General features: G+C 40.3%; 2 protein-coding genes and 1 long non-coding RNA gene across 9 annotated transcripts; 2 read left to right on the forward strand and 1 right to left on the reverse strand.

Annotated features, from left to right (window-relative positions):
• The first annotated feature begins 14,418 nt into the window (after positions 1-14,418).
• LOC141920715 (uncharacterized) lies at positions 14,419-81,045 on the forward strand. 4 transcript variants are annotated; one of them, XR_012622433.1, is made up of 13 exons: positions 14,419-14,575; positions 15,181-15,291; positions 18,527-18,595; positions 37,231-37,344; positions 37,596-37,644; positions 67,158-67,277; positions 67,756-67,869; positions 69,355-69,563; positions 70,346-70,389; positions 71,074-71,579; positions 73,438-73,560; positions 74,415-74,521; positions 80,809-81,045. It is a non-coding gene; the product is annotated as an uncharacterized LOC141920715 (long non-coding RNA). The 4 variants fall into 4 exon arrangements; XR_012622430.1 differs by lacking the exons at positions 37,231-37,344; positions 37,596-37,644; positions 67,158-67,277; positions 67,756-67,869 and having other exon boundaries at positions 14,424-14,575; positions 71,074-71,548; XR_012622431.1 differs by lacking the exons at positions 37,231-37,344; positions 37,596-37,644; positions 67,158-67,277; positions 67,756-67,869; positions 73,438-73,560 and having other exon boundaries at positions 14,425-14,575.
• On the reverse strand, positions 76,935-81,889 carry NENF (neudesin neurotrophic factor). Its single transcript, XM_074817943.1, has 4 exons — positions 81,726-81,889; positions 80,521-80,581; positions 79,258-79,361; positions 76,935-78,622 (listed from the first exon to the last, which is right to left on the reverse strand). The coding sequence occupies exons 1-4, from the start codon at positions 81,882-81,884 to the stop codon at positions 78,446-78,448; spliced, it is 501 nt and encodes a 166-aa protein (XP_074674044.1). The 5' UTR covers positions 81,885-81,889; the 3' UTR covers positions 76,935-78,445.
• Positions 81,890-84,460: 2,571 nt separating this feature from the next.
• On the forward strand, positions 84,461-106,584 carry PACC1 (proton activated chloride channel 1). 4 transcript variants are annotated; one of them, XM_074817946.1, is made up of 8 exons: positions 84,461-84,637; positions 88,664-88,760; positions 90,349-90,558; positions 92,587-92,741; positions 94,239-94,381; positions 100,634-100,778; positions 103,985-104,089; positions 105,872-106,584. In XM_074817946.1, the coding sequence occupies exons 1-8, from the start codon at positions 84,602-84,604 to the stop codon at positions 106,031-106,033; spliced, it is 1,053 nt and encodes a 350-aa protein (XP_074674047.1). In that variant the 5' UTR covers positions 84,461-84,601; the 3' UTR covers positions 106,034-106,584. The 4 variants fall into 4 exon arrangements, with proteins under 4 accessions (XP_074674047.1, XP_074674050.1, XP_074674048.1 ...); XM_074817947.1 differs by having other exon boundaries at positions 84,485-84,637; positions 88,601-88,760; XM_074817948.1 differs by lacking the exon at positions 84,461-84,637 and adding an exon at positions 85,979-86,058.
• Positions 106,585-108,903: the final 2,319 nt, after the last annotated feature.

Genomic DNA, 108,903 nt, shown 5'->3' on the forward strand with positions numbered 1-108,903 from the left:
TATTGATTGCACTTAGAACTGTGCATGTGTAAAGAATACTCTGGGACTTGATATCATTAATGATACTTTAAACAGCTCTTCTCATCTGCCCAGTAAATAAGTAAATGACAATTTTCCATAGTAATTACAAATGCACATTTCTGATTATTAAACATTGATTTCTACAAAAATACCATTTCAGATATCAACAATGTATGACACAGATTTGCAATCTACAGAAGATTCAAAACCAAGGCTGCCACTGCAGCTTTCACTCTGCTTATCATTTGTCCTCTCACCTACTTCACATGTGCCTTGCCATGAAAGGAACGCATGAATGATCTTAACTTGCAGCCTCTTATCTTTCCTGGTTTATTTTTTTGGCTTTAACTGTACAGTAACTTGCCCAGATAATACGAACAAAACATAAGTAAGATGAAACCAATAGAGCCACACATAGTATTAAAACTAGACTGCCTTAATTGCAATCACAGAAGCATTCCCTGAGCTCAAATCCTGCCTGCTTTCTGGGCACGGGAGGCTGCCAATGAGGCTGCCTCGACAACAGGGGAAGATGCAGGGTGTCACTGCACCCACCTGGGGTTCCCAAGTGACGTCAGTCCAGTGCAGAACACTACCCACTGTGGGGTAGGGTCCATCTTCTGTCTGGTGACTCTTTGAAGCAAAATGGTTACAAAGAGAAAAGTGGACTGCAGGATGTTCCCCGCCCAGAGCCTGTCCTCACCACAAGGCTGTAAAGTCAGGCACCATCTGGTTTACTGTCTAACCAGATCGTAACTTCATGATAGGACAGCTTGAGTGGGAGAAGTCTAGAGTAAGATTCCCCAGACAGCATGGCTGATCGGTCTGTGGTTAGACCATTTCTCCTCAGAAATAGGGGACATGAGTTTCATCCCTCTCAGCCAGAGGTGAGCACCCAACTCAGGACTTCCCCTCCAGACCAAGTGTTCTTGCTGACAGTGTTTTATTAAAAGACCAGCTCAATCCCAAATCCAAATTTACAAGGGAAGTTTGGGGCTATGAACGTCCTAATCACAGTGATGCTTAACTCTGCATTGCAGGTTAGATGGTAAATGGGAGAGAGGGAGACATTCATTTTCACCATGCCCAACCTCCTTCTGTGGAGCTGGGCTTCAGTCCTTCTACACTGGAAATAATTATTAACAAGGCAGATGAGGACAGTGGTGCTCACTGGACTGGGAGTCAGGAAATGAGAGGGCTCCTTATTCACCATCTTTGTGATTTTGGATAACCTGATGGTCTTCCTTTGGTTCTGTTTCCCAGCCTGTTGAAATGGGTAACAGTATTTTACATTCTAGGGTGAAATAGCTGAGATTCCAAAATGGAAATCACAGATAAGACTGCTGTATTTTATTTTTATGTCTAATTTTAATTAGCACTCTAATGGGCCACCAGACCTGGGCTTTTTGTGCTGGATGCTCTCTAGATGCATTATTATCTATTCTTACTGTTCAATGTGTGTGTCGCAGTAGTATTTAGCAGCCCCAGCAAGGATTTGGGGTGTGTTTTTCTTATATGCGAGAGTTTTATATTGAGCTTCAAAAAGGATGAAAATCTTTCAACTGTCAAATAGATGCCCGGTGTCGTGGTTTAATCCCAGCCAGAAACTAAGCACCACATAGCCCCATAGCTCACTCCTCCCCCCTCCCAGTGGGATGGGGGGGAGACTCGAAAAAAAGTAAAACTCAGGGGTTGAGATAATAGTTTAATAACTAAAATAAAATAAAATAAAATAATAATAATAATAGGAGTGAAAAGAAATATAATAAAAAAGAGCGAAATAAATAAAACCTAAGAAAAGACAAGTGACACACAATGCAACTGCTCACCACCCGCTGACTGATGCCCAAGCAGCGATGCACCCCACAGCCAACTCCCCCCAGTTTATATACTGAGCATGACATCCTATGGTACGGAATATCCCTTTGGCTAGTTGGGGTCAGCTGTCCTGGCCATGCTCCCTCTCAGCTTCTTCTGCATCTCTTCACTGGCAGAGCATGGGAAGCTGAAAAATCCTTAACTTAGGATAAGCGCTACTTAGCAACAACTAAAACATCAGTGTGTTATCAACATTATTCTCACACTAAATCCAAAACACAGCACTGTACCAGCTACTAGGAAGAAAATTAACTCTGTCCCAGCTGAAATCAGGACACCGAGATTCAGCAGAGCAATTAAATACATGGCTGAATAGGCCATATTCAAAAGCCTTGCCTAACTTAAGACTTGCTGTTAATGAAGATCTAAAATAGCCTCTATAAATATTATAACTTATTCCTGGGGAATTACATTTCTTCTAACACATTTGGGATGAGAGCACCTGACAAGGTATAATATTGTGGTCTTTTGTCAAGGTCTTTATTTTGGCAGTTTTCTTATATGTATGGGCTGATCAATTAATTAATTACAGACCTTTGAAGTATGGCAATTACTGTGATTTTTCTAAAACAACAAAGGTTTAGAATTTGACTGGATGCTGAATTATTAAAATAAACCAAAACCTTAAGAACTTTAAAGAGACCTAGAGCACAAAAGCAAAGTCTGACATAGAGAACAAAAGCAGTGTTTTGTCCACCTCAACACTAAAGGGCATTAATAGTGGATGTGAGAGGAATGTCTAGTTAGTAAAAAATAAGTTACACTAGATCTTATAACCACCTCTAAGGTAAAGTGTCTTTTTATTATTCTTTTTGACTCTAATTCTAATGTTTGGGATTTATCAAATCATTTAAGCCTACTTTTTCAGAAAGTTATTTAGAGGTAAACACTTCCTACACTGAACTAAGAATGTACAGGATTAATATCTGGCCATTTGCACGCACCATCCCACATGCCCAGATGAACTCCTGTGCGTTTGAAGCCATAGGCTTTGCTGGCTGAAGTGTTCTTGGAAGCCTTCCACTCTGAAGTGAGTCTCCCTGCAGCAGCAGGAATAGCTAATGTGTGTCGTGTATAAGCAATGATGACTGGTAAGAAAAGCATTTTCTGGGAGTTTAATGATCAGTTGGAAGAGTTTTCATCTCCATATCTGTGCTCAGCATGTCATTTACGGACAGGAAAAGCCTTTCCCATCAGGCATTTTTACATGTTACACTTTGTGAAAATGTAAATATAAAGAAGAAAAAAGGATCAGCTCTGCTTTACTAGTAAAAATTAAACTCCAAATGCAGCAAATAACAAATAGTAGTAAAGTAGAAATAGGACTGGACCCAAGGCCCTGGGGACTGCAGGGATCAGAACTGGAAGGTAGGAGACCTGTTGTATATAAAGAGATTTTGCAAGCTAAAGAAAAAGAGGAGAGAAGCAAGAAACTTCATCAGGACAGCTGCAGGAAAAAAAGACTTTTCTGTTGGTTGGTTCTGATCAGTTTTGTATGAATTGCTATTTGTTATTAATGGGTTATTTTGTCCCACATTCTATAGAACCATCTCAGGCTCTTTACAGCATACGAGCCAATGTAAGAGTAAGGCAGACTTAGAAATATGATGGAGTTATTAAACTAATCTAAAGAAACAAGATGAAGTGGATGATCTTCTAAGTTATGTATCCTTTTAAACTAGGAAGTCTATGCCTTATAACTTTCCTATATTTTTTTGTCTCTGCTTCCTTGGACTATTCAAATCATAATTTGTACAAGCATATGTAAGATCTTGCTTATGCTATGGCTTCAAGGATCAGGAAACTCAGAGAAAATCCTGCTGAACAGAGGGGATCAGCAAGGTGAAGCAGAATATTGCTTAGTGCGTAAGAGGGCACTTTGGTGGTTGTTTCTGGAGCCAGAAAACTGTCTTTTGAAAGCAATCTCTAACAGGTACAGATGGAGCTAGTTAGAGTAGGCACTTTCTTATTGTCAGGACTTATTAAGACATTTAAGAACCAATGTGGGAGTTTCTCCTCAGATACCACTCCTGTCAAGTTCAGTGCAAGGTCAACCCCAATTAGTTTTGCAGGGCTGTACCCATAATGAGAGAGGACTGCTTCTTCAGAATTGCTGATTATCATTTCAAGAGTCTGCTTGCTTTTGCAGATAAATATGGGAGGATTTTTAGTGGTACTTCACACATGAACATATACAGTACTTCAAAACTATAAGGACCTAGTTAACTGAAGACACTATTCTCCCCTTATATACAGAAAAAGAGTCCGTGATAGGCAATCAACCATCAATCAGCATGAGAGAGAAAGTAAAGATATAAATACAAAGTACTCCTGCAAAGGGCTGTTAGGAGTATTCAACAGATTTCACTGTGACTTCAGGGTGTTCTGTACAGGAATGCAATACTGTATTGCTCCACATTAAGGGAGGTATTTACCACTTTAAGGGCTCACTTTCCCATAAAGGAAAGTGTCATTCAAGTCTATTCAAATTTATCCTTTTTTTCCCATAAATGAAAGCTGATCAAAGTAAAATTTGCTTTACCATCCCATTTAAAAGAGAGAGATGCCTGTCATGTTCTGGAGGGGAAAGTAGTTTCCTTGCTAATGCAGAGGTATTTCTTACCTTTGTATAAGCCAAGATGTTCCACATTGTATCAGAAAAATTGTGAAATGTTTAATTAAGTCTACTTCCAAATTACACCCGTGTGGTGGCACAGACAGGTATCAGGCAACCCCCAGCCCAGCCTGGTACTCCATTTTGAATTTATAGCTATGCCCAGCACTTCAGAAGGAGTTTTGCTCAAATTGGGATTGCAGGATTAATCCTACGACTTGTTTGGAAAACATAAATTAGGCTTAGTGTTTTGCTTCCTGGCTTTAGTGAGGCTGTATCTGTTAGTACCATTTATACACAACTCCACTTTCACCAGTCAGATAAATCATCAGCTTCGTGGCTGGGGCAGAAACTACAGATATGACAGAGTACTCAAAACAAGCCATGAACTCCCCACAGATATAAATTGGCATAAATGTTTTCATTTCATCACCCAAGAATTTGGCTTGAGATGGTTTAGCTTGGTATTTTTTGCTGATTATTTATTTTGTATTCAAAGTATCTGTATGAAGCAGAGAGAATATGTAACCTAGCAAGCAACATTTAAATTTGGCAGAACTTTATGCACAGGTCATTTTTGCTTTGTGGGTGTTTAGGCTCCAAGGTTTTCTCAACAATTTCCTTACTGGTCTGTACAGTCTCTTGAACTCAGGCTGTAAATCAGCCATATGTTAGGCTGAGAGTGCTTGCAGTGAAAAAAGGCTCTCACAGCAAGTGTGATGTGCACACTGTTTTCTTTGAAGAGCATGGGGGTTAAACATGTACTCAAGTTGTTGGGGTTTGGTTTACAATTATTATGGGTCATTATAATTTTTATTAAAATATCATATAATTAATATAAAATTCATTTTTCCATGAATGCTCTGTATCCTTAAAATATCCATGCAGATGTCTAAGCATTTGTAGGTTTCATCACCAACTTGCATATATGTTTATACACTACTCTCTTCCCTTTTTAAAATGCCCATTGTACATATTTTTACGAGAGGTGTTGTAAAAGCAGCATTCCTGGCCACAGCCTCTTCAGGAGGTCACCAGCACACTCATGCTTCTCCTCCATGATGTGTGTTCCTACCACAGGATATTGGTAGGGCAGAGCCATGGGCCTCCTCTCTAAACTCATTCCTGTAAACTGTGTAACAGGGGAACTTCAGCATCCTTTAGCTTCCTGACATAATCTGTTCAGTGAATCTTACTTATTTGTGAATGTGCCTGCCCCAAAAGGACTGCTTACAAAACCTGAGGGGGTCATAATCATAATTCTTCTATTATTCTAGTCCAAGACCTGTACTTGTCTCTCATGGCACCTGCTGCGTATCTCCCAGAGGTCAACAGAAGGGTTATTGGGTGAAATTTAGTGGCCACAGGAGATGAGATGAAATGAGCTAACAGTCATCAACTATTATCATCATGGTGACTGTTAGCATCATGATCACCTACCAGCATAGTCACCACCTATTTTCCAAATCCCCTCTTTGGTCAACACAAGAGTCTTTGCCCTCAGCTCTTGATCTCAGTTCATTTTGGTCCCAATTCTCCTTTCACTTCCCCATGTGACTTCACAGACTCCAGTTCACCTCTGTTTCATTTGTACTAATGAAAAGACAGTTGAGCTTTGAGTCCAAGTTCTCGAAGACCTTTCACCTAACATCCATTTACACTTATGTGATAAAACACCTAAATAACTTGCAAGGTAGGAGGGGTAAGCGTTCTCTCTTGGCTATCCTTCCTTCTACTGTGGCATGGATTATTTTAGACTTTACATGTATACCTTATTCCCACTGCAGTCTGTGAGGCCACATTTCCATTGATGTAAGCATTAAACCAGCGGCAGGGTTAGAGCAGGCCCTAATTATATTACAGTTTAATAGGGAAACAGATTATGTCAAGTGGGAGGTCAGCAACATATTTTTGGAGCACATCTCAAAGTTCACCCAGTACACATCCCTTCCTTTTACTGGAATATTTATAGTTTGTTTGTTTTAAACTGGAAATACACTTTCTGTGAGCTTCTCCTGAAAGCCGTTTGGGACAAAGACGGCATGCAGAACCTCAACCACAGCCATCAACTGCTGGAGATCTGGATCCTCCTCCTTTTCAAACTCTGCTGTGATGGATTAGGATGGCAGCTTTAAAGTGGACAAGCTGTGGTAACCTAAAGCAAGAAATTCCCAAATTCCTTTAGAGAAAACCCTTGCCCAGGGCTGTAAACAACCTGGCACCCAGATCCCATATGTGCTGCAGTCAGCAACCTTCATATTCCTATGCACCTCAAAGTTTCATTGCTACATGGGCGCTCCAATACATCTGCTACCCAGCTAGGGGCCTTCCTCAGGACTATGTGGGTTCCTGATACTAAATCTCCCCCTAGATCCTCCAAGGTATGTGTTTTCTGATCATGCCTATCCTATTCAGTGGGAGTGAGCACCTGCACAGGGTAGTCATGCCTTCATTTCAAAGACCAGGTGCCTTTTAGGGCACTTGCTTCAAAGAAGTAAGAACAGGACTCCATTTCTGCTCTGAAAAAATGCTTGTGTAAAATATTCGACACCAGAAACAGTCTCCTCTCAAGCCATCTGTCCTCTCTATTTTCTGCATGGCCTCAGCAAGGAGTATGGAGGGTGTTCCTCTCCCCATCTATAACCTGATAGCCCAGGCAACCTCCCAGATCAAAAGAAATATGAGATTAAACCTTGTTAGACAGTCAGTGGAACTGAACCTGGCTCTTACATACCCCTACTGAATGCTTAAAGGAAGCAGCACCACCTCATCCTTCCACCAGCATTTGCAAGAAAGGAGTGATGCTTTGCTAAACTAAAAATAAGAGACCAAAGCACAGGCAGAGATCTCAGGTTTCTGGCTCTCAAGAGGACAGAGGTGCCTCCCTACAGCCCGGGGGGCAAGCAGTGCCCCATCTGCCCCTGGGGAGGCTGAGCTGCTCCCTGCACACCTTGGTGGCTGATTTGGGAGCCACTTCAAGGGGCTGAAGTCTTCCAGCTGAGGATCAAGACAAGTAAGACAGGGGACCTAGAAGTCAGCTGTTGCTGTGACTATATTTTGGGTGGCTGAGGTTTTATGGGATCTCCACTGCCCCTTGAGATTCTTCAGTAAGTTTACATCACAAGTAAGGACAGCAATTATTAACAAGGCGTGAGAAAACATTTTGTTTTCTCCTGTGACGATCCAAGTGCACCACCACCAGGGACAACTCTCTTTTAGAAAGCAGTGGGAAAATGTTTACACAGAAGAAAGTCTCAACGCCTCCATAACCATCTAATTTGAACTTATGACAGAACTACCGTGCAAATATTTTTATGGGTGATTTAACAAAGTTCAGTACACCTTGTAAATAAAAAGCATATTTCCATCCCAAAGTAAGATACTGTTTAGTTTTGAATGTTTCTGGAAACATCAAACTGGTGTTGATAGAAAAATGAAATGAACACATTAAAAAAAAAAGTTCACCTCTTCTTTGAAACATGCCACCTTATTCTAAAAAAAACATATTAATCCCATCTGATATTCAAGATGTTAAAGTAAGGATTTCTCTTTCCTACTAGAAAATACAGCCTCCCGGGCAGGTAATCACAGCATTGGAGTGTTTAATTTTGTTAAGTCTAATATTAACTTATTTTATAAGATACTTTGCCTATCAAATGACAGTAAGTCCCTTAACATAAACACCACTGCAATTTTATGTGCATGAGCGGTTACTAGTTTGATTTTTTTAAACTCTAAACAAGTGAAAGAATTTGAAAATCCTGACCTTGAAACACTTTCACACATGCTTAATTTTAATCGTGCATGTAACCCCAGTGAGTCCAGTACTATTCATATACTTAAATTTAAGCACATACATAGCTCTTAGCAGGACTGGGCTTTAATATAGCACAAAACCTAATGTCTAGTTTTTCAGTGTTAAAATTAACACCCTGTTAAATTCCGTTTTCTAAGAGAAGTCATTATATGAAACAAATTATAAAAACAAATCTGTACCTAACAAATATTTTAACTGATATATATATATATTACAATATATAACATTTGTAAATACATATATATTACAATATGTAATATTTTTTTAAAGTACTAAGAGTCATATGGGTGACCTGACACACAACCTTGTGGAAGAAACCCTTAGAGAGAGGGCTATTGAGGGAGGAAAAATTTGGAAAACTGTTTTCTCGCAGCATCTCCCCTGGTGCAGGACCTTCCCCTTGCATAGCAGAACAAAGTCTCAGCTTCAGTATTTGTTGACTTTGGTGAATTTTCTGCAGAGCAAATCTCTCCACAGAGGCATTTAACCTCCCTGATCTACCCCGCGGGGAAAACCCTGGAGCCCTCCCCGACCGGCTCTTCTCTTTCCAGCCCGCAGACGCGGAAAGGCCAGATCGCTCCATGCTGAAGCCACCTGTCTGTCTTCACGCTAACTCAGCCCTTCTCAGCCTGTAAGCACGTGCTGGGGAGTCATTGCCATCCCAAACAGCAGTATTTGCCATTTGTCCAAGGGTTTCCCTGAGTATTTCCTAACAGAACTCATGTTCCTGGCAGGTCTGCTCACCTTAACTATGGTGGTGATCTGACATTAACATCCACACTCCCAGATCCCTTAGCAGCCATAGACGAGTTTGCTTGTGGTCTCCTGGTTGTCCTGTGGTGGGATATGGCAGCAGCCTGTGCTGCTCCATCCAGACTAAGGGAAGACAACACCACTGGGGTCTCATCCAGGTAAAGAATGGGATGAAATTATTTTCATTGCTGTTGGCATGGTTATGCACTCCCAATTCTGTTTTCTGCTGCTAATTCAGAGTAACACATTATCGGTTATCACCAAGATAGCTATCTTTACTATAGAAACATTGGGCCTTGTAACAAGATATATATACCCTGAAATCTCAAAAAATTAGTATCGGCTAATTTTTCTCTAATTCAGAAACAAAGCTAAATCTTGATGGATCTGTTCATTTTTATTTGCCTTCTAAAACCATAATGACTTTCTATACTGAATAATTGTGAACATTTTGTTTTGGGAATTCAGCTTGAAAAACAAGTTAACAACAACAAAACCCAACCAACCAGTAAGGGCAAGCAGTACTCGCAAGATTTTATCAGTTACTTCCAGCAAATGCCCCTCGGTACCTATTTCACTCTGCTATTTTAAGTTAATTTGCAAAGCTTCAGCAAGGAACAAAGGTTAAATACTTGGAATTTGCACAGGTTGTATGTCACCACAGAATGCTAAATAAATGTTACAAATAAATGTTAGTTCCTCCAAGAAGGAAAAAGTGGGGCATGGGGTGCACCTGCCCTGAAAATCTTTATAAGAAGAAAATTCCTCTGGATCTAAGTAGGAAAGCAGGAGGTGGAAATGCAGAGCATTGCAGAGGTGCTGCTTTCAAGTCTGCTTCATTAGGGGACTCCAGGTAGGTATGGAGCTGAGCAGAACTATTTTACAAACATCTCCTGTTATGTATTACTATAAGGAATAACACGATATACACCTGTAGTACAGAAACCTGCTCTGGTAATACTTGACTACATTTAGCAACCTGAGCTGAGGGTTGAGCTTTGGTAGTTAGGGATATTGGTAACTAAAAGCAGTGAAAATAGATGTAAACCCAGTGGCACAGCATGCTACAGAGGTGGGTATTTGTAGTTATAAAGCTACAGTCCTGGATGAGCTTATAGCAAATCAGATTAAATTTAAGACTGCTAAATTGTGCTATGGTAACGTATTTCTGTTGATGGGGCTTGGATTGTTCTGTTTATGTTTGATTGGGTTCTGCTGGGTGACTTTATCAACAGGTGTTAAATACATTCATGCTGGTCACTGTAGTAGCAGCTGCCATCCAAAGCCATCTCCACACAGCAGGTACATACAGTTAGTAAGTAAGAGGTGGGCAAACCGAAGGAAACAGATCTAGAGTTTGCTTGTGGTTGTACAGCATGAAAACCATAGCAAACAGAAAACCTCCAAGTCTTGACTCTCCTGGCAAACGGGGAGTGTCGTCAACACAAGGTACTGTGGCAAACCCTTCCTCCTCCAGCCCTCCTCAGCCACAAGCAACTTTTTTACCAGTTCTGGTCCTCATCCAGCTCTGAGAATCAGTGATGATAATTCAAGCATGCCAAGTGTCTGGCCTCAGCAGATTTTCTTGTGGAATAAAGAATGGGAGGTGACGTGGAATTTTTTTCTGAATTCTTTGAATATGTCTCCTGGAAAACATGCTTTCTGCTAATAGTTCTGATACCAGCATGTATTTTCTGCACCTGACCCTCTTTCCCACTTCTATTCCTATAGTATTTTATAGGAAAGTTGTTAGCTGGTTATTTTCAGTTCTGGTACTCTAGCAAATTGTAGTTAGTTTGTGTTGATATTTCAAAATTAGATTTCTACCTTCCCAGGCTAATCCTAGGAGAAACTAAGCGTCCTCAGCTCTTACAAAACCAGCGATGTTCTGGGTGCTCAGCACATTACCGAGTGAGGCCTGATCGGAAGGATATCCAGCCAAAGTTGACAAACTTCTAAATAGAAAGTGCCCCAGTTTCATTCAAAAGCTACTTGTAAACAAAAAAAGAGTCAGAAAAAAATTAACCTATTTCTCAAACTACTTTAAAAGGTCCTGAGAAGTCAGGACCTTTCTAAAAATTTTGGGGAACACTTGAAACAAGTCATCACCACTAAGATTTTATTTTTATAGTTTTTTCTTATGGCTTATACATTTGGTAGTTACCTTCTCTGCTATTTATTTGGACCATATTAATTGTAATTCTTCTCTGTACCATTATCACTAGCCTGCAGATAGATATTTTTATTACAGAGAAAAGATACTTCATTGTGGTAACAGCACTCAATTTTGCCTTATCCTTATCAGTTTTCTTCTTTCGTGTTATTCACATACACACAGTTCAAAATATTTGCGAGATGACCTCATATTTTTTTTGTTGTTGTTTCATTTTGATCTTGTTTTCCTGGCTGAGAGGATGTGTGTCACTTGCATTTTGAAATGAACTCTGGTAAATACAGCCGCTTCTTGAAAAGATCACTGCTCTCATTTGAGCACGACTTTGCCATAAATATGCAAGTGGGAAGAAAACTATGAAGACTTCTTGTGCAAACTACCCACGGGCTCAGTCTTCTCCCTGTTTCGGCACAGTGCTGCTTCTGGATCCTTCCTCGCAGAGCACACGACCTACCTCACGGCCGTACATGACACCGAGTGCCAAAGAAGGATAATTGTATTATAAGACTTTTTAATTCCCCAACTTACTTCAGCTGTTATCAGCAGCTGGTTACTTCAGCTAGCTGATATGCCTCGGTGTCTTGTAAACATTCGCTCTAGTATTGTGCATTACTCATAGTTGGAAAATCACTTTGACTCCTGTAACATAATTATGTTAATGTCAAATGAGTCACAGGGAAACAGAAAACTTGTATCAGAGTTGCACCTTAGTGCCAGTTTCTGAATGCTCCTGCTGGCATGATAGAAGTAGGTTAGGGGATTTAGGGGGAAAAACAACTTTCATTTAACGAGTGATGTGAAATTATGATAATGACTCATAAGGAAGCTTGTGTGACAATCAAATTCAGATTCACCAAAACATAAAACTGGTAAGAGAACAGCCTGCCTGATTATTTATAAGAGCAAGAATGAAAAATACTTAATTTTTAAAGAATGATTTTCCCAGAAAAACTTCACAGATATCTTTTGCACATAAACAGCTTTTGACATTCATTATTTAATTCCAACGGCAGTAAGTAATTTATTTAAATTGACATCTTAATTAGATTACATTTCAATCATCTCCAATGTTTTATTAATTCTACCTCTTCCTTGGTTTAGTCAATGCAAGTGATCATTTAGGAAAAAAAAAACTCAACACCCTTTTAGCTCACTTTTGGATCATAATGCAAAAAAATGGCAGCTCTTCAACAAGGTAAAAGTTCTTGTAACATATCTTGTCCTAACTTAAAGCAGCCAAAGGGACAGTAAGAGCAGAATTCATTCTGGAGTTAAAAGCTATGGGGACATACATCTGTGACACACTGGCTATCTCACAGCTAAGCTGCAGCATTTTTTTTCTGTAACATACACAGGAAGTTACTCTGGTATTTGCCTACCAGGATTTTACATGCTCAAACATATATCAATATTCCCACATGCCAGCCTGATGAATAAGATATACCATCTGAATGTAAACGGAGGCATTTTTTTTTCAATGGCTAAAACATCATTCCCGCAACACAAGAGTTTTAGTATTCCAACAGATCCCACTGTGCTATTCAATAAAAAGGCTCAAAACTAAACAAAAGGCAAGAGCTGAAATGAAAATCATAACCAGATAATTTAAAAGTCAGGAAGAAAAATCACTTAGGGCAATGTGTCAAAAATATTTCTTGATAAGTAATAGCATTTACATTAATGTCCTATTTGAGAAGCTCTGGAGACAAGACTTACATTTCTCTGGGAGCTCCATCTTTCTGAGCATTTCCCCTTCATCTGCTGACTTCTCATCTCATGCCTTTTCTGACTTTCTCTCCACTTACCCTAGAAACTCAGTTAATAAATTAAATCTCACAGGCCCCATAAGAAACCAACTGTTGTTACTAAATTGAGTGGGAATATGAAGGTCATGCCATAGGTGACTAAGTGCACCCTAGATTTCCCTACGAGCCATGATCTAAATATGATGCCACAGCATCATCTCGACCTTATACTGAGTGAGGGGCTTTATTTCAGAGCACATCGCCGATCCAGAGATAACCTACTATGGACAACACCTGCAGTTCGAAGCCCTCAGCTCTCGGCCGAGTAAAAACTGTGTTTTATCACATCAAACACGTTCATGCTGAACGTATCGGCAGAAAACCTTTATTGCAGTATGTGGTGCTTGCGTTTCAGCTAGGAATATATAGAAAATACATTACGGGCTTCTCCCTTTGTATATTAGCGTCGTTTTGCTACTGGTGTGTATGTGTGGCTTGCCCTCCGCAGGCAGCCCGCCGCTGTCCGGCCGCGCCGCTGCTGTGGGGCAGGAGCCGGCACTGCTTTCCCTTCTCGCCGGACCCGCCGGGCACCCGCTCAGCGCGGCTAGCAAAAAGCGCAGGCGGCGAGGAAGAGAACCGCCAAATACAAAACCCGAGCAGCAGCAGGCGAGGCCGACCGCGGCCTCCGCCGCCCAACTGCCCAGGAGAGCCGGGGAGGAAGACCCCAGGCAACCCCCATGCCAGCCCCGCCGGCGGGTCTCACCCCCCACCCGGGAAACTGGGGAAGCCCCCGGAGGGGCCACAGTCCCCGCCAGGCCGGCTTCCCTCGGGGGGCGACACCCGCGCCAGGCCCCGCTGAAGGACGGCACCTGCCCCCCTCCGCAGGGCCGACCCCGCTCCCGCCGCCCGCGCCGGGGGCTGGCCGGGGGCCGGGCCCCGCGGCCCCTCGCCGGAGCGGCGGCGGCGGCCCCGGGGGCTGGAGCAGGGCAGAGCGCTGTGGCTCCGCGCCCCCCCCGCTCCCGCCAGCTGTGCCCGTCCGTCACGGCCGCCCCCCGCCCGGGGGCGGGGCCGGGGGACGCTGCCCCTTTAAGGCAGCGAAGCCCCGCGCGCATTCCAGCGGCCTCCCCCCTCCCCCCCGCGCGTCATCGTTCCGGGAAGCGGATGGCGTCATCCCGTCCTCCCGCGGCGGTTGCCGGCGGAGGGGCGGGGACTTGAAACAAAGGAATAAAAATAGCAGGTGAGGTTGGGGGTACGGTGGCCGGCGGGTGTGGCGGCGGCCGCGTCAGCGGTGACGGCCTGGCCGCCCTCTGGCCGCAGCACCGCTCCCCCCGCCTTGCCCCGCGCCGGCAGGGCGCGTGCGCAGCGCCTCGGGTTATGTATAGGCGCTCCCGACGTTGCGGAAGGTGACGTAATGCGGGGGGGCCGCCGCGTCGTGGGGGCTGTGCGTGCTACGTCACGTCACGTGCGTGGCGCTGTTTACAGCAGCCGCCGGCGGTTGCCTGGCAACCGGCCCGGGTCCGGGCTCCCGCCGCCGCGGAGATGGAGGCTTTGCCCTCCCCGGCCGCGGGGCAGAGGTGAGGAGCCCGCGCCCCTGGGAGGAGTTCGCCCGCCGGCCGGGGGGAGCGCGACCGTTCACCGCCCCGGCTGAGGGGAGGGGAGGGGAGGGGAGGGGAGGGCGGGCAGGGAGCCCGGGCCCGGTGCAGCCCTGCCCGCCCCGCGGGGTGGGGAGCCGCTGCCGCGGCGCTGATGTCTGCGGGTAGTCATGCCTCTGAGTCATGGGGGTCAACCGCTGCGGCTGAATTTATAGCTCTCGAAACAGAGAGAGGCTTCTTTGTGCGATGCCATCGGTTTTCCTTTATTTGGCATCAGCAAGGGGCCTGCGACGTTGCTTAACCCCTTTGCGGGGTACTGTGTGAAAGAATAATTCTCACAAGAGTGCAAGACCAAACCATGCTGCTCTTGTTCCAGCACTGCGCTCTCCCAGAAAACAAAAGCAACGTGGTCCCCGGGGGGGAAAGTTTCCACACCCACTGGAGCGTGACATTCCCCACAATTAATTATTACATAAGTACCATGTCGGGGATGCCATTTATGTTACAGTCTTTCTCTTAACTACAGCAATGACAGCAGTAGCTTATATCTAGAATCTTATGAGGATGCTGTTTCATTTCTATTCCAGTTGCCAAGTCCATCTCTGTCAAGAACAGACTAAGGATGTTCTGTAGCCTTTGTGGCCGTGTACTCTTGGCGTGACAGACCAAAGCCTAGGACTGTTTACACTCCCATCCAGGTGCTGGCCTTGGCTCTTTTGCCTTTTTTCTAAGAATCAGATCATCCTACATTTAAAAAAAAAAAAAGTTATAATGATTGTATGTTTAAAAGGATATTGGGCTGTATGTGCAAGCTTTTAATAGTACTATTTAATAGACAAGTCTTACCCACTTGTTATTGTAACTCTTTGTATTTCAAAACTGGGCATTATAAAGCTGCTGAGTCCTTTTGATCCCTTCTGCATGTGGCTTTTTTGAGAAATTGTGCATAAAAGTCAGTAACTGTTATGTCTGTCTACCGAAGCCGTTGCTTTCTGTAGACAGACCAAGCAGCAAAATAGATCTTTAGGTTGGGATGGGTCTTCTCAGATTGTTTGAGCTCAAGGAAAATGTGGTGGGCCATGGGAAACAAGGAACTTGAACTACATCATCAGCAGGTAGCTCCTGGTCTGCTAGTGACTGTGAGCAGGTAAAAGACCTAGAAAAATTCACTAAGAGTTATGCAATAAGCACCGAATAAAGATCTCTATAAAAGAGCTGTAAAGTAGGTTAAAGTTGCCTGAAGGCAAAATGCCTGTGCCAACTTCTGTCCCGATATGGCTGATGTATCCGCATCAGCATGCACAAGCTCTTAAACTCATCTTTCTAGTATTTGAAAGATAAAGGTGTCGAACTACATTTAGACTAATCTCAACTAATCTAGACTAACCTGAACTAAATCTAAAATGGGAATATTTTCATTCCACAGTTTAACCAAGTAGATCATTTGAGATTATTTCCGAGTGTTTTTGGATAGCCTTAGCCAAACTCTTGACTGGAAAACGGAATGAAGAGGAGATTCAACGCTTTGTGAGTGGCAGTGCGCTAGGAAAGGTAGTTGAATACTTGTTGGCAATCCTTCTTTTTCAGTGTTTCACTGTGGTAAAGCAACATATGTTTGCAGAGGTTACGTATCCAATTTGAAGGGCTTCGTTGTGCAGTGTAATGATAACGTGGTGCAGTGCAAACTTAAGCTAAATAGTGCTGTCCCGGAGCATCCCAAAGGAAGGTGGTATGGTTAGTGAAGAGTGGCTGTGTCTTATATTAGATTGAATCAGAGAGAGGAAGAGAGAAGTGGACAAGCTTTCAGCAGTACAAGCCTTTCTCCTTCAGCTGCTTTAAAAAAGAAATTCTGAAAACCTGCATCAACAAATTTGAGCTGTTCTCTGTCAAAAACCTGTATTACTTCATTAGCTTCTAGAAATTTAATAGCTGCTTCTTTTCCATTTAGTTGTTTCTGGTTATATGCTGCTATGAACACAGACAGAATGGTGTTTGGACCAATATACATGTAGTTGCACAATTAATTGCTCTACGTGCAACAAACCAGCCCCAGGATATACTGTCAGTTCTGGAGATAACACTGCATCTCCTCCAAAGGGGGTATTTACAGTGCTTACCTCACCATTATAAGGATGACTGTATGCTGACAAGGAAACAGTCTTTTGCATCAGCTACCAGAATACCATTGCAAAGCTTACTGTAACTCAAAAAATCCGTACTGATTGCACATCTCTGCCTGCAATGTACTATCCCATACTAGAACCTCCCTGGAAAATAGTTAAATAATCTCCCTATCCCAGAAAATGAAGCTTTCCCAGAATTTTCCATTTTCCCTTCATAGTTTTCAGCTAGTGCCCTGTCAGAAACAACCTTCCTGGAAGACAGTGAATACTGAGCAGAATCAGACTATGCGTGAGTCTTGCATAATAAATGCCCTCTACAGCAGAACTACCATGATCTGTGGATCCTACTCATTCCCATCCCAAAATGTGACGTACTTGCTCAATATACTGCATGTCCTCATGGAGGTTGCTGGGATTAACCTGAACAGCTACCAGGCATTAGAGTGGCTCTCACAAGCTGAAGGACAGAAATGGCCAGTCAGCAGCTGGAGAACATTTTCACAAAGTAATCCAAGTGGATCGACAGACTGCTTCCAAAACACAAGCCCAGAGTTTAATTTTTTTAACTCAGCTGGACACTTTAAAACTGTGGTTTCAACAGAAACATAAATTTGGTATTTAATTTTGTCATTATTCTTCCTGTCAGCCCTTTGCTTTGCCACAGGCAATAATTAACAGCTGTTCTTTAAATTCCATAATGATTAAGGCCCCTCCTCACTTCTAATTACCCTTTTCTCTAAAAACATCTAGTTTTTAAATGTAATCAGGGTATTTTAATTCTTATGAGACTTATGAAGGTCCACCTACTTTTTAACAACTTAGATCTATTGATAAAAAAAAATATATATATATTTACTATTGCCTTCTATGTCCTTGCCTTCTATGTCTGGAATCCATTTTCAGGGCAGACCAGAGGGAGTTTCTGGTGGAAGTTAAGAAAGAGATATGTATTCTCTGACTCAACAGGGCTCTTTGTTTTCAAGCAGTAGAAATAAAGAGGATCTCTTTTGAGTTTCCTTTAATTATAAGCCTGAGGGTAGAGGGAAAGGAGGAGTGATTTTTGTTTCTCAGTATGATGTTTGTGATTTAGTTCTGCCTGGAGGAGTTGCTGTTTTGTTGCTAAATTATAATTGCACCTTTCCTGTGGCTATAGAGGAGATTTGGCTATGTTACACTTCTGATTTGTGGTTGTCTTCCTTTTTCTGTGGGAGCTCTCCAAAAGGGTAAATGGGAGTTGTATCTGTGACTTAAATGTGCTACTTTCTCTCCTTCACAATCATAAGGATTTCCTTTTGGTATGAACCAGAGCTGAATGTCAAGTCAGTTCTTGCAGTCTGGCTTTTTCATTCTGGAGAAAACATGATACATTTGAAATATCATTTTCTCATTGGATCGTTAGGTTATGCAAGGTGGAGGATGGCAGTTACCCTTACAGCTATTTATTACTGTGGTTGTGAATCTAATGAGGGAAGATGGGATTCAAGAAGGGACATGATAAAAGTTTTTGTAGAAGTGGGTATAGTCTGGATGATGAAGGTATATGAGAAAATTAATGTTTAAAAGAAGTTTACAAATCCCTCAGTGTGTACAGTTCTGCTATTACTTATGAACAGCCCTTGATCAAGCATAGCCACTAAGTCAGTATCCTGTAGTTTTCTGCTTCATGGGAGTCTAGCAGCACCAAAGTCAAGAATTCATGGCTTTTTGAGAAATTAAGAAATTGTTTTATCTTATTCCTTGGGTGATAACTTACTTTCTCTGAGCAAGTGTAAGCAGAATTATCAGTGATCCTGAGCATTTTTCTTTTCAGGTAGAAAAGAGTAGTTAAGATACGAGCAAGAAACTTAGGAAATGTGCAATCTACTACAGGGTGTTTTAGGTAAGTCATTTAATGCTTTCTGACGAATAGAGATTGTACATTTTGTACCTCAGAGCAATGTGGTGAGCATATCATTAAGACTGTCTATCATGTAAAAACCTAAGTGAAATAGAAACTGCATATTAAAGGCTTAACCTGTTTCTTTTGACCTTTTACTACTTTCTACAGAACAGATACTGCAGCATCTGTATGAACTGAAACAATTTCTAGAATCTGCTGTACTCTAATAGTCTCGTAAATCAATGTATTCCATTTGTGACATTTGTTACATTATTGAAAATTTGAATAACTTATAAAAAAAAGTTCCTTACTTATTTCTGTCCTCAAATCTTGGTAAGAGGTCAAAGCATTCAGCTCTGACAAATTTTGTGGTATTTACCTGTGAAGTATTCAAACTTTAATTCATGTCATAAGGTTATCACAGCTTTTCATTTAACATTAAACTATTTCATAAGTCTCTTCATTTCTAATTGACAATTTGTCAACTAGTTCATTCACAAGGTCAGTGCAGGATTGTTACCTGGTAGTGTTTATCATGACAGAATGAATTATAGAATTTATGAACTTTTTGTTGTTGCTACTGCTGTTTACCAACAGTGTATCTTGAAAGTTTACATTAAACGTGACTCACAAAGTTCAGAAATAGATTAAGCCCTATTGCTGTGTTCTCCATTTTAATCCTTCCTGCCCTCGCCTCTCTCCCTTGCCACTCCCAGATCAAAGTTTCCAAGACTGTAAAGTCAAAATGTTTCACATAAATCTTCTTGATGCAGCTCAGGCTCTTTGAAACTTTTGTTCAGTTCTGTTTGTTTCTTCCAAAACTTCCTGTCACTTCCTCTATATCCAGTGGGTCTTTTTTTGTTTGCTCTGGCATGGTATTTGTCTTTATCTAGGACTGCCAGTGGTCTGGAACTCTGGTTTTCAACTGTTAATAAAAAATGCGGATAACTTTATTAATTAAGTTCACAAAGAAGCAGCTGTAAATCACAATGGGAAATATATTTTGCAAAGCAGAAACAGTTGAGAACAAGTTAAAACCCACTGTTTTCTCCAAGGGCTTCTGTTTTTATAGCTGTTTAGATTCGTACATTCTTTGGAATTTGTCTTTTGCTTCGGAATGCTGCCTTACTAAATGTGAGAAGTTGAAAATGAACTCAGTAGATCATGACTACCATTTTGAAACTTCCATAAACAGGGCACTGTGTACTGTGGAACATCTATCTTAAGTGAGCACAATGCTTAGAAGAAATCCTTAATCTGTTACTCAGTTGAATGCACAGCAGAAGCAAAACCATGCATGAACACGTGTCAAGGCAATATATTTAAACATTATCAGTAGAAATGCACCATACAACTGACACTGGCGGAGAGAATTGTTGCTTTGTGAGAATTTAAGCTTTCATTTCTTTGACTTTTCTGCATGTTTAAATCTCAAAATATTTTTTTATTGAAGGATTCTGAGATTATATCCTCTTTCTGCCCTACATGTAAAAGTAATGCAAGTAAGATAAAGCTGTTTTCCAAGTGGGGCGTGATCCTGGCCCTGTGGTGCTCAGTGACAGTTCTTGCTAACTGAAGTGATGCTGGACTGGGTGTGTAGGTTCCGGGATGAGAGGGTTTGCTCGTTCTTGCTTTCCTTTCTTCCTGTCGATTGATATGCAACCAAAAGCTACAGGTTTGGCTGCTGCAACACACAACCTACACAATGTTAAAAGTGAAGATCATTTCAAAATTTGTCTGATTCCCTTTCGGTAACTACTTTTCAGATCATTTCAATGTACTGATTTTGTTTGTAGTCTACTGCGTTTCCCCCTAGTACCAGATATGTAAATTGTATTTGTGGTACTTGACTGGTGTTTGAACTTGGATAATTTCTTCTATCTACACTGTTGTAAGCAGGGTCTTCTAAGGCTTTCTAATTAGCTTTTGTCTAATTTTGCATATTTTCTAAAATTGAGCGATTTCCCACAAAAGCTTGGTTCCTTCCTCCTCCCAGCAAAATCATTAACTTTTGAAAATGCATTTCAGTGATACAGCATGCCTAATTATAAGTTGAGGGTTTTTTTAAGCTTTTAAATTTGATTTATGTTATAGATAATGAAATGTTTTTTAAGGATTGAGTTGTATACTGCTTGAATGTTATTCAGGACTACTGAAAACTTATTTTTATTTCATTTTCATATAATCTATCATTGTTTTGTTCACATTTTAGAAAAATGAATTGCAATAATTTCTCATGGTAGCTTATGTCCTAAAAGCCCTTTGTAATCTGGAAAAATAATAATTTTTAATCTTTGTGCTCTACTAAACACAGTACTTAAAAATAAGTCTGGTTTTGCTTTAACTTCTGTGATTCGGATTCCTTTTAATAACTGTGATTACAGTGTAGTATTCTGCCTACCTCCTGGGCAGTTGTGCTGTCTTTAGTGCAATCTTTGTAGGGGCTTGAAAATGCAGATAAAGAAATCCGGGTTTTATTCTTTTGCTACTTCATAACTGCGGTAAAGTGTTGTGGTTTCGTGATTGCTGTTCTGCTTAAATGCTAAGTTATTTAGCACTGGAAAGAAACAGTCTTCAGCTGTTGAAAATAAGAGTGCATCTGTGATAAAGGTTATTATGATTCATTTTTATGCTTATTGTCAGTGCTTTGAAAAATATAATTTCAAATCTAACAAGGCATGTGCTTGTTTATTTAATGTTCTCTTAGAATATGTTCTTGTACCACTGAGATCAGTGATAATGGGATGAGGTAAGAATTGATTATTAAAGGTAAGATTTTGAAGTTAATTGAGAGTTTTATCACTAGGGGATAATATTCTGCGCCCAATAAAGTAGAAATTATCACTTATTTCAGAAGGAGTTAGGGTGAGGCTGAATTTGCTGAAAAGGTCTGTTTTCACTCAGACTTGGAATACGAGGATTATCTGTTGACATATGTATTTAAACCAAACTGGTGTGAATACAAACCAGATGTTTCTTAGGAACATTTTTATATAGTACATTTGAACCATAAAACAAGGTGACACATTTTTTTTAGTCAGTATTTCTGATTTTACATTGAAGAAATGTTCATTCTAAGGTACAATATTCTAAGTGTTACTTTGCAGGTTCTTGTCCAGTTACAAATAGGAGTCTTGTATAATATTAAGTGCTGCAGTGGAAATCTAGATACAAAATAGAGTGACCATCTGTGTAAAAGAAAATAAATCATGTTGATGTAAAACAAATAAGTACTCTTTTTAATAATTTTTAGCAATCATTTTAAAGACTAGGTTAAACCTTGATTTCCATATCCATTCTCACTGAGCATGTGAGAGGCTATCAGCAAGTAGCTGACAATGTCTAACAAAGAATCTAGTACCGAAAAAACAGTTCAGTATTGTTTAACTGTATTTACCACGCCTAGTTGGATTGATTCAGTACCTTCTTGTTTTAAAACTTCCACTGTGCTGTTCATTCTCTTCCTGTAAACCCTCCAAGAGTGACAGTGGAGATAATGTATGTCCCCAGTCTTACAGTCTCTTCTCCCTTCATGAATGTGCTTCATGAGGCCAAGGAAAGGTGGGACAGTGCTGTTTGGAAGCCAGTCCCTTCCACACAGGAGTGGGTTAGCTACACCCCATAGACTTGTGGTACTGGAATGTGTTAGTGCTGTAGGTGTTGATTTATATTATTTCTACTAACAGGAATAAGGGATGTTACTTGGAGTTGTGTTTACTTTTTTCCCCCCTCTTAATGTTTCTCAAAGATGAGCTTGACAGTTTCTGGTTTCTTGTAGTTCTCTAGCATTTATAAAAAACTCTTATTAAAAATAAGACCTACAGTTTGGACAATTAATTACTATCAACTGTCCCTTTAATGTCTTGTAACGTTAACTCTTGATTCGATCACAGTTTTGCTGTTAATATGATTGGGAAGATGACTCTGTCACGGTCTTTGCCTGATTTTGCTAAATACGTAGATCCATAAAAGAGCATTTATTTCTCAGAGTTGGATTGTGAGTTTGTAACAGAATGCAGTAAATTAAAGGAGAGCAGTCACACTGAGGAAGGAGTATTTTCTACCCTTTCTTCACAGTCTCCTTTTGTTTTCATTGTATGATACAATATGCAGAGAACATGCTGAAAGCCCCTTGTGTCCTTTTTTGGGTATCTTCAGATTCCCTTTCTCCAAAGCTTAACAGTTTATGAAGAAGTCTTATAGCATCTGACACTGGAGATGACCTGAGGTTTTGCGAGTTACGCTGACAGTTGTGTTAGTGAAGTATTGCGTAACATTCAAATATGACAGTGTGTCCTTCCTGCTTTTATCTGCTTTCTGAAAACTTCCATTTTAGGATGCTGAATATTACTTCACTTTCTGATAATTGACACTGTGATAATACAGGGTATGAGTTGTACATAATGTTTCACTGTGTACGGATGGGTGCAGATTTGAACCAGCTTTACAGAGATCAGATGGGTCCTTTTCTGAAATATGCTATGGATGTCTATACTGGCTAGTTGTGCACATGCAGAGATACCCAAGTTCTGAATAAGCTCATGGTAGCCGTATATCACAGCATAGTGTCTAGTTTGGGTCTTTGATGTGGCACAGTGCTGTTGTGATGAATTGAGGTCATGTTGGAACTATGGCTGAGACGATATACGAGCTCATATTGCATACTATAAACTTATCTTTAACATTTTTGAAACTGGGATGTTCTGGTTTAGAAGAGTCTGAGAACATGTTGTACAATATGCTTACATTATTCCATTACGATAAATTCAATAAGAATATAAACTGGCCATAAAAATGTAATAACTTCACCCTATACACTGAACTATAGATATGTAAAATGTAGTACAAAAATGCAGTTAGGCATTTATGTGCTTGTATGGCTTTGTCAATATAGTTCAGCTGCACAAAGTATATGTTCATTTAGCAAACGGTTGAGGCTGCTTTTTGTTTAGGTTTGCTCATGCTTTTTTTTTTTTTTTTTTTCATCTGCTTGGTGATGTTAACCCCTTTCAGAAATGCAATAGCATCTTAAATAACATCAGTTTGTTGGGTGAATAAGCCATAGGTATTGGCAGATGCACTACAGGTCTCCGACAGTGACAAGGGTTTCTGCCATCATTTGTGGAGCCTGGGCATATAAACTCTAACCAACATGAAGCTGAAACCGCTGCCAGATTTACTGGCAGTTAACTTTATTTGTGAATGCTTAGAAGTCTGTGAGTCTGACTATTCACAGACAATATGTCAGTGTGGGAACTTCAGTCATCCTTATTTAGCATGGACCCAAGGGTTCCATATCAACTGTTTTGGGGTTGGGTTATTTCTGTGTCATGGTTTGTTTGATCCAAATGCTATTGAAAGCAGCACAAGTCTCTCTATTGACTTTGATTAGTTGATCACTGTATGACATAATAAGCATGTGGTGATTAATTCTCTGCAGTTCTTAATGTGCACCCACACATAATGGAGGACCATTAGTGGCCGTTGTCACTGTTAGTCACTTTCCAGTAACATCTAAGTTTTATTATCAGGCTGAAACCCCCAATTCTAGAGTATTACAAATAAACTGTGTAAACGAAAAGTTCTTGCCACATAATTGGAATAACATTTTCTAAACTTGGAACCTTCCCAAAATCATGCTTACAGATCCATGTGACATGTTACAAAAGTTGCTGATCTCATTGTTTGGTTTTTGAACATGACTTCCAACTTGTAGACAGCTGAAGGTTGCTGCAGCCTGGAAGCAGAAGGGCACTAAGGGCAGAGTGTTGCGTAGTGAAATGTAACTGTGACTCAGCTTTTGCTGAAAGTAACACTCATTTCATTTCTCCTACTTCCTCCTGATTATCAAGAAATGCCCTACAGCACTGCAGTAAAGGAACACTGCCCATTTACAGAATACTTTCAAAACTTACTAGAAATAGTGAACTGCAGAAAAGTAAATCAGTAACTAGCAGTGTTCCTTTCTTAGCTGTGAGATTTGTGGGAAGTACTCATACTACAGTGCTATTTCTAATTTTAGGAGCTAATGTCTATTGCTACTTGTACATAGATGTCATAAAACATTGGGCAAAGGTGAAAACGTTCTGTTAAGATATCCCCTAATATAATTCAGCTTTGCTATAAAGATATTGGACTGATAGTAGCACAAGTGTGTTGGGAAGACCTAAGTGAAGTTCTTCCACTGATAGCACGTGTTTTCCCTGCTTGATATGTGTGTATCTTGGACATCAGAGATGGAAAAATTAGTAGCATCAGGACAGAATGGGCATTCTTCTCATGCAGAGCTTTCTGACCTTTCTTTGATGTGGATGAGAACTGGTGCTCTTACATTCCTTGAACAACTCTCTATAATGTAAATAACATAGTGTTAAATAGGTAGGTTTGTGGGAGTACTCTTCTTCATTAAATTTGTCTCTAATTTCTTCATGTTAGTGTGGACCATGGTTTCTATTCTGCCGCTCATACCACAAGAATTCCAAAGCTTCATGACAGCAGCCCCTACACCTCTCTTCTACGTTTGCCACAAGACAACAGAGTGGAGGTAAACATAGCACATGTTTGTTTAAAAAAATGCTTCAGAAGTTACCAGAGATAAACTAACAGGATTATTTTCTTGAATCTTTGCCCCATCTCCTGTTTCTGACAAGAGGAATGCCTAGTCAAGAATCACATTGGAAGGGATCTCTGGAGATTATCTAATTCAAACCACAGCTGAAAGCATGGCTTACTTAGATTAGTTTGCTCAAGGCTTGTCCAGTGAAGCTTTGAGCATTTCCAAGGGTAGAAATTCTACATCTCTCTCAGTAACTTGTTCCAAGGTTTGACTGCCTTCCTGGTGAATAATTTCTTAATATCTAACCAAAATTTCCCTTGTGGAAACTTGTGTCCATTGCTTCAGCTAATGCAGTCCTTTCACTGTGCGTTTCTGAGAAGAGTTTGACTTTACCTTCTCTACACCCTTCTATTAGGTCATGGAAGACAGCAGTATGACTCCTAGTGACCTTTTCTTCTCAAAGCTTAGCAAGCCCGTTTCTCTCAAGAGTGCTGCTTTAGCGCTGTTTAACTCTCCTCTGTAAGGTTGAAGGTACACATCTTATCTTTGGACAAGAGAAGGTTTGTTCTGTTTTCAAGGCATTTTTGTAAGACTCACAGAACAGTAGCTGAGGGATAAAATTGTCTGACCTTTACAGTGGGGAATAAGAAAAAGAACCAAGGCTTGATGCTTTCCACAAAGAGACTGGTCCTGTTGTTTGTCATTACAGCCAGACACAATGACTTAAAAAAATTGCTTGAAACTTTACATATCCATCCACCTCTCATTTTGTTAATCTCTAGGACCTTTCCGGTGCCACCTCTGCTAAAGATTTATGTGACAGCATTTGTTCTATGGAGGAAGATTTTTTTTTTTTCTTATTTCTGTTGTCTCCCTTGTTATGTATCAAAGTATTCTTCCTACTCCTGAGAGCTTTAGCATGTTTAGTTGTTCTTACCTGGGTATTCCTCTCCCTCCTTTGATTCCAATGCCACTACAGATTGAAGTGTAGGCCAGAAACCTCTAATGTCATTTTCCTTTGAGGCAGGTGCTTGCATTGGCATTGCAATCTCTGCTGATGTTAGAAGCAACACCTGACTGGCAACGCCACCCTATTTTTACTCTTCTTGATATAGCCTCACCTGTGCCAATAAACTGTTTACGCCCACAGCTAAATTCCAGATCTGCTGGAAACGCTGCATGAGGTAGATCCAGGAGCAGTTCTCACATGTTTTCTCTGCCATTCCCTACCCTTCCTCTCAGCTGGATACATGTGTTCTTGAGATGGGGGGAACAGAACAGGATAAGGTAAAAGGCTGGGGATAACTCTAGACTGTGCCCTGGAGAATTGCCATTACAGGTACCTCTCTCTGCTACAGGACAAGGGTGGCTGCTGGGGGCTACAGTTCTGCCAGTCCAGCCCCACAATGCATGCCATATTCAGACCATGTCTCCAGGGAAAGGGAGATGTCAAAATGGTGGCTTTGAGCATTTTTCCTTACTCTGTGTCAATGAGAAAGATCATATCCTTCACTTCTACTTCACAGGGAAGCTGCATGCTTTTCTCCTCTCGCCAGGAATACTTACTTTAAGCAGCTCTCCCCAGTAGCTATTAACTACTTCACAGAAGCTCAGTGTGGCAGTCCACTCACTGAGCTGAGCCCAAAGCAACTTAAAAAGCAGAAGAGCTGCTACTTTGAGAAACTTGTGCTGGAGACTGATACTCGCTACCCCTTTTATTTTCCTCCCAGATGCATGATTTCCAGTTTGTGAACTGCTAATCTAGACTGCTGGTCCAGATTATGGCCAAGAAATTTATTTCCACAGCAGAGAATAAATAGGCCATAGAGCCAACTCTCTGGAACGCGTAGCAGTAGTGCTCTTTGCCATGCCTTGGTCTGGGTTGTACCTATCCCTTTCTATAGACAGCTCTGTGTCTCATTTGTGCAGGGTTACCTTTCACATATGAGCAGGCGTCTTAGAAGGTAGAGTTTAGAAAACTTACCATCAGGTAATCTGCGCCTAGTATTTTCTCATCATCACAGGATGAAATCCCGAAACATGAGATGCTGCTGATAGTTGCTAAAGGGTTGCAGATGTTTTGATGCTTCAAGATGGCTCAATGGCTAGTCCTCAGTCCCTGGTGCTAGGTAAGGTCAGGTCTCTTTTACAGTGGTCTGATTACTATGGAAGACCTCGCTAACTCTTAATAACTCCAAACTAATGTACTTATCACTAGTACCAGGGCCTTTTTTTTGGTCTCTTTCTATGAGGGCAAAGACCTTTGAGGTTTTGTCCAAATTTTTGACAAAAAGAAGGATTGACTTCATTGATATTCTTTATCCTCCATTTTCGTGACTGAGCTTCATAGGCGTAGAGGAGGGGGAAGGTTTATAGCCTCAATTGTTTGTCTAACCCTCTGTGTTATTCTAATCTGAAGCCTTGGCATTGTCCTGTTTATTCCATGTGTAGAAAAAAATAAAAGGTATACCTGCCTATCCATAGATACTTTCTAACAAATATTTGCTGGACAGTATTCTCTTACTATCTACTATTCTCTTAGTTGCAAGTTTTTAGCTTGCCTTACTATTACATTATCTAGATTACCTTACAATTTCTAAATAGCACATGCAATATTGTAGGGAAGTCAACCTTTTTTGTAATTCTGCAAACTAATTACTTGGTCACCCATATTTTATCATTGCAAAGCACTGTCACTTTGAGGGCTGATGCAGACTTGGTAATGTTCCTGTCTTCCAAATAGACTGTGATTCTCAGGATCTATGAAGTACATTTTGAAAGTCATATAAAGAAGAATTATGAACACAAGCAAAATATCAGTTTTCCTTTTTTAAACTGCCTGCTCTGTGAGGTGTGTTCTGCCTTTTCTTCCATGTCACCGTGTGTATCCATCAATAATTTCACATAATGGAATGGAAAACAGGTCAGAGTGGTATCCACTCTGGTCAAAAGCACAAAAAAGTGCTCATCCCACTCAGTGCCAAAAAAATCTGTCTCTAGTGCCCAGGAGATGCCTCAGCTAAGAGTGGAAGAGATGTATCTGCTATGAGATATGAAAAGGTTAGTAACAGTTTTTCCCTTCTACATAGTGCACATCCCTGTCCATATAATGTTCCTCACAATGGAAATTGTTGCTGTCTTTGAGAATTGCATACAGGTAAAAGTCACTATAAGGAACCATTACATTGCTTTTTAAATATAAATGTGCATCTCTTTGGGGGGATGGGCTACTTTTTCTGTAGTAGCAATACTTATTATCTCTTTGATTAATGTTGCTGTTGTCTTCAAGCCTAGGAAAATAAATGTATTGAAGTAGATTGTAGAGCGTATTTTTGTTCTGTGCAGTAATGTTTTATTTCTTTATGAGAGCCAATTAGATAACAAAGTGCATCTTAGAATATTGTACTGACATCTCTACTCACAGATTAAGTTTTCAGAAGGAAAATTTTCTGATAGAACTTCTTTAATCTTCTTAGGTAATAGTGTTTTTCTTGATTAAAGTCTCATTTCCTACCTGAGAAAAAAGAAATGGGTAATAACTGTAACAGAGGGGAAAAAATGCATTTTTTTACTAACATGTCAGCATGATCATGTACTGATTCTATATTTAGGGGCTTTTTTTGTCTGCCTTACCCCATGTGCAGATATCAGGACAACAGAACAAAAAAAGTCTGGCCTTTCTCCCTGTACGCTGGTTCTCTGTCTTCTCCTCATAGCGACTATAGCAACCTGCCCTGGTCCCTGTACACAGGCTGAGCACAGAAGTCATTCGAAGGGAGGGAGCAGTCAGAATGCTTTTGTGTGCAGATAGCCAGCTCTCTTGTAATAATTGATAAGGACTGCGTCAGGAGCACAAATTGGGGAATCTGGAGAAATTGTGCGGATGGTTGTTTGTATATGACCCCTGACTCTCACTGAGGAAGGTGCAAGCCACCTCCCTCACATCCTTGGTACCACTGCTGGCATAAGAACAGCGATGAATCTGAGTTGATGTGGACAATCTGTACATATTGAGAGAAACCGCACGGTAAGGACAGCCACTGTGAACTTGTTCTCTCCAGAAAATGGGCTTTTTTTGATGCTGTGTCAAGTTAGCCTAAACAGGGACCGCAATGCAAAGTGATGCATGAGATAATGTGGCTGTACAAGAAATCCACTCATTTTTGTGTGCTAGGGTGAGTTCGGGTGCATGTTTCCTGGATTCTTTTATTACAGTGGATTTTGCTACTCTATGAATTATTAGTGGATTGTTTGTTCTGGAGACATGGAAGTAATTGTGAACATCTGTGAAATGCTAGAGGCATATAAGCACTGTAAGCTAGTATCCACACTATGAAGTGGTGGTGTGAGCAACTGATAGGTTGTGTAAATTGACCTTTACCTGTCCTTTAATTTTCCAGTGCCATATCAAGCTAGGGTTGTTGTTATTTTAATGTATAGGTAGGACTTAAATTAAGGTCAATATTTAACTTCCAACTTGAGCTACGGTTACAGCAAAACCGAATCTAATATCAAATTTCAAAGAAGCCTGCAGGAGTGGCTCTTAGATCAAAAAGTAATAGTTGATCTGACATGCCAGTCTCATTCAGATATGGGCCTTTTGAAGAATGAAAGTATTAATTCCTATAAACATAAAGGCAAAACCTGGGGAAGTGAGGGCACTTATCATCCAAGCATGTACTCTGAATTAAAGATCAGCAAATCAAATGTATAAATATGCTTCCTTGTAATCTTGTGTAAGGATTCACATTATATTGCAATTGTAAAGCTTTCAATTCCATTGAGCTTCTGACTGCCTGAAACAGACCGTTTTGCTAGCCATTGCTGAGCTCTGTGCTGCCCCACCTAGATCGCTACAAGTATCCCAGCAAATTATTCTGAAGCTAGAACAGGCATGTCTAGATTATACTGCAGCCAATGTTATGACTGTATTGTTAATTACTGTGAGTTAACATAACTTTTTCCTTTATGAGGACAACTCTTGGAGACACTTCTTTCTCTTTGATTTTATTGTTTCTGTTGATATAAGATTAAAAGCCAGAAGTTCTTATGGAAAAAAAATATATGCCAGCATGAACACATCTTACATGAAAAAAATAGGATGTCAGTTGCACTTTACACTTCTAAAGTTCTAAGCAGTGATGTACACAAGAGGTTTTAAGGTAACTTTCAACAGGACCTTAGGATGCATACATCTTGGATAATTGTGGACTTTCTAAAAGCAAATACTGTGTTACAGAATTATTTTTACAGATATCCAGATTTAGTCATGTGTAGATCAGCTATAGATAGCTACGTAGATATTTTGTGGTAGAGAAGTGACATAGCAAGCAGTATAGAATATAAAACTGAAATGGGCCATGTTGAATTAATCTTCAGTGTTTGACTTAAATTCATAAAGGATTTAGTTAAATCCTTAAATTCACTCATTCTCAGCAGGTAAGGATTAAAACATGGCTATTTATAGTAGCAAAAAATGGCTTGCTGGGATACTATGTGACCTGAAGTTTTCTAGTCTAAATATCTAGTTTTCTAGTCTAAATACTCATCAGTGGCTCAAAAAAAGTTTTGTTAAATAAAACTACATACTCAAAAATCACTTGACTGAGATACAGTTTGTTTGATGAATAGCCAAGTTAGGACCAATATGAACAACAACCAAAAGAATTGTTTAATGAGGACAGCCGTTCTGCTTTATAAGAACGTTCTCTGGGAGCTAGCGGTATGCTGAATTTCCATTAGTTTCCCATGTGAAAGTGATCCTTCTCTTCCCTTCATAGCTGCACATCTATATCCACTGCCACCTTCATGAATCATAGTTTACAACTTGGGTGCATGAACTGGGAGGTCCTGTTGGCATAAGCGGAATATAACTGTGCCCTGGAAAAATAGGATTTCTGGATTCTTGTTTGTTCCCTGTACTGGATGTGCAGTGCCTGTTCTTTCATTGCTCTGAATGCTGAGCAGACATTGCGCTCAAATATTAATCCTGCATAGATAACTCTTCCTCCTAGGTCAGCAGGAATGTCCATGGAAGGGCTCAATACAGTTCTGCATTTCCATTTTCAGTTACTGTTGAAATGGCCATCTCTTTACCTGATAATGTGAGTTTTTCACATGAAATCAGGCAATTCTGTTCCATTTGATGTTATCAGTTTAGAATTTAAATATTTTTCTTAATGCAATTCCATATAGGTAATTCATAATTATAAGGTATAGTTACTTACTTAAGTACATATCCAAATATGTACTGTTCAGGACAGCCATCCAGTAACACATCGTGTGTGCCTATACTAATTTATAACCTTATCTCTTCTGCCAAGTTTTTCACAAAGTAATATCAAACTCACTATATTTTGCACAACAAGTTATTTGGTTTTTTAAATGCATAACATGTGTCTAGCATTGTTTTAATGCATATATGGATGTGACTCTCCATATGACAGGGGGATATCAATGGAAGTGCTGTTGTTAGAATAGGATCAGATGCTCTGTTCTGTATGGTAGATACAATATCTGTATTTAGGTTGGGTAGAAAGTGCAGATTCTAATCTCTGTATTTCAATGGACATATGTACTAGTATACCTTGGTATACAAACCACTGTTTCATATACATTCTTTACCAAGCTGGTGTTCCAGATGAGCACCAATCATACAGTTTGGTAACAAGTAATTTATTTTATGCTTATGTATGAATACATATAAAAATACCATTTATATCTAACTATAGTTGACTGCTTATTCCAATGGATTTTATATTTTTAACTTTTCTGTTGGTTGTAAATTAGATTAATTTCTCCAGTTTAATATCTTCTGTATGACTTTCTAAGCAAGAGTTCTATCTCACAGAAGAAGAACCCAAAGAAAGTTATTAAAACCTATCTGGCACCGATAATGTATTTCAATTTCCTTGTAGTGGATGTTACCCCATATTGTCACGTGCAAATGAAACCTTTTTACAACTGATTGATTATTAGAATTGCAGAGCATATTGCAAAAACAGAGTGATTTACAATAAGCCTTTAGCTTAGTTTTCAATCTCGTGTTCTAGTAAGACTGTTTGGAAAGAAACCAAGTATTGGGATTTTGTGTGACTCACTGTGGTAGGTGATTCTTAATCTCTGAAGAATATACATTCTACAGTCCTTGGAAGGTACACTGTTGATTGTATAGGAGGTATTTGAATTGCTTAATGTATTACCAAACACTCGATTAGTAAATAATGCTTTGCCTAAGTGAATTTTGCTTACAGAGAAATTCCATGCTAGATACAGTATACCACAGACTTAAAAGTAAATGAGAATGTGTTTTGTTTTTCTCAAATCTGTGATCTGGAATGACAGCATAGGAGGGAATTATGCTGTGCCAAAACCTCTTGGTAAAATCCAAAACCCCCACAAAATACATATAGTTTCATGTTTTGTTATGTATGTGAGCAAGGCTCAGCCATGCTTGCAAATCTTTTTAAAAGGTGTTACTGTTACTACTGATGTGGATGTCTAGAAAATGTGTGCTAACTAGTGTATACAAACATGCAGAATACATATTTCTGATGTGAAATAGTACAGAGTTAATGAAACTTTATGATTTTGCAGCAAGAACAGCAAAAATGTAAATATTCAGAGGCAGGGTTGTGAAAGATTTTGGTTGTTTTCTGGCATTAAACTTAGTGAAGTTTGTTTTGTTTCATGAAGCAGAAAGTCTGTTTTTGGAATGAGATATATGTTAGATTTTGTGAACTTGTTCACAGTATTTCCTCTCACTACCAGTCATTCTTATACCATGTGTTCTAAACTAAACAGTCCAGATTCCAGATGGTTGTTGATGTCTACAGTACAAACATCTGTCTTACCATCCTTTAGTACTGGTGAATTATTTCCTCTGTTCAATTCTAAATTGTCTACAGAAAAATTATCCATCTATGAATTAATCAGGTGCCATTATCTCCAGTTACTCTGGCTTCAGCACAGTACTTCACCATATAAGATTCAACGTGGGTATTATTTTAAACCAGGCCTTGCTCTGTTAATAGCATTTAAAGTTGCACTTTAGGTTTTAGGTTTTTCACAGGTGAATGTACTAAATAGGTTCTTATAACCTACTTCACCTAATTTAACCTTTTTTTTTATTTGCTGTGGTTTTGCCTTATCTGGGTCATTCCTTCCTCTCCTATAATCATGTTGAAAGCTATAGAAACCTTTGCTAAACTTCTCATGGTGTGATTTTCTTCATGAAAGTCACATCTCACATTTAGTTAGTTACTTCATTGGGATTACTTGCTTAAGTGCTCTGCTGTATCAGGGTTTAAGGATTTAATTCTTTACAACACCTAAGTATTGCATCACATATATAAGATTAAAAAAGCTGGTGACCAGGCTAGGAACCCAATTGCTGTATTAATCTGATGAGAACTGTGAGTTAATGGTAGTCCTTTTAGACAGATTAATTTTCCCTCCCTGTTTCATTTCTGGTGTGAGCCTTTTGAGAGTTTGGATTTTTCTGAAAGGAGCTGAAAACTGGGGTGGTTCTCTGAAGTACCAGGAGGTACTTGGAGGCAGGATCCAAGTCTGTAAATATAAGTTCTGTATAGAATTAAATACAATAATTTTATGAGAATATTTGCTGGAGTTCTGTATTACCATTGTGAGATTAAATTCATATTATCAAATAAGAAACAAATGACAGTATCTTTTGTGCAAGGATCTGTCATCCTTCTACAAGCATAGATTCAGGTCTTTCTCAAAGTCCACACCCAGTGGTTTTTATCATGCTTTTTGTTTTCTACCCTGAGTATTTATCAGGAAGGTTATCATTACACAGGCTTTCCAAAAGATTTCCTTGTTGCAGTGAGCTTGCTGCCAGGCCTCTGACAAAATTCAGAAAATGTATTCAGCTATATTTATTAATGCAACAGAATGATATCAGTGATACTGGCTGAGCAAAGTAAAGTCTAACACTCAAGACATTAACATTTCTCTGACTACAGCAACTTAATTTTTAATGAAGCCATACTGTTTATTCCAAAACTTCAAGGAATGTCCTCAGTATTGTTTTGAAGTTTCCAACTGATTGTGATTATATATGAAAGATCTAGTTTGTTAAGTTTATTTGATTTTTGCTTCATGTATCTTATACCCCTGGAGCATTTCTAGGTGGTCAAGCAAAAAAGTCAGAAGCCTTCACTTGCAGAACAGAAAAATAGGGAAGGAATAATGAAAGACAAGGGAAGTAATAGCTGGTGAAATGAGGATTGTAGTAGGATTTTTTGTTGTCAGAAAATACAATTTTTCAAATGCAAAATGTTTTCTTAGAATGAGAAGAATTCTCGTCATCTTGTTGAGAAGCAGATGAGCTGCTGCATTTTTATCTCAATTTTCCAGCCAAGCAAGCAAGAGCCTGAGGAAAGCATGGAGATACACAGTTTCTTTCTGTGGAAAGAACTATTGTCATTAGACAAGCTCTGTTTGGATCAGGAAGACGCTTAGGTCCAGCTGCTTGCAGTTCAGTCAAGAACTGTGGAACTGTATACCTTGTGAAGCAGTGTTCTGCTATTCCAGTCCTTTTTCTTTTCTTTTTTTCTAACACAAATGGCTTTATGTGGACTGGTTTACTAGTTAGTCAGTTATGTCAGACATGTTTCATATGTCACATTATTGTTTGCTATTGGAAATTATCCACTTCTGACTTCTTGGGTGAAATGAATAGCATTGTTGAAAAAGGTAAACTGCTTCTGTCTTCATTATAATAGGCTTGTATGACCATGATCATGATGACACCTACAGTTTATTATCAATCTCCAGCAATTTGAGCAAGGAATTCAATGGCTTGTAAGTTGGAAAATGAAATTATACCTTTCTTGGTCCTTCTACTAGATGTAGCCAGTTCGTCTTTCAGACATCTACTACTTCTTAAGGATGGCTTATTAATTATATGGAGTTTAAAAGTCAGAGCATTATATATAATTCCTTCCTGTTTCAACATTTCACAGTATGGTAGTAATATACAGACTACTGATGGAAAACTTATAGTAAATTAATAATACAATTATTCCTTAATGTATCTGTTTCTGGGAATTAAAAAGAACAAATAACAGTCTATCAGCCTTACACTTAAAATAGGTGCATGGTACATATGATTAACCTATATGATTCACACTAGTTTTTATCACTGTGTTTTGATTTTTATCACATTTTGTGTGTCAGGGTCTGTTAGGTTTAATAAAAACTTGGATTAGAAACATCCACTGACCATGTCTGTGTTCAAGGAATTGGTATTAAAAATTCAGTATTTGGGATTCACGCTTCAAGGAAGGTGTAGTGGAATGCTGTGATACTGAGGTGTCTTTTGGAAAGACGCCATTTGTGGTCAGTAAAGATTCTTTTCAAGGTTGTTAACCTCCATATCCTTAAATTATATTTATATAGCTGCCTAAATTATTTCTGCAGTTTCAGTTGGAATGTATTCCCCAACCAAAACAATTGTGTAACACAGTTGTTACCTTTTGCCCCATAGATACCTACCTTTCAGTTATGGCTGAAATAATCCCTGGGTAACTTCTAAGATAGTTGCACTGGTTAAAATTTTTCATATGCATGTGTTTGAATATTAATTAGGCTGTTAGGCTTATTAACATTATTATTACTGCATTTTGTCAAGACTTAGGACTGTCATCCAGAAAGTCTGTCTTACTATCTAGGCTTACAATCTTGCCTAGTGCATATTAGCTTGGCAACTGTTTTGTCAGAATTTGGAATGTATTTGTTGTATTTGCCTATTGTTGCTAAAATTTTGCTGTAATGTAAATGCACTGGAAGGCTATGATAGATGCACGGTTTTCTGTTAGAAATATTTAAATTTCAGTCTTCTTAAAAAATGAATGCATGCTATGTGCAACTGAAGATATATAATCATACCATGTTCTATTTCATTTTCTCTTGACAGTTCTCATGTATTCTCTTCCTCTTTTATGAGTCTCAGTTTCTGAATCAGAATGGCACATTCACATTTGAAAAGTTTTTTACCAGAGGCTTGTATCTTTTTTCAGAATACTGGTATCTTATCCAAAACTTGTCTGGTAGCTGGAGTGTGTGTGAGCTAAGACAGCCTATTACAGTTTAAATATTTCCAAAGTCCATATTCCTCACTGAGGAACCATGTCATGATGAAGTATTTTGAGGTTAGTGTGAAACTTGAAGGCTGATTTTTCTGGCAAACACCAGGTCCAGATTTGTACAGCGAATACGTCTTTCGTAGAAATCTGGGTCAGACCGTCTTGTTGGTCTTTTTGCTGTTATCACAACCCAGGCATAAGAGACTAGGGACTGATTTTTATCATGCAGGAAGTGATAGAGTATATCATATGAATTAGGGCAGTATCATTTTGCTTCTCCAAATATATGTGCTTTGGTGGAGGGACTTGAGAGAACAATGATAGAAGTTTCTTGCTGAACACAAGAGGAGATAAATTCTTAACTAAGTGCCCAAGCCAACAGCATAATAAAGGAGGCACTTCAGTAAAGCTCGGATTATCTTTTTAAGAGCAAATTCCAAACTCTGAACCACTGGAGTTTGTGTAGTCATGCTGACGTTTTGTACTGCCCATAACAAGATGAACCCACAACTGACATTAGCCTCATCCACCTGTCCTGGATTTTATCTAAATATACTTGTCCTGGAAGTGTCTTTTTTGGGACTTTTTTCATGTGGGAAAGGAAGCCAGTCTTAATTTTTATAATCTGGGGAGGCTGCCTGTCCTTTCACAGTCATATTGATAGTGCACAACTCTGTTGGATTTGCCATGGGTGTGGCCATGGATGGTGTTTCTAGGAGGTGTAATGTCTGTGGGACGGGAAGGTGCTCACAACTTTGCCTGAGGCAATAGTGGGACGGTTACATTACATCAGTGTGCACTGTTGCATGTCACTTTTCCATATCCCTGATCAAAACTTGTTAATTTAGCCAGAATAATTTTTAAGCCGCATAACTAAGAACATTTCTTCAGTGTGTGTTTTTAAGTTCTCTTATAATGGAGAGTTATTTTGTGCTTTGCCACGTTAATTTTTATTTTAATGGTTGCAGGGGTTAATGGGATGTCTTGCGTTCAGATTTTAATGCTACCTTCATATGGCTGCAGAAAATAACTTAGTGATACAACCCTTATATTTGCAAGCCTGAGGATCCCTGGAAGTACAGGTCAGTTGCAGTATATTAAGGCACTTCTTCACTCAGAGCCATTAACATTTTAACTTCTTTTATGTTTGCATGCAAATAATCATGTATTGTTAGAGTTGCACAATGCTCAATTTTCCCCCCCAAGCCTTGTTATGATGTGCTATTGAGCTGAAAATAAGCACCTCTGTCCCCCTCTTGGGCTCTGTTCCAGCAGTGCTTAGGTAGGCAGGAACAGATGCTGCTTTCTCATACTGTCTGTTGTTTACTTGCAGTTGTTACCCAGTTCCTTTAAGTCACAGCACTGAGATGCCAGGAATCCAGGTACCAGAGTTTCTGCTTCGTTTCTCCCATAAAGAAATCTGATTCGGCAGTTTTCTATTTGACTGGAACTTTTAAAGACACCTTCATTTTATGTATTTCGGCTTTCTGTAAAATACTTCATAGACTGTAAATGAAGATGTATCATCTCAGAATTGAGAGTCACATGTTTAATTGCAAATGACTTGAGCTTACTGCATTTTGGTGTAATTCCGTGATGTCCTCACCCAAGAAACAGCACATGATTATTTGTAAGCTTGCCATATCTAGGAGGAAATTTGATAAGGCTTTCAGAATCTGCGTTGTAAGGCCAGTAATTGCTCTGATCCAATAAGGGAGCCCTCTGTGGTGGCATCACTCGAGAGAGTAAGCGTGGTGTGACTGCTGCTGGCTTCTCGGATCATGCTGTCTAATGAAAGATTAATGAGGAGATGATGCTTTGTAACAAACATCTAATACTGCCACCAGGTCACAAGTTTGATTTGAACCAATCAATATAATTCATTCTCCTAAAGGTAGCTAATGATAGCATGCTTATGAGAAATGAAATGGCCTGCAATCTAAGACAGCTTGCTCGTTCTTACTGTGTCAGCTTTAAAGAAACAGTATTCATTTTATAATGTCATCTAAACCTTGGAAAGAAAGAATAGTTTAAATTCTGAGGGAAAATGTTAAGAAAACTTTTTTTAAAAACTGAAACTCAAGAAAACTGAACTAAGGGAATCCTTACATTAAAAATAAATTAGAATTAAAACTCAGTGAAACATAAGGGGGGAAAAAATCTCATTCTCAGAGTTAATAGTATCTGAAAGAGAAAAGAGTTTGATTTGACCTTGAGGTTGAAGGATCAGGTGTACATTAATGTCTGTGTTCTTAATCCTAGGAGTGACTCACTTGCCTATGAAAGGCAGGTGGTCGAGTCCCCAGTTATGTCATATTGACCCATCTGAGGAGAGAGGGAAAGAAATTGGACCATCATTCTTCTCCTTCTTGTACTAACAGAGGGCCAGATAAGTTTCTGATGTAATCTAGAGGAGTCGGTCGTTGTTTTTTTTTTTTTTTTTATTAATTCCAGAAAGCAAGTATAGGACACAAAGGAGGGTATGTATTCAAGTATTGCCCTCAGATATAGTCCTACAAGAGACTGAACAAGCTGAGAATTAGAAGGTAAAATGAGAAAACACAGAAGATTTTCTTCTGAACTTCTCACTAAAACCTTTGAGCTAGATTTTGCATTCTTGCTTCTAAGTAATATTGTGCTGTGAAAGTGTTGGCAGTGAGTTACTGTAGCTACACATGGAATATAATACTGTAAAATATGAATAATGGAGCTTGACTTTTGAGCTCTTGATTATGAGACTTCAGTTTTCCAAGTTGCAGAGTGGGAACTCCCTGCTTTTCTCTTAAAAAAAAAAAAAAAAAAAAAAAGTTCAAATTCTCTAATGAAAGATTCTGATTTTCATAGCAAAATAGCATTGCTATCCTCTATGTATATATAGGACCATACTGACCTACTTCTTAGGTACAAAATAATATTTAAAAAAAAATTACAATTTATTTCCTAAATATTTAGGATACTTGCCTGTGTGGTACTTTCTGTCTAGATCAGTAACATCATACATTTTGTAAATGTTAGCATTATTTTCATTAACAATGTTATGTTCCTAATACCTGGAACAAATTGAAATTGTCACCAAAAATATCAATTTGTCATCAAAATATCAATACCAGATCTAGAAGACATTAAAAGCCAGAAAAATTTTCATGGTAACATCATTTTCCAGGAGCACAGGTGCATCAAAACACTCCCTTGCAGTAAGCAAGCAGTCTATTTGGTGAGTAAGACACTTCTAAAGTACTGAATAGCAATTCTAATAACAATTTCAGACTTCTATTTTGCCACTTTTACAGAGTTGTAAGAAAGATGTATATTGTCACTAGATGACATTTCTTAATGTTTAGCTTTCTAGTTTTCATTGTTCAGTAGGGGTGAGAAGAGATTAATCATCCCTAGCTGCAATTTGATGATCTTTGCTTCAGTCACTGAAGCAATATCTTTTTTTATGTGATTTCTTCCCTTCTGTATCGATTGCATTTTCCTTCCAGACTGCACTGCGATCAATTGCCATCGTGTTTCTTGGATTAACTTGGATTTCTCATATTTTCTACTTCCGTTTCCTTTTTTCTATTCCAGTAAGTGCTTTAAAGTTTTAAATGTTTAAATAGAGCCTCTTTCCCATAAAGCTTGCGATTTGCCAGGATCCCATCCTAGAAGAGGAGTATGGTCTAATGGTCAACACACACCTGGGAGATGGACCTTGCTGTGTTCTTATCCTAGTTGATTTACTTTTGTGGCCTTAGACAGGTCTCTAAACTACCTAACAGGAGAGCCATGAGGATTAATTGGACAGGCAAATTGCCGTGTAATCTTGTCTGAAGAATGACAATAAGATTCCTGATTCCAGCAATACGAATTCATGATAGCACAGACTTTCTTTTCATGATGAAATCAAACTCTGTCATTTCTGTTTCTCCTTGGTAACTGATACTTCTGCTACAATTTCATGTAACTCTCAGAGAATAAATTTATCTGTATTTGTGAGGATCCATGTTGAAATAAATTGCAGAGTGATTGATATCCATAGTCCTGGAACAGAAGATGATAAAAAGAGATACCCAGAAGAAAAATATGCTAAAACTCCTGTCTAGAGAAACACTTTACATAATGCTGGTCATTTGAAATTGTAATTATTTATACGTGAAGGATATTGTAAAGGAAATATGCAAAGTAGTGAATTTTATAAGCTTGTTAATAGTTTGTTCAGACTTTTCTTTCATAGCAGACTTTTTATCTACACCTTTAGCATTTATCTTATCTTTGTTACTGTGTTACCTGGGAGCTCAAGTCAGACTTTTCTGTAATTGCTCCATTTTGATTTATTTTTTCTTGAATACGAGTGACAAGACCTTACATGTAATATGTTTCACTCGGATTAGCACTTTGTATCCTCATATTAAAACTTCTCTATCTTTCCTGGCAACATCTTACCCAGAATATCTTAGTGTTATCTACCACATCAGTGATTGCTCATAGTCATCCTCTGATGGACTAATACAACCTTTTCTTTCTCCTCATTTGTTATTTCCAACTTATCACAGGAATTCTTACTCCTATGTGTGTGACCATGCACTTTATTTTATCTAAGTTCATTCTGTTTCTGTTATTGCAGTGTTACCCATTCTCCTTTGGTGTGGAATACAGTCTTTCTTTGTACTAGCACCTTATCACAGACCTAATTTCTGTGCCAAGGTCAGAAGGGAAAATATTAAGTATGTCCCAAGACAGATACTTGAATTACCCTAACAGTTTCTCTTCAGCCTGATACTTTCAAATGTTTTCTCTTTAGCCGGTGCTATAGAAATACAAGGACATATATTCCAAATTTTCCTGTTAAGTTTATACATGGATCTTAGATTGTATAAATCACACTGAAGTGTGAAAATGCATCCCCCAACAGGAATCAGAGAAGTTTCTATGAGGTTCCAGACATTCTTCGGGTAGTTGCAAAGCAGCTCCACTCAGACCACTGTGCCAGCACTAAAATTTCCAAGCTGAGCATCACGTTTAAGAATGTAACTGAAATTGTTACTTGCTCTGACTCTGCCCCCCATGTAACCAGGGCTGTGCTTTGGAGCTGCCAGTGGTGGCATATGTTTTTGAGCACCTTTCAATAGCAGAACAAGCCAGTGTTTGTCAGTAACTGGAGTTCAAGTTGTGGCATCCATATGCACGTGCTCGGAGCTTTATTCAGTCAGGTCTTGAATACTGCCAAGGATGGAGACTACACAACCTCTTTGGACAACCTGCTCCAGTGGTTGGCTAGTGAAAAAGTTTATCCTTATGTCAAGCTGGGGCCTTTCTTGTTTCAGTTTGACCTGTTGTGTCTCACTGAGAAGAGCCTGGCTTCATCTTCTTGGGCTTCATCTTCTTGGTAAGCTCCTTACAGGTATTGAAAAGCTGCCATTAGGTCCTCCCAAAGCCATCTCTTCTCCAGGCTGAACAAGCCCACTTCCCTCAGCATCTCCTCCCCCAGTCTCTGCTCTAGCCCCCTGACCATGTTGGTGGCCCCTCAGTGAACTCACTCTGGATTATCAACATACTGGGAGGCCCAAAACTAGGAGCCATGTTCTCGATGCAGTATTCTCCATGCAGTTGGAAGTGTGCTGAGTGAAGGGGGATAATGATGTCTAATGATCTACTGGCCATGTGCCTGGTCGTACAGCCCAGGATGTTGTTGCCCTTCTTTGCTGCCAGAGCACACTGCTGGCTCATGTTCTTGATGCCAATATCCCCAGCTGCCCAGCCACTTGGTCTCCAGCCTGTACTGCTTCAGGGGTGTTTTCCTTCCCAAGTGCAAGACTTTCATTTGTCCCTGTTGAATTTCATAATTCCATGTCAGCCCAACCCTCTAGCCTATCTAGGTCCCTTTGACTGGCAGCCCTGCTCTTGAGCATATTTGACTGGTCTGCCCAGTTTGGTGTCATCTGGAAACTTGCTGAGAACATACTTCATCATTTCATTGCCTCTTCCAGGTCACTGATAGATGTAAAACAGAACAGGTCCCAGTATACACCTATGCAGTACCCCACTTGTTACAAGCCTCCAGGCTGAGGACAACCCATTAACCACTACCTTCTGAAACCAACTATCAAACCAGTTTTTTTACACATTACATCAATTCAGCAATGTCACTTTTTTGGTAATTCCGTTATTACATTAAGTAACATTTTATCATAGAAATGCATTTAAGCCATGATAGCGAGGGACCAGGACAGTCTGGAGAAAAGCAAGCTGTGAATAAAACTACTGCTTTTAAATCTAAATTTTTAAACCTAAATTGATTTCATTCTTAACTGATCCTGAGCTAAGAAGTCTCTGAAACTGGCTGCTCAGTGGAACACAGTGTAGAGACACTGCCCTGGTTTTGGCTAGGATAGAGCTAATTGTTTTGGGGTTTTTTCCCTCTGTAGTAGCTAGAATAGTGCTGTGTTTTGGATTTAGTGTGGGATTTGATATGAGAAGAATGTTGATAATGTACTGATGTTTTTACTTGTTGCTAAGAAATCAAGGACTTCTCAACTTCTCATGTCCTGCTGGTGCGCAGGTACACAAGAAGCTGGGGAGCAGAGCCAAAACAACGGACGCAAACTGGTCAATGAGATATTCCATATCTAATGTCAGGCTCGGTATATAGATAAAGGTTGATTGGGAAGCTCCACTTGGGTTTTTGGGATGGTGGTTCCAGGATTCTCTCTTCTCTGGGATCACTAGCCTGGAACAGGCTAGGCATCAGTCAGAGGGTGGTGAGCAATCACATTGTGCATTACCTGTTTGTATTTTCTATTACTACTATTATTATAATTATTAACTTAATTTGATTTTATTTCAATTATTAAATTGTTTTTATCTCAATCTGTGAGTCTCCTTACCCTTACCCCTCCAACACTCTCCCCTGTTCCCTGAGGGTGGGGGAGGGTGAGCAAGCAGCCGTGTGGTGATTGACTGCCAGCCATGTTTAAACCATGACAGGCACCCAAGCTGGTGCATTATAATAATTTATAATGATATCTTGAATCTAGTGAGGTTCATTATCTCAGAGGAAGAGCTGTGTGAGCCATGTTGCTTCTGGAAGAAGAGAGATTCCAGAAATATCATTATAGTCGTATTTGTGTGCTGTTGCTTAGGCATGGCACACTTAAGCTAGCATGCAAGTTACTGTTTTAAGTATCTCAGCACCTGTGTCCTGATTTATCTGCAAAGTAGGTAGCCCACCCAAATATTTGACTGAGTTGTTGACTATGGGCTGACAATGGGGTCTCTTAGTATCTAGATAGTTGAGTCTGAGCATCTGTCTTTAGTTCGTATTTTCCAAGGTGACCTCCCACTTGTATTTTGCACATGATTTGGCAAATATAAATGGAGTCATTTGGTAAGCTTGTTATCTGATGTCATTCACAAATTAAGCAGATGTTTAAATGATCCTGTTTACCTTTATAGTTATTTGCAATTGTAGACTAAAGAGTGAAGCAAGAACCCCTTTAAAACTAGGCCCTGAACATTTTGATCTTGATTTTGCTTCAGCTGAAACTTCTGGAAAACTTACCACTAATGTCAGTGGGAACGAGATGGGGCATGTTTATAGAATAAAGACATTATGCTGGCTGGTAGGGGGGCGATGTGTGTGAATAAAAATGGTTTATCTCACTAAATGTTAAGAGGTTTGCCTGAAATCACTTTCAATATCTTTTTCTTGTTTTCTATACAGTAACGTATGTAATTAGGGAGCACGTTATACAGCAAACTCAGTTTGAAAAATTGATTTTTAAAGCATAAAAGAGGCAGTGACTGAAGTGCTGCCAGGCTCTATCGAATACTCACATGTATTATATTGTAAACATAATATGATTATACTGTATGTTGTCATAATAATTGGCAATGGTCTTGGAGTCAGTCATTGAGTGCTTTTGTTCATGTGGTAATAGATGACAAGGGCTACAAGGTTTGTTGGCAGCAAACTTGTTTTCCTTTCTGTTTTTCTTAGTAATTGGTTTCAAAATAGTTTTGTGGGGTTTTTTTTTTTTAAACCGACTGTCTTAAGATCCAGGTGGCCTTATCTTTTTTTAATGAGATTTGGTACATTCTCCTTAAAAGTAGTGTTCACTCAGTGCTGCCACAGAGGCTGTATTCTGCGCTTTTCTTAAAGCATGGCACTTTGACAACAGAGATGGGGAAGACTTAGTAGTGATCAGCAGCACAGAGGGGTGGATTAAGTCAGATTCATTAGGATTCTGGGCTGAAAGGTAGCATGAGTCAGGAGAGAGCATAATACCTGAGTCTGGAGGCTAGCGAATAATTTTAGATTACTAGGTAGGAACAGCTTATCCATTAGTCTCTGTAGGCTTGATTCTGTAATCCTAACTCATGCAAGCCATGTCACAGGGTTCTAGCAGGCTGCCATGTGACAGGAGCTGTTCCTTGTGAGAAGTGTGGCAAAACTGCTCCATTTATTTGCAAAGGTCCTGAAGGGGCAGCCAGGCTAGATAACAACTGAGAAAGGGACGTTTTTCCTGCTGAAACTTCAAGACATTTGTTACTGAGTTAGTTGCTGGAGTTTTACAGGACAAGACCTACTTAAAATTATTTAAGATCCAGACCATATGTATGACAGGGCTCTGCAGGATCCTGAAAGACAACTTGTGGTGGCTTGAGGCATTCACAGTGGGCATGCATTTCAGTTATGATGCAGTGAATTTCACCTAATACAAGTTTAGCAGCTGAAAAAGATTGCCTGTACCAGCTTTTCATCTTCTATCAGATTCTTGACTACTTAGCTTCAGATTCCTGTGAAATCAGCACCAACACACACCCTGTGCATCACCATTCTTTTACCTTTACGTATATCCTTCCATTTTTGCCAGTTTGAGTCAGCTCTTGCTGACTTCAGTTGCACATGGTATAGCCATATGCTTCCACCCTTTCCAGGCTTCCATGCCTTTTCTTGTACTGCTCATATGCCTGTCCTGCCTGTCCCTGTGTCAGTTGTTTTCTATCTCATTTGGTGTTGTGTACCACTCTCCATCTCAAAGACCATTTGTGTCTGCCTTCATTCTCAGTGTTATTTTTTTAGTGTGTGATTATTTTTCAGCAGTTTCCTTTGGATTACTGGCTGCAGAATATGCCACCTGCACGTATCTCTAGTACTGCCCGCAGAACAGGAGTTGCAATGTAATTGGTCCCACAAGAATGTTTTGTTCCTACAAAGCAGATATAACTTTATTCTCTTTTGCACTGATGTATGTACTTTGATTTTCTTTGTTGACCACACAGGTATTCTGAATCTGCCCAGGTAGTTATACAGAAGGGATGCTATTCAGCTGCCATGAGACATCTATCTGTAGTCAGCATTCAGAAACACTGTGTATCTGCAAGTGAAGAACACCACCTTTAGTTGAATCTTCAGAGGAAAATGAGAATTAGTAGAATACTTTCCTGAAGTGATATTTATCATGGCCTCTATCACTCTTTTTCCTCTTGAAAATGCTAGCAGATGTATAACCTCCTATGTGATGTGGTACTTCTCAAACAATACGGGGAGATACAGCCCTATACTCAGTCATAAGGAAAAGGGTCATCTGTTTGAACCACTAATACAATTTGGAGTAATATTTTAGTTCTTTGGGGTCTCCTATTCTGGGGATGTCCTTCTATAACTGTATTTAGTTTGTGAACATCTTTTAAAATCACCATTCAAGATGGTTTAGTAATCTAAGACTATGCTGAAAAACAAATTAAATAGTTATTAAATACAGTATCTCAACAATTTCCACTTAGAAAGCACAAAAATTAACATTGTAATGTTTTTATTTACCTGCTGGGATATCATCTGGTATCTGATGAAATTGCTGTGGTTTTTCCTCACTAAGATGTAGTGAGATGTGTGTGTATTCTAATGCACAGTAGATTCTCAACTCAGATAGAATCATTGCAAACTGCAGATGTTCCAAGTGCTTTTCTCCTCAGTATTCTGATTGTTAATTATGAGGCTAATCAGCATTTTAAAACAAAATTTGCACATAAAGAGTCTTTTCATCCAATGGCGACGTGCTAACAGGTTCTCTCCCTACACAAGTGCTCTGCACAGTAAGACATACATTAGCTGCCTGGGATCAAAACAGAATCAGAACAGGAGAATTTTTGTAGCATACAAGGTAGCTGAAAATTGTTTTTCAAAACCACTATGAATTTTTCTTGGTGTACTTTACACTCTGTGAGGGGAAATCTATTCATGCAACAGTGCCCAGTACTGTAATTGGGACTGATCTAGCTTGTACTTTAACCATGTAAAAAAAATCTTCATGTCTCCACAGTCTTTGGTGACTTTTGTCCAGTCTGCTGCTTTAGCAGTCAAGCTTTTTAGACTGAAAAATCTTGCAGGCACGGCTGTGCTTAGCCACACCTCTTTGTAGGGAATGGCAGAATCTGATAGAAAGGTTTCCTGTACTAGAGCCAGTAACCAGAAGTTGGGTCTGTTTATCTCCTCTACACTAGAAAATTCACAAAAGGGTAGGTTTGACATTCCTGAGATTCTAAGGTAGTATGCTTGAAGGCACACAACAACCTAGCCTTAGGAAAATACCCCCTCCAAATGTTTACAGCTTTTTTTGTACCTTGCACCAAAGAAGGAAAGGAGCACACGGACACAGCTTTTCCTTGAAGAGTCATCTTATTTCTTATAATTCTCCCTTTGATAAAATTATTTGCAAAGAGGCCTAAAGCTATTTTCTTTGAAGCGACACCATTTATTAGAAAACTGAAAGATCATGAGTTAGCTTCTGCTTCTTGCACACTGATAAATTTACACCTATCTTGCTTTGTAGGCAACTCAGAGGGCAGATGCAGAGTTTGTAAGCATGAATGCTGCACCACTTTGGAGTCACACTAAACTCTTTGTACTTCATAGTACCCTACCCTTTCAGCAAGTCCTGTGGAAAATGTTGGCTGTCATCTTTTAAACAGTACAGTATTTGCATTTCTCTTGATCATGTACCAGAGCAAAGTTCAGTAGGTTGAGGAAGTATTGTTTAAGTGCAGTTGATCTAAAAATGTACCAAAAGGAAAACTACTGTATATGAACAAATTATAGAGAGGCTTTATATAGTCTTGTTGATGTCTGTAAATACATAAAACAAGGAAGCAGCAGCTTATGACATGGTTATTTCTGGAAAAGCGGAAGATCTGACTGTCATTATTACACCATACACAGAGCTAAGCAGTTGGTCCTGAAGAAACTGTGAGTGGAATTAAGAACCCCAAAATTAGAGAATTAGAACGATTTCCATAGTGTTGTGAACTCTACTCCAGATCTTGCCTCTGCAAATCAATGACAAATCACATATTAATGTCAGTGGGATCAGGTTTAGGATTTTCTCTTCCCTCTCCCCCACCTTTTCTTTAAACAAAACCATTTTAATAGCCTTCCCAGGGAATACCCGTTCTGACGATAAGCCTGAGGAGCTGACAATCTTTAGTGATTTCTGGCAGATCTCAACATAGAGTAGTCCAAAATTAGCAAAGTGGTGTCAGCTTACTTCTTCAGAAGAGAGAGTAAAATATATTTACTGTATCCACAGAGTAAAAAAAAAAAAGCTAGAAGGAACCAAGTCAGTTAATTTGCTCTCTGTATCATAGGTCATTATTATCCAGTTACCTCTGTATAGAATTGTGTTCAACTGCAGTAGTAAGCATGCAAATACATGCTGCGCTGCAACACTCAGAAAGGTATCCAGACTTGAAGACCTCAAGAACTAAAGATGCTATTGAGAATTCCCATGGTAATTTGAGTTATAAATAACTTGTTGTTTAATATGCCGTGTTTCCTACCTGAACTTTATGTTTACGCTAAAGAACCCTGTAGGAGCCAGTATTTTCTGTGATATATTAAGTCAAGCTAGTTAATAATGTTAACAAGTGAACTTTAAGTCTTTCCTTCAAACATGTCACTGCAAGACATTTTTCTCTTCAAGTAATTTTGTCTGCTTTTTTGTATTCTGTTTTGAAAACATTCTTTCTAAAATGTGAAACCTGATGTGGTGGTTCACTGCATGTTTCACCAGTGTTGCATAGCTGTTTAAAGCTGTTTTGCTTTTTTATCTATATATACAAGGATCATATTAGGGTTTGGGGTTTTTTTGCTACAATATCAGCTGTTTGTCACTTGTAGTCCTTGGTACCTGTCAGACCCTGTGTTTCCACGGAGGAAACGTGGCTGCTGGTGGAGCTTTTAGTTCTAATCCCTTTGCATTTGGCTCTATTAAGACATGTTTAATTAGAACTGGCATGGTTCATTAAGTGATTCAAATTGTTCTACATGACTATCTTAAGCTTTCATCCTCACAATCTTATTAATCTTACGGATCTTATTATCATGGATGTATATATTTATTTCCAAATCACTGATGATTTATATTTATTTCCAAATCACAAAAGCCCTAAAGTTTGTTACAAGTCTCCATTCATTATTACTTTGTCAGATCTTTCAGTTTTCAGTCCATTTAACACATTTTGTTAGTCCATTTAACACATATTGATAGTGTTGTGCTAATTTTCATAATGAGAATGTCATATGCTGGTAAGTCAACTGCTTCCCACAAATATATTGCAGATATACAATTAGTTTCATCAGCCAAATGTCTGTCTCATCAAATAATGCAATAACTATTTTACAAGATCTATTTGCCACAGAACTGGGTTGACTGATATTAATTATATTCTGGTACTTTAATTCTTTATTAATTTTATAACAGCTTTATTACCTTGAAGTAACATCAGACTAACTATCCATTAGCTCTCTGAGTCATCCTGCTGGCCTTTATTATTATTGGCAGAACATTAGCACTTTCCAGTCAAATGGAATTTCCCTGGAATGCCTTAATTTATTAAAATAAACATGATTAGTTCTCAGGTCTCCTCAGTTTTAGTTCTTAGGTGTGAGGTAGATGGATTGGCTGATTTAAAATGTTTATTTCTAGTACCTGTTATATAACATCCTGCTTGGTTACTAAAGGACTGGAAAATAGTTTGACATCATCATGTGACATAAGAACATCTGTCCAAATATGAAATAGAAATATTTAAAAAAATTTCTGATTCTCCTGCATCAGTATTAAAGGTTTTATCACTTCCATCTGGCAAAGGGTCTGTGTAACTGCTGGGACTATTGTAGTCTTGATACTTTGTTGCATGTTCTTTTTTTTTTTTTTTTTTTTTTTTAATTCTTCATGTTACATTGGTCCTGTCAGCTGTGGACTTTCTGCTGATGTTTCTAGCTTGCCTTATCAATTTTTTCCCCTTTGTAACTCCTAATTAATATGGATTATTATGTTTTCTCTTTATCTTCATTTATTATATAGTACTTTTTATTATGAACTACTGCTTATACTTGAGTAGTGAAAGAGGACACCATTTTTAGCCAAAATTATCCTCTCATTGACTGTGGAATTACAAGTTTTCAATCATCCTAAGATTTCTATGTAAAGAAACTTCTTGCTTTTGACTCTCCCACATCAATTTCAGTCATAATTTTAACTACTCTGATAGGATACTGAAGTTGCAGGTTACTGACAACTGTAACGTGTGTACCACATTCATGGCTTTATGCAGCAGTGTCTCCCTCATCTCCCACTCATTCTGCCCCCTTAGGGTGGATTTTTTTTTTTAAGTCAGGTGAATCATTGCACAGTGTTCACTAATAATAACGGCATCATTTTTTTGCTTTGGTGATAATTTCCTGTTCTCTGGCTTATTGCCTCTTCCAATCTCAATACATACAGGCCTGAAAAATGTCATCTTTTAAGACTCTTTGCCACATTATTTCAATATCTTCAGGGTCTGTTTGAGCATGCACTGTATTTGCCTTCTTACCAACTTTCTCAGGTGTTGCTACTTTAACACCTTCCTGCCTACTCCAACTTATCTTCAGATCAGAAAGAGGTAACACTTGCACCATCATCTTTTTGAGTTTTTCTAAGAGGTGAGATTACCATGGGGAGTGGATTAAGTCCTGTTAATGGAGTCTTCCCAAGTCACGCACTCATTTGACTGTTATTCATCTGACCATACTTACTCTGAGGATAATGCTATCTTTTCCAGAAGTGATGCTGCAAAAACGAGATTTCAGATATATTTCATCACAACATTATGTTCTCTATGCAGAATTTTTACCAGCATGTCTTCCAAAGCGATATACCAGCAGAACCCAAAAGTAAATCTCTTTTTTCTTGATGGTCTTATACAGCAGGCCCTCCTTTTAATTTTGTCATTTTGCCTCTGATTCAGACTCCCCCCTGTCTGGAAGATATTCCAAACTAGTGTGTGTTTTTCTTTCTTGTTTTGGAATAGTGTGTAGTAAATTCAATGGGATGATATAAAGGGTGTTGAGGGAGCTACAGCATCCAGTTGATTTGTTAGTGATGTTAAAGGCTGCTCTCCAGAAGTAGAGCAGACTGCATATTTTGCAGTGAGCATTCAAATTTGGTCAGCATTCAGAAACAATAGGCATTTGGAGGTGATAAAAAAAATGTGGGTTGGACATACCTCCTTGCTTTAGTATTTTAAATTAAATGCCTTCCACAGGCAGGGCCCTTAGTGCAATTCTCCCCTCTGACTTCCTCTTTCCTTCCTGAAATATAATAATTGTCATTGTAGGTTCTCCTGTCTGCAGCAGGTACTCCCAGCAAAAACTGTTTCCTTAATACATCTATGTTGCAATTAAGCCTTTTTAAAAATTATTTTAGTAATATTCCTGCTTAAACCTGTCAATTAACACAGACTAGGGAGGAAACTGGAAGTAAAGAATTATTTCTTTCCATAGGTTTTCCTATCTGAAAACAGAAATATTGATGAGCAAAGAGGAAAAGACAGCTGGCAAAATTCAACTGCACCTCTTCCTTCATGGGCTTGCAGTCTGGTTTATAACTAAAAAGAAGAACAATAAGCAAGCAGAATTAGAATGTACAACGAATTTTAAACACGGGCTTTTCTTTTCCTAATTCCTAGCTGTTTTGTACTCTGTTAAAATGGTCATCATCTTATACAGATTTCATCTGATATTTTCCAGTGATAGAGACTCAAAACCTACTGATGCCTGAGTGTCACATGTTTAACCTGTGGTCTTGATATGATTTGTCCAGTTCATGTTGCTAAAGAAATCTTTGGATCTTGTGAGTACATAAGAACATTTATTTCCTTCCTGAAAGAAGATGATAGAAGTACTTTCTGTAAAAGCCAGTATAGTCCTACTGTAGTAGCAGTGCTATATTTGACATGATAAATGCAGAAAAAGCACTAAGAAGAGTCACAGTGGCTGAGCCACACAGTCTTTCTGAATCCAGACTTGTTTGGATGTTTTGAAAGAGAAATTGAAATTGTCACATGGTTGCTGATTACATAGTGACTGAATTGTTTCAAACTACGTGTGCTTTGGGAGATAGTCTGCAGCTGGGAAATCCCCAGCATGTGACTGGTACAGCTGTGTTTGATAGTGTGATTAAGCTTTACTGCAGACCTGAGTTATTTCACCACGTTGCATCTATACCTGTGGGTGTCTGCCTGTTGCAGCATTCGAGTAACTGCCAAACATCCTAGTCTTTCAGAATTTGCATCAGCATTTGAACATCCGAGTTGCTTGAACTGTGCTAATCTTTTACTGATAAAGCAAGTGAAGAAGAAAATTTCTCTTTAAGGGTGAATAGAGTAGCTTTAAGTCACCTGCATTTGTGCCATACTGCCAAAGGACATAAATAAATGGTTAGGAAGAGGGGAAGCTTGGACTTCTGCTGTTCTTCAAGCTATTTTTAAGCTTATCCATCCCCATCTTGTTTCTATGTTTCCTCCTCCCATGGCATCTTGTCAGCAATTGAGGTGGTGTGTTGTTTGGGATAGGAGCTCTTTGTTACTTATTTGTACAGTACCAAAGATAATAAGATCCAATTCCTTATGGGATTGATGAGATTTTTTTTTTGTAATACAAATCTGATTTCAACTAACGGTTCATTGGCTGACTCATTTTGATCCACTGCGTTCTCTAATATGTAGAAGCATTAGGCACTGGGTCATGCAAACTGTCACCACGTTAACATGGGAAAAGGGAGATGCTGTACCATGGCTTTGAAGTGACCCCTTGGAGGGTTGCAGAACAGGCCTCTAGCTATATGGCTCGAAATTTGGATCATTAACAATTGCAAAGCATCTCTGAGGTGACTTTGCCTGGTTAGTAGTCAACTTTTTTCACAATTCTCCCACTCCCTGGAGATTTTCTAACGCACTGTGAGCTCCACTGTCTCTCCCAGGTATGAATTCATAGCGCAACCTGTTAGTGAGCAGCAAGCAACATGACATTCCAAGAAACCATCTCTTCTGGGTTTTAGGGTACCAATTGTATGGGCCCTAGAATACTATGATCCCTGACCAGAGTGAGCTACAAAGAAATATCTGATTTGGAAGGAAAAAAAAAAAAGTGCAATGAAGCACCAGTTTACAAAGTCTTATATATTGAGAGAAAAATGCACTATTTTTCACTGTTTGCAAAATATTTGCCAGATGGTGTCCCTTGAAAAATACATTTAGCCTTTGCTTCTCAGATTTATCATATGCTTCTTTCTTATGTTTGATGGCCTGGTAGAATCCAGTGGGGCTCTGATCTTTCTCCTCTATCTCAACTCTGCTGGTTTGGGGTTTGGATTATAATGGTGCTGCTTTAATCTTCCTGCCAAAGCTTTGAATAATATTTAAAATACATTTTCCTCTTGACGTGTATCACCTTACGTTTTAGAGACCAAGTAGGGCTTTTTCTCTGATATTTAATTAATTGTTTCAAAAGTCCTAATGGGGTGAGTTATTGCTAATAGGTGCTTGAGAGGATTTTGGTCTAGTGTTTAACTTTGCAATTTTCCACATGTTGTGGTGAAAAGATTTGTGCAGTGCTGTAGCATGTTAACCTTACCTTCCCTAATTCTAAGTGTAAGCTCTGTGTGTTGTCAATATTTAATGTTTGTGCTCAGGGTTGCTTGTTATCAGCTTTACATTGTAAGTGGCAGAAAGGAAAGTTAGTTGTAAAAATAAATGTCACTTTTCAAATAGAGATTCTCTATCTGCAGATTGGTATATTATTTTTTCATATAACATTGTTTCTCTTTATAATATTTTTTTTTAAAATTACCCCTTTGCGAGGCCTCTAGGACCTGATACTTCAAAAGCCTAGGTGTTCTCTGGTTTTGTCCATTTCATAGCAAAGAGCAACCGATGCCTTAGTTGATCTGGTTAATTAGTCAAAAGGTAGCAAGAGATGACACAAATATTTGATAGAGCGTGTAGTAAGGATTAGCACAACAGCAAAAAATCACGAGATGAGCTATTATTATTCCCCCATTTGTTGGTTCCTGATTTCCGATTGTTATATATATATATTTCTCTGTATAGTGTTTGAGGAAGTAGTCAGATGAAAGGTCACAACTGTTTTATGAAAGTGGGTGAATCATATACTGATTCACTGTGTGCAGGCAGTGTATGCTCACTGTATTTGGACTGTACATTCCTTTAATAGTTTGCCATCCGTTCTACTGTGGGAACCTAACTTACAAGAGGTGAATTGGGCTACAAATCTATTAAATAGAAATGGTGTTGCAGTATAGCTTTATGGACTTGAATGGGAAATTACATAGTTTGTTTAAATTGCACACATTGTAGGAATTTAGGCCACATCCCCAAAATCTCTGAGATGTAATTTAGATGAGCAAGTATTTGCTTGACAACAGTAGGATGCAGGGAGCATGTCCATTGCTTTGGTCATGAGGTGGAGAACGTGCTCCCTTCACTGACTTTTGTGATCATATGCAAGAGTCATAGGTTAAGGACATGTTGCCTGCCCAGTTTCACGTTAAGATACATACAGTGAAGTTGGGGACAGGGTCTCTGTGACCGCTCATGTGACCCAGAGCAGCAGTTTTGCTCTTTCCTTTCCATCATTGGCACTGGAGGTGGGAAAACTCCCACAGCTGGGGTTTGAGGAGGACAGAGAAGGAAAATCACATGTTGCAGACAAAAATTTGGTGTAAAACAATCACCAAATATTGTAATCAGGATGATGGAAGTGTCTGGGTTAGTTTTTTTTGGTTTTAAGATTGTCCAGGCCAAAGCTGACATATTTTTAAATGCCGCCTCTGCTCAGTCATTTGGCTAACGTGCCTAGTTTGCTGTTATCACCAAATTATATAATGTGGCGGGATTTAGCCAGCCTCACATGCTTCACCACAGTGTGGTACGTCACTTGACAGTATGAGGAACATAATATGGTAATTAGGGAATCTTGTCTGTCTTCTTTTTTTCCCCCTCCAAAAGAGACAATTTCATGCTTGTGGGAAGGTATTGTGCTAGCAGTTCTGGAAAGTGACAGTTTCTCTTTATCCCCTGAACAGATACCACATGTATGGTTACACTGCAGCTTTTTGTCGTGCCGGCATGACAGCATCTCTGTTCTCACATGGAAATGCAACCTTTAGGGCTGAAAAAACAGCTCAGGCCAGCTCAGGCATTTAGCCCATTGTTATTACACCTTCTTGCTAAGACTAGCAAAACTTTAAAACCGGAATTCCCTGTAACTTCAGTCAGAGCAGACAAGAGTCCAGGTTATCAATACTGATGCAAACATGAAGCCCCATCTGCTAGAGGTACTACCTTTTACTTGAGACAACAAATACCATTCTCATAAATCATATAGTACAAAACTTTAAAACTGGCTAATACAGCCCCAGACACAGCTGTGATATAGGAAGGGGACTGCATCTGCATTAAGCAATTACACGACTGGGTACTGGTATATGGAGTGAAGTAAAGAGGGAAACAGTCCTATTAGCAATACCAGTAAATCTGCTGCAAAGTACTTGGAAACCCAGTCCATATGTAAGATCCTGTCTAGGAGAGTACCACTGAACATCTGTATAGTGCTCCACAACTGAAAGCTAAGCAATTTCATTGATACGTTTCTGGATTGAGGCCTCGGGTTTCTTCTAACGACAAGCATAATTGCAGCTCCTCTGCTCTGACCTTTAGTTGGCTTAATGTAGGCATCCAAGCTTGAAAGTTCTACATTGTACAAAAGGAGTTCGAGTTTGGTTTTCTCTTACTACACCTACAAGTGGAATGCCAGTCTGATGTGCTCAGAAATGAAAATAAACACTGACCAGAACAAGTAGAAGCACTGTTGGACACAAGGGTTCAGTATAACTTGGACACCATAACTTCATTCTTATAATGCCATCTTGAAGATTTTTTTTTTTAAGCAGAAATAAATGTAAATAAACCTATTTTTTCAGCCTTTCCTCTTCAGCATGATGGAATTACCCTACAACATATTTATTGACTATTGCTTCCTGCTAGCAGCCCCTGTGTTTTCTGCAACTGAAAGGTTTTACAATCTGATTTGGAATATGAACTGACAAAAGTGGAAAGAGAGAGAATGTCTCTGTAAAATGAGTGTAATTGCTTACCTTCCAATATGCAGGCATTATGCAATATAGGATCTTAAAAGTGATTTTATCCTCTCTTGATAGGCACAGACCTTATCTCTTTTTGAGATCAACATTTACAATATTCAAGAGGAAAAGTTAGGACTACTGATTCCCCTTAAATTTCTTTTTACAATTATTTGTATAAAGTCTCTTCTCCTGTGACCAGTTGAAGCTTTGTTTCATATGTTAATGAAGGGGAAGATGCAGCTGGGTTAAAGATAGATTGTGTGCGCTTGAATATTCCATTATTAACTAGTGAGGTGAACCTTCCTGAAATCAGGAGGTTTTACTGATGCCCTTTATAATTTCTTTAACATAAAATTACATAAAATACTGTGTTTTAAAAGATAGTCATGTCAGCAATTCTGGAAAAAAAAATAAACACAGGCTTCTTGGATGTTTGAACAATTTGGACTAAAGGACAATACTACATAGTTTTGAGAGGGGGGAAGCACGTATGCAGAAGAAAAAGAGCCAAGTTTGGGAACTAAAACAGAACAACCACAGAGTGAGTAGGAAGCCTATCTTGGGTAAGAGTAAAGAGAAGCTGAGCAAGAGCTCTTGGGGCAGCATCCTGCTTTACCAGCTGGGGGCACTTTTAGCTGTCTCATTTGTTTGATTCTTGCACAGCTGGAAAAGATCTGGCCCTGTCAAAGGGCTTGTTAGTTTTATCTTGAAAGTATAGCTGATAAATAAACTCGGGGGGAGGGGGGAGAAAAACAGACAAAGAGTAAAGTCAGTTCTTGTTTCTGCCTTCTCTCTGTAGGAGGTTTCTACTCCTTCAGCTAGAGTGCAAATACTCAAATAGGTTAAGCACCTGTATTTGGCACAGCTGAGAGGCTGAAACTGCGGTGAGGAGCACAGCCTGGAAACTCTGTCATCAGTCTCCTGAAAATGATCTGGCAGTAATGAAAGTTGCTGTGCTCTCAGCAGCAAAGATGCTACAAAAGAGTCCCATTCCTCCCCTGGCTGCTCCCCCCTGTCCCCCCACTGTGGCAAAGGCTGATCCAGCAACCTCAGCATCTGTGCTGTGACTGATGGTCTGGAAAGTCTGGTGGGCAAAGTGGAAGTGGGTAACAGGCACGAGGATGGGGGAATACCTTGAAATTATACATTAATACTAGTTATTAAAACTAACAGTTTAATTATTATTTGTGAACTTGATAATAATTAAACCCATTACTATTTTAGAGTTAAATTCTATGCCAGTATCTTCTAACTGGAAAGACCACCTGAGTTTGTCTAGGTGCTCAGGTTAAAATGTTAAGAGCTGAATAGTTCAGCTGTTGCCAAAGTTAAATGTGCTTCAGCAGTGATTAATGATGAGGTTCAGCCTCCACCGAGGCTGTGGTTTCACAAAAGCTTCATTCTCACAGAAGTGCCATCCGCTCACTGTTCATTCTTGCTTGCTGCCTGCCTTTACCCACACACTCACTTATGCCAGTGTAACAGTTTATGTGACTGCATAGTGAATTAGGTTGGGAAACTAATTCAGTTTTTTAAAAAAGTCCTTTTTTGGGGGGTAGGAGAAGGTTATTTTCCTCAATACAGTTCAATGTGTGCCTGTACCAGCAGTTGTCCTGGCACAAATAAGGTTGTGGTATAAAGTGGGAATAAACTGGAGGGAACAAGGTGTTAAAGCCAGCACTGTTGCTGAAAGAGATGTTTGTGAAAATACACCTTGTTTTGGTGCAGAGCAGCAGCAAAGAGGGTGTAACTAACTCTTCTGGGAATTGCTAGGTTATATGTGGTCATTTTGCTTGGAACAGAGACCTAGCTCTGACTGCCAGTGGACCCCCATTCAGATCCCTCTTTTCTCTAGCAAATTGAACAGAAATTTCATTGCTTCTAAACTCTGGAAGAGCATGCTGTGCTAGACTGAAATGGATGTAAATTTATTCACTGATAGAAAAACCCCAACCAACCTGAAATTTTCTGTATGATACTGTTGCTCTTGGTGCAGTCATCTCATTGTGCCCTGGGCACTGCTGCCACAGGAGATGCTGCAGATGGCCTGTGGTGCTGCACAGATATGTGTCCCTTCCGGGTATTCACGTCAAATCTGCCATTCCTTGTGCTGTAAATCCTGGACTGCAGTGGCTGTACAGCCATCCTGTTCACTCCTTCCCTCTGTATCTCACAACTTTCCCTGAACAGGAGTTTCATCAGGTACAGAGGTTCCTTGCCTCCCTTTTTCCGGGTGTAATATAGTAAGGTTTTGCTCTTTATCCAGTGCTTTCTACTTACAGTTCTCACAGCTAGGTAAGCACCTTCTCATTTCTTACACAGAAAAAGACATAGGTGCTTGTAGCAGCTTGACCAAGATGACACCCTGGTCTCTGTCAGAGTTGTGGAATAGTTAAATAGCTCTTCTCACTTCAGGCCACTGCCCAAGTCATACACATCTTAACAAGGGACCGTTCCTTCTGGCAGCTTGATTTGCTTATTTTTGTATGTGTGTATTGTTTCTGTGGTATGTATTTTTCATTAATATGGGTAATTGAGTCATTAAAGTTAATGAGAGCCAACCAAATGCTGCTGTATGTCTGCATGCATCTCTCATTGCATACCTGAGACCACGCTCACCTGTATCACTTCTCTTATTCCAGTCCTAAGTTCTTCCTGTGCTGTTATTGCCAAAGTACAGAGTGCTGTCCTTATGCAATCTAGATAGATACCTGAAAACCCCTTTGATATCATGAAGCTCACTTCACCTGGGCCCTAAGGAAAGAGGTTCATCTCAAGAGTCAGAAATCAAGAGGAGCCTGAACATTGAAGTCAGTGACTTGGTTCAGAAACCTAAGTGGGATCAGAGTTGTGTCATATGACACAATGAGAAGATAGTGATATTAAAGAATAAAGAACAGTAATTAACCCCTGACGTTTTCTTTATTAATTTCATTATAAAAACTTGTTGATGCCTTCAGTTCTGTGCATAGTCTATTAACAGGTTGACTGCTTGAAGCCTTTCTCCAGTTTTTACTCAGTTCTCAGTTGGGCTACTTTCCCATCCAAGCTGATGATATTTTGCCTAAGAGGACCAGTAAAAAAGAGAGAGCATTTTAGGATTCGTGCCATGTAGCTGTGTTAAGAGCCTTTAAAGTCTTCTCCTTAACCCCCAGCCCAACAGCGAAGCACAGACACACCATCAGCTCTGCCTGGCACTCGCAAGCATGCTCATTGCTGTGGCTGCATGTTGGTGCTGCTCTCTATGTCCCAGTAAATCAGGAATGTGCCGGTTTTTTCTCCTCCCTGCTTTAATACACAAAGTCTTCTATCTTCAGGTTGTCAGTTTTCTGAACAGGGTTGAAGCCGTGAGTCGTCTTTGCCAAACGCTGTATGTCCAGGAGGTTACATGATACTGCCCTCTAGTGGTAAAATATTCTCCTTGCAGTCTTACCTCAAAACCAGAGTGCTTTCAGGCACTTCCTTCTCTCTCTTATTCACACGTTAATACTGTTCTTGAAGAACCATCTTGCTTTGAAAAGGTTGCCTAAAAATAACAGAAACATCTAGGAAGAAGTTCTTAAGAGAGGAACTTTGTAACGAAGGTGATGTGAACTGTGATAGTGGAACTTCTCAAACATAATTCAGGGTTGGCTGCCTCAGCCATTCTTCTGTGGTGTTCCTTGAACTCAAATGGAAGAATATTTGCTGGAAGGGTACAAAACATCATCAAGGGATTACTTCAACTGTAAAGTGTTGGTGAAACTTTGGATGTCATTTTTCCCTACCCTTTTCTGTATGGAGAGTGGAGTGACAGTAATAGCTACTTTATCACTGTGTTTGAGGGTTGTTGATGGAACAAGGTCCTTAGTGCAAAGAATATGCAGTGTAAAAAACAGTAATACATTGCCTGTTACAATAGGACCCAAGCTCTTTGAGAGAATCCTTTCTCAGGAGTGGTATTTTTTAATATGCTTGCATAAAATCAGGGTGAGCTCTTGCCATATGTAGATCACCTTTTAAGTTCTTTGTTTTTCAGTGTATTCTTACCTAGTGTCACAGACTCCAAAGAAGATGGAGGCTAAGAAAAAAAACAAAATAAAACCAGATTTCAAATGTTTGCTTTTCTTTGCTTTTCATATAGGCATATTAGAATATGTTTTGTTAATATATTTAGACCTACATGATTAAATCATTAATTAGTGTTAATCAGTTGTTGATTTAACCTTTAAATTTAAAAAAATAATTATTTTGAGATAACTAGAAAGTAATAATAATTTCAAGTTACTGTCTGGTATCCATCTAACTGCAATGATATACAGGTGAAAATGGCATCAAATACCCCTTTGATAATTAATAATTCTTCTAATAGAAGAAAATTCACATGCATTTTTCTGCACTCTTCCACAGGAGTAAGTAGAGAAAGAAAGAAGTTCATAAGAAATCAAGTATCACCTCTACCCAGTGTCCCTTTTTTCCTCCCAATGGAGCAATAATCTGAGGGAGTTTAGACCTCCAGAGTACAGCAGTTAGGTAAAGCTTAATGATTTTCATGAGCCCAGACTAATGAAAAGGTGTGTCTCTGTTTTTAGAGGCCACTGTTCAGGACTCGGCAGATGGGCAAATCCTCGATTTAGGTCATTTGAGTGAGGCAACTGGACAGTTAATTTAACACTGATCAAAGCTAATTTGAGGGGTGGCAGATGTATGCTAGATGGGCTATAGCTCAGTGTATTACAAAGTACTGCTATAAAGGCATCAGTGAAGGATTTGCTATGGAGGAAATAGCAGTAATCCATGTTCTGTGATTTGTCAGACAAACCACATTCTTCTATACCTGTGCCCCGTACTAAATTGCTGTTTGCCTGGGTGGCTTGCTTTGTATGAAACAGCTTTCTGACATAGGGGTTTTTAAGACACTGAAATGTTGAGACTTTAATACATGTCTGTTTCACCACCCGTATGGTCCACCACCACAGGAGGCTCTGGAGTTAGCTAACAACATTAGTTCAACACAACATCCCTCCCCAGACTGGTCAAGGAGTGAGGCTTGCTGACAACTGACTTGCTCATGAGGCTTGAGATGAAGTTGTACATCACAGATCAGTGCCATGGACCTCCACCTGCATAAATGAATTGTGGGTAATGTTCACCAACAGCTGTTATTGTTTGATCACTTACAAGAACAGGACACGGTACTGAAACCAAATAGCCCTAATGTACATAGTCAGCAGGGACAATATAAACTCCTCAGTTAAGTCGCAATTGCCTGGGGGAGGGGGGTTTACTGATTAGGGGTGTGCCCCATTGATACCAAGAGAGATCCCTAAGGTGAGACAACATGAACAACTCTGCCTTACAGCAAGTCCAAGATACATCCTCTTTTAAAAAAGATTTCAAACTGAAAAACAGGTCTACGGCATGTCTAATAATACTCCAAATGTCATCTACTCTGCCTTGCTTAGATACCTCCATTAAAAACAAAAGAAGACGACCAGTGTTTTGATAAAATATTAAAGAACTAGAATCTTGTCCAAAGGGTATTGGTAAAGAGGCTGCACTTGATTTTGAGAACTTGGGATCCTGATTTCAGCTTTTGATTCTATTGATACAGCTCTGTTGCTTCAATGGAGCCTGTCTGACTTTCCAATGACAGCAAATATGGCCTGAAATCATAAGGGAAAGCTATTTGCTCTCATTTTTCAGTCACAGTAGGGTATATCCAGAAGTCTGTGAATATATTGATTTACAGTCTTTCTGAAAGTAGATTCTAATGATGTTAGCAACTGAAATCAACCCCTGTGGACATTTGGTAGTCAAGAAATGTTTTATTTAATTCAGGCATGGAATTAATGTTGATATGAAATCTATACCAAGCAATTCTTACTAAGCAGCAGTAAGAAGTGCCTTGTGGACATTTCTTCCATTACTTTCTTTCCTTTTTTTTTCTTTTTTTTTGCTTGGGGTGAGTGTTTTTTTAGCCACACAGTTAAAAAAACCTTGCAAGCAAGTGCACAATAGAGTGAAATATTTTAGCAGAGGGCACAGTAAAAGACTTGGGCCTTCTTCTGTTGGTTTTTTGGGTTTTTTTTTAATATTAGGAATAACTGTATTGCAGCTTGATATGTTGCTTGGCTTCTGTGTGGTGGATTTTCCATACATGTACGTGGTAAGAAGGGAGCCAAATTTCTTCTCATACTGGGTATGTCAGTTTTTTCGTAAGTAGCATATCCTGCTAATTTTGGGTCATCATGTTATCTGTTTTTACCCCATTGGCTGCATACAGTTTTCTCTTTAGAAGCTGGGAAATTTGCTCATAGCACTTAACTGTATCCCTAACATCTCATCCTACATTGTTGCAAGTGAAGTCAGCAATTGCCTGCCTTCAATTCTTCACTAAATATGGAAGAATTAACCCATTCTTTACTCTCTTACCAGAACTTTTTATACAGATCTATCAAGTTTGTAAGGGTCAAGCCCTTTAAAGAATTATATTAATATGTAGCAGTGACAAAGTTAAATTTTGCAAATAAATTACTTTTAAATTAGTATGGCTAATACTTTATGAAAAAGTTTATCACTACATTCCCTTCTATTTATTCATCAGATTTTTGAGTTTATAAGCCCTTTTGTGCTGATTCATGTTTTCAAATAAGCTGTCTTTTTATATACAAGAAATAGTTTAGATGCGACAGCAAAGATATGGATTTTTTTTAATAACAAATACTGTAGATACTACTAATTTAATAATCTTTTTCTTCCTGCTTTTACAGGATCAAACCACTGAATACCAGGATTTACCACTGATTCTCTGGAATTTTATATCAGTAATGACTGGGAAGTCTATTTACTATGCAGATAAAAATAAGTAATACAGGTAGACTTAAGGTTGGAGAAAATACTTGAATAGAAGACAGTAGACGTGAAAAGTACATGTCCGAATGGCAAACAATTAGAATGGGATTCTGGATTGACACAAACCTTTATAGCTCCATGAAAGTTAATAGACCTATACCAATTCACATGAGTTGAGAATTAAAATAATGATGTTAAGCTCAAGAGAAAAGGGAAGAACTACGGATGGGACTTGGAGTACGCAGTGAGGAAGTCTGTAGGTTGCAGAAAAAATATACAGCAGAGGTGACAGTAGTACTTCAGCCACTGGAATGATTTTTCTCTGGTTCTGTATGTCTGGTAGTTGGCTCATAAATGGTTTCTTACACATGCAAGAACATGGACTAGGTAAGAACACAGTTGAGTTTGTCTCTAGTTAGGTTAAAAAATACACTTAAATGGTCCAACCACTGGATGTCTCTCTTGTTCTGCTTGCATGAATGAGGACTGGCCTTTCAGAGTGAAAAACCTACATCTCAGAAAGATAAATGGGTCAGTATGGAAAGCCAGCTGTCCAGTGCTGCCTGGCAGGCTGAAATGACATGACACCAGTCCAACTCTCAACATGATAGACTATAGGTACAAGATATAAGCAAGATTAACAGTTGAGAAATGCATTTTTCTTCCATTACAAGAGCACTTCTAAACGAGCCCCATTCTTCTCAGTTGTGCTCTGTGCAACTATATTAAATAACCTGCTGTCAATAACTGAATATTATTCGAGAAAATAAGTTAAAATCAGTAGTGCCTTTCTTGGTAGTTACAGTATGTAAGCAAATACTATGTTAGGCTGGATAGTGGAAATGCACCAGGTAAATTTTCTTTTTTCCTGTCAGAGATTTCTGGTTCAGGTCAGTTGAAGTTGGTAGTAACTTCAGCTAGACAAGAATTAGATTTCCCTTTCCTGGAAGAGTCTGCACCTTCTATTTATTTCTCTATTCTGAAACAGAATTGAGAGACACGCACATTCAGAACTTCCCATGAAATCCTGTTCTGGAAAAGTAATCATTAGGAGAGATTTTTGGTTACCTGTGTGAGTCGAGGGTACAGGACCAGGTCTTGTTTTTACTCAGGTGCATTGCTTAAGCAATGGAAATCTTTCTGCATGCACATTATCTGGCTCTTAAGTTTGTTGGAGGCGTCAAAAATAAATGAATGCAGGAAAATGCTTAAGAAATCGTTTGGAGGTTAAGAACTTCAAGGTCCCTGACTTGTGTAGAATCAAAGAGTTTCACACTGCTTCATAGCACATAGCTTTCAGTGATGTGAAATATAGGGAAGAACAGAGTGAAGCCTCAGGCAGTGATTTCAGAAGGACCTATGAATGTGAGTGCTGAGAATTTAGGGTTTCAGTGATTTAGCTAGGATAATACAGGCGTTTGGGGTTAGGGAGGACTGTAACAGAGATCTTTCAGTTTCAAGCAATGACAACAAAATTTTTTCCATTCTTCAATTCTCCACACTCTTTTCAGAAAGAATTTAATCTGTATATTGTGAGATAGCATGTTTCCTTATATTCACAGTATTTGTTTAATTTTTTAAGTTAAAAATTAACTTAGACTGCAAATTCTAAATGCTAAAAGTCTGATATCTTTCAGAATTTTGCTGGATTTTTTTGCAGCATACATGAAAAGTTACGTAACTTTTTACTTTAATGGTTGGCCAATATTTGAGCTCCTCTAGTTTATTTCTGTCAAAAATGTTGATATGAAGTGATATATCTTTGTGTACATTCTTTGTAATCAAGTGGGATTAAACTGAGGTCCTGTTTCCCTGAATTTAGCAGGAAAAAAGACAATAGGAAACAGCTCCTTTGGCAGTAACCCAAGCCTCTCTTTTCAATCAGCATTGCACTTAGAAAACTCTCGCTCCGTCTTTTTCTCTCTGTGGAAATTCAGGATCATTCTACAAAGTATTTCACTGTTTTGTATTTTTGGGGGGGGAGCTACATATGTAACATTTCTGATGGTGTCATTTACACTATTTTGCTAAAATTATATACGCATATTTGTGTTGACATCCACATGGCTCAAGTTTTTTTTGTTTGCCTGTCTCGTGGCTAGTGCTTGGAAGGTGATACCTATTTGTCTGTGTCTTCTGTTTGCCCACAGTTATATGTCAAAACCATTTTCCTCTCTATGACTACAAGCTGGTTTCATTCCACTGTTTCTTGATGGTTTTCTCTGTAGCCATTAAGGAAAACAGGCAGGGAAAGTGTGCTTCCCACTTCTTTGTAAAAGGTGGGTTTATGAACCAATCTATTACCGTATTTTGAAATGTGCCGTTATCAATTCCTTTGAGCTTCACTTCTTTTTAAAGGACCTAAATGGCATTTGGTCATCCAAGAAGTTTTGCTCTCTCTTATCTCAGGAAGTGAAATTTAAAGAATGTCAGAAGTGTTGTTTAACAGTCTAAACTAAGCCTTAAAGAGGGAATGTGCTCATTGCTGTGTTCTTAAAATCTAGGACAGACAAACTTGTGCTATATTGAATATTTTAAGGCCTCTACTCCTTCTGGATTTTAGTTTTCTGGGTTACTATTGGGAAAGATCTTTACCTAATCCTGATTATGTGTAAAAACAATAATCAGAAGTGGTTATTTAATGCAAGGGCCAGATTGTATGGTTATTATCTTAGACTAGCAATGAAACCCTGGAGAGTTACTTAATTTTGTAAATTAGCACTCAATTAGAAAAGGAGTTTTGCTTTGAGCTTTTGGGGGGATGTTTCGTTTGTTCCCCTCACCAAAATCAAGAATAAGCATCATTATAATGTATGGTTTCTTTTCATAGCTTTCAGCTAGATTTAGCAATTGCTTCAGAGTTCATCATTAATTATCCTATATTGTATCCTGCAACAATATTTGTCCTAGTGTTGTCAGAACCCCCATAGTGTGGATCTATTAAAACTCTGCAAAAGGAGACATGACGGGAAAGGGAGAATAATGTACGCAGATGAGTGCAGTACAGAGCTCTGAAGTTCCAGTGTATTTTTAGTCAAAAGCAAATGTCTATTTCAAGAATTATGGAAGAAAAGTGGATCTGTAATTATGTTCATAATTAGAGAGGTCCCTTTTTGTTGCTTAATCTAAATAACATAAAATATGTAGGTTTCTGAGCACCATACAAAACATCAAAGCTGATAACGTAGGAGGTTATTGTGGTCCAGGGAAAGGAGCGGGACCAGATTCTAAAATAGTGAAAATCAGCACAGCTCAGTTGGAACTCTTTATTTCTATTGATGCACACTAGTTGAAAATTGGTTTATGACTTCAAGTTGCATAGAAACAAAGCAAACCAAAGAACTGTTATGAAAGCATCCATCTAGGAAAACACTGGGGGAAGAAAAATACAGTGAAAACAGAACTCTTTCTAAATTAAATTTACTATTAAATTTAACAAAGTTTCCTAGTGGGGAGTTCCTGGAAAATGTGGACTGAAATGTGAAGCAAACTTTGATCGCTCTTCTAGCTGCCTTGATGGTATATTTACAAGAACTAAATGTCTTTTTTTTTTTTCATTACTTCTAAAGAAGCTTTCTAGAGAAAAATACCCATGCTTCATAACCACCTTAAGGAGCATTTGCTATGGTTGTTTCCAAAGGAACAGCTTAATAGTTTTGTAAATATCAAAGTTAATAGCCTCCTAAAAACAAGGAAAATTGCCTGTAGGTGATTTCTACTTATACAGAAATAGCTATGCTCTGAACTGAAACTTTCTCTAAAGTTTCTCTCTAGGCCTGTTACCTATTACTGCATACTTTGCTGTTCCTACTTCCTTTAGCTGTTTTGAATCAACAGTGGGTAGAGCAATACTTAAATTAAATGTACTTGAGGGTAAAACATGATCTAACAAATTATAGAAAATAAACATTAAGCATAGCTTGTAACTATAAGAAGATCAGAAACAGTCTAATGGGGACATGCTTTTTTTTTTTTTTTTTTTTTTTAATGCAACAGCTATACCACATCATCATAAAGCCATAGTTATGGCTGGCTTTCAAGAAAAGATAAAATCTTTCAAAAAGTGTCTTCCAGAAAGGAGTCAGAGAAAAAAATTTTTTTTCTTGTATTGAGTTGCTATTTGGTATGCAGTAGAAGCTGCTTCTCCTTTATTTTTGCTGCCTTTTTTCCCTTTATTTTAATTTTAATGATGTTGAGGCACCTAACAGTCTTAATAAGCAGCTTTTACTAAAGATATAAAATTATTATTTTCTGCATAAATTGGTAATGTGTATAAGCCTCATAACGATCATACTTAGAGAAAGCAAGAGCTCTTTCCTTCCCTTAGAGGTGCAGGGGAACCCAGCTGTTGGCAAGTTAACTTACATTGTGCTTTACTCTTCTTCCATTTAGTATTTGTGTTGTATTGGGGGGCCTTATCGTTATTAGCCAGCTCACAGCATTATGCTTATGAAAGGATATGCAAAGTATGAAGAGAGTTGCTAGAAAATTGGGTCTTCCTTTTAGCATTTCATAGCAGGCTTTGAGTCTTACTGAGACTTACTGCTGCTAGAGCCTTAAATCAGACTAAATGCAGTAGAATTTTTTTACAGAAGGCAGCCGGAGCCTGAAACAAGACTGAGCAGTTCTGGTTTATGGCATGGGAACAGTCTGGTGAAAGCTGCTGGTACTCTCCCAGTCACAACTGAGCTGGTTCCACCCAGGAGGTGCAGGTGAAGTGTGATTTAGTTGTGGTGCAGAAACTAAGAGGCCCTTGCTCTACTCTTCTTTACTGTTACTGTTTTGGGTAATTTAATTTTATGTGTAGATGGGTGTTCATCATGTTACATATTTGTATTTCACATTCCTCAGGCCTCCTAAATTTTTTGTCAGTGAGGAAGAAGCATTCATAAAGTTGTTTATGCACTGGCAAGTTTTAGAAATCGGTTATCTAAAGTTTTACATAGGAGCTTTTATCAAGATCTTTATTTTTGAAAGGTAATTCTAGAAGTACATTGATACTAGTAACACCCCTGCAAGACTGGTTCCCTCCAGAAAATGTATGCCTCCTTAGAAAAGGTGATGAGATATAGTCTTGACTTAAGAGGGAGCTCTTAGTTCCCTCAGCTGCTGTTTTTTGACAAATCCATCCCTGATGCTCCATTGCAGGGTGTAGTGTACAAAAAGATAAAAACATTTTTTCTCCTTCAGGCAACAAGTTATCCTCCTCCCCCTTTTCCTCCATTCAACTGCAGTTGAACAAAAACCATCATAGAAATTTAGAGGGAGAAATAAAATTCAACATTTATTTCTTCTAATCAGGAGGTACAGTATAAAATAAAACTTAATCCCCAACAGTTCTTCTTTAAAATGTGTGTATCTTCTTTCCCCACTATGCTAGTCTGAAATAGTGAGGCAGTAACCAACCATGCATTTAGGCTGGCTCTGGTCTTCTACTCTGCTGTGGCTGTCAGCATCAAAATTTCTATTACCTCTCTCTTGCTTAATTTTGGGGGTCCTTCTCTACTCTTATTCTCCTTCTTCCACTGATAATTCTCTCCTCCTTGTGTCACTCTTTCCTTTTCTTGATTCTCCAACAGCTTTTCAGTTTGTTCCACGTGGGCAGGACTGGACCTACTGTATATTTTGTTCTGTTTGATAGGGGAGGCTTGAAACTCAGCATCCTGTGGATTTCTCTGGGTGTTGTGTAATTAAATTGTCTAGAGTGTTAATCATAATTTGATTATTCTGACATCCTTGATGAGAAAAAATGTATATTAAAATCATAATGTAATTACAGAATTTGCTTTTAGCATGAATATATTTCTTCTCAGTGACACTAAAATTATTATTACCCCCAATATTTATGTATTATTTTGACAGATATTGCAGTGGGCTATGAGCAATTTTAAGGTGGCACAGTCTACTCCATGCAGCTTAAAAGCAAGGATTTTCCCCCTCCGCTTTTGCCCCATCACATTTTCTTATTAATGGACACATTTGAATTGTCAGCTTTCCCAAAGCCTTGGTGTACAGGCTGGAATGATCAGATTAATTTTGTTGCTTAACCATGTCGTTGATAACTAGGACTGAACACCCTCTTGTTCTTGCTTTATTTTTTCCCTAGCAGTTCTTCTGTTTGGTTTTTTTTTAATTCATCCTGTTAGTTTAAACATAAGAATTCCAAGCTGAAATAGCCTGTAATGTGGAAATGTAGGCTTCTAGGAGCTGTGTGGGCTAGGACTTTGTCTGGAGGCAGGATGCTAAGATGGCTCAGCTGGCAGGTTAATGAAGATTGTCATGAATATTAAATGATAGAACCAAAACAAAACTCCCAGAGAGACACTTAGGCACAAATCTTACATAGCAGCACGACCAGCTCAGACAGCTGGCTCTCTGTAGACTTTCTTGAAATATAACAGTGCTGAGGCACATTAGGATGATTTTTATAAACCGGAAGGCTAATTTGTGATGCACTGTTTGAAAGTTAGAAGTCTTAATGATTTATAGCTTGAAGCAGAAATCTGTTTTCTGAAGTAGATAAATAACCAAGAAATTGTATCTGTGCTGCCCTCACTTGTATTAAGTGTTTCAGAATATTTTTGAGTTTTGTGCTCTCTAAAAATGTGTACAAGGGGTAAACCTTACTGTTAAAGTTCATACCAGCTCTCTGGTGTGCAGCTATAGTCCCACTCCTTCCTATGATGTTCCTCTATCCCTTCTTTTTCCTGCCTAAAAAGACCACGTTGCAGAGCAATTTGGTTTATTAAACTACAGTTGGTTTTGTTTCTTTCTTGCAATTTGTCCCAGACAGGGTAAGAGCTTGCTATTCGCAGAGTTCCCCCTTCAGCTCCAGTGGTGTAAAGCTAGCTCCTGCTATGTGGAAAAATTGCTCCAGCACATGCAAAAAATTAAAATTCAAGAAGCTTGGATTTATTTGAAGTAACACCAACATAGAACTGGGATGATTCCATTAACAGCACTGCAGTCATGCTCTGTTTCTAAAAGGATATCTAAAGGTGAGACATTCTTTGTGGCCTAGAGAGTAATCTTTGTTACACTTTGTAAGTTGAGTTCAGGTTCTTGCACATAACTTCCTTGACTTTTATGGTTTTGTAAATTTATACCAAATTAATATGTGGTTTAGTGATTTTCAGACACCAAAAGGAGTAAGCTGAAATAACAGAGTAGGTTTTCTCAGATAACTGCATGTAGGCATGATCCATTTTGTGGTGTTATTCTGTGTATAAAAAGATAAAGTAAATCTAAACTATTTTTAGGTGCAATGAGTCAGTCTAAATGAGTTGATGGAAAAAGATATAAATGAAAGGACAGTCCAGTTAGAGGAAGTTATGGAGAGTAATGCTTTTATATAAACATTCTGCAGAATTCATTTGGCTTTCCAAACCCTGTCTGTAAATCAAGAAGTGCTTTCCAGTGGCTCTAGTCATGTGGTGCTAGCCATCTTTATTTTCAGTTCAATTGCATTAAAACCAGAATATATTTTTTAAAGTAGAATTTTGAAAGCATTTATGTAAATAATTGATGCGGTTATTCCAGTGATATTACGTGACTAGTAACAGCGTGCGCAATCAGAAATAGAAGTGGCCAGCAGGTTCCCAACTGTGAAGAAAACGCATTCAGTGAGACAATGGTTCCGTTAGTATCAGGACAACCCCTGATTTATTTCTGTTGTTGTTAAATCAAACAGCCTACTAGAATGGGAGTGATTTTTTTTAAGGGTAACATAAAGCAGATACATGTAAAAGACATAGACTAACTTATATTTGTGTTTTCACAGTATCATGAGGAATTTACACGCATACTGACAGGGCTTGCAATAAGGTGAGCTACAGTATTGTGGAATGATAGTTTGTAACTATTTCCCTCTGTATTAAAAGTTCCCATAAACAATCTATTACTTTGTGAAGCAGATACAGCTAACATAAGTATTCGGATAAAATCTTGTTTAAGGTTTTGCTTTTTTTCAAGCTGAAAAGCTCCTTTAGGTACTTAGAGAAGTTCAGGTTAATGTATCTTAGTCTGCAAAGGCTACAAACAGTTGCTTTCAGATTAGAAGCTCATTTCTTACTTATTTGAAATATCTAGTCTATTTTAACATAAATTAGTTAAACCTAGTGGATGAAAAGTTTACCTCTAGCTTCCAGCTGCACTTTCATTTTGCACGTTTTGAATGTATCATTGAAACTCTTGACAATGTTGTGAATCACCTTTTATACAATGTCTTAAAGTGTCTGAGACACAAATACTGTTGGGGTCATCGTGGTTTCTACCAGTATTTCAACAAACAAGTGACCAATGGACATACAGGCAAATTCCAAGTGATAACAGACATGGATGAACATGGGTAAAATATACTCACTTCAGCTGAAAGATGAAGCACCACAAACTGATACCTCTTTGGAGTGAGGAAATTAAAGCTAGAGCTTCAGAAAGTAGCATTGTTGATATTACAGCCATTTTGGGCTCCCACCAGCCCCTGCATCTAACCAACATTACCTTCTCCAGATGGCTGAAAGTCCCAACAGGGATGAAAGGGAATTCAAGGGAAGCATCAGCTCATTCAACAGCCAGGAAACCTAGCATTAAGGATTGCAAAGTTGTAGTGAAGCTGAGAATTGCACCTTCATCTCTGTGTCCCTGGTCACCTCTTTAGAGCAAAACTCCAGCCTTCTTTCTTAAACTAGAATGACCATCGTTTAAAGACAAAATGAGAAAAATTGGTAAGTTATGGACTGAATAGCAACAGCATGATTTTCTATGAACCCAGGCTCCTGCAAAGTATCAAAGCCAAAGGCATCAGTATTTTTGGAAAATAAGACTGAGGATGTCAAGCAAGGAGCCAGCAGTCACGAACTGTATAATTCATGCTGATTTTCCCAGAACCGTATCCAAGGAGGATGTCACACTTTTCCGTTCTCAAGTTCAACCTTATCTCTGAGTGCATCAGCAAGTTTCACCTCTTCTGAAACTGTACTCTCCCGTGAGTTATTTATAATCTCCCGCTGCTTCTTGTAAGTAGAATTTAACTCACCTTCCTTCTCTCTGCCTCGGATTGTTATAGTCCACTGATATGCTGCTGCTTTGCATTGAAGCCTTTCAGCAGCCTGTTTTCTTCCACCTCCAAGACATACTAAACTCGAAGGAGACCATTCAGAGAAATGGCAAGGACACATTTACTCGTGGCAGCAGCAAATTAGGGACATATGTAATATTTAATGTGTAGAATCATAGAGGACACATACTCAAGCATCCCTACTAAGCATGGGTTCTTAACATTCTTTCAAGTTCACTAAGATCGACAGGTTGGTCTTTTGCACGCTAATACTGAGAGCTTTTCAGATATTCCTACAAGCTGCCATCATCATTCCATTTCTAACATTTTTGTTGTGTCAGAGATCGAAAAGGCAGGGTGTTATTTCTGACCTGTTCAGTTTAAGAAATACATGGAATAGAGCATGGTTTAGAAAGACTGTAAGACTGTTGCCTTTGTCTAAATTGCTAGATCTGTCTGTTGTGTATCTCAGACATACATGTATACATGTAACACAAAATACATTGCAAATGCCTTGAAAATCCTACTGTCCTATTCTTGAAAGTATTGCACAACTATTTTAAAGTACAGAGCACGGTTAAAGAATAAATGAGGAAAAATCAGTGATATTTTTGAGGCACTTCAAAACATAATGTAGGACACAGACATGTGACCTAAGAATATAATCTCAGTTTAAACATGTAATCCCTTCAATTACCACTTTTGCCATAAGTATACTTAGGTCTGATGCACAGCTGCACAGTTCTGCAGTTCAGAATGAACACTTTGCTTTTTGTATTTTTAATGAGACGATGTTTTTAGGACCTTTGCTCAAATATACAAATTAATAAAGTGTTACATGTAATGAATAAATTTGAGTTACCTGGACTTTATCTGTGATCATTACCAAAACAGCACTGCAGCATAAAAGAAAGCTGCAGCCTCCAACGAGAGGAGTGGCTTCCTAGGATACTCTTGATCTGCCACAGCTATCAGTTTAATCTACAGTTATCCTCCAGGCAGTTAATTGCTTGGTAACTAAGCTCTGCGTCTCCAACACAACTGATTTTAGTATCTCTGCAAAGGAGCACAGAAGTAGGCACAGGGAAGTTTTCACTTCAGTCGTCATCTAATTCTGTCTGCCCAAACTGGCTGAAACAAATGCTACCTCTAAGGGTTTTTTCATTCAGAGATTGTTGTCTGCAAAAGAAAGGTGCAAGGCTTTAAGTGCAGGTCTACATTCAAACATTCCTACAAGTTTAGGCCCGTTTGGATTTAGTTCATGTGTCTGACTCTGTAATCAGTGTACTGTCTGTGTTGTCGTAATCTCTAAAGCACAAGTAGATATGCCAAGGAGTAGACTCCAGTTTTCACAATGCAAGGGTTTAGATCCAAATCTCTGCTTTATCTGCTGCCTTTGCACAATATGAGAAAACTTTCAGCAAAATCTGGAAGGTAAAATATAGACATTTGGACATCAATTTCTCTTCCCTTTTCAGAGAGGTTTCTTTAAGTTGAGGGAAAATGATGCTGTATTTTGATTTTTCTTGGGTGGCTTATCTCCAAGATGGCTTGCACCCAGATTCTTCTAAACTTTTCACTTGTCAGTAGGATAATGGCTCATGTCAAGAAGTACTCCAGAACATGGTAATCTGAACATTCATTAACAGTGCAGAATTTCTGATGGCAACAACTACAAATAACCTATGGGAAACAGTAACAGGAATTGTTTATTCAAGAATACTTCCTGTGGCTCTGCAGTTCATCCAGGCACACAAGCTCTGTTTTTCACAGAACATTAATCTCAGTTTCTATTCTTTTGGATTTCTTGCCAACAGATGACCCAAGCCAAGAAGATCTAAGCATAAGTTTTGTAAACAAGTAAATTAGGACTCACACCTTGTGCTGAACAGGAAGAAAAAAGCCAAAAGAGAAGGTGTAATGTAAAGACCAGCAGATGGGTGAGGGTACAAGTTTACATTGTTATCATTGACCATATTTGACAGAAGCAAAAATAGGAAGCACTGTCTGTTATCAGACCTGCATGTGCTCTGCCAAATCTCCCTTATCAGTATAAATTGTCCCAATAACACACTAATACATTCTCATTTCCCACCTATTCTGTTTCCTGGATTAGGGGTTTTTTGGTCATGCCAAGATCAAAATCATGCCTATGCTATTCGAGTACTTCTAGGAGTGATGCCCACCTCTCATACACTTAGGTCTTTGAGACTCTGATTGAGTAGAGCGGAAAAAAAAATCACCTTTTGATATAGCACTGATTTTTCTTTCAAAGCATTCGGTATATTCTGTATTACAACTCTCTGAATCAATATTCACAGATAGGGCTCTGGGTGAAGTAATTATTACAAATCTATATGTTAGGGGTTTTTTTTTAGTTTGTTTTAATCAAAGCATTCACAGATAAGGACTGATTTTCTATGAAAAGAGCCATCCTGTATATCATGTAAGTAGCTTTCAGGTTATAGGTTCACATATATTTTACTTTAGCTGAATATTACTCATGGTGCATGGATTTGTCATAGTAAGTTGTATGGCTTGTATATTGTTTCCTGTATGGACAGAAAAACGTTAAGCAAAAGCATAAATGGATGGTGGATAACAAAGTGTGTAATTGTCATCAGTTACATCAATTCTGGGGATTTCAAGATATCCCTGAGACTATCCAGTGCTCATCTGAAAATATACAAGTACTAATCAATCAGAGCTACTTAACACATCTTATTGAATCCTTGACTGGCAGCTTTTTCACTCACAGTAGTCAGAATGTTTTTTTGAATTTTTTTCCTCTCAGTTTAACCAGATCAGCTGAAAAATTAGTGTTGGACTTCCTATATGAAACTTTTCACATCTCTTCCGTTTTCTCTTGAGCAGATGCAAATTACATTGAACACATTTCAGGTAAGTATATTTAAAAGAGACAGAATCCATTTGTAAAAGTCAGCTAAACCACATTTTTTTATTGTTTTCTCTCCTGTACCATCAAGTGAGTTCTACATGTTCTTGGGAGGCTTGCAAGGGAAGAACTGCAGCAGTTAAAAGCTTTTCCAAACTATCATTTGTTGAATATGTAGCCCAATGGTGGTTTTGAAACAGAAGTTAAAGGAGGTGATCTACAAACTGTGTTGAGGCTTCTCCCATTCCAAAGCACTGTACTTAAACCGATAAGCATCCTCTTTTAGTTTTTACTGAAATGTGAAAGTCTGGCAGGTCTGACAAGTGCAGTCTGAAAGATGATCCTACACTGATTCCTATGTTGTTATGAATTCACAGCCAATATCATCAGACCACAAAGATTATTAGCCTAGGCTGCAGTTTTCAAAGCAACACAAGGCCTTTTCTGTGTAAGAAAACTAATACAGAAACTGATTCACTTAAATCAATGAAATGCTCCTATTTTGGCAAAGGGCCACAAGCCACAAAAAGAATGGTGTCTATATACACATTACTGGTAGGAAAGAAGTAACTTCAATTTATGTCTAATTCCAAAATTCTTGGAAAAATCTCAGCCGCTCAGTCTGCAGGATTCAGAGTATCTGCATTCTGGCAGGTGGTCTTGTTTAGATTAGGATGCAATAACTAGTAACTCTGACTAACAGTTGCTAACACACCTTACATGTTCTTACGATGATTTAACTTAACTGCAGTCTCTGCAACTGCAAAAGTAAACATAATACTTCCATCTGCATTTCATAACCCCTTTATTGAATTTTGGTTGCTCGTATTATTAGTCCTGTTGCTCCAGTAGTTAATCAGAGAAGTCCTCCTTAAAGTACAAATGATAGAATCTGCCCTGTCACAGAAGTTAGTCAAATGTATTAGGAGCAAAGTGAGGGACTGCTGAAAAGAGTGCCAGGTGGGAAACAGCAGCCCAGGTTATGCATCCTCTGAGCAATGAACCCGTCTGATAATTCTTAACATTCTGAAGGGTAAACTATTATTAAATACTAAAGTAAGGTAATTCTTGGCGCAGCAATTCATTAAACTCTCAGACCATTCAAACACCCGTGTTAAATTAGCAAGATGCAGATTAGAAGCAGCACAGCAAAAATATTGACATTTGCGGTGTTATCTGGAAGCAGCAAGTAAACTGAAAATAAATACTTCATTCTCCAAAGGAGGTGTGGAGTAGTAGGAGGGCTACAATAAGGCTTTACACAGCTTGCTTGTTCTAGGTGCCATTTATAGATAGCGAGGGCACCTGTTTTACCAGAATAATACAGAGGTCAGGGAAATGCAGCTGACTGAGAAAACAAGGGTAGCATACAATTTGCTTGTTTTGAGTGCAATGTATAGATAGCGAGGATACCTGTCTTACTGGAACAATACAGAGGTCAGGGAAATGCAACTTGCTGAACAAAACAACCATAGCAGACACTTTGCTTTTAAGCAAAATAAATTTCAGGCTGTTGGCAAGTAACAACCTTAGACATAAAATAGTGTCATGAAATTAACACTGAAATAAATACTGTGGTACTCTGAATGCGTTTTTGAGAAGCGGTCAGTGAAAACGTTAAGGATTTATGCCCACTTGAAGCCTTACTATCATAACACTGTCCTGGTGAGTGGGAACCTCAAGTGAAATAGCCTAGGAAGTGATTATATGTGAGTCCTTCAGTTCCCTGATGGAAAACTGAAGAACTGAAATAAAAACAAAAAGGAAATGTTTTGCATTCTAAAATGCACTCAGTTGTGATAAGCTTGTCTTTAATAACAGAAAAGGACTAGAGCATCTCCCTCTGGTCACAGGCATGAGTGAGGGCAGGTTGGATTCACAAGGATCTCACACTGTAAGACTGGGGTTTAAATCACCATTTCCTGTTGCAACAGGAGGGTTTCTTCACTGAAAGGGACCTGAAATTCTATACAAATAGAAGCTAAGTTACCTGCTTCAAGATCAGCAAAGGCGACCCTCATAGCAGGAATAGGAAAAGCAGGGGGAGAATAGTAACACTAAGCTACGCAGTGGTGGTGAGCTACAACATTTTTGAAATGCAGCTGGATATGCTGCTGCGAGGTGAAGGCAAGACTATTACAGCAATCACAGTAGCCCGGCTACTGAAGCTGCCCCATAAGGAAGCATCCAAGGAAGGGAAGAGAAGAGGGAAAAACCAATAGGCATTGGAAAATTATTAATGAAATGCTGGCAAAAGGGCAACCACCATTACCACCAAAGCCACATGCATTCCTATAAAGGTGGCAGGTATACACCCTGACCTGTGGGCAGGCATCCTCAAGGGGCCAACTCCCAGCTGCTCCTGGTATCTAACCAAAACGTCAGCAGTAGTAACAAAACAAAACCAATTCTCTGAAATAACAGTATTTTCTTCGATGATAAAGTATTTATTCCACCCCAGAGCACAATCCAACAGCAGGGGGGGGGCCATGGAGTCCCTCCTGCAAATTAAGTGGTCTAATGGTAAGATGCAAAACAAGTTGAGAGTAAAATCAGTAACAAGAACAGTAACAAGAACAAAAGGATAAATGAATAGAAACAGCTTTTTCAGTTGTTCAACTGACAGGCAGCTGACCCCTGCAAACCATGAAGTGGAGAATCATGTAATCTTTCCTTCAAAGAAAATGGCCAAAATGCTAAAGAAAGCACAAAATATGGAATTGCATTTTTATTACATCTATATTATTAATAAAGAATTGGGAGCAGCTGCTCAATTTGTCCATGTCAATTCAACCTCTCACAGTGGCAGATAAATCTATATACATGACAGTTTACATTCAACTTAAGTTAGTGAAAGTCAGTGGTTAGCAGCAATTTATATAGCACATGTTTTTACAGTCCTCTTGTTGCTGAAGACTGCCAGAGAAACCCGATAAAGGGGGTCTGCTTTCACCCTACAGGAACTGCAGGTTTCTATTAGGTTAAAGGAAAAGGAACATATAAATGCATACTTCATTGCAACAGCAGTGATGAAGCCAGAGTAAGAACAAAGAAAAACTACCAGAAATTAAAAATGACAGCTGAAATTGTCAATATAAAGATGCTAACTATCCACAGGATACTAAACTACTATAATAAACTTGTGCTGGAAGAGTATGTGGTAAACAGTGGGCTATCATTTCCTTTTTTTGTCAGAGTGGAGGAAGCTAGAAGGAAATCATCATAATCTAATATAGATAACATCTTTGATAATTACATAAAAAAGTGAAGTGTCATTTATTTGAAACTAACATAATAATCTTAAAATGTCACAGTGGTTCTCATGGGGAAAGATTTTTTTTGTCTTGGTTTATAGCTGTAGGCTTTGCATAAATATTCCACAGTAACTACATTTTAAGAGACTGAGTGCTTTATATCCAGTATTCTCAAACGTATCAAACATTAAATCCCACAATGCTTTTTAAAACATAAGCCTCTATTACACCTGTTTGTACCTGTGATACCTACACTCAGTTGAAGCACAGAGGATTGATGTCAGCTCATCCAGATGATGCATTCACGCTTTTCCAGGGAGTGGGAAACAACTTGTGATTTACAAAAAATACCAGTCATGTTTCAGCTGTTAAAAACTTCCTTATCTCTTCTGAGGAATGTAATTTTACATTACACACTTGTAAACAGAGAAATCCAGGCAGAAAGAACTTTCACATGAAATAATTCCCATAATTCAGAGCAAACTGCCCAAGTGTATGACACTAACACAGATCTGTTCGTTTCCTCTAAACTTGGTGTGTACACACATACATATTTTCTAAACAGAAAACCAACTCATGATAGCTAATTGTTGTAATGAACTCCAGAAAACAGGGAATCAATCTAACAGTCTATCATGCCTCTCCCCAGGCATTCTCTAGGTACAAAAATGTTCCTCAAAACTCATCTTTAATGTTGAAATGTGGCTGATCTTCAGGTTTAAAGTCTAGATTGGGGCTTCCATCCTCATTCAGAATTCTTCGAGAAGTATAGCCAACAATTGGATATTTGGCCTTATAAACATTATTGAAGATATCATCCAAGGACTTCAGTTCCTCTTCTGTGAGTCCTGTCTAAATGAAATATGGAAATGAAAGTCCTATATCAAAGAAATAAAAATACAGATATTTACATACATTTTTGGGTTTTACTGATTACTGTAAACCTTAGGGTCAGCCTTGAGGTTTACTTCGCAGAGCATGATTATAAAATTGATAGTTTAACCTGTAATTTTATATTTTTCATTCAAATTCAACTTTGACAAAACTTTAATATATTCAGGTGAAACAAACCATTAATCTCCCTTCATATTCCCTGCATAAGTAAATCACACCTCAAACAAGCAACTACCCACTGCCAGAGTTAGCATCCACTGCCATGTCAGTGACACAGGATACACTAAATCAATTGACAAAGGAAGTGATTTACTCTCTTTGGAAGCATGTTTTTAAACAGTAGGTAATTTCCTCTTTATGTGCTTACATACACTGTATTGATTCCACAGATTAAAAACTTTCCTCTTTAAGGCTGTTAGCACTGCACCTTTCAAGAGCAGTAAATACGTGTCCATTTTATGTATTTAAAGAATATTAATGCATTTTGCTTTTAAAGATGTGAATTAACTTAAATAACACAAATAATTTAATATGATCCTGCAAAAGAATAAAACTTTGCAAAACGGCATTCAACTAACAGTCCATTTTCTTACTATGTCATGTGTAAGATCTGCTGGATCCAGAGACATCTTTGCAACTCCTCTTGTTGAGTCTTTTCCAACCAAAGCATTGTATGGGGCTCCTTTTCCATAAAATTCTGTCAGATTAGAAAAAAAAAATAATCCTGTGATGATCTGACAATGTACAGGGTATGTTCAGCCTCTGCTTTTCACCTGCCTGTTACACTTGTCAGTGAACTGAAAGCAACAACTCAAGTCCAAGACTCTTCTTTCCAAAACTGACTTTTGATTTGCTACTTTTTGATAATACATCCCAATCCTTAAAAAAAAAAAAAAAAAAAAAACATAGGGTGGGGTTATACAACTGTTGAACTCCTATACTGCGGTCTTAAAATTTAAGACCTATTATTTAAGGAGCTGTGCTTTTACATTCTCATGAGAGGTTTGTAGACTCCAGAATTTGCAGTGGCAAGCCTTGTCTAACTTAGGATTTGAAGATCAGCCTACACGTTATGTCCAGACAAGCTGCGTTAACAAGCTTAGTACAAACAAAGCAACAAGCCATTAGTTTGCTTATGATGACATTAAGGCAAGTGTCCAGGACCCCCACGGTCCCTTCATACATTTTACAGCACATCTGGATTAAGTAGCAGGAGTTCACATTAAAACATCTGTAGTTCTTAGGGAAGGCACAAACAGCAAATAAACGGCTTAGGTGTAAATAATGAGAAGCCTCATGAAGTAAGAAAATTTTAAAGGAGAAAAAAATTACTTAGCCCCCCATCCTCCTTTCACAATCACAGTCAAGTCTTCCAAGAGTTTTGACCAGGCCACTGGAGAGCACGGGTAGGCAAACACCAGCACAGAAGGCAAAGATGCAGCTGCAGCAGTGCTGACACTGTGTAGGGCAGTACAGGTACACCCCGCTTAGTTTTGGTCTGGTCAGTCCATGTACCCAGTGCAAGAAAACACTGTAGCAGCGGCTTCTGTGTGGCCCGACCCCGCATCTGGCGAGGACTCGGGGGTCTGGGCAGGTGTCTTCAGCGCCCAAGCTAACTGGACTACACTGGCTCGTCTGTCTATGCGTACTGTAATCTCAAACCAGTGTAAGTTCCAGACAGAACCTTCATGCGGGAAGCGTCAGAGGAGGAAAATTGAGGTTTTTAAAAAAGGAAAAAGTATATTCTTTTTGTTGCAATTGAACTGCAGGCTTCTAATACATTGGGAATATTGAAAAACAAATGACTGAATAATAGCATGAAAACAAAGCAGACAGCAGAGGAGAAGCAAACTCACCTTTTCCAGAAGTGACGTCAAATACTACTCCCTTCACAGCCAGGTAAATGGGCTGTCCTTCCTGGAAAGAAAGCCAGCAATATATCCTCAACAATCCAGCGCAGGCACAGGCAATTAGTTTTAGCTACTAAATCCGTAAGCACTCAGGACACAAAGAAGAGAATTAAATTCTCCATTGTAGGTGGTCTCTTGTTTGTGTGTGTATACAAGCATGCATGTTCTCTCTCTTGAAATTTCTTGCTTGTGCTTTAAATTGTCCCTGAGATTTTAATTTTTTTTTTTTTTTAGGATTTAAGCATATGGAATGAGAGACTCTTCTTAATCTAAACATCACAATCACTGAAGACGTGTCCCTCTTGCAAGTCACCTCTTGTCCATACCCTTGTCTGCTCAAAGATGATCAACTGCGTCTTTCTATTCCTAATGCAGATGGCTATTGCACAAGATGAACGGGCACATGGCCAACAGTATTCTTTATTTGATTAAGAGAACAACAGATAAATACATAAACACACCCAAATCTGATCTGCTGACGTCTGTTTTACTTAATAAGCCAGTGCTTCTAATTTGTCTTTTATGCGGAAGATGTTATTTTTAGTCAGATGCTGGTTAGTATCTTGAAAGTATCTACAGAAGACCCTGAGAAGGTCAGCCAGAAAGTTTTTCAAAAGAGAAGACAGATGTGTATCAATATTATAATTTTGAATGTGAAGTTCTGCAGAGTTTTCTGTGTCACAGAGAGCTAAAAATGCTTAATTCCTTTATTATTTCTATAATCTTGAAGGGGGAAAAAAGGGTCTAAATATGTGGTTTAGTGAATTATTGAGAGAAAATTACTTTGGCTCCAACTCACGGCCATCTGAAATTCACTGCCATGAGTACCTTGTCAAGCAGGCAACCAATAAAATAGGAACGTGCCATCTAATTGCCTGTACGGAACTTCCACCAGCAAAGCCAGCAGCTGCCGGCAGGACAGCTGAACAGCGGGCCAGCAACACACGGGTGCCAGCCAACTTCTCGCCAGTGCCTAAAAAGCAAGTTCCCCCCTCGTTGCTGGGCGGGAGCAGCAGAGCAGAGCGAACCGACTTTTAACGCGATTTCGGGGCCCCGAGCGGCAGGGACGGAGGCGACGCCCCGGCCCCGGCCCCGCGGCTTTAAAGAACCGGCCGGGGGGCCCCGAGTGCCTCCCGCCCGCCCGGCCCTACCTGCTGCCCGGCGTATCTGGCCAGCTCGGGCTCGGTGAAGAGGCGCACGGGGGCCTCGCCCGGCGGTCTGAACCGCAGCTGCGGCTCGGCCGCGGCGGGCAGGGCGGGCAGGGCGCCGAGCAGGGCCGCCAGCACCACCCGCGCCGCGCCGGCCGCCATGCCGCCGGGGGGGCGGGAGGGGAGCGGGGGGACGGGCCGCCCCGGCCCCGCCCCGGGCAGGCGGGCCCGCCGGCGGGAGCGGGTGGTTGCCCCGGCGCCTCGGTGGTTTAGTTAAGCACGGGGAAGGGGTTAAGCGGGGCGCGCAGGCGGCCCCCCAGTAGGCAGCTGCTCATACAAGATACCTCCATTTCCACCCGCCTGCCCCTCTGAAGCTTCTCCGCTGGCTCTTTTAAATGTTTATTGACAAAATCAGCACGTGCAGGGCAGGCTTCGTCCTTATGACTTAAACCAGCAAACTGACATTTTTAGCCTAAGGAAGGAGAGAATAAATAGGACGTTTTCAAATGATGTGATTTCCCCATGCTACAAATATAGCACGGGGAAACATACTGGGCTGGCAGAAGAATAAGCAGTTTGATGTTTGTCATTCTATTAATTAATTAAGACAGAAACTTTACCATTTAGATACACATACCACATCCTGCACTGTAGTGCTGGCAAGCGAGGACTTGAAGGATTTAAAGCCTGGATGTTCGATGCTGCAGCACCTGGTCTTCTGACTACCAGTGCTGTAATTCAAATCCCTGTGTGGGGTCTCCAGTCCTTGTACAGTTGTGGAAGCTGAACAGTTTGGAGAAGGATCTGGACAGTAACTAGGAGGCAGAAAGGGCTTTGATCTTTGCTTTAAGGATTGTTTATAAACTCTCCTTGCGTGAAAGCCATGAGGATACCAGTTCCACGTTGCTGGAGCTAACACCCTTTCCCACAGGCCGCCCAAAGGCAGTTCTGTACATGGGTGTACATGTACATGGGTGCTGGCCAAGCTGAAGTACCAAATCCCAAGTGGCATCTCCATAGCCCGCAAAGACCCAGCGCAGGACAGGGAGTGAGGGCACGCCATCATGGCATGGGGGTGACAGCCAGTGGCCCCATCCCTGGGTGAGGAGCTGGGTGAAGCCTGCAGAGCCAGGGCACGGGCAAGGCGAGTTGCTGTGGCCATCTGAGTGCCGCGGGCTGCTCTCTGGTGTGGCAAGCTGAGGGTTGGTCCTGCTGGGGTGAAGGTTTACAAGGTTGTTACCGTGATTCCCCTTAAGCAGTGGAGTTTGCCTACACTGCCTAAACAGTAGCTGGGCTTCAGAATGGGCTTCCAATTCTGGCTGTCCATCACATCCATTTGCTGAGTCCACATGCCACAAGGCAGATATGAAATGTCAAGCAGAAAGAGACCATTAGTAAGGCTTTGGACAAAGCAGCTCCTGAATGCTCCCGTTATGCACAAGAGCAAGCGCTGGCATTTGTCTGGTTGCTCTGCCTGCAAACGCCCTGCATGGCTTACCACAGAGACCCATGCCCGGGAAATACGCGAAAGTCTGATTTGTCAGTTTGGTTCAATCACATTATAGATTTACCTTTTATTCTGAAATAATTATTTATCAGTGTCCTCCCAGGGGAGGGCTGCAAGTGCTGAACACCAGCCAACATCTGTCTGAAGTGGTATTGATTGGGGGGTGAGTTAGAGCCTGCCTTTGAACCACAAACATCTGAAAAATTAGTAACTAGAACTAAAAATAGTTTCTTTCTGAAAGGAGAAGATGTATATTAGGATCGTTGTTGTCAAAGGACTTCAAACCTTGGTTATTAACTTACTAGGTGTGGGTCTTAGGCATAGGGAAATGATCTACTGAGCAGGGAGTCCACTACAGCGTTGCATCTCAATGCAAGAAATGTTGTGCATTGCTTTTTCTCAATGATGAAACATTAACAATTACTTCCACACTGGGGAAGAAAAACAGCTGTGCAGGTATTTGTGGACTGATGGCTCATGAGTCAGGTCTTAGGTGGTTTGGGCTTTTATCATCCTCCCGGAGAGCCCTGCTGCTGCCGCTCCTCTGCCAGCGCAGCGTGGGTGGGTCTTGGTGGGAGCCCTGCACAAGTTTTGTCTGGTTGCCAAGCGAGTCTGGTGTTTCAGTGCTCTGCTAGCAGCCTTGAGCAGCAAGAAAGAAAAATAATTTTATTAGAAGAAGTAATATTGTGTGCATCTTGGGGAGAGCTGGCAAAATTGTTTTAAGTTGGTTTTCCAACCTAGTTCAGTCTCGTGTAAGGAGTTTGTGAAATGTGTGGTGTAGAAAAGCCTCGTCCCCCCATCACTACGCACTACCCTTCTGTCTCCTCAGCAGAGAGAAACGTTCCCACAAACCTTACAAAAAACCCGCTCAGCCCTGCTGCGCTGGGCCGCTTTACGCTGCCTGGAGCCAGAGCTCATCAGAAATTGCTAACCGAGCTCTGGCGGCTGAAACAAGCCCCAGCTCCTCCCTGGCGCTGCAAGCCGTGGAGCATCTGGGGCGCTTTAGAGCTCCGTCCCGCACAGCCGGGACGTGGAGAACGAGGGTGGCTACCGCCGGCCACCCCCGGCACGCCAAGGGCCTCCTCGCTGCCCGCCGCTGAGGGGAGGGCCGAGCTCCACGGCCCGGCGGCCATTACCGCAGCGGGCGCCGGACTACGCCTCCCAGCAGCCCCCGCGCCGCTGTGGCGAGGCGAGGCCACGGCGCCGGGGCGGGAAGCAGCCGGCGGGCGAGCGGGGGGTCCCGGCGCCTGCGTGGCCCTGCCCGGGCAGGGCGGCTCGGTTCGGCCCGGCCGCGGTATCGCCGTGCCATCGCCGTGCCGCGGTGCGGCTGGGCTGCCCCCCGGCCCCCGCTCCCCGCCGCCCCGCCGATGCCATGCTAAGACCGGAGGTCTCCGCATCCTACCAGGAGGTACGGGGGGGGGCGGGCGGGACAGGGCTAGTGGGCGGCGGGGCCCGGCTCGCCGAGAGGCGCCGGGGCAGCCCCCCGGGCTGTGATGCGCGGCCCGGGGCTTGCTGTCTGCCAAGCGGTTACACTCAACACTGTCGCCGTGGGCTCGGCTCCGGTCTCTGGCTCTGCAGCTCGGCAGGGCTGGCCGGGGAGCCCCGGTGGAGCGGGTCGCCCGCCGCAGGGAGCCCTCCGCGCCTTAACCGGCCCCTTCTGGCCCGGTCGCATCGGCTGGAGCCCGGGCAGGTGTCGCCGTGGGCCGTCACCTGCCGGGTGCTGGCTCCGACCCTCTTCCTCGCTGCTGGCTGGCCGGGACGTCAGGTTGCATCTGCCCTCTCCAGGAAGAAGCGGGTGTCCTGGGTGCCCTGACTGTCACGTTTTACCTTTCAATGCGGTTAAAATAACCGGCAGCTGTTCTTTAAGTGTATGAGGTAGGTGCAGCTGGCCGGTGAGCTCCGTAACCGGGGCTTTCCTAAGGAGGAGGCCGGCTGCCGGGCCTGAGAAGCGACTTTGGTACCAGAGCTCTCGGATGGGAAACGGAAGGCCGCGCTACCATCCTGCCAAGAGCCCGGGGCAGCGCCTGGTTTGCATATCAATGTCCAGGCTCAGGCAGCCGGAGGGCCTTGCTGGTTCCTATCCCTCCCACTAGAGACACAAGCTGCTTGTGCCGAGTTCAGCAGCGGTGGAGACTTGCAACAGGGCACTTCTGTTTGCATCTCGCCGGCGAAAGGAATGCAGATGTTTGCCTTCCCCTGCAAGTGATGGGTAGTTTGGGGCTCTGGTTTAATACGTTCTAATTTAGTTTAGTACTCTCCGAGTAGTTTCAGCTTCTGGTTTTCATGCCAGGCTGGAAGGCATTGGGAGGTGATGAATCAGTGGAGCATCAAAAGGTCTGTAGGGACAAGTTCTCCTTTTATTTAAGAGGGTTTTATTCAGTAGGAAGGTTTTATCCCATGATTATCAGGATGAAATTACCTCGTGTAAGAGCTTTTATATAGGGGAGGTACTTGAGAGAGTTAATGAAATCACATTGATGCCTGAAGCATGGAGCGGACTATGCATGTTACATTTCCGTCTTGTGTATCAGCCACCACTGACACTTCTCTGTATGTTTGGGATTGTCCCAAACTCCACGGTGCAAGTCTAGATGGTGTGTAAGTGCAGCAGCTGCTTTTCCATACCTTCTCCAGCACCTGGGACAGTCTGTGATGCTCCTGCCACTAGCAAGGATGCTCAGTTGTCTGGAATTGCCTTTTCTGAGCTTCCCTTTACCCAGTGCTTTTCTGTGTGCAGGACTGAAAAGGAACTGCCAGGTCACAGGCAGGCTCCTGCAGTTGTTTCTCACTCAGCTGTACATGCCAAGCCCAGAGGAATGCTGAACAAAGGTCTGTTTCCTGCCCTTCCTGCTCTTGACATCCCATCCTATCCTATCCTATCCTATCCTATCCTATCCTATCCTATCCTATCCTATCCTATCCTATCCTATCCTATCCTATCCTATCCTGACTTAACTGCCCTGCAGATTTGTGTCCTTGTGCATTAGCACAATGCTTCATCTATAAAAAGTAAGAGGTAGGAAGAGCTGGCATGTGAGGGTGAACACCATTGGTGTACACCAGGCCACTGTTGTCACTTGCCTTGATATGGGAATTCCGTCAAGTGTGAAGAAACTAGAATTGGCTGTCGTGCAGTAATGCTGTGCTGGCTTCCCAGTGTTAGGAGACTGTAGCTCAATATGTCTGTGAGTTGCTGGGTTTGTAGGTCTGTGCTGCTGTGCCTTGTAGAGTCAGTTTACTGTGTGCTGTACGCTTGGAACACAGTGGCTGAGCCGTGAACAGCGCTGGGTTCTTGGTGACCTCAGTGGGTTTATGCAACTTCACCTCTTGTCAAGTCAGGTGTTCAGGATTTGCAGTAAAATTAGTTGGTTTTAGGGGATCTTACAGAGCAGCTCAAGATACTGGCTGCACCTGAGGCAATGTTAGCACTCCTGTTTTTGACTAGCTGTCCTTCACTGGTTTTATGTGTGAAAAGGTTGTGAAACTGTATCTGCCTTGAGAGCAGAGATAATAAAACATAGTTGCATATTGTTTGGGTTTTTATTTTGTTCCTAAGGAGCACTGAAAGGTTACATTTTTCTGAGTTTTTCTTCTCCTACATGTTGAAGAGTTACTGTAGGTCCTCGTGGGAGGATAAGAAATGTTACATATGGTGTTCTTGTTTAAATTTGTGTTGGGATCTTTTTGCTATCAGGAGTTGAATTCACTTACCCTTTACCTAACCTCAGTTGATGAGGTGCCTGTACCTGGGGAACGGTGGCTGAACTAGAGAGGTGTGGTAATTGGCTGAGAAACTGCAGTGATGACTTTGTAACTTATGTTAAACTTTTTGGATCAGCTCTGGTATAAGAATTTGCACGAGTATAATTTGAACAGGCTTCTTAGCTGGTTTAGCTTAACCAGTACAAGCTGTTCAGTGAATACTCTTCCTGTATCAGAATAGCTTCTTTTGGGTCAGGTAAACAAATAGAACTGCTGTGCTGCTACAAAAGGGAGCAGAGTGTTAATTTTCCTTTATTTTATGAAGATAGTTGAAAAAAGTATCGTTGGTTGGGTCCTGTAAGTCTCCTGCAGATGAGCTGAGTTTAGCCTATTGGTTACCTGTTCGCTCCATGGCTCACACCACGGGAAATCATGCTTTATTTATGTGCAAAGCATTGAAAAACAAGTGGGTAACTGCTTTCAACTTGCTTTGCATGGTGGAAATGAATACGGAAATACAGCAGGAGATGATGGAGACTTTACGTCAGACTTTGAAGATGTAAAATGAGTGGACTCTTTCCTAATAAGTGCAAATGATGATCTGTCAAATGGTATAATGATGATTTAAATACTGAATTAAAGTTGGGTGAAATAAAAGCACTTCCTTATGGATACATGCACTTTACTGTTGAGTAAGTTGGGGGTGTAAAGTTTAATAGCATTCAGTGTGGCTGCTGCATTAACTGTGCCCCCATTTTCCTTGAAATAGGAACAAAGCTAATCTTCCTTACCTAATTAGGTAGGTGATGCTGAGTGTTTAGCTTGGACAGTTACTGTGCAACACATGATGCACTGCAAGCTTGTGCCCTGGTTTGCCTTGCTGTAATTTGTATGTCAGTCCCTGCCATGAAAGAAATTTGGAAAACATACAGGAGATACTTTAATGAAGTCTAATGCTTCACAATCTCGTGTGTGATGCCTATCTGACATGACAAGCTTCTGACTTTGATGGAGGTGTCTTGGCAGTTTGGGCCCAGAGCTCTGAATAGCAAAACAAGAAAACATCTGGTCTCTGTTGCTGTTTTAGAAACACTGGAAGACTAATTAGTTGCATAACCACTAATATATAATAATATGTGCAGTGAGCTCAAATAAGTACCAGAAATGTAGGGATGTTTGTCTGTTGTTTTGTAATGACCCACCTACCTATGTGGCTGAGACTGCATTTGAGTTACTTGCCCTAATACCTGTCAAAATGCAACTCACTCTTTTTGCACCTCTTTATTAAGAAGTGCCAGTTCTCTGTTTGCGGGTATGGGCTGTGGTTTGCTTATGCCTAAAAATATGTTCTTGAGTGACAGAATGAAGTTACTGCTTATTTCAGAGGGCATTGTGCTAATTGGGGGTTTAATGTGAGCTGAAGCTGCCAGGGAAACAATTACTTTGATCTTGAAAGGAATTGTGATGCCATTGTTGAAGAAGCAGGGTAGAAGTAGGTTAAATTTAAAGTGCCATCTTTTTCTTTTTGCAGTGTGCAACTCAATTTTTAGCTGTAGGTCTACAAAAATGTGGCTCTTGTGAACAAGTGGAACAGATGTTGGGTGCTCTTGGACTGGGGGCAATTTTTTGTGTGTTTGGTTAGTTGGAGCCTCTTTTATTTGTACCATAGAAATTCCAGCAATTGCAAGTTGAGAGCATGTTTGGAAATTGAACCACTGTTTTAACTACACAGCTGAGTGAAGATGTGGAGCGAGTATCTGAAAACCCAACAGATGAGAGAGAAGGAGAGATGGAAGTTCATGAAGATGCCAGCTCTGTTATTTTACCAGGTGAGAACTACTGACCCAGAAATTACCAATTTTAAGTGCCTGATAAGCTGCTTCTGTGTGTGGGTTTGGTTGGGGTTTTTTTAATTGCAGTTCTGAAAGCAAACAAAACAGTAAATTACTTATTTTGGGGAATAAATGCTGATAGAAAGCCAAGGAATTTTTCCAGGGATTGAGATGAGAACATTTCTTTGTCATGAACTGTGCTCAATCAAAGAGGATTCAGCACATCTGGTTCTGAGATAGCTGAGTATGTCATCTTCCTTTGTGTTGTATCTTACCTGAGTTGCAGTGTCTGGGGAGGCAGTGGATTGCAAGCAAAGTCTGTGGCAGCTTTACATGAGCAAGATGCAATATTGAACAGATATGCTTTTAAATGGTTTTTAGTTAGAGTGTTCAGACCTGCTTTTGGAGGGTGAGGGGCAGTGTTAAATGGGCTTGTTGCAGCTCGGATGTAGGTGTTCAGGTAAGCCAACCCGAGATGAGTATCGCCTAAATGCTTTGCAGCTGTTCAAGACATACTTGTTTCAGTAGTGCAATTTTATGCATATTAATGTCCTGATTTCTTTGGCTGCCATCTCCTGGCACGTAACTTGGGAACATGTGTGTGACCATAGGCCTTTGTAAGAGCTAATGTGTTCAACAGGATTTACTAAAAGGCCAGTGTTTGCTGTGGTAAGAAACAAACACCAAACCCTGCTATTATAGTTAAAGGGCAGAGTGTGGCATGAGGGCCTGACTCATTAAATTACACCACACAGAAGAGTCAGCATAAAATATGCCTACTTATCTCCTTTCATATGTTGGGTTTTAATGCTCCTTTTGTGTGTTCAGGTATATATCACTAACAGTTGAAACACGACGTGTAACTTGAGAGTACGTGAACTTTCTCCTTACAAGTATTGCCAAAAGAAATGGCGAATGCAGGGAGAATGGGGAAAGCACTGTCTGTGTGCAAGTGTGACTAGTGTCAAGATCTTCAGGGAATAAGCTTTGAAGTCAAGGGAACTGAGAGAATTGGGTTGGTCTTTTTCTAACGGTAATTGAAGAATCCTTTTGTGAAACTTCATGTAGTATGCACAAGGAGTTACGAACTAGAATCCAGAAGTGAGAGGGTGACAGATATCTAGTGACTTATGTTATGTTGGAGATGCAATGCAGATAGCTGTGTAAGAGCATTAGAATATTAAATCTCTTTGCGTGTATGAGAATCACTTCAGACTGGGAGGGGGGAAAGGAGTCGTTCTTTCCAGGAGGAAACATTGACCATCAGCAGACTTTTTTTTCTTATGAACTTTGAACTTTGTTTCTGAGTTGTTCTTCTTGAAAATAAACCTTGTCTCCTGCCTGCCCTGTCCTTAAGCAGAGTGCCAAATTCAACATGTGAGAAAGTGGCACAATCTTTGGGTGATTATGCCTCATGCTCGAGAAAGACACATCTATCTGACCAGCAGTCAAAACCAGCAATAGTTGTGGGTTTTTTAATCAAACTGAGTTTGAGGCAAGTGATTGATCTTTAAATGAACACTACATAAACTCAGCCCAAATATCTGTATTTTAAAGTCCTAATCCATATTCTGTTTGGTTCCAGATAGTGAACTGGGTACTACTGCCCCTTCTTTGCGTTTCAGCAAGACCTGCCTAAAGAATGTTTTTTCTGTAATTCTCCTGTTTATTTATCTGCTGCTCATGGCTGTGGCTGTGTTCCTTGTCTACCAAACCATCAGTGACTTCAGGGAGAAGCTCAAGCATCCAGTGATGTCTGTCTCTTACAAGGAAGTGTCCTTGTATGATGCACCTGGTAAGACTGGTAACAAACAAAATGGGTTAAGTTGTTCACATTTATCTTAGATTTGAATTTTTGGTGTTGATTTTTCAGGGCTCAGAGTGCATATAATGCTTTGACCCAGGTCTTTCACTTCCTCTTTTAATCTGTGCTGTGTTGACTTTGCACAGAAATGTTAATATTGTACGGGAGATTTTGGGAGCTTTCATGCCAATAACATGAATGACAGTAGCTGTGGAGCATTATCCAACAGTTGATAGGTAAGAAGTGTTTTCAGACCCTAAAATGAGTCCTCTTTCAGGGAAAGAAGGTAATTCCTTATGGAAATATTCCCAAAACTGTATAATTCGAACGGGGTGACACATAGGATGTGTATCAGGACCTCGGTGCCGCACTGGACAGTGAGATGCTGTTGACAGCAAAGAAGGTGAATTTCTCAAACCAACCACAAAATAACCACAATGCCACTTTCTGCTTCTGTTCTGCATTGTTTACAACTTGGTATTACATCAGCAGGCAGTGAAAATGTGATGTGACTGCAGGGAACAATGTTGGCATGAAAATGCAGCGTGGCATCAGAAAATTGTGTGGCAGTTTGCAGGAGGGATTATGCCACAGAAGCATTTTTGAATAGTGAGTTCTATCGTAATAATTTTTTTTAATTATCCAGTAACCTTGCATAAATAGAGCTGTGGTAGGTCAGTTTCCAATTTAAAAATAACACTTTTGTTTGAAGTGTTACCACATTTTACAAATAACCACTCCAGTAATTGTGGCTGAGAGCTGTTTCAAGTTGTTGCTATATTCCTGTAGTTGTTTTTCTGTATGGTCAGTTAGGCTTAGCTCTGTAAGTAGGTCCTTGTGTTTGGGACATATGGATCTGACTGTAAGAGCAGGCTTTTCCTTTTTTTTTTAATGTGAGCTTTTCATACAGCAACAGGAGGAAAATGTCATTTAAAGAAGCAGAGCAACATGCACATAAATCCAGAAGTATTGTCGGGGATCCCTGCCAGATCAGAGAACCTAAATTAATGTAGCGCTTTGCTTTGTTGCTCTGTTGAAGTGATGAGATAGCAAGTTGCAGGCACGGAGCACTGAAGAAAGGGATAAAGCATTTTTAGACTGATACATGCTGACGGCTTTGATATCTCACATTTTGGTGGACAGGTCATTTCAGTTGTGTGAGTTAATTGTATCTAATAACTCAAATAATATTTTTGAGGGGTAGTTAGTCTAGATTATCTTCAAGCAAACTTTTTTCCAGTAATAAATGTGGCATATGTGGCATAACAGGATTTTTGGTTTTGAGCCTTGTATTTTGCTAGTCTTTTACAGCTGAGATGACTGAGGTTCTTTTAATGCGTGCTGTTGGTCTGAAATGGTAGGCTTGTGGGGTGTATGAAATTTCCATACATGTGAAGTAGTAGCCTGCCTACACAATGATAGAAGTAAATAAGGGTTAGTAACAATTACCACTTCCTTGATGGCTTTGATTTTTATTACACTGTATTCAGTGAACAGAAGATGCTAGATGTTCTGAAGAGCGTCTTTTCACTTCTGTTAGATCAGCCAGGGATCTTTGATCTGTCATGTGTAGTACAGACATTACTCCCAAGTAAAATTTGACATGTTAAATGATAATATCTGAAAACATGTACATGCTGAAGCACTACATGTCCCATTTGACATCGGTTAGTGTCCTAACTTATTTTATATGTCCATTTCATTTGGGGCGAGAGGGACTGATGTAGTAGCTGCTGGTTTGTTGGAAGACTGGGGAAACTTAGTAGCTTCTGTGAACCTTGGATTGTTGTAACAGAATTATGAACCCTGATTTTTTTTCAACACATCGTGGGGGTTCTGTCCCAGTGCAGCTGGCACTTTTGTCCTGCTCCAGAGAAATGCTGAAGCGCGTGGTTTAATTTGATTGTTTTGCTGGATCTTGAGGATAGCTCAGTACCCTGTGGGGTTAAATCTCAGAATGAAAATCTGTGTACTTGGGAAGGAAATCACTTCTTGTCAATGTTTTTTCTCCCAAAACAGGTATTGCCTTTTACCCAGGCAAGGCTCAGCTGCTTAGCTGCAAGCATCATTACTATGATCACATTCCACCTCTGATAAATCCAGGTCAGCCAGGAGACATTGAGTGCACCACTCAGAGAATCAACTACACAGATCCTTTTACTAATCAAACCATGGTAATAATAATACAATAGAACAAAACTTTTTCAGTGGGGGTTTTCTGCTAGTAATAGTATTTGAAAGTAAAAATATTTACTAAGTGCTGCAAAAAAATTCTTGCTTCTAGTTTTTTTTTCAAGCCATCTGTCCTTTTGTTTTCAGAAATGTAAAAGACCCCAGTTATTCTGTATATGTGTTATGGAAGATCAGCTGTCATGTGGGTGTGTGGAACATGAAAACCTGAATGGGACAAAATAAGTCACTTTTCACAATGAAACTCTCGCTTCATTCCTCCACTAAATGAACTGGCAAGCATACTCCTTGATATAGTAAATGTAGCTCTGACTGCAAGCAGTAGTGGTTATTCCATTAAAGCGGGATAGCTTACTTCTTTTTGTATGTTTGCTGGGAATGACATTTTATTTTTGTCACACTTGGAAAAGTCTTTACATGGGCACCAAGTGTTTCATTACACTCAAATGCTGTGAGCCAGTAAGATGGGTACATTGAGTGATAGTCTGTCTTAAATTGCCCTTAAAAATGCAGGGAATCCAGCTTCTGTATAAATATTCAAAAAATAAAGTATTAAATACAGTCATTTGCATCTAAAGTGATTGCTCGAATTGTTTTTAAGGAAACTAAACATGAACAAACAGTCTAGGTACCTGCTTGGTCAGCTTTTTTCCCCTTCATGTTTTACCTTTCGTCTAGTCACCATTTCTTTCTGGGAAGCAGCTCCTTAGTATGTTTGAAAGTGATATTCTAGGTGCAAGTCTAGTTTAATTTCTGCCACTAATAGGCTCTTCTTGAATGTTTTACCAAACTAAGAATCTGCATTTTATGCTGCCTGGTGGATTTATGTAGAAGCTTGCTGCTGGAGGCCCTGGTCCTGCAGTGGAATGGAGAGGCACTGAGGCAGAAACCTCTGAACCACGTAGAGCCCAGTTCAAATTGGCTGAGTCCTTTTGCAAGCAGCAGCTTGCTGTTTGATATGCCTGCACTACTTTTAAGTTGTATTCTGCCTGGTAGCATTTCTCGTTGGGTTTTTTTTTCCTTTCGGCAGCTTACTTAGGTGCTGGGGGCTGTGAAACTGTTGCTCTTTCTCAAGAAGAAGCCTGATGTTCTCCACATCAGGCTCCACGTTAACTTGTTTCATGTCAAGAGCTGAAAGTTCCTAGACCTTAATGCTCAAAACAGTTTTGATTGTCCTTCTGCAGAATGCAGGTTGCAGGGCCTCGACTGGTAATTCCACATGAACCCAAAGGACTGTGACAGAACTAAAGCAGATTTCTTAAAAAAAACTCTAAATCTTGATGTAAAGACTTCATTTTTAAGCTAACAGGAGGAATTCTATTGACATTCTTGTTAGATGTTTTAGTAAACGTATACTTATTAGCAGCCAAGAAAATCTTGGTGTGCATTCGATTTCTATGGAGTATTGGACAGATGGCAAATTAATGAACAGGAAATGAGGATTCCTTTGCTACTCTCACCATCTCTCTGTTTGCTTACAGAAGTATGCTTTGGTTGTTCAAGGCCCTCGCGATGTGAAGAAAAAGGAACTGGTGTTTTTGCAGTTTTATTTAAATGGAACAGACCAAGATTTTAGCGCCATTGACTACCTTCTGTTTTCTTCTTTCCAAGAGTTCATCAACAGGTATGTAGACAGGCTCATAGCCTGTACCTGCATTGAACTTGCTACAACAATACTCGTGAAAGCAGGGCTTTTTTACTAAAAATCAGACAGGCTTTTATATTCTCTTTTTTTTTTTTTTTTAATGTTTGGGTTACATTGATGCTCTTTCATGTCTTAGGTTACTAATCTTACGTTTTAGAAAATGAATTGAGGACTTTTTCAGTGACAAAAACTGCCCTTCAGCTATGCTTCAGCCATTTGTTGCTGCACTTTCTAAAAGTGTAAAGTTTGCGCTGACTTACCGCTGTCTGCTGCTGTGGGTAATCAGGAAATGTGCTGTCCTGGGCAGTGTGCTCAGGAAGTGCACTGAGAACACTAATGTTTCTGTGCCTTTTTTTTTTTTTTTTTTTTTTTTTTTTTTTAAAAAAAGCCATTACTGTAAATCTAAACAGATCCTTAGATTGATTTGTTGTGGTTTTGTTGAATGATTAACTATATTTCTTTCTATTACTAGTGTTATGTAAGATTCTACAGAATGGTATAATTTCATAGATGGGGTTTTCAAAATTTCTTTGTATTGGTTTGACATCAGTGCCATTGGAGTGACTGATCCACTTCCTTCTAAATTTAACAGGAGTGGACTTAATCCTGTCTTGAACTTTCTTGAAAGCCGCACCCTTTTTCCCACCTTGTGAGAATAAACTCCATACTTCACTGTTTAATTTTGGTTTAATTTAAATTCAAGTTCTGTTCTTCTTTCTTTAATCCAGATTAAAAGCTAGATGAGAGATATTAGTCACAGTGAGACCTAATAGAAAACCTCAATTTGCTCAGTGAAAAAGTAACAGGAGATAAAGGCCATATGCAGAACAAAATCAGATAAGGGGAGGGGAAGAAAAGTAACAGATTTTATCATAACAAAGCATCATACTGGTGCTTTTCAGATAGAGCGAAGACTGGAAGTGTTCAGTCATGGTATCTCTGGGAGGCCAAAGACCAATTATCTGAACTTGCTTTTTACAAAGCATTTCTATTTCAGTGAAGGAGAGATCTTAAGTCATTAAGTACTTTCTGTAACTCTACTAAAACACCTCATAAAATGCTAATGTTCCATGTATTTTAGGCATTGATATTTTAGGGTGAGAAAATACCAGTTAAGAGTAGTGATGTCGCAGGTGCTACTTGTTCCTTCTGTGTTGTGTTTTTTCTCAGTTTTTGTGGCTTGTGCCGCAGTTAGCAGTACGTAGAGTGGGCCTGATTCCAGCAAAGTGCACAGCTGTTTCTGTACTGCAAGACACAAGCACTGTCCGAGACCACCCCTGTGAAACACAAAGCAGCAGGCACGGTTGTGTTGCATCTGGTTCCTGGCTCTCTGCAGGATGAGCCAACTTACCAAAACACAACTTGGTCTATGCATACTCAAGTCTTGGAAGCCACATTTCTGTGCTCGTTTTATCAATTTGCAGATAAGCCGTTTTAAAGAGCTGTTTCTACCCAAGTTAAAACATGTATGTCCTACCTAAGTTGGCAGTATTTCTGCAAGCAAGCTGCAGGTCTGCATGCTGCTGTCGCAGATGCTTGAGCCACGTGTTGTGCACAGGCACGTTAGATGTGCACAACTGCTGCACAACAGCAATAAGCAGTATTGCAAAGGTCCTAGCTTCAAGGCTGTGTGTGTGCCAGTGCAGGGGAATCAGTAAGAATCATCTGTAAACTGCCTGGGAGAAACCTGGATCACAACCTCCTGCCTCCAGGTTTGCCAGGTCAAACCGGTTAGATGGCAGAATCAATCCCCAAAGAGATGGGGAAGTGTCGCTTTGTTCCTAGAGAAGCTGCCTTGTCTTGGTGTTGGAAGGCACCAGGACTGAACCTGGGAGAGTAAAGGCTGAGCCTGGGTTATGTTTGGAGCAAAGTGAAAACTCTGTTTGGGGATGCATCCTTTGTGCCCATTTGCAGCAGGTAGTAGGAACGTGAGTTAAAACTGGTTTTGAACTAACCCACATAATGGTAAGGTTGGCAAAGGTATGTAGGACTTTAAACATAGTGGTAAACGATCTGCATGTCTGGGTAAAATACAGTAAGAGAACCAGTTGTGCTCAGGAGGCCAGTAGTGTCTCTCTTGTTCCTTCTCCAAAGCTTGGTACAGACTGTATGGCTCGTCTTGCTCAGGATTGTGTCTTCCTGGCATCCCAGGGCATGAACTGGACAGGCTCAGAGCAGGTTGAAAGTTTGTGTTTTCTCCTGACTATGAAGTGCATGTGAAAGCACATGCATATGCGGAATGTACTCGTTCTGTCCAACTTCCAGCAGAAGAGAAAATAGAAATTATTTCTGGTTCATCAGTGGATGCTGAATTTAGTTGATGGGAAGTCTGGACTAAGAACTGTAGAAACTGTTGTGTGTCCTTCCATAAGGCCTTTAAAAACTTCAGTTACTGGCTGCTGTTAACTACTTTCCTGACAAAGTGTCTCACTTGGTTGTGAGAGCATATGATTAGCAATGTGTCCAGCAATTCATGTAAAGTGTTATCAGAGATGCTGAGATATATGCTAAAACTCATGAGATGATAGCATAATTACCTTTACAGGTTTTTTTTGTCATGGTTGCAAACATCTTAGGTTGGCCTGGGCAGGCAGACTGCTGTAAAATATATGTGTAGGGTATTCCATCGTCTTAAATCGAAACTCCTTGAAATTGGTGAGAAAAGTCCTGCTGTATCTACACCACAGAGCAGGACGTGACACTGTGTAGGCAGTACTAGGCGCAGCTCACTTTTGCTTTAAATAGCAATAGTCCTGACGGTGAAGGCTGCTGCAAGCATCAGCAATAATAAAAATGGCATCCAGAGACTTGTATCTTTTAGGGGTTTTTTGAGGCATAGCAAGTGGTGAGGACTCAAGTGAGGTCCAGTTCTTTCTGTCAAGGGTTTTATTCTCTGCAGCTCTTCTGCTAAAATTGGATCAACAGACTGCATGAAACTGGCACTGCTTGCTAGTTTTGTTCTGGCCTTCACAGAACACTGCTGAACTGTGTGCTATTGTTGGCCTGTGAGTTGGAGGGATACTGCCACCGGCTTCTTTTTTCTTCTTTCTTTTTTTTTTTCTTTAAGACAGTGGCTGTCTGTACCGTATTAATTGGAGGGAAGGAAATAATGAAACCCTTGCAAATTTCAAAAAAAGTGCAGCTAAATATACAAGTTCCTTTCCTGAACTGTCATTAGTATAATACGTGGGTTTAAGAAGAAAATCCTCTGAACGTAATACTGACAAAACTATTGTTAGCATAGCATGTAAAATAACTTACAGTCATCTGAAATGATGAATACCAGTCTGAACAGATCAGAGATTGTTTAAGGGTCTAAACAGAACTCCATGTTCATGTCTCTGGTCTGGACTGCTGCGTGCAGAGAAATAAATTATAACATAGAAGGGTCGAGACTTTTGGTACCACACCATCTGACCCTTTGTTAGATCCCATGGCTGTCTGAGAGTTTCCCAGTCTAGGGAAAAGCAAAAGCAATAAATTGGGTTTGACCCATCTGTGGTTTTGGCTCTTGCTGTTGCTTTGGAATCTGCTGGTGGGACGTCCTAAGCTGCCTCTGGCTCTTGCGGGTGGGTCCACGGAGTGTTAGAAGGATCCTCTGCAGCGCTCCTGTCCAGAATGAGGTCAGTAACTCCCACAGCTGGGACAATACAGTCTCATGGTCTGAGGCTGATCAGTCTGGGCTGGGGCAGAGGGCTCCCTCTCAGTAGTTTGAACTGTCAATGGTTACCAGAGTGCTGAGGGGAGACCAGGGCTTGAGTGAGACAGTGGCCTCCTGCACTTTTCTTTCTCTGCTGTGATGTAGGAATTTTTGCGTGGTCTTGAGGTACTATTAATATCATGAGACAGTGGGAATCTTGCCATACGTCTAAAGGACAGTGTAATAGAAGGAACAACTTACTGAACAAGAGCAACAAAAGAATGTGCAGCCTTTACAGGTTGTCTGTCTTTGGGGTGAAGAGGGAATTGAAAGAAAATGCCTGGAGAATTGTTCTTCAACTTAAAATCCCTTGTCTGTCTTGTGTTCACTTAGTTGTGTGTGGTTTTTAAGCTGTGTTATTTGCCCTCTGCTGTCAGCGTGCAAAGCTTGTGCCTCTCTGCTCTGCTCCCCCACACCACCTTTTTTATTTTTCCTGACTCTGGCAGTGGTCAGGATTATGGGCACATGCAAGGAGATGCCTTCTCGGATCACTTCTCCGCAGCTTCTCTTAAGATATTAATCATTCTTTTTCAAGCATACAATTACTGTCGAAGGCAAAGTATACTACTGCTGTCTGCTTACCATGTAAGTTGTGGCTGTAATGTTCAGCTCTGCGTCATAACTTCCTGCCTCAATTTTCCGTGTTGGTTTGGAAACCTTTTCTAGGATGCTGTATTTAGTCCAGCATTAGGCATATGACTGGCTGGCAGAGTGCTAATTATGTATGTTCCTCTGAGCGGCAAAGCACTGTGCTCTTCCGTACTGTCCCATCAGCTGCCGCTGTACCTACATACCAAAGGGGGAAGAAATCACGGTCAGATTAGGTCCCCCAGTGCCGCTGGTTTGCGTGCTGAGGAGCAGTCAGGCGATGGGCTTTGTTCTTATGCTTTGCCCACATCTTCCTTGTGGGGGTTAGAGAGATACGCTGCCATCCTGTTGGGGTCACTAAACAAGCACCTAACGTTACAAATAGATAAGGATATTCCTAACTTGTTAAAACACTCTTGGAGTATCATCTGTCTTGATGGGTAGCAAAGCATGTTAGTTTTTTCTTTCCAGAAACACTTCTCCTTTCTGTTTGTATGCACAATGGAGTTCTGTGTTTGAGCACATCACCTGAAGCCCTGACTTCAGAGCAATAGCTTTGCTCGGTTTTGCCTTCCTAGGAACATGTGCATATTCATCTATTAAGCCTGAGCAGGCACCGTAGTACAGAGTAGCCAGCAGTATATTATTTTTTTAGTGCATGCTTTTGCTGCATTGTGGACAAGGAAGGCATCTTGGTTTGTAGGAAGAAAAGAAGACCCGATTCTGAAAACTAAGGAAAAAGACAGGAAAAATGCAAATCCAGTCAGTGCTGGTACAGGACAAATCTTCCTGATCAGTCTGTTCTCTGGGACAAGAGCTTGCTTCTTCAGCCCAACTTTTCTTCTATACTTCTTTGCCTCTTTCTCCTGGAAGACCAAAATACCTTTATCTTCCAACAGACCTAGTCATGTGCCCCCTCTGCCATACAAGCAAAGTATATTCTTTCCCTTCACCTAGGAAGATGGATTTAGTCAGAGTCAAAACCCTTTCCCTTTCTCAAGGACCAGCATACCCTCACACATCTCTGCATCCTGAAATCTATCCTTAGTAAAAATCAGCAGTCTGCGCTTTAATGATTCATGACTCATCACAGTGGCTTACCCCTTCATTTCAAATGAAACCTTGTCGAAAAAGCAGCTGCAGGGCCAGGCTTATTTCATAGAGTTGACATGAAAATGGCTAAAATCACAGTACCGAGGAGCTCCAAGTGAATAGCGTAGTTAATTCACTGTGCAGCTGGTAGAGAAAGGATGGAGACCAGATAGGTCTTGGAGCCTTTACCACTTGTAGCATGAGGGGTATTGGAAGCCTTAAAATGGCTTATGGTCCACTATTAAAAAAAAGACACAGCAGTCCTGCTGTTCTAGGGCTACAAATACCTATGACTGCATGTTGGAAAAATAGCCATGTTATCGCAGGTGGGAGCCTTACACCAAAGGGACAGTGTTTCCAAAATAATAGGAATATACTGAATATACATTTCAAAGCGTTTTAAGTATGTCTGCATTGCAACCAGTTTATTTGCATCCCAGAAGTGGGGTGAAGCAGCCTGCCCTGCCTCTAGGCTGTTCCTTCCATCTCTTGCTTCCTAGCATTGTGGCGAGTTGTTTCCTGGGATCCTGGCTCTGCTCCTTTCTGTCCCAGAGATGACAGATGAGCAGAACGAAGCTCCCTCGTAAGGCAGAACAGTCCCGAGGGGCAGGCAGAACTCCAGGGCGGTAGGGCACCAGGTAGGGCTTCTGCCGGTAAGAGCACAGGAGTGCGAGTGCTACCGCTAATCAAAGCGTCACTGCTCACAATGTTTTAGGTATGTTTCAACTGCTAAAATTCAGCATAAAAGGAATTGTGAACACATTTTGAAGTGCCTGTAGGTCTGACATTTTCCTGCCTACAGTACTCAGATACCACTCTGAGTTTGGTCAGTAATGGTCTTTTTCTTTTAGTCCAGAAAAAGCAGAATTCATGAAGGACTGTGAAAGTTCATACTCCGGCTGGAAGTTTTCCGGAGGCTTTCGAACTTGGGTCAAGATGTCCTTGGTGAAAACAAAAGAAGAAGATGGTAGTGAGACTGTTGAATTCAAACAAGAGGTAAAAAAAAAAAAAAAAAATATTCAGGAAGAGTGTTTTGGGACCTCTTAGTTTATTAAGAACTAGTTACTGCCACAGTTTTAATGACAACTGGCCAACTGAGGCAGTTCTTGGGGCAAATAACAGTATGAGTTGGAAGAAGGGTGGGTGGGTGGGTTCGTTGTTTAAGTGAAACAGCAGGAGCTTGGCTTTTGTTTCATTGCATCCATTGTGCCACTTCCACTGAGCAGTTTTGGCTGTAGTTACTTGCATTCCTTCTTAGCGTGGAGAGGGTCTGTAAAAGCGTAAATGTCCTGATGTCTCGGCTGTTGGTGTGGCCTAGTGACACATCCCAGGCAAACATCTCCTAATGGGGAGGCCAGAAAATCCAGGCCTTGAATGTGTCCTAAGTGAGACCTGTAGTGTGAGGTAAGGGTCCGAAGAGATATCAATATCAATATTAACACAGCTACCTTTAGTTCAAGGTGGGGAACAATTGCCAAAGGAATTGTCTAAATAAGATCTAGTACTAGAAAGAGGTATTATTTAGGTTACCACAAGGGCTGACCTTAGCATGAAGAGGTAAACACAAGCCTTGTATCCTTTGTAGCATTCTCATGTCTGCTTTTTGTTTGGGTTTGGGATTTTTAGCTGTTGAGTATCCTTAGAATAATGGAGGAACTTAACTTCTTGCATCAATTCAAACTAGAAAATAGGCAGGTGGAAGATGCAACCTTAGCTGGAGATGAAATGAGTTTGACTTTTGGTCCTGTTCTGTTCACATTAATGGACAGGAAAATAATTGTGTTTGGAGTTTGTTATCTTGCTCCCAGTGTTGGAGAGGAAGTGTGTCATTAGTGGTGAGAAATAAGAATTTTAAGAGTAGTCCTTCGCAGAGAATGTATCTTTCAGAGACTACACTTAATCCGTGGTACGCTTGGAAGCAGTACTTTGTGGAGATCGAAATGAAGCAGGATCTTCAGTTCCCCTATCTTTAGTTCTCAGAGTTAGGGCACTACACCGTGAAGCCTTAAGGGAAGAGCAGAGCTGTGACTGAGGTGGGTACCCTCCTACTCCCCTGGAGGAGGACACGAGGCAAATCCCAGAGTCATGCAAGTCCCAAACTAATGTCTTAGTTTGGAGGATAGGAAAGAATGCATCAGTCAGCTGCTGCCGTGTAAGCACTACCAGCAGTTGTCTGTCTGTCCTTCATCACCGACACTGTATCTATCACTTGCCATTTTGTACTTACCAGTGTAGGATCTTTGAAAGTCCTCCTTTGTGTGCCCAAGTCTAACCTGTCTCAAAGTGGAAACAAAAAGCTGACTGACTCAAACTCAAAAAAAGCTGAGCTTTTTGTGACCATAAACATCCATTTAGCTCAGCAGTTACGGACTCTCTGATCATCTGAGTAGGTGAACACTGTGTTGGTCGGTTGGTGTTTGGTTCTTTGTTTGTTTTGTGGGTTGGCTGTTTTTTAATAAAACCTAGGAAATAGGAATTGGTACAAAAAATTTTGGGCTTCAGATCCCACTAGAAGCTGATACAGTAGAAGCTGAAATAGCTCAGACATAAATTGCACTTGCTTTGTTTGACAGTACATCTGCTCAAATTGCATAAGGAAATCCATTAGCCTTTCAAATCTAAAACTGGGAGATGGCATACCAGAAAGATGGATACAAGTATTAGGTCAAATAGCCATCAGTTAGTCTGCCAACTAGCCCAGTAGTCATTACTTTGTCTTTTCTTCCTTTCCCATTGCCTTCATTTAGCTTTGCGTACTGTTTGTTTCCTGGTGTGCAGTTTTCTTGAATGAGTGTAGGTGGGGTGATGGTATGCTGCAATAAGTAAATGAGCTGTAGGAACGTAGCGTAAGCCTGCAGCAAAGGTGTTTGACTAGAAAACATGAGGTGGCACAGCTCCTGTGTTCAGAGCTCGGGGTGCTCTGAAGGAACACACATAGTGTTCGGGCTCCCGCTTCTACATGTTTGCAGCCTAAATCTGGTCAGGGCAGGGTGTGTGGAGAAGACTAAAAGGAATCCTGAAGTATTTGTAAAGAAACAAATGGTAGATGGGAGGCTTCTGTCGTAGGTCATCCGTCATACAGTAGAAAGGCTTGTAAGAAGGTGGAAATAGCAGACTGCACAGGGACTTCCAATTCAGCCTTCCTCTACCTGGAACAATGGGCTCCCAAAATATGGAAAGGGCAGTTTCCTCCGTCAGTCTCATGTTCCTGTCACAACCCTGAAATGAAGTTACAGTACTGCTGGATTCATTACTTCCCATACAGCATTAAACTAACATAGGCAGAGCAGCAGTACTCCCTTGTGTGCACACCAAGGTGTAAGTACTCCTTTGAGGGTTGGAGAAGGGGCAGGTCCTTCCATCGCTTGTTCCGCTGCAGCTCGGTGTGCTTTCCCGTTAGGGAACAGTGTACACTGTCTCCTAGCAGCAGGGGGTTAGTGCAAACTGTGGTGTTACTGCCTGTGTACAAACTTGGTGCAGTTCCCCTCTGGGCTGGGGGGGTGTTACAAGACAAGATAAATGTTTTTTCTGAGGCCTGATGTCTTAAGAACCACTATCAGGGAAGTATTAAGACTATGGCTTCGTGTGGCTGTATCCTAAACTGTACCCTGGTGGGATTGCGCTAAAGCTCGCTGCTGCTCAGTGCAAGTTTCAAATGGTAACCTAGTTAATGGGCAGTACTGGGAAGTATGGTTTTAATTGTTAACATCTAGGCTTCTATTTCCTTTCCATTTTCATTCTGCACTTGCTGGCATCTTCTAGTTTATTCTACAACTGATTTTAAAAAAAAAAAAGTCTTCCTGCCACCATCATGTGCTCTCTGGTAAATAAAAATAATTCAGCATTCACTTTCCAAATGCTGTATTATTCTGAGTAAATGAATTTTGTAAATGAAATTTCCCCCTTTGAAAGAGGAAAAACTATGTCATAAAATAAAGGCCCCGGCTACCAGTGTAAAAATGGTATTGCAGTGGTATTTACTAAGTGAGACATAGGAAAAGAATACAGACATGAGACAGATGGAGGAAACTGCCCTTTCCATATTTTGGGAGCCCATTGTTCCAGGTAGAGGAATGCTTAATTGGGAGTCCCTGAGCAGTCTGCTGTTTCCACCTCCTTACACATATTTTCTGTTGCACAAAAGACTCATTACACCACTGAAGAAAGTAACCTCCACGTTTGCCTTTTCTTTCTCTCCCCAGACTAGCGTGGTTAACTATATTGACCAGAGAACTAAACCAAGAAGCGACCAGCTGTTTTTTGTGGTATTCGAATGGAAAGATCCTTTCATACAGACTGTTCAAGATGTAAGTAACATGCTAGTCCCTTTTTTGAATCATTGTCTGACTGTACACACTCATGGTTTGTATGTGCATGCACATGCCTCTCTTACCTCACTCCAAGCAGAAATTCAGAGGAAGGGTGAGGTTACTTCTGAAATTTCAGTCTAGGCTCTTCCTTATATCCAGTAATGCAAATTCTGTGGAGGTCAAGACCAGCTGATGCCTTTCCTTGGCTTGGCCACACTCAGCACGCTCTTTGCAGCTAGAGGTACCTGTAGCTAAGAAAAAGCACGTCCCCTGTGTTCTAGCAAAGAGGAGCTTTGGGTCAAGTCTGACCTTTTTGCTTAAGGAAGTGTGGCTCGGACAAACCCATTTAATGATTTTTTTAATTAATTAATAAGGAAGAAACCTAAGCTTAAATCAGAATACTAAAAATCGCCTAGTATAACTTTTATCCGTTATTAGAATAGAATTTGGTACTGCATTCAAATGCACAAAGCGCACTTTAAAATGTAGCTCAATGTGCTGCAGCCAGAGGTGCATAATGTGCCAGACAGGACCTCTATCAGTCCCTGGGGTGCTTGGGAGGTGTGCAGGTGTGCGCTGCAGGTGCATGTGCTGTAAGCATGAGAGCTGGATCTTGTTTTCCTACTGTTCTAGGGGAGAAGGTCAGGTACATTTGCCCTCCCCAGAAAAATGTAGAATGGCAAAGTGTGCAGAGACAACCTGTGTAAAATTTTGCATTTAAGATGGCCCTGCCTGACAACCAAAGTCCATCACTGACAAAATCCACAGCATTCTTTTCATCTTGCCCAAAGCTGCCGTGTGAACGCAGACCGTGCAGGGCAGGATGGGGTAGCTGGTCCTTCACACTCCTGCTGTCGTGGCTGCGCCAGGGCCAGGCCCCCTCCTCGGTGCAGGCACCTCCGTGGCCTTGCAAGCCCAGTCCTGTTCCCAGCCCCTCTCGCTCCTCTCTGCCAGAGGGGTTCACACCTCTGCTGCCTTCAAGCTGAACGCTGCTCTCCATCCCCTGCATGGGGGGGCTCCTTTCCTCTTGCCGGAGAGGCCGTAGTTCACAGGTGCTGGCAGCCAGCACTGCTGCTTTTAGGAAGATTAGCAGGTATGGAAAGCCTGTTTAGGGCCTGGCTTGGGTGATGCTGTGCTCATGCTGACTGTCAGAGCTGCAGGCTCTGTGGCAAGTCCCACAGCTGTGTGCTACTTACTGCTGCCTAAGCCTAGCTCTGCTTGCTGCATCTGAGATCCTAGAAGTCATCCTTGTGCCTAGAGGTGCGAGGAGAATTGCAAACTGTAAATAAACTTAACTACTCTTGAACCAAATGTAATTAAAAATAGAAAAATAAAATACTTGCTGTAAGAAGTCTGCAGGTTGCTGCTGTCAAAAGCTGGTTTAGCATTACAGTGCTGTTGCTTCTTTTAGCTTTGTCTTCTGGCAGATCTTCTTTAATGTGACTGCTTAGTCTTGTAAATCTTTAAATAATACAGTAAATTTCATCTATCATCTTAAATTTAGCAATTTAACTGTATCTCTAAAATTTCAAACAATTCGGTATCCTGAAATAGTCTAAAAGGAATTTAGCAACTAGTACGGAGTGTTTTCCTGACGGATGGAATCAGAAAACCAGGGTGTGAGGCAGATCTGTGGAGGAAGGCACTAGAGACCACCTTTGCAGCATAAAGAAACATGCTGCAAAACACTTCGGTTTGAAAAATGGAGTTGTTTATTATTGAATAGGTATAATATGTGTTGAGTCAGATGAGGGGAATAATATTTTTAATCTCTTTCAGATTATCACAGCAAATCCCTGGAACATGATTGCTCTTCTTTGTGGTATCTTTTTGGCTCTATTTAAGGCAGCAGACTTTGCCAAGTTAAGTGTTAAGTGGATGATCAAAATCCGAAAGAGACATCTGAAGAGGAGTCGTCAAGTAATGAACCACATAAACTGAGACTAAGGCTGCCTTCTAACTACTCATAGCAAAAGGGATAGAAAATAACTGGAATAAACTTCGATCACCAATTAAAGATGCAAACCAGGTATGTTTTCTTCCAGAAAAATGACAGCTGGAGGAACAGCCTAATGAACTGGCCTTGGAACCTCAGAAAGGCACTAACTCTAGGACAGGTCTAACAAACTTGGGCTTTTCTGTTCCAAATTTAACAAGCTTACCTCAATATATGGGGAGACCAGGGCAAAAGGAAGGAATTCACTAATGTTCAAGAAGTCAACACTGTAGTGGTTAAATTCTAAAAAGAGGGACAGTGTTTGAATCCTTCTCGGGCCAAGAGACCATGTAACTTCTGCATGAGCTGCATCTGCTGCCGTAACGCAGTTACTTCCGTGACTGTGTTTAGTGGAAGGTTAAGCTCTCAACACAGAACAGGCTGGCCTCCCCTCTCCAAAGTATGTACATCTTAAAACAAAATACACTGGAATTCTATTATGTGTCATTTTTGATCTAAAGTACAGTGACTTTAATATTAAAAACACTTCAAAGAAGATACTGTGTACATGCTTTGAAACTACCTGGTCTCAGATTCAGCTGGAGCTTTACAAGAGGTAGTCTGGGCAGGAGTATTACTGCAAGAGGAAAAGGTGAAAACCAAAAATCTATTCCTCATCAGTCCAACTCAAAGTAAATTCAGGCAACTCACTACCTGGGCATCGTCTGAGCTGATGACAGAGTTCAAAGTCTGTCTCAGGCTGTTGCTCTTCCTTAGCAAAGACTGGGGGAAAGAGGGAAGTGAAAAATAGTCTTTCACGAGCCTGGCATTTAAATGTGATTCTGTTCTATAGAGAATGTGTGCTAACAGTGCTGGGGTGGTGGCATCCCCACCTTCCTTGAAGTCCCTTATTAGTCTAGATGCCTCACTGAGCTGTGGAGTGCACAGGGCAGCAGCACACTGCTGTGTGGGTGCTCTGAAGGCTTGTTGCAAGGAAAGGAGCCTGACAAGTCATTTTGCTTCTTCCATCCTCTACTTACAGAGTATTAATATAGGAGTAAGCCTATCAAAAGTACCCCCTTTTTTTTTTTGCCATCTAAGGAAGCTTGTTGGAACAAAATTTACTACTTTCAGCTGATTTCCAGAGCAAATCAAGGCACTGCATTGACCAAACACCACCTTAAGCAAGGGAGCAACAACTCACTGTAGTAAGAAAAACAAACCAACAGCCCTGGCTGCAGGCACAGAGGCGGCATACAGGTTCTCCTGGGTCCAGGCCAGTGAGGGCAGGAAGAGGTCACAGCTTACCAGCCACTCGCAGTTACTGCTCTTACCTCCTCCCCAGGTCCTGGGGTGGTCCTTCAAACAGCTCATCATTTCAGTGGTGGGGCCTGAGCTAACTTGATCACATGCTTCTGGGGAAAAAAAAATGTTTGGAGGCAAGAACAGGGGGTGTTCAGTCACCACTTTACATTATCTTGCACTGATGACTCTTAAAACAGGTCCAGCAGGGCCAATATTGTACCTGCCTCAGGTGAGGTAGGTACGTAGGCTGGTACATAGCAAAGGAGGGGAGAGGGGAGTAGCAAAGACCAAACCCTGCACTGTGGAAGCAAACTGAGAGCCACTTCATCCCTAGGTGCTGGTGGGGTGGGGAATGGGACAGAAACCTATGTGTGTAGGGGAAATAACACCACACACACACTTGGACCATCTGTATCAAGAAGAGCCATGTTGATTGTGCTGTGTAACAGCCTATGTTGGCAGGAAAGCATTCCACCACCTTCCCTGGGCAGCTTATGGCCCTTTGCTTTCCCAGACACTGCTGAGGGCTTGTTCTACAGGTAAGACAGAGACAACTGAGCTTTCTTACCTCACTCCTAAGTGTTCCTTTAACAAATGATACTACAGCAGCTATTTCTTGGATTTTACAAAAATGTTTAGAAACAATTTGATCAGGTACTGATTTTTTGGGTTTTTTTTGCTATTGAGGTCAGAGAAGGTAAGGTGAAATACAACTTACCCCAGAGCTGGGGGCAGTATGGTCAAATAAAGGATGCACTCATTTTTGCAGTAGTTAATGTACTCTTTTAAAATAAATTCCCATAGTAGTCAGCTTCAGTCACTACATCTCAGCTATCAAGATCTTTTGTTTTATAAGGAAATGTTACTAGAGCAGGACAGCTGATTCCAGCCAAGAAGCCTTCTGTTATATACCTATTTATAGGAACGATTCTAACAACAAGTATTGCACAACTTGTTTGAAATGGCCTCTTATAGCTACTGTGTTGCTTTTCTAGTACTTACTCTTGATGTCCATACTTGTAAATTTTTGAACAGCTCATAACAATTACAAAAGGCAGTAATTTGTTCTTTGTACTGCTGCAAGGTAAGTGTTAGATTCCCCACCAGGTGTATAATTCATTTCCTTTAGACTGTAGGACATCTGAAAATATTTTATCTCGCACTGGGGGCTTTATTCTTCTACAGAAAAAAAGGCACTAAAGTACTAAATTGAGGTAAACTGTGTCTGCCTGACAGTCACCTCCCTCCTGAGGTGGCAAAGCACAACCCTTACAGGCCCTACAGCCTTTAATGTGAAGCAGCACCATGGAAAATAAAGGATTCTCCCCCCCCCCCCCCCCATTTTGGACAGCCACCTACCATGGCAGACTCTGCTCTGGTCAGCTGAGTATATAGTCTTTTTATATAAAACTGACACGTAGAGAGTAGCAACTACTTGGTTTTGATCAGACTATTGCAAGTGTAAGCTACTTCAGGCAGTGTGATTCCCATTTCCTCTGTGAAACACAACTAGAGACAAAAATGAAATACCAATAAAAGTGTAATAAAGTCAACTCAAACAGTGCAACAG

Source organism: Strix aluco, chromosome 3, assembly GCF_031877795.1.
Source record: "Strix aluco isolate bStrAlu1 chromosome 3, bStrAlu1.hap1, whole genome shotgun sequence".
NCBI classification, from domain to species: Eukaryota; Metazoa; Chordata; class Aves; order Strigiformes; family Strigidae; genus Strix; species Strix aluco.

Bases quoted from the DNA above. Each gene is read 5' to 3' on its own strand.
- NENF (XM_074817943.1), bottom strand. From the start codon at position 81,884: ATGGCGGCCGGCGCGGCGCGGGTGGTGCTGGCGGCCCTGCTCGGCGCC. The intron at 79,362-80,520 runs GTGAGTTTGCTT...CTAATCTGACAG, and splicing joins TGACGTCACTTCTGGAAAAG to AATTTTATGGAAAAGGAGCC. The intron at 78,623-79,257 runs GTAAGAAAATGG...TATTTCATTTAG, and splicing joins CAGATCTTACACATGACATA to ACAGGACTCACAGAAGAGGA.
- PACC1 (XM_074817946.1), top strand. From the start codon at position 84,602: ATGCTAAGACCGGAGGTCTCCGCATCCTACCAGGAG. The intron at 88,761-90,348 runs GTGAGAACTACT...GTTTGGTTCCAG, and splicing joins CAGCTCTGTTATTTTACCAG to ATAGTGAACTGGGTACTACT. The intron at 94,382-100,633 runs GTATGTAGACAG...TTTTTCTTTTAG, and splicing joins TTCCAAGAGTTCATCAACAG to TCCAGAAAAAGCAGAATTCA.